At 41.7% G+C, this 136,432-nt stretch overlaps 2 protein-coding genes across 2 annotated transcripts; both read right to left on the bottom strand.

Annotated features, from left to right (window-relative positions):
• Positions 1-17,357: 17,357 nt before the first annotated feature.
• Positions 17,358-68,948, bottom strand: CMYA5 (cardiomyopathy associated 5). The gene is made up of 13 exons (XM_082497232.1): positions 68,703-68,948; positions 49,312-60,844; positions 46,562-46,657; positions 45,656-45,889; positions 43,898-43,920; positions 41,945-42,066; positions 37,299-37,448; positions 36,032-36,178; positions 32,344-32,488; positions 24,616-24,749; positions 23,763-23,862; positions 22,496-22,672; positions 17,358-21,552 (listed from the first exon to the last, which is right to left on the bottom strand). Exons 1-13 carry the CDS (start codon positions 68,867-68,869, stop codon positions 21,300-21,302), a joined length of 13,281 nt encoding a protein of 4,426 aa, XP_082353358.1. The 5' UTR covers positions 68,870-68,948; the 3' UTR covers positions 17,358-21,299.
• Positions 68,949-72,948: 4,000 nt separating this feature from the next.
• TENT2 (terminal nucleotidyltransferase 2) lies at positions 72,949-131,386 on the bottom strand. Its single transcript, XM_082497012.1, has 15 exons — positions 131,289-131,386; positions 129,188-129,379; positions 127,793-127,909; positions 125,457-125,706; positions 124,212-124,326; positions 124,000-124,091; positions 121,436-121,502; positions 107,970-108,039; positions 103,837-103,913; positions 100,433-100,561; positions 96,247-96,290; positions 88,499-88,635; positions 80,329-80,420; positions 75,968-76,047; positions 72,949-74,116 (listed from the first exon to the last, which is right to left on the bottom strand). The coding sequence occupies exons 2-15, from the start codon at positions 129,340-129,342 to the stop codon at positions 74,042-74,044; spliced, it is 1,500 nt and encodes a 499-aa protein (XP_082353138.1). The 5' UTR covers positions 129,343-129,379; positions 131,289-131,386; the 3' UTR covers positions 72,949-74,041.
• Positions 131,387-136,432: the final 5,046 nt, after the last annotated feature.

Raw genomic sequence — 136,432 nt, 5'->3', positions numbered from 1 at the left:
AAGGTTTTAGTTAACAACACCTGAGCTTTACAGAGCGATCTCTGGAGAAGAACAATTCAACTGTTTAGAAGTACACTGACCTGCTAAGCAAATGATTGGAGGCCTGGAAATAGAATATATTTTAGGGTCAAGAAAATAAGAGATTTTACTATTTGCCTTTTCTTCTTCACTACTTTACTCAAGGAAAAATCCTATTACAAACATCATTACAGAGAAATTGTCTAGCTCTTGCACAAATAGACTACTAATGAAAATGCGTCCTATGAAGGCCGGTTAAGGTTTCCAACTGACAGTGTGTTTCTGTGTCACATCATGTGATTTTGTTGAAGACTGGTTACTGAGAAAAAAGTGAAAAAAAGGAACTATGAATTAAAAAAAGAGAGCTGTTTTCTCTGCAGACAGGACCACTAAGGGACAGACATTTCCATTCAGCAGAATAATCAATTGCATTAGCCTTTCAGCTGCTCATGGTCCCAGTGCAGTGGGAGCAAGATACAGACTCATTCAAGGCTCCTTTCTTCTGCCTGAACTTCTTTCTTTTTTTTTTTTGAGGACCATCTGTTCTGCATATCAAATTCATAACAGAAAAATCTTTCGAGTCTTAGAATTTTAAATTGCTTTACCTCCCTCTTCTGTTTTCTTAGTCTTCTTGTTAGTTCTAATTTTAAAGATCTACTTGATATTAAAAGTCAGAGAGTGTGTTGAAGTGAGGAGTTGTGTGGCCAGTTAAGGAGACTCTATACACTTAGAGTTTAAGGATACACCTTCAGACTGGAGTCCTTTAGTGCTCATTCTGCTTTGGCTCACTGCAGCCACAGCAGAGGCAGTGTGACGGGAATGGTTCACAAAACCCCACACAGAGGTGTCCTGAGGCCCAACGTCTCAGATCCCGGTGGAAGGCAGGGACGTGTGGGTAGCCATATGTGAAGCCAACTACAAAGCAGCAACTACCTGCATAACTTTATACTGGGGCTAAAGGTCCAAGCTAGGCAGTACAAATACGAACCCACTATCTCTTCCCAAGGGCTCAATCTCTGTTGGCACAGAGCCTGGTCTGGATTTTCTGAGTTTTCTACTGACAAGTGGCATACAAGAAAAGTCAAATGGAGAAATAAATCACAGCTCCACTGGTGGGGGCTGCTGCTGCCTAGAAAGGAAGAGGTGCACAAAAGAAAACGAGGTTTTGGCTGTGCAGAGGGGAAAGGGCAGCATCATGGGGACTAAAATATCTTTTTATGCACCCTGCAGCACCAGGGCATAAAAGAGTTACCTGCCTGATGGCCCATCCCAAGCCTCGGGAAGATGTGCTATGCTCCACACCAAGATCCCCAGCCCCATGGCATGGCAGAGAAATTGCAAGGTCACTCGTCTCTCATGCTATTTTTCGGCAAAGGATTGAATTTTTTTCCCAAAGAAATCATCAGGACTGACTCAGACTGCCTGGTATTTGAATGATATCAGGAAGGCGGCCTCTGTAGAAACTAACGACTTTACTCATTAGCATAGTGAAGGTATTTTTTGCTACTGTTCCTGGCATGCATTCAGAAACATTACCATACCACCAAAATACTTGAATACTACAATTTTCTCAGGGTGGACTTTCAGATCACGGCAGCTGGAACCAACCAAAACCTATCAGAGACTCATCTAACAGGTACAATTCCTGATCTCTAATTCACAATCACTGTCCTCAGCTAAGCAGATTTGGATACTGACTTATTACTTAGATCTTCCAGTCTGTGTCTAAGAGAAAAGATGGTGAGACTGCCAGCGTCTCCTCTGCACGATATGCCTCTGGAACTATCACACAGTGTCTTTTCTTGCATATCACGTGCTACATGCTTTTCAGAACACTGATGTCATCTGACAGAGAACGATGTAAACTAACTGTGCAAGTGTGCATCACTATGACACACACAAGACCACACTGTTAATTTTGCACCACAGAAAAAAAAAAAAAAAAAGACAAGCCATGTCCAGCCCAGGCAGACACCCTGGGTGCCACATACAGAAGAGTGTTATTGTCAGTGCACTGCTGTGTCCCACTCCAAGACTGCAGCACAGGTAAAGGAAATCAGATATGATTGGAGCATCATCTTCTGGTTAGTCCCTGCTGTTGGGTATTAATGGAACCCGGCCACAAGGCTTCTTTATTTTATGTGAAGGATCAGGCTGCTCCAAGAATGGTCAAGTCACATGTGAGTGGGAAAATTATTCTTCCCTCTCCCAGTTCTATACAGAGCACTGTTGTGAGACCATAAAGGTGGATGAACTGTGAGCTGATCTAGATTTCACTTTCAATACCACTGAGAGGATATTCCTCCTGTAATCTTATTCATTTCTGGTAAACTTCTTTTTGTTGGAAGAGAGAAGCGGAGCCCAAAATGACCCTAAGAATAGGAAGAGGGTGAAAATCCTGAAGAACAAGAAGAATTCTGAATTTAGGTAAGAATATATGGTTATACATGCCTAGGGTGGGAACAATGTGTTTTCACAGAATCACAGAATCACAGAATCATCAGAGTTGGAAGGGACCTCTAGAGATCATCTAGTCCAACTCCCCTGCTAAAGCAGGATTGCCCAGAGCACATTACTCAGGACTGCATCCAGGCGGGTCTTGAAAATCTCCAGAGAAGGGGACTCCACAACCTCCCTGGGCAGCCTCTTCCAGTGCTCTGTCACCCTCACCGTAAAGAACTGTTTCCGTGTATTTGAACGGAACTTCCTGTGTTCTAACTTGTGCCCATTGCCCCTCGTCCTGTCACTTGGAACCATTGAAAAGAGCCTGGCTCCATCCTCCTTCAACCCACCCTTTAGATACTTGTATGCCATAATAAGGTCTCCCCTCAGCCTTCTCCAGGCTAAAGAGTCCCAGCTCTCTCAGCCTTTCCTCATAAGGCAGATGCTCCAAGCCCTTAATCATCTTAGTTGCTCTTCGCTGGACTCGCTCCAGCAGTTCCCTGTCCCTCTTGAACTGGGGAGCCCAAAACTGGACACAGTATTCCAGTTGTGGCCTCACCAGTGCAGAGTAGAGGGGGAGAATGACCTCCCTCGACCTACTGGCCACACTCTTCCCTATGCAGCCCAGGATTCCATTGGCCTTTTTGGCGACAAGGGCACATTGCTGGGCCATGGATAATTTACTGTCTACCACAACCCCCAGATCCTTCTCCTCCGAGCTGCTTCCCAGCAGGTCCGCCCCTAACCTGTACTGGTGCCTAGCATTCTTCCTCCCCAGGTGCAGGACCTTGCACTTGGTTTTGTTGAACCTCATTAGGTTCTTCTCTGCCCAGCTCTCCAGTCTGTCCAGGTCACACTGGATGGCAGCACGGCCCTCTGGGGTGTCAGCCACCCCACCCAGTTTGGTATCATCAGCAAACTTGTTGAGGATACACTCTGTCCCCTCATCCAGGTCATTAATGAATATATTGAACAAAATTGGACCAAGTATTGACCCCTGGGGGACACCACTGGTTACAGGCCTCCAACTAGACTCTGTGCCGCTGATCACAACCCTCTGAGTTCTGTCCCGCAGCCAACTCTCAATCCACCTCACTGTCACCTCATCTAGCCCATACTTCCTCAGCTTCCTAATGAGGATGTCATGGGAGACAGTGTCAAAAGCCTTGCTAAAGTCAAGGTAGATGACATTCACAACTTTCCCCTCATCCAGCCAACCAGTTATAACATCATAGAAAGCTATCAGATTGGTCAAGCATGATTTACCCTTGGTAAATCCATGTTGACCACTTCCAATAACTTCCTGTTCCTCGACGTGTTTGGAGATGACATCCAGAATGAGTCGCTCCAATACCTTCCCAGGGACAGAGGTTAGACTAACCGGTCTGTAGTTCCCTGGGTCCTCCTTCTTGCCTTTTTTTGAAGATTGGAGTGATGTCGGCCTTCCTCCAGTCCTCAGGCACCTCTCCTGTTCTCCATGACCGTTCAAAGACGATGGAGAGTGGTCTAGCAATAACATCCGCCAGCTCTCTCAGCACTCGCGGATGCATGCCATCAGGGCCCATGGACTTGTGAATGTCCAGCTTGGCCAAGTGGTCTCTGACACGGTCCTCCTCAACTGAGGGAAAATCTTCCTCTCTCCAGACCTTCCCCTTTGCCTTCAGAGTGTGGGATTCATGAGGGACAGCTTTAGCAGTGAAGACTGAAGAAAAGAAGGCATTCAGTAACTCTGCCTTCTCTGCGTCCTCCACCACTAGGGCACCCATCTCATTCACCAGTGGGCCTACATTTTCCCTAGTCTTCCTTTTTCTATTGATAAAAGAACCTTTTCTTATTGTCTTTAACTGCAGTGGCCAAGCTGAGTTCTGACTGAGCTTTTGCCCTTCTCATTTTCCCCCTACATAGCTTTGTTATGTCTTGATAATCCTCATAAGTTGCCAGCCCCCTTTTCCAGAGAATGTAAACTTTCCTTTTTTTTCTGAGGTCCAGCCAAAGTTCTCTATTTAGCCAGGCTGGTCGTCTTCCCCGTCTGCTCGTTTTTCGAGACAAGGGGATGGCCTTCTCCTGCGCCTTTAAGAGCACCTGCTTGAAGTATGCCCAGCCTTCCTGGGCACCTTTGCTCTTCAAAACTGCCTCCCAAGGGACACTCTCGACCATGCTCCTAAACAGGCTAAAGTCTGCCCTTCGGAAATCCAAGGTGGCAGTTCTGCTGGCAATAGTATTTCAGGAATGGCTCTGTAGCTTTCACTGAATCATAAGCTGAACAGCATTGTCCTATTGGACAAAAGGCAAACATTTTATGTGAGTACGTAAACATAAGTGAAACTTAAGGAAAAAAACTCTTCTTGACTCAATATTAGATGGCCCCATTTCTTGTATTAGGCAGTAGACGTCAGGAAAAAAAAACCCAAAACAAATGAACAAACAAAAAACCCACAAACAAACAAACAAACAAAGAAACAAAAACCCAAAAACCAAAACAAGAAAACCCACAAAAAGAGCAGATCAGTTGGAAAACATCCAAAGAAGGAAAAGTCACTATTCAGAGGTGTGGAAAATATAACTTCTGAGAAAATAGAATAAAAATTGGATTTAAGCAAAGAAAAAATTGAGCAGAAACACAATAATGTAAAAAAATACCTGCAAACTGGAAGGAAATAGACCTTTCTGCATGTCACTTGTAAGAAAGGTCACTGTTTATATCATAGCAAGGAACAATTACTTATGGCACAAGGAAAAAGTCTGGAGCCAAAAGGAACATCAAGTACCGGATTGCTTGTCAGAGAGGTTACAGAATTTAAAATTTTATTGGGCAAGAGAACCTCCCTGAGCAAAGTGATGATGAATTCTGCACAACAGCCTTCAAGACTGTGGGCCTAAAAATAGCTCCAAAATGTTGCCACAGAGACCATATAAGATCCTGGTTAAGCCTGCCTTAATATTTATAGAAAGAACTCCAAGGCAACTTCTTAATATTTACAGAAAGGACCCTAAGGAGTGGCAGAGCAATATAAATCACACATCAGAATGGACCTATTAAAGGATAATGAAAATAAGAGAAAAACTGAGGAGTGTGAGATAAGTTAGCTAGGATGCTATCAGAGATTTAGAGTCAGTTTTTAACATAGAGAACATTTGAAACACAGCTAAGAAACACATTTTTTCCTTTTGTCTCCTCTTTGTATACAGTGTCTTGTTTTCATGGCAGGGAGAGATGCAATAAGAGGGAAAGAGAAAGCGCACGTATTCTTTAGTCTCCAGAAGAGGTGCAAAGTATCAATGGGAGTACAGCTTCAGGCAGTACTGGTAACCCAGGGCAAGCACCTCTTTGCCAGTGATCTCGCAGCTGGAGCATACCCTGAGTGGACTGTGTCAGACATCTCTGGACATGTCCATTACTCCCTAGAAAATATCTGTTGCTTCCAGTTTGGCTCAGCAATTGTTCCTTTCCTTTATCTGTCTCTCTGCAAGACCAGTTCTAGAGCTCTGGAAGAAGATGAGTAGACACTGTGCCTTATGGAGCAGGTCTCCTGGGGCAATTTTACAGGTGAGGGGTCAGATCCCTGATACACCAAGCAAGTACTGAGCCTCAGCTTGGCCCCAGCTCCCTGCTAGGTGCATGGACAGTGTTTCTCAGGGCTGGGCTAATGCTACCTGGTCTGAGGAAATTAATAGACTTCACTGAATTGTATAAAAGAGGACAGACTTTCAGAACAGCTTGGGTTCTGACAGCAGGACTCCTGTTGCAGACCAGTAAGCAGTAATCTTATTGAGGAAAGACATGAGCCTTCCTCATGTCCTCAGAGCACCAGGGAAGTCCTCAAGGCAGTGTCTGGCTCTGAGCTGTGCTTGTTTCAGATAGCAATATAGATCATGGTGTGAGGAAAAAAGCCATTGGTATCTTCTTGGAGATGAATTTGCTGAGAGCCACTCACTTTACAGTTTCAGCTCTCCTCCTCCTTCCTGGATGGAAGTCACAGCAACCAACTCGCAGGCTGCAAAGGATTTGCTTTCTCCTGAAGAGGCTCTTGGTTGCTAAGCAGTAACTATGTGGGCATGAGACCTCCACAAAATCTTGGGGATCTGCCTCACCAGAATGTCATGGTGAAGCTCAAACATCCCACTGAGATGTGATTACATGCAAAGTTTCCATTGTGTAGTGCTAATTTTACTGCAGCAGCTTAAAATAATTTTTTTAAGGGGTTAGAGAAGACAGTTTTGTTGAGAGCTTGGGCAGGTGGATTCAGGTGATCAAAGGTATGAAGTTTAGTTGGAAGCCAGTAACTAGCAGTTAGGGCTCAATACTGGGTTCAATATTGTTCAACATCTTTATTAATGAATTGGATGATAAGGCTGTGAATGTACGCTCAGCAAGTTTGCTGATGACACAAAACTGGGAGGAGTGGTGTACTGATATGCTGGCGGTCAGGCTGCCATCCAGAGGGACCTTGATAGGCTGGAGAAATGGGGTGAAAGGAACATCATCAAGTTCAACAAGCAGAATTGTAAAGTCCTGCTCCTGGGGAGGAATAAGCACCAGTATATGCTGGGGACTGACTGGAAAGCAGCTATACAGAGAAGGACCTGGGGGTCCTGGTGGTCTGTCAGGACTGTGGACCTCCACCTGGAGTGCTGCCTTTGTGCAGAGCCTTGGCTAGGGGTGCTGCGGGTCCCGCACAGCGGCCGTCCCAGGGCTCTGGACACCACTGAGGGATCCCAGCCAGTTCATCCGCCTTCTCTGACCACCTCCTACAGGTACCCTGTGCAAGCTCGAGTGGTGCTGGTTGTCTGGGAGGAGAATGCAGGAGGTGGGGGTTCTTGGACTGTGGGCAGCACCCCTGCGGGGAGCCAAGGGGGACAAGCAGGTGCGGAGGGTGACCCTTGGGACTGGCTGTCCCACGGGGCTGCTTCTGCTGCCACTTTTCAGCCCACAAGGAGACCCTTTGGGAGGCCCTTACCTCCCCTCTCCCTCCGCTTCCTGGGGCTTTCTTTGCTTTTCTATTCCCAGCCCCAGGAATGCTCAGGCACTTTGTACATCTCTCTTGGCAGGACATGGCGTCGGGTGCTGAGGGGCCTCCAGTGCAGAGCAGCTCTGCTGAGACAGCAGCCACCAGCCAGCTGCAGCGGGCAGGGCGGTGGGAGGCAGCGGCAGACGACCTGTGCCCCATCTGCCTGGGCGAGATCAACAACGCAGCCTACATCAACATCTGCTTCCATGCCTTCTGCTTCAGCTGCATCCAGCAGTGGGCCACCATGAGAGCTGTGTGCCCACTCTGCAGGCGGCCCTTCGACCATGTCCTGAACATGGCAAGGGTGGATGACAACTTCCAGGAGTACGTGGTCAGCTCATCTGCCCATGGGCAGAGGACCATGGCCAGGGAGTGGGTGAGTAGCAGATCCCCACAGCGTCGCTACCACCTGCGCCCAAGGCCCACCATCAATGACCCTGCAGCAGGGAGAAGGGGACATGCAGGGAGGGACCGAGTGGCATGGAGGGGTGTAGCTCAAAGGACCTCCAACACCTCTGCTCAGCAGGCTGCAGAGGAGCACCTGGCCAGCCTGCTGGATGGACCCTCCCTTCGCTTTGACATGCTGGCACTGAGAGAGCGGCTGATGACCTTCATGGACATTGAATAAAGATCCAGAAGTTTTTGAGGCATGTTTCTTTCAAAAGCAAACCAGAAGACATTGCAGGTAATGCTTTCCAGCCTCCCCACCTCCCCCTTCCAACCACCGGGGCAGGGCTGTCCAAGCCCCTTGGCCACCAACCAGGCCACCTGTCCTGATGACCTGCGAAGTTGGGTGCCATGGACAGAGGCCATGCTGACAGCCCTGTCCATCCTGGGGCCTCCTGCCAGCGCCTCCACACCAAACGGCTCCTGTCATCCTCCAGTCTCAGCCCGTTCTCTTTCCCAGAGCCTTCCTCTGACACTTCTCCAAACAGCAGCCCAACTCCTCCAGCCCCAAGCCCTGTGGCTGTGGTTGGGAGGTGGGAAACATCATAGAATCATAGAATGGTTAGAGTTGGAAGGGACTTTAAAGATCATCTCGTTCCAAACTCCGTGCCCTCGGCATGGACAGCTTCCACAAGACCACGTTGCTCAAAGCCCTGTGCAGCCTGGCCTTGAACACTTTGAGGGATGGGGCATCCACAACTTCCCTGAGCAACCTGTTCCAGTGTCACCATCCTCAGAGTAAAGAATTTCTTCTTAATATCTGATCTAAATCTACCCACTTTCAGTTTAAAACTGTTATATTAGATCGATAAAAAGTAATAGTGATCTGAGCATGATGCAAATTATATGGAATAAGGGGTGGAATGTCCTGGTTTGAGGTAAAACAGGACCAATTTTCTGTTCAGTAGTTTTACTTTTTAGCTAGGCCTTTTCTAACTAACTGAACTCTGAAATTAACAACATATTGCCTAGACCCTGTTTGTTCCCGGAGAGATAAGACCTGATTGTTCCTATTTTACGCCAAGGTATGGTATTCAGAGACACTCCTGCTTATACTTATTGCTATCACACCCAAGGCCAGATAACTTTGTTATTTTCCCCATTGGAGGGTCGGAAGCAGAAAAGCGTAGAGGGTTCGCACCTGTGGGGAGGAGTGGACAGGACAGGTGACCCAAAACTGACCAACAGGGTACTCCATCGCATCTGCCTCATGCTCAGTATAAAAGCTGAGGGATCAAAGGGTCAGGGCTCTTCCTTCAGTGGCCGACGTCTGAGGAGGACTCTGTTCATCTGCCTTTGATCCTGATCTGTGCATTCCTGAATCCAGATCCAGAATCTAGCTCCCATCGATCGCTGAGTCCAGTCTGGGACTCTCTCAGTGCCTGCCAGTGATGCAATTGTCATCTTGGGAGCTTGATATGGTTTTATATATATTGCATATATTTCATTATTTTATTTTTATTTTATTATTAATATTTCATTAAAGTAGTTTAGGGTTTTTTTCCAAACTCATAAGTCTCTTTATTTCTTTCTCTCTTCTCCTTGGAGAGAGAGGTGAGGGAGAGCATCTGTCATTCTTTTCAGTGGCCAGTTTGGCCAAAACCACGACACCCTTGTCCAATCACTACACCCCCTGATAAAGAGTCCTTCCCCATGTTTCCCATAGGCCCCTTTAAGTAGTGGAAGGCTGCTGTAAGGTCTCCCTGGAGCTTCATTCTCTTCTCCAGGCTGAACCACCCCAACTCTCTCAGCCTGTCCTCACAGGAGAGGTGCTCCAGCCCTCTGATTATCTTCATGGCCCTCCTCTGGACTCTCTCCAACAGGTCCATGTCCTTCTCATGTTGGGGGCTCCAGAGCTGGACGCAGTATTCCAGCTGGGGTGTCACCAGAGGGAAGTAGAGGGGTAGAATCACCTCCCTTGACCTGCTGGCCATGCTTCTTTTGATACAACCCAGGGTGCTGTTGGCTTTTTGGGCTGCGAGTGCACCTTGCTGGCTCATGTTGAGCTTCTCATCCACCAAACCCCCCAAGTCCTTCTTGGCAGGGCTGCACTCAATCCATTCTCTGCTCAGACTGCATTTGTGCTTGGGGTTGCCCTGACCCATGTGCAGGACCTTGCACTTGGACTTGTTGAATTTCATGATGTTGGTACAGGCTTGTCTCTCAAGCCTGTCCAGGTCCCTCTGGATGGCATCCCTTCCCTCCAGCATGTCAACTGCACCACACAGCTTGGTGTCATCAACAAACTTGCTGAGGGTCCACTCAATCTCACTGTCCATGCTGCCAGCAAAGATGTGAAACAGCACCAGTCCCAGTACTGACCCCTAAGGAATGCCACTCACCACTGGTCTCCACTAGGACTTTGAACTGTTGAGTGTAACTCTTTGAGTGTGGCTATCCAGCCAATTCCTTATCCACTGAGTGGTCCGTCCATCCAATCTGCATCTCTCCAACTTAGAGAGAAAGATGTCATGTGGGACAGTGTCAAATGCTTTGCACAAGTCCAGGTGGTTGATGTCATTTACTCTTCCATTGGCTGGCAACACTGAACCCCATTGTAGAAGGCCACCAAAGTTGTCAGGCATGATTTGCCCTTGGTGAAGACATGTTGGCTGTCACCAATGACCTCCTTATTTTCCATGTGCCTTAGCAGAGTTTCCAGGAGGATCTGCTCCATGATCTTGCCAGGCACAGAGGTGAGACTGACCGGCCTGTAGTTCCCCAGGTCTCACTTTTTTCCTTTTTAAAAATGGGGGTTATGTTTCCCCTTTTCCAGACAGTGGGAACTTCACCAGACTGCCAAGAGTTCTCAAATATGATGGATAGTGGCTTGGCAACTTCATCCACCAATTCCCTCAGGACCCGTGGTTGTATCTCAGCAGGTCCCACGGACTTGTGCACCTTCAGGTTTTTTAGAGGTTCTCAAACCTGGTCTCCTTCTACAGTGGGCGGTTCCTCATTCTTCCAGTCCCTGACTTTGCCTTCTGTGACTTGAGTGGTGTGGCTAGAGCATTTACCTGTGAAGATCAAGGCAAAAAAGTCGTTGAGTACCTCAGCTGCCTTCATATCTCAGGTGACCAGGTCTTCTCTTCCCTTTCGGAGAGGGCCCACATTTTCTCTAGTCTTCCTTCTGTCACTGACCTACCTATGGAAGCCTCTCTTGTTGCCCTTGACGTCCCTGGACATATATAATTCCATCAGGGTTTTAGCTTGCATAACCTGATCCCTGGCTACTCGGACAATTTCTCTGTATTCCTCCCAGGCTACCTGTCTTTGCTTCCACCCTCTGTAGACTTCCTTTTTTTTTGTTTCAGATTGTCCAGGAGCTCCTTTTTCATCCACGCAGGCATCCGCATGTTTTTGCCCAACTTCCTCTTCCTTGGGATGCATGGCTCCTGAGCTTGCAGGAAGGGACCCTTGAATATTAACCAGCTTTCTTGGACACCTCTTCCTTCCAGGGCCTTATCCCATGGTACTCTACCAAGCAGTTCCCTCAAGAGGCCAAAGTCTGCTCCCTGAAGTCCAGGGTAGTCAGCTTACTGTGTGCCATCCTCGCTGCCCGAAGGACCTTGAACTTCACCATCTCATGGTCACTGCAGCCAAGGCAGCCCTTGAGTCTCACAATCACCACCAGCCCCCTTTTGTTGGTGAGAACAATGTCCAGCACGACACCTCTCCTTGTTGGCTCTTCCATCACTTGGAGAAGGAAGTTATCATTGACACATTCCAGGAGCCTCCTGGATTGCTTGTGCCCTGCTATGTTGTCCCTCCAATAGATATCGAGCTGGTTGAAGTCCCCCATGAAAGCCAGGGCTTATGAACATGAGGCTGCTCTTATCTGCCTCTAGAGGGACTTACCCACTCAGTCTTCCTGGTCAGGTGGCCTGTAGCAGACCCCCACTGTAACATCACCTGGCCCTGCCCTCCCTTTAATCCTGACCCATAGGCTCTCAGTCAGCTTCTCATCCATCCCCAGGCAGAGCTCCATGCACTCCAGCTGGTCCTTGACATTGAGGGTGACACCCCCTCCTCGTCTCCCGCCTGTCCTTCCTGAAGAGCCTGTATCCTTCCATTCCAACACTCCAGTCATAGGAGCCATCCCATCATGTGTCCATGATGCCAATAAGATCACAGCCCTGCAGGCATGCGCACGTCTCAACTCCTCTTGTTTATTGCCCATGCTACATGCGTTTGTATAGAGGCATTTAAGTTAGGCCCCCCATGAAGCTGACTTACTGGCTGGAGTGGCTGGTATTACTTTGTGCTGCACTCCAGGTTCTCTCCTGCTGATCTGTGACCCTTATCCAGGTTCTGGGCATCTATTACTGGTATTGGTATCATACTGGTAGGAGTGGGTTAGATTGCGGTTCCCCTCCCCTGGAAACTCTAGTTTAAAGCCCTCTTCATGAGCTTGGCAAGCCTCTGACCAAACATGTTCTTCCCCTTCTCTGACAAGCGGACCCCATCCAGCCCCAGTAGACCAGGTTTCTTTCCCAGTAGACAGGTTTCACAGAACCCCTGTCTGTGGCACCAATCCTGTAGCCAGTTTTTGATTTGCCAGATTCGACTAGCCCTATTAACACTCTTCTTTTTGACTGGGAGGATTGATGAAAAAACTACCTGTGCCCCAGAGTCCCTGAGTGCCACTCCCAGGGCTCTGTCATCTTTCTTGACAATCCTCAGTCAGGCTGCTCCTGGCTGTCTCACTGGTGCCCATGCAAAACAACAGCAGTGGATAATAGTCAGAGGACTGTACAAGGTTTGGTAGGCTCTCAGTGACATCCCTGATACGAGACTCTGGTAAGCAACACACCTCCCTGGAGAGTACATCAGGCTGTCAAATGGATGCTTCCGTACTTCTCACCTACTGCTATCGCCCGTTGCCTTTTCTTAGTTGGGCTGGTTGTTACACGGGTATCAGGAAATACTTTTTCACTTTGAGGGTGATGGAGCAGCAGTACAGGTTGCTTAGACAACTGGTGGAACCTCCATCCTTGGAGATCTGCAAAAGCCACCTGAACATTGCCCTGGGCAACTTGTTCTAGGTGGCCCTGCTTGAGCAGTGGGGTTTGACAAGATGACCACCAGAGGTCCCTTTCAACCTCAGACATTCTGTGGTTCTGTGATTCAGGTGATGGAGCTTTTAGATTGGTAGATCTTTGGGATTCATGAGGAAATGGCATTGTTTTCCAAAGCAGCATATATAATGAAAGATACAGACCCTTCTTGTTCGAGTTACAGAGTAACTCAGCATTATGTGGATCAGAAACATTACTCTGTCTTCTGTTATTCTCCCCGGAAGTTTCACACAGCCCATTTTTTCTGAAAATTAAATACTCTTCCTCTCCCCTCAGCCTCAGTTACAAGAACTGGTGTGCTAGCATGAAACTGCCCAAATAATCATGGGGGGCACTGCGGTCGTTCCAGGAGTGAGATCATAGAAAACAGTGTTTTAAAAATTTGTCAGTCTCTCTTGTGAAGCCATACTTGCACAGTGTACTCCCACATATGCATACTTTGACTCTGTAGACTGAAGTAGGAGAAAGTGAGAGCACTTCTCACACTACTGCAGTCACTGAATTAGACATTTGCAAAAACAGAAATCAGTGTTGTCACTCCAGGCTGCAGGAGAAACCAGAGAGAAAATGTGATATTTGCTATGGCTGCTAGTTTGCTTACTTGTAGATGTTACTGGTTATAGATGTTACTTTTGGTGGGTGCAAGGACACTACAAGCGGAGTGTAAACATTTTAAAAGTAAAAAGCAGTCAGGAACTGGCTAATCCATGAAAGGTAGGTAGGATTGAACAAGCTGTTGGGTGACTCTTAGTATGCTTACCACACTGATGAGCCAACCAGTCTTTGCTAGCCAAGCAGCTGTCATTCAGCAGGGATGATATACCAGAGCTGGCCTAGTACAGGCACCCTCCCTGCCTCGGAGAGAACACAGAAGCTCATAGAAGGTATTACAGAGTGCTAGTTGCACACAGCAAGTCAAGAATTTCCCTATGAAGCGTTTTTTCATTTAAAAAAATTGCCTGTTTGTCAAAGCTGGACTGTGTAAATTTGAGTGAGACTTGCAGAACAATAATTGCACTCTTCCAGAATTACAGCAAGAGAAAGGTATCAGTGAAATCACTGTAAGTCAAGTGCACGTCACACTTGGCTACCGTTTTCAGCTGCGGTTAGCAGTTGTTGCTTTGTGGAGACCAGCTGTTTCATGTGACAGCACGTTCTGTACTCTTTCTGCCACCTGATTTGAAACTTACCATTCTGTCATTCCTCTTTTTTGATTTCCCTAAGCCTAGAAGCCAGGGGCTGAGAGGGGCGATTCAACGGTTTTCGCTCCTGCACCTCTGCAGGGCTAAGAAAGTGCAACTGCACATGACGCGTCGTGGTCCTCTTCGGCAGCCCCCTTGGCGGCAGTCCTGAGGAAGCTGACCCTGATGGCAATGTCTGTCTTTCTTCTCACTGTTAGCCTCATTTCTGCAGGTTTATTCTCCTTTATCTACAAACTGGACTGGAAGCCTCAGCTGAAGCAGGCGGTGAATCGAGGACGACTGTTCCACAGCTCTCATCTGTGGTGGTTATCCAAGGAATCAGACTATGTGAAGCCATAGTGTGGGCACTGTTGCTCTGGATTCATTGCAGTGCGATGAGTCTGGCATAACATTTGCTTTTCCAACATGTACATATGTGATCCTTTGGGTTCATATGCAGTCTAATTAAATTAAAAAGAGGAGTTAGATGTGCTTTTACGTGGCTGTTACAGGTTGACAAAAACAAGCCCCTGGTCCTCACATCCAGCTTATCTCTCTTGCCTATTCGCTCTTTCCTTTGTGCAGTAATAGTCAGCATCTTCCTTGGATTACAACTCTACAACATTTCCAAGCTTTCGCTTCCCTGTGCTAACATCCTGCTGTCTGCACATGGGTGGTGCTGGTCATCGACTTGCTGTTTTGTTAGCATCCTCTTGAGGGTTACAGCCACAACGCCTTTTTCTTTAACCCATTACTTCATAATCTTTAATGTCTCCATAACCACTGCACTGCAGCTAACAGAGCTGCCTTGCAGTTTCAAGATGGTCTGTGAGCAGAGCATGTGTACCACCTTAAAACACAGATACTTTTTTATAAAAGACAGACAACTATTTTAAATTTGGAAAGTTAAAGCCAACCTGCTTAACTCAAGATCAAAAGTAACAAAGGAAAGAGTTTCACTAATGTGAAGATCTTAAATTATTTCTTGTCTTGTTTGAAAAAAAAACAGTGTAAAAGTGATGACAAAGACAGAACTCTGTATAACTGCCTGGGATTTCTTGTAACTCATTTTGCTGTTAGCAGAGATCCTGCATTTTTTAAAGGTAAGGAGTACACTACAAAGCAGTTGGAAAGCAAGTTTTCAGTAGCAGAACAACAAATGCTTCCTTACAGTGCACTGAGGAAGAGGATTTTTTTTTTTCCTGGCAAATTGAATGTGACCTACCTACATTTATGCTGTTAACTCAAGCAGAAGATGTACCTCAGGCACGATTAAGGCCCAAAATAAGCCCTTCTAGCATGATTGTTTCTTGCAGCAGAAGTACTGTTCAGATGCACTCCAACTGCTGTGCTCCTTCCTTGGGGATTTCGAGGGTCCAGCAGCCATGGAAGAATAATTGGAAGAGAAGCTGGTGGCATTTTTCCACCACGGATATGCAGGTTTCCCGGGAATCCCACACTTGAAGGAGTTGTCTGATTTATTGCTCTTTAATTGCCCAAATGAGTCACATATGATCAGCAAGTCCAGCCTACTCGGGCTCCACTGAACTTTCTGAACGTGTACAATAACTGCAGTGCCGTGCAGCAAAGCGGAGTCTCACTGCATTGCAACCACAGAACGTAGCACCAATTTCTGCTGGAGAAGCATATAATAGAAGTATATGGCCCTGAGCAAAAAGCAATTTTTAACTCAGGCTCAGTGACACAATGTTGTTGGGTTTTTTTGTTTTTGTTTTGTTTTGTTTTAACCACGAAGAAATGCCCAGGTTTGGCTTCCAAAATCTGCTTTTATACTCCAGAGAATAATGCCCTTTCTTTGCCCAGGCAGGCTATTAGTCTGTGTTCCCGTGTAGTTCTGCTGCGAATGAACCATAGAAAACTCTTTACCTATCTCAACACACATTCTTTGCTTTGAAAGGAAAGCCCTCACTTGGTGCATTAAATACGGATATGGATTCCTTCCTAAGCACTAGCAGTCATTTAATAGTTATTTACACTGCTAGCTGCACATCTTGCACATAATATTTTTATTAATACATGTTTCAGACAAAAAAAATAACTTCACTGATAAGCAGAGCAATACTGGCAGCCACCACGGGACACCAACAGCAGTGAGTGTGCTGGAGCAGGGTGTAAACCTCCTTCCCTTGTTGCAACATATTCAAGGATTATTTGTATCTTTTTCTGAAGGCTGTGCTTCATTCTACAAGGATCATTTTTCAATAATTATTTTTTTTTTTAAAGATAGCAGGGAGCAGACAGACACGTATCTAAAACACAATTACAGCATTAGGTAAAATAATCTCTGTTAATTTTACTTCAGAATGTAGTTTTCTTCGTGGAGAATATGAAAAGAAGAGTTGTGGGAATGCATATGCACTTTGCCTTCTGGTCCAGGCTCATGAAGTGGTGTGAGAGACTTCTACAACCTCAGAAGGCTGGCCTATATAAAGCAGTGCTCAGGTAAAGGTCTGCTTTTGCCAGCCCCAGCATTAAAAGCCACACTGACTTCTTGCTTGCTCAGCAGAAGCCAGTTCTCTCCTGTACTACCCACTGTGGTTGGCATTCAGCTCTCTGTTCCTCGCTCCTCAGTAGCATGGTAACAGTCTGGCAGGTTGAAATGCAGCTGACCACTGGGTCAATGGTGTAAGACAAGATATGGGTGTCTTCCATCTCTGCTCGCGGCACTATTTCTTCAGGGTTGAGAAGAATATGATTCAGAAACACAGTGCCTCTGCAGAGATATTGCGTTATGATGTGTCTGTGTTATAATGCATAACGCAAGTCCTGAAAAGGAAGGTGTCATTTCTGCACAGATATTTTCCAGAGTGAAAAAAAGGGCACTTGAGACGGTGCATTTTCTAACTGTTGACAAAATCACTGTGGGTCTGGGGTGGATATCTGCTCCATTTCCTTCCAGGTTGTGCTCCTGTAGGAACTGCATTGTGGAGTGGTCTCTGGTCAGCAAACGCTGCTTTCCCCTGTGGCAGAAAATTGGACAAACTCAACAGGAAAAATGAAGGCACTTTTCTAGTTCAATCTCCCTTCCACAGCATGTGGCTGGAAGTGGAAAGAGATGCTCTCACTTCCTTGCTGGTTGTGTGATTATCTGAGCATACTGAGCTTCTTGATAGAAACGCAAAACAATGGTAACGTAATCATGACTCCACCACAGAATGGGATTTTTCAAATCCAGTTTAAACCTCAACATGGCAGAGGTCCTATTTATTATCTTGAAATGAGGATGACTCAAAAAGATCAAAATTTCATGTTATTCTTAAATCCATCTTTACGTACACATTCAAAACCCTGCAGTGCTAATAGAAAACATATTTCACATGCATATCACAGACAACATCACAGTACTGTGGATTTAACAGCAGTTTACTGGTACTGTGCCATACTGGGTTTATGTCTTAAAACAGGCTTAGTGATAACACGTAATTAAGTTCCACAATCATAGTGGGGAGGGTGAGATTTTTAATGTTCCTGTTTCTCAAATAAGGTGTCACTAGACCATTTTCAGTACAAACAGCTACATTTCAGTGACATTTCCCTTTTTAAGAGCTAGGGCTAGCGCAAAGTTGTGCCTGCGTGCATGCACTGCAGTTTGAGATGCGTTGCCAAGTTACTCTGCGTGGAAGCAATTAAACTCTCTCTGGAGCAGAAAGACCTAAGCCAGGTTTGTGGATCAATACTACTGATACTAGCAATATTCCAGTTCAACACTATTTTGACAGTAAAAATTAATGTTTCTCTTCTTACAGTCAGGCCTATATTCTCATCTCAGTGCACAAGGGTTTACGAGCCTAGTCTAAAACCTGCTGAAGTGAAAAGAAATCGTTCCTTTTAATGCAATGTATTTCAGATCATTCCAAATATTTATTAACAATATTTACAATGTTAGGCATCCCCTTTTGTAATTTCAGGATGAAAATAAATCCCCAAATACTGGTGAACTCTTGCAGTTCTTTGTGTAACTCCTGAAATGCATTTCTGTGTAGTTCTAAGCATGGAATGATGATTAGACTGTGTACACATACCACACAACCCTGTCAGCACTTGCACAAAGTCTTAGTTACTATCAGCCAAACAAACTAACATCCTCTGCTGAAAAATAAGTCACGCTGTTTTTAAAGTGTTTTTAAACGCTAAACTCATCAAGCACAAGAAAAATAGACTGACTGGGAGTTTTTTATCTTTTTCTTCTCTAGCACATTGTTACAAACTATGATGGCCAGAAAAAAATGGATGCAACAAGCCTCAAAATCTCAATTCATCTAAATGTAACATCATATGGACTGCACTGCACATTCAGGCTTATATTGACAGTTAACTTATGGAAAGTGAATTCCTGAACTTGGTGCCACTTTGTGCCCATCAGGCAAGTAAAAGATCACAGCAGAAGTACCTCTAGGCTTTCCAAAGGCAGGAGAGTTTGCAGCATGTATTATAAGTCCTAGCAGCTTAATTGTGGCTTTCAGGATCTGCTTTCCTCACTAATATGAATTTTCTCCCTATGCTGAATCTTAACTCTTATATATTCTTTTTTGTTTAGTGTGCACTTTGTTCCATCTCTCCAAACGAGATATTCTCTCTCGGCATTCCTTCATCTGGCATAGCTTAATGCGGACCAGATTTAGACATTGAAATCAGTACTGTTTAGGCTATTTGAGTGACATTTTAAATTTCAAATAATTTATCCAGCTTTCACATAAACAGTAAATAGACTTTTTGATACTGCCCAGTCTAAAAGCTGAACCTTATACAAAAATTAGCAAGAAAGCAGAGTCAGGCAGTTTTTCAATTTGAACTGAGTATTTCTAAGAATGAGGTGCTCCAAGAGAAACATTTTGCCAAACTTAAATGTTGCAGTCATACCTGCGTAATAATGAGTGGCAATAGATGAGGCCTCTGCTTTTCATGTTGAAAACACTATTTACTAATATGCAGTTACCTTCAACAAGGCCATTGTGTCCTGCCTTTGTTGAAAAAGCCACCCAAATAATTTGATGTCATTTTGCTCTCCTTCTCACTGGCTGTCCCCTTATCAATACATCGCGTTGGTGTCCATGGAGTAATCCCACACTTGGGACAGCAGCGACCCGGGCGAGGAGAATGCGGGTAAAATTGCCCCAAAGCTGGCAGTTTTCAGGTTTAGTAGAAAGTGCCACACTAAGCTCTGGAGATAGCCAAACCTCTGGCAAGGTCACTGGCTGCGGGAGCCTGAGGAATGCACCCTGCCAACACCACTGACCTGCCTCTTAGGTGATGACCATCTGCCCTGTGAGAGTTTCCAGCCTGCCTTCTGCCTCCTTCTCCTCAGCCTTCATGATAACGCTACCCTCAATACCCTTTCTGCCTTTCCTTCCCAATTAATCCAGGACCTTTTCTCACCATCCTATACACCTCTACAAAACACTCGCTGGAGCCAACAGCACACTACCTTGCTTTTTCATTCCCTTCTCTCCCTGGCAGGGACTGGGAACGGGCACTTTTTAATTAAAATGCCAAAAAGAGCTCTGGCTTAAAATAAATGGTCACAGGATCTTGTTTGTCTTGCCTCAACCACCCTGTCTGAGCCTGCTGTGACAGTGTGGAGCGTGTCTCCTCTGGGACAGCAGGCTAAAGCAGCAAGCACATGCCTTGGTGGTGTTAAATCATAAATAAAACAGCAGCAGCAGGCACCTCCTCGGAGCATAAAAAGCAGAAGCTTCCCTGTAACTCATTTAAGCCCTCTCTTCAGAAGCAAACCCTCCCCGTTAGACTCCTGAAATCTGCTTTACTTCAGGGAGTACAGCTCTTCAGCTGAGCTCAGAAATGAGTCTGGCAGCATAGTCCCCTGCGGCAGAAATCTCCAGAGCCGGCACAGCATGAAAAGCATTGCCCGCCTGCCTTAAGATTGATTTCCCCCCAGCGTTCACTGGAACTCGGCAGCACTAACACTCGTGCGTTCGACCCTTGGGGCAGGCGAGAAGACAGCCGTACCACCGATGTGTGAAGGTCTTGGAAAAAACGTTTGAAAAAGCCAAGGGGGGAAATCAGCATCCTACTGCTCTGCTTGCACAAGCCATTTTTAGCCTGCCTGTGTTGGCGGCCCTGAAACACTGCGCCTTGCTGGTGCGATGCTGGTGCTAGTGTAGGTAACAGGAGGGAGCAGGGCAGATGCAGGAAAATGCCCACAAGCCTGAAATTGGGAGCATCAGATCTGTAAGTGCCAAGGCAAATAGCAGTGATGGAAAAGGGGGAGGTCCACAAGGAGGTCGCTGGCAACTGGACACTTCTCTAAGGTCCTGGGTGGCAACCTTCCCTTCACCATCGAAACCACCTAACCAACAAATTGAGAACAAAAAACACAGGGAAGACTTTTACCACTATTATCAAGTTTCCTCATACATGTGTTTCATGAGTAACTATTTACAGATACAGATATTTACTGACAGTCAGGTAGCTGTCTGCTAGTCTGCTGTGACCAGGGCAGGTAGGTGTTGCATACTCAAACTTTACATGACTGTTATGAAGATTAGTCTGGGACTCACTCATTTTGGAAACATGCAGATTTCTAAGCTTCCAAGTTTTCTTAATTTGTGCATTTAAAGAAAAGAGTTGGGAAAAAATAACACGAGATATATTAACCTGCAAAATGGTTCAGTTTTTGAAAATTCTCCCTATTTTTCAAACATGTCACCTTGGATTCAGGCTCCAACTGTCCTGGCAAATGATGAAATGATGGCTTTCACGTATTGCAGTGAGAGATGCATTTATTTTATACACAGGCTCATCATCAACTTTAAAAAGACAGCTACCAACTGTCCTTATTTTTACAGGGAAAGTACATTTCCCCCTCTCTTAATATTCATATCTAACAAAACGGTTTCTTCCCCTCAAAAGTACTGCTGTGTATATCACTAGGTGCACACTCTATCTGAAGGTGTCAATTTTCTCTCCAGGCTCAGGGTGATTATGTGGCTGAGCACTAACTACAGTTACTGATGATGTGGGGGAGAGCTGTGTGTGTGGCATTCATTGGTGAAGACTAGACATCCCTCCCTGACACCCCCCTTCCCCTCCCTGCCCCCTGACGCTGTAATTGTCAGTTTTCCCTGGGAGTGTGAAGCAGGGGATTAGCTGTGCTTCACAAACTCCGGCAGCTCCATGCCGGTGCGCAGAGTAAGCGCTCCAGCCTTCTCCAGGGCAAAGGCTGGGTAAGCAGCATCAGTGAATTTGTGCCTGATGGCGAACAGCACCAGTCCTCTCTCTGCATTGAAGAACAACAGTCTGCCACTGCTGTAATCCAACAGGATGCCAATCCTGGTCAGGTGTTCTGTCATACGGACATCGCTCATCACACCGGTGTGAAGAAATCTGTAAAGAAAGCTACAGGGAAATGGAAACCAAAATACAGTGAGCCTCCTCATGGCGTTTTACCAGAAATAACCTACTGCTTAATTCCCATCTATTAACAGGTAGCTGCATACAGCAGCGTATCACGTGGCAACAGCATTTTGCTCAGTACTCAAGCAGAGCAAATGTAGGACCGCTTCAAAGCCCCGCCAGGCGTGCTGATGAGCCCTTTCACTTGGTATCTTTGGACTCCCAGGATAAAAGCAGTCTTGCTGAAATCATGTTCCTCTATATCTTTCTTATTACATGTCTTTGTGGGGACCTCTGCTTTGGCAAAACCCTTTGCACCTCAGATGTTTCATTTAGGCAGCTATGTTCATGCATCTGTATGATTTCACACCAAAAAAGCATGCTTGTTTAGATCAAGCGCACCTTTACACCATTAACAGGGTGATGCCATACAAAACTCCAAGCAGCCTGGCACTGGCCCGCTGAAGGCTACACCAATGCCCAGCAGTCCTGCCACAGTGGCAGGTGGCTGCCTGTCACTGTGGAGGTCAAGGTAGGAAAAGTCGTTCCCTATGGAGCCCTGACATCTCCTGCAGATGGGTGTAGATGCTAAAAAGACTGCATTTATGGAAATAAATACACTTGCTGGGATTCTGTGAAGCAGTTCAGGATATGAGCCTGGAACAACAAAGCAGTGGCAAATGAGGTTTTGAAGTTTTATTCACTGGCTGGGTGAAGGGCCGTCGATTGGTCTGTTTGAGATTAATTTTATTTTTAAGGTACTTTATAAGATTTTTTAATTAAGAGGAAGTCTAAAGTTCCTTTGTAGTTGTCCTTTTCTTATTACTCAAATTTGCAGAAAGAAAGCAGACGGGTCCTTTCTGCTCTCGTGATTCTTGAAGCTGGCCAGCTTTATTTACATCAAGGACAAGTAATGTCCCAAGCAGCTAGACTGCCTCAGCTTTACCTGGTTTGTGTCGGACAGCACCGCATGCACCAGGAGGTATCACTCAGCCCCAGGATGCTGCTTCGTGATGTTGCCTCATAGCAAATCCCAATCCTGTAGCTTCTGCAGGCAGTGACAACAATTTCCCAGTAATGACATCCCTGAGCAGGCAGCAGTTCACCCAGGACTGAAGGAAACCTGTTTGTGTAAGAGGTGTACAGTAAAGTGAGTGTGGTGGCAGACCAAACATATTGTGATATTTCTTCTGGTCATGCAGCTGCATCTAAAATTACTAAAGGATTTCTTTCTGTTCTCCTAACTGCAGGGTTTTATCAAAGATTTGAATGTGATCACTGAGAGTCATTTCATCTTTGCACTGAGATGACTCATCTTGAGGACTGAAAACTGAGAGTCATTTCATCTTTGCACTGAGATGGACTCATCTTGAGGACTGAAAACTATGCAACTTTATGCAAAATTATATGAAGCTAACAAAAGGTGGAAAAGGTGACTTTGGAGGCAAAAAAGACCTCAAATTTAGTAATTTAGCAGGCTTTTTCAAACTAGAAAGCAGGCTTGTTTTCAGTAGAACCAGTGACAAACATCTTGTGTGCATTCAGCTGTAACAGTAAAAAAAAGTGCTTGAACCAGTAATACCTCACTATCTTTTGAGATGTCATATCAGTATGGCACAACTTATACAAGTGGACCTGTGCCTGTCATGGAACTGATAACAGTATGTCAAAAAATACCATGTTTGCAATGGATGGAGCTAGCCTGGTACAACTGTTCTAACATATCCCAGGAGCACTTCCTAGTTCTCCAAAGCCACAGACGCTTTGGAAAACTTACCAATAATGCCCCCAGTAGAGGAGCAAAGTAAAAGGATGGATTACTTCTCCCACAATATTTTCAGAAGTGAGCCCTCAAATCCGGCTTTCTCAGGGCAGCAACAAGTTACTTTGAGACTGAAGTGCTCTGAAGGGTTAAGCAGTGACCATGGACTGAGGCAAAGCCAGCAGTCCCAGTATGTACCACTGCCTTTGACTTTCTGGAGGTTCCTCAGTGCAACACTGAACTCTTCCCAGCACCCACATCAACGCTGCTACTGGCTTTATTGAGATATCACAGTGCTTGAAAGGGGGGTCCGGGGGCTACATGTATGAAATGATTCAGTCCTCCTACAAAATTGGCTAGTGCCGTGTGAAAGCTACCTATAGGCAAAAATAAGAGTGAGTGACCCATCCTGCACCCTGCGGGGTGGTCATGCTCACCATGCTGTACTCACCCAGCGAATTTGGCTTTCTCAGGAAGGCGGATCACCGTTGCATTGGAGGAGATTTGCAAAGCGGGATGGGCTGTGTCGCTCAGCAGGCGAAATCGAGTTCCTGGTACAATTCACGAAAGAGAAACATCGTTTCTGAGAGGCTGGCAATGTTAACATGAGGTGAATCATAAAACGTTAAGCAACTATTACTGCCATCTTAGCTGGACAGAGTTGTGTCTTCTGGCAGGTAAGAGCAGAAGAAAATTGGGTGAAAATGCAAGGACTCTCCCAAGCTGTGCCTGACCGAACAGGACATTCAGAAATGTAGCTAGGTGATAAAGAAGTTTTCAGTGGTCAAGAAGTTTGAATAACTTTCAAGCAATTGCTTTTTCAAAATAGCAAATTTGGGTTTTAAGGCTGATTTGGAAGAACTATATATGATTTAACACTATCTGGAAACCTTAAAGTTTATGCGCTGCTCTGCATGCTTCCTCAACCCTGAAACCCGAAGTCCGTAAGGTTTTAATTGTGGGAGTTTTTAAAGATCATGGTATCTTTTATCAGAACATGCTCTTCCAAACTCAAGCAAACTGAGGTTCCTGAAGAATACTTGATAATTTCATGTTTCTGACAGAATTAAATGTTTTTGCTTCTGAGGTCACAACAGTTTTACATTGACATAAATCAATCAACTTCAAGAGGAATAGTCCCGGATTGCGCTGATTTTAAGCAGATAAAATACAACCTCTTTCATCTCAATAACTTGCTTACTCCCATATTGGAAAGTTCAGTTACAATTTCTGGAGGAAAATGCCATCTTTGGCTGCTTTACCCCCCCATCCCATTGTTTTGACATTAGAAAATGGTGATCTACCTTTAGTTGAGATGAGAGCTGCTTCACTTTGTTCACTTGTCCCAAATGGGTTGACAGCTCTCAAGTAGAAGAAATAGTTCACATTGGGCTCCAGGGATACTTTCAGTTCAGGTTTCTTTATACCAGCAAAAGATCTGCAAATTTTGAAGATTTTCATACATGAAAATGTATGCAGATATCCAAACCAGGAAAGAATAATTTATGCAAAGAGCTAAGCCACCTAACCGTATTGTTAACTACTGAAACAACAGGCACCATACAGAATCTTGAAATCAGAAAGAAGAACACTGTTTTCACAAACAACTGGGTTATGTGGGAGCTCTGGCATTTTACTTGAGGGATCATCTTTACTTCTGACAAATTTTCAGGTGCTTTTTCCTGTACCACCTTCTCACGCAGTGCAGTCATTTGGGGTAATGCTCACTTCATGTTCATTTTGCAGCATAAGTCATCGCATAAAATGCAAGCAGCACAGAATCAAATTCTCATCTACCTCCTGTAAAAAGGCTGCATTACAAAATGAACAAGCTTCTGAAGAAAAAAAAAACAACTCCCTGTAATTAATTCAGCTGTATGACAGTGAAAGTACTTGTTGTGTTTCTACTGATCCGAAAGAATGGATTACCCTTATCTGAGACCGCACAGAAACCGTGCACTTCTTATTATGAACTCCTTGCTCATAAATTGTTCTTCAACAAAGTCTTGGCTTTGTCTCCCTCACGGTGCTGTGCACTCTAACAGGCTGGTTTTGCAAGAGGCAGCAGCAGGGGAACTGCCTTTGCACAGTGCCCTTAGTGCTTTGACTAAGTCTCCTCTTTGTGGTGCCTCAAAAGCTCCAGCCCTCACATCCTCCACTGCTGATGTCTTGACACGCTGCAGGAAAGCGAGAGTCAGCACCCACTCAATCTGCTTCACAGGCACTTTGAAGTGCCAGTGAAAGTACTTTGGATGGCAAGAAAGATGCCAGTTTTATTTTCTGTATTGTCAGGAGTATGAAAGATTGACTTAACAAATTCTCATACACTGAATCCTGATTTTCCTCATTTTTGCCTCGTATGATAACAGCAAAGCCAGACAGTATTTATCCACCGCACTGTATGTCTGCAGGTAAAGACTGTTTATCTGTATAAATTAGATCATTTCCTCCCAGAAATGCTTAAGGGAATCTTCAAGGTAAGCATTTAAATTTTCAAGTGTAATGCGGGTCTTTTGAGATAACCTCCCTGTTCTCCGCGCAGAAAGATGATAACCTCAGTAGTGTGAGAAAGGGTTGAACACAGGAGTCTTGCTCTGCTCTCCAGCAAATTCATGAGCAGGAGACGTGCCTTTGGAGAGCTTTTTCTTCCACCTCAGGTGTGAGAGTGGAGCCCAGGATGGTATCCCTCCTTCAGGTAATGCCTCTATGGGAAGCTAAATTAAACAAATTACCTTTCCCAGCACTAATTACTGTCACCCCAGAGGAGGTTAGGGTGGGAAAATCAGCAGTCAGATCAGATCATTGCTATTAATTTGTAGTGACTGTTTTTCCACATATGTCCCACCAGAGAGCAGTATAATCTGAGGAATAATCCGCGCTCATCCATCAGGATTTTTCACATGCCTGTCCCTGCTGCATTTATCAATCACATAAAGGTAAAATCCCACAGCCCAAATACACACACCAAATTCCTGCAAACACCACATAGAGCTCTGCATCTAGGAGAGTGGCATCCTGGGGAAAGACTGGTGCATGATCCTTACTAGTTTGTAAAAGATATTTTGTATTGACAGCTGTCATTAAAAGCAATTGAAAGCATTAAGAAAAAACACCGGTTGCTCCTGTGATTTTTTTTTTTTTCAATTTGAAAGGATTTCAGAGAGTTTGGAGCCATGCTGCCTTTAGAGAATGTGTTGCATTAATGTTGTGTCACATTAATACAGTAAACAGAAGTGGGTCGCCCAAACATGGTAGCAATTGTATGGTTTGCTTCACCCTCAAGACTAACCAAAGCCCCAACCACAAGAGCACTTCAGCAAGGCACTACAAGTTCAGCAGGCTGATTGGTTCTTACTGAAAAGTTCAGGGAAGAGGTGCAACTTGATGAGTTGCCTGATGAGAACCTGAGATCTTTAGACTTAAAACAGGAAGAAGGTTCATTTGAGCATAGGGGATGAGAGAAAAAAGAAAGACGAGTTGGAGAAAAAATACAGGGTGGGAACGGGGCGAGGAGGCAAATACAAAAGAAGTGAGAGAAAGGAAAACGAGGATGAAAACAGAGGCATGGGAAAAGAAGTGGGAACCTGAGATATGAAGAAATTTTTCCATGCTTCCTAGACAAGTCTCACCCAATCTGTTCCTTAAATGCACCATCCTGACATTTTTGGTGTGAATCTAAAGCACAGACCACTGGAAAGAAGTTTTGAGCCAACAGTTACAAGTGAGAGGAAGGGAGGACACACTAAACTTCATCAGAAGCTGTTTGTGGCAACAGGTAGATTAACGTGTCTTAAGCACAGTGATGCCCTCTACATGGCTCGCTCTTCTGTCTTCTGGAAAAAGCCATGTAAATCAGTGTCCTTCCAAAGAAATTAAGGGTTTTTTTCACTATGTGCTATTTAGATAATGGCTAGTTAATAAAACACGAAACTGTTTCTAAATCCAAGTAGACAGGTACATTCTGGTGTAGTGAGTAGACCTGGAGTCTGAATCCTAGAGCCTGTGTATTCCAGAAAGGGTTTGGGTCCAGCCAATTGCAGAATAGTGTCAGCCATCAAAGTTCAGACTTGGGCGTCTTTAAAATCTGAAGTTGTCCAAATCAGAATTTGATTGCATGTTTAAATCTGAGAGCAATAGCATGCCTCTTTTCAGTTGTAAAAGTGAGAAAGAAAAATCTGGATTTCAAGCAGATCTGGTCAGTAAAACAGTGATCAGACTTTCGAATGGCATTCTCTGCTTGATAATCTATTTTAGCCAGCTTTAAGCTGCCTAAGAGTAAGAACTCATCAATTTTATCTACGATTAAGGCTTAAAAAACAGTCCCCCTGCTGCCAACTAATAAAACAGAATATGCCAACAAGAAGGAATTTCATTTGCAACACTCTGAGCCAGCTCCAAGCTCACAAGAGGCTGCGTGCAAGGAAGAAATAGATCTTGCTATCGCCTCTCTTTCTGTTTAGAGGATACAGTGAAAGGGGAAAGTAAATACTGAGGGGTCCCCAGCAATCATTGTAGTTTGTCATGCTTCAAGCTGACCCTTGCAATCAGTGACGAAAAAAAAAGGATGAGGAGAAGGTACAATTACTGCTTAGCTTACAGCATACAGGTTATGCATAGGAGAAGGGAAGAGAAAATGCATCCTGACTGTGCTGGGGGAAAGCCGGTTTCATTTCCAAGTTCTTGTAAGCCCCATTGCAGCTAGACCTTCCTCAAGCTCACCTAAAACATTGAACCATGTAATTTTGATCCTGAAAGAAAGAGAAATCCACCTACAACATTTTTTATGTCAGCTATTTTCTCCTTTAAATACACCTGCCCATTTTATAGATGATTGGAAATGTAGTAATATTATTATCAAAGCATGAGGCATCATAGTCTTTAGCCTGAATGTTATCATATTTGCACTGTCCCCACAATGTCTTGGTATCATGATATAAAATTCAGTGCATAGAAGTTCAAGAAATATTTTAAAAGTTAAATATTTTACTTATCTTGTCTTAATGCCTCTCTTTATAAGAGGAATCTTTAAGTCTCAAAATCCAGTCTCCAAATTTCAGGTACAGAATATTCAAAGCAGAACAGAAAGAAGTTACAGGTTTCCTCGCCTTTAAATTGACAAGGGATATTACAGTAGCAGTTGTCTGTTAAAGTTGTGATTTTCCTGGGTTTAGGGAAATCTAATGCTGTGTTTTGATGCATGTTTCTCTCATCACCTTCCTCTTTTATTTCAAGGAAACGGCTACAGGATAATTTTTAATATGGCATGAACCCAGCAAATGATACACATCGCAGTGATTCAGAACGCCCTCTGTGCTGTAATTTTCATCTCCACCCCCAAATTCCCACCGAAACAGCACCTCCCGACCTGTGCTGCTACCATCGATGTGAAATGAGAGCTGAAAGCAGGCAAGTTTCTGAAGATATGTGTAGAAGCACACAGAAGGGTTGTACCATGGGTGTAAAAAAGCTCTTGAAGCTAAAAATAAAGAACAATAGCTCTGCGTTTGCTCCCAGCTGTGCCACATGCTTCCTTTCCTCTCCCCTGTCCCAGCTCTGGTTGTCTTGGGGTTAGATCATAGAAGCACCACTAGCAATGGTCCTCACTGCTATCTCAGATGGCAAGCCCAGCACGGCACAGGGGGATGAAGATTCCCTGTATTCCACACGTTATTTTCTGAGCTGGCAGGACAGTCATGAGGGCAACACAACAGGAGGGAGGCTTGCTCCCTCTTTTCCAGCATTAGACTTCCTCTATGGGTAGATAGAGAATTTCGGTTGCTATCAGTGCCCGTCTTGCATAGGCAGAAGGGATGACACTCAGCCACTTCCACTTTTATGAACTCACTGCATACTGTACTAATTTCTGCCTCCCTGAGTCTTACAGATTTCTCATGATGTGATACATGGTTTCCATAACAGCCCACACACCTAATCCCTGGACTACATTTCTCGCAGTTTTCCATCTTCCACCCACAGCTCCATTGACTTCTCAACACAAAGAAGCTGAACAGTAAGAAAATAGCAGAGCTCTGGAAACTGAAAGAAGCATTTCAAAGCCTCATAAAGATTCTGGAAACAGAATCGGCCCAGGAAGGAGCTTTAAAACCACAGCAGCAGGCCAGGGATTCATTGTTGCAGGAGATTTAAGATGGTTTTATATGAAACCATGTCCCTCAGGTGGCAAGCTGGCAAGGAGAGAGAACCCAAAGGGGAAAATATAGATTTCTTTTTTTTTTTTTTCTTATGGTATTCAGAAGGAAACTTTTAATGAGGATTTATTTCCAGACATTTTTCAAATTCTCTCCCTGGAGAGCTGGGACTGCTCCAGGACTGCTCCAAGGACTTCTTTGGAGATATTCAAAAGCCACCTGGGCATCTGGCTCTAGGTGGCCCTGCTTGAGCAGGGATTTGGACCAGATGACCTCCAGAGGACCCTGCCACCTCAACCAACCTGTGATTCTGTGACATGCCAAAGCTATGGAGGGGCAACCCAGACCAGAGGCTCCACACACATCTCTGGCTGTTCAATGGGGGCATTTGTCCCTGCCTGCTTCCTTGGTGGTGTCCCTTGCCTTGGATGAGCTCCCAGAATGACATGTGCAAAAGCATCCTTGTGGGATGGGACCATGCCTCTTTCTCCAGGACTTGCTTTGGATATCCTTCCCCCACCTTTGTTTTCCTGCTGTGCCCCCAGCAGCAGTTGTATGAACTTTGCAGGGTTGCTGAAAACTGTGTTTGAACTCCCACCCAGGGACTGGGAAATCACTCAACTATGGGGCCACTGTAAGCATGAGAGGCACAGGCTGTCTGTCAAAGGGCTCCACATTTGCATGGTTCCCAAGATGAGCGTTGCTCAGGAAACCTGTGAAGGACAAACTCAAGCTTTCAAGGAAAGCAACCAGAAGAAACTACGTTTCCAGGTCCAAATGCTCCAGACAAGTTTTATTCCACCTGATATATGTACCCAACATTTGAGCTCTAAGATCCCTAAGATACTTCCAGAAGGCAGCTTCTCACTGTATCAGCTACATAAGGAATTGATTTCTAGTCCTAACTAGCACTTTGGGGGCCTTGGATGGGATCAATACAGGCAGTATGCTCCATGTGCCAGGAGGCTCTTTTTTTCCTTGGCTTTATGCAAAAAGTTGAATAGAAATCTTAAAAATATATATTTCTCCATCACTGAAACATCATGTCCCATTATAGAAGCTTTCAAGGTTAATCTCAAGGGACTGCTTTTGGAAAAGGAAAGGGGGGCATTGCTTTGAGGGAAAATAAGTGGTAAAGGATAGTCTTTGACACTGTAAAAAGAGGTCAGAGCCCTTCTACAGACACAGAAGTTTAAACTACAGCAATTCTGAGAAAATTCATTATTTTGTCCTGTGGGAATTTTTCACACTTGTCACAGTAAAAGGCCAGCTTCTTCCCACAGGGAGGTCAAAAAGTCAAATGGGAGAGTATAATTATAAATATGTTAGATTTTCCACAAGCTAAGTTGAGAAAGGGAATAGGTCACTTCTGGCAGCTTTTTGCCACAGTTACCACCACACAAGCAAACTGCTTAGTGTTATCGACACCTCACTTACAGATTACAGAAACCAGCACAGTTTCTGGTTCAGTTTTGAGAAAAAGAGGCAATGCCAGTTAACAGCAAAGAAACTCAAGAGTAAACACACAGCACAGGTTTTGGCAGCAACTACGTTATCACTGACCAACAGTGACTTTGGCAGGTTGACAGGGACCTGATGGCCTCATGAAATATGTATGAAACAGAACAGGTCATGGCTGCCCTCTGAGATGCAGGAGAGCTGGGCAAGACCTCTCCTTGATTGCATTAACATAGCATACTGGTACTGAATGGAAAAAAAGGTCTTTCAACCGTGCAGAATGTTTTTATTTCGAATTTTAGCCTACTTTTTTGAAGAGCAAGGCACGCACAATTTCGCTGTTGTACTTGTCTACTAGAAACCTGTGAACCCATTACTCAACTAATTTTGACTGCACGTAGCGGAGTTCTTCCCTCTCTGCCACATCTCCATGAAGTCCATGTGAACCACCCCCCTGGTGAAGACCCTAACCAGGCTGCCCAGGAGGTGAAGACAGACAAACTCAGCTGGGCTGAGGCTCTTCCACAGGGTTCCGTACGGCAAGTCACCTACCACCTCCCAAAGCTTCTCAGACCTCTGCAACTGTATTTCGCTGGAACATTGTTGTCATTGTTTTTAAAAAAACAACAAACAAACAAAAAAAAACCCAGGCCCAAAGGACATAGAGAGCACCTCATAATTTTCTCTGCACTTCAACAGAGTGCCTGGTTTCATGGCTCAAGTGGTGCCTACGTGTGTGTGTGTCCCCTTCCCCCCCGCTCTCTCCTCTATGCAGCACAGACTTAGTGTAGAGGAAAGCAGAGAGGGTCTGGCATAAGCAGACAGCATCCCCAGTGTCAAAGCCGCTCTTTCAGCTGCTCCTTGACCCCTGTGGTGTGCCTGCAGAGCTGGGCAGTGCTGGGCTCAGATGTGCTTTGCCCACACATCCAGACAGTGCAGATGCGTCACCAACATTACCAGGACACCCCTATCACCCTCGCTATGCCCCATGCTGGCTCCTATCTTGTTCACCACAAAGCAGAGGGCAATCTGGGCTGGGCTTCTCCATCCTGCTCCTTCCCACGGAGCTCAGCTGCCCTCCACTGCCCTGCCTGGGGCCACAAAGCCATGGGGCAGTGATTGCTTCCCTAGCCAGCACAGCCCTGCAACCTCTGTTTGATTGCAGACAGCACAACACCTCAAGGGTTTTGACCCGAAATGAAAGGGATTGCCCAGTTAAGCAGAATAAAAAGGAAGCATTTTCATGTCTCAGCCTAATCTCATAGATTAGTGTCCGTCCTGTAAGTTCCTCAGCATGCAGAAGCAGATTTCTTCCTTGCGCGGCTGAAGGCAGAATAATCTCTTGCATAACAACACACAGTCTGGGGGACACTCATTAGCGGCTGCCTAATCTGACCAAGTGGCACTTGTGACCACAGCACTGACCTGAGACCCTCTCCTTCTGGCGAGTGCTGTCGGCAGTACTCCAGGGTGAAGGACTCCACCAATGACGAGCCAGTGCACCAGCGGATGGTGGCCGTGTCCCAACACACCATGCAGTCCTCGGCCTTGATGGTGGGGACAGCGGGCGCTGGGAACACAGGGACATGTTAGCTGTACTGCAAGGAGGCCGTCAGCAGCTGGTGGGGGATGCTCATGAGGGAACGGAACAGTCACCTCCCCAAAACCCCACAGGACAGTTAGTTTTGCCCATCCAGCAATGATCTTTTGCTTGTTTTATGTTTCAGAGGCAGAGGGCTACTTTATGGGGAAAAAAAAAAAAACACTGGGAAAGTCACTGTGAATATTTGTGCATTTCTGCACATTCTTAGAATGCCCATGTAGATTTTTATGCCTTTCCTCATTTCTGCCAGTCTTCAAGGAGGTGCACACCAGGGCAGTACTGCCTACAGCTCTGCCCGCATCACCTCAATCCTGTCCTCAGCAGTCCTTGCATGAACTGCACCAGAAACAAATGTGCTGCTGCAGAATTGATGGGAAGATGCTGACTTTCTGCTTAATTGTGCCCTGTTTATTTTTGTAATGCTAAAATTTGGCCCTGTAATTTCTCTTTTTTAGAGCTTCAGTTTAAGAACTATGGGCCCAACTGCAAGACAGAAAACTGAATGTAATATAGTGCACTGAATGCAAGCAATCAAAAGCTATTGTGTGAAATTGCACATCCAACATCATAGGCTGAAAATGGATTAGTAGTATTAACTTGCTCTTTCCCTTTCCAGGGAATAGTAACATAAACAAACCTCACAACCTGTTGTTGAAACTTACAGGCAGTCTTAATACCAACCCTTAAATGAAAGGTTAGTAATTAAAAAAATACAGAAATAATATAATATTACATATTATATATATTATATGTATATTTTGTATAATATATGTAATATATATATGTGTTATATACGTGTAATATATATTATATTATAATATACAATAATAGAAAAATAATAGAAAATTATTTTGCTTTTAAAGACATCGGGTTCCAAATAGGAGGCCTAAGACAAAAGTGGAAATTGGACAATTTTAGGACAAGATAATCTTACAGAACTGCAACTGGCATTCCAGAGGCACTCAGTTTTGTAAGAAAAATAATTTTTTATTAGTAGAAAAGGAAAGAAAAACACCCACAAGTACATATTGATTTCCTGGTTTAGTGAAAATCAGGAGGTCAGCAGTTCAGGTTAAGAGGTACTTCATGTTTTACTGCAGGAACAGCTAATCTAGGTATTCAGCAGAAGAAGTATCTGTGGGATAGATTGTCATCTGGTAATACATCTGTGTAGCTCCCTTAGCAATAATTCCTTAATTTTCTTCTGACTTATTTGATTATTTTCTGTTTTTAAATGCATCTCTTTCTAAAGAATGAAAAATTAATAGCTTAATTCCCTAATACCTGCATTCAGCAACTGACACACATACCCACATTTATGTATGTGAAATAGTATGTCATAAGACATCAAGAATTTTTTCCTTTATTTAAAATTATCTCTCTAAAGAGTAGATGGAGTCAGCATAGCAGAAAAAGTTGTTACTGTGTTTCTGAGATTTTTTTAACAAATTAACTGTTAGAATATATATCTGATTTCTGGCTAATATTCCAGACCTCATATAAGTGATATTATAAGACCCAAAAAGGGTACGTTCTTACTCTCTCCCTCAGATAGAGGGTGAAAATCACACAGCTTTTGAACAACAGAAGAAGTTGCATTCACTCCTATGTCTTTAGGATTGCAAAGAGCCTTCATCTGGAGATCAGTTTAAGACAGACAGAGAGGGAGAGGGGTAGAGGGATACTTGCTGCCTTCAGCATCATTCCCTCACAGAAAATACTGCTTGGAAACAGCATGTTCCCCCGGGGAGGGGAGGACAGGCTGTGAGTTTGGGAGGTGGAGGAACAGGAGATGGAAGGTGCTGGGGGGATGCTGCAGCAGCAGCAGCACACACAGCTCCCCAGGCCCATTGCCACCTCCATGGCTGCACTCCCAACAAGGAAACCTTGTGGGGGTTCCCAGCACCTGGAGAAGCACAGCTTTGATCCACTATTAATGTGTATGTTCCCATAACTGCATATGCTACCAAATTATTTTCTTGTATGTGCCAACTTTTAATCTGAATGACTAAAGATAAACTCTCTAAATTCTTGCTTCTGAGTTCATTCGGCTGCTTGAAGAATCAAATTATTCTAGCTTTATGTCAAAGTAGGTGGGCTTTCACTGAAGAACTGGTTTCCATTACTGATGTTCCTTTTTCCACCTCTGATGATAAGAGGATGCAGCAGTTTTGCATCAGTCAGTGCTCAGCAGTGTCCCCAGAAGTTCATCTGGGGCTCAGTGCACTCCAGTGGGAGTTCGCCTCAGCTTGAGTGAAGGTGTTTAATGAACCCTTATTTGATCTGTTTATTTGTTTACCTAAAGAAACAGGCCAAAGGAAGGCATCAAAGACTCGATGAAATTAAATTCTTCAGAAGGCTTCAGTTTTGGAAAAAAGAATGGTGAGCCTGATGTCAAAAGGTAAAGACAGTTCTTAAAAGCAACAGCTTCAGAGAGGTGAGAACACCTTTTAAAATTACGATTTATTAGCTAACATTAATTCATTACTATTTTGTAGGACTTCCGCACCATGCTCACAAATCGTTGAGGGCATAAAATTTGAATTTCTACTTTGAATTCTCTGGAAAATCATCTTTGCTAAAATTATGAATAGCAAATCGAATATCAAGGAAAATTATCAACAAATTTGAAGTCTAGTGGATTAAGAAAAAGGCTTGAAGCCATGGTTGCTGCCAAGTGATTTCAAAAGTACACTTAGTGTTGTACAGAGTTATTTCTTTATGAAATTGTTAACTACCCTTGTCTGTATTTTGTGACTACAAGAACGGAATGATTGTTTTTACACTGTAGCACTAAAAAAATTGTCTGGCAAGAGAGCCTCAAACACAAGATGCTTCACCTTGCTTATAATTCAAGAAGCATTAGTTTTGTCAATACAAATTACTAAAGAAATTAAAGCTCAGAAAAATTAAGCAGTCAAATGAAGCTCATAAACAATACTCATCTAACTACTCATCTTAATTTATAGCACTTAAACAGCAGCAGAGCCTCTCAGCCACACCTGAGAATTGTGTCCCACTGAGCTAGACACAGTGTGTAACTTCAGTAAAGCAGGCCTTCTCCTGAAAAGTTAATTATTTAAATCAATGCAATGTAGATGTATTTGGGAGGATGGCAGAGAGGCAAAAAATGCCGCCATCGCCTCGTTTTCCAAAGGAGAAGAGCCCCAGGAGCAGCAGGGAGCAGCTGTGTGGCTTTCCCAGAGCTGCCCCAGAGCATTGCAGTGCACACAGAAGAGAAATTTGTCACGTGATGTCCCAATGGCCCAGTCACGAGGCCTGGAAACATCTTCGAATCTGAATGCCTTCAAGTTTCCTCCCAGGAGCAATTATGTAGCTATCTCTCTGCTAAAGGGAAACGACCGTGAGTTGCCTGCTATCTGCCAGATGGGCTAAATGAAGTAGTTTCTTCTGTTTCAGTAGTACCATAGACTAGAATTGGTCCAAGGACCTGAAGCTTATAGTAATCAAATGACAAACTAATACTATAATATCAAAATATGTACATACCTGTTTTAAAAATGGCTTTTTCACTGGGTAAGCTACAGCCTGTGCCATTCACAGCCATGACCCACACACTGTAGCAGTGATCTGGCTCCAGGTCCTCCAAGATGCAGTGGCTCTCCTTCACCGTCACTCTGTACTCTTCCACCAAAGCTAGGAGGAACACACACGTGCACAGGACATCACACTCGTGTTGCACTGGTAGGGCCTACTATTGCACCCCACAACTAACATGTAAAAACCAGTCAATTAAAAAAATCCAGAAAGGGTTACTAGCCAAGATCTCCATATTTTACCCTGACTCAGTTTTGATACGAAGTTTCTGACGTGCCCTTGAGTTGAATGCACTCAAGCCCCATTGATGGCAACAAGAGATTATGGCCCTCAGTCCTACTGAGGACCGGGCTGCAAGTTTGCGACATACAATCAGCAGCTGTCAACCCTGGTTTCACCGCTCTGTAACGTAAAAATTTCTCATAGTGCACTTTATAGCCCTGAGCTGTTATAAATAATATTATTATATTATTAATAAATATCTAATATATAAAATTATATATTATTATACAATGTTATATAATAATTATATATAATAATATAATAATATTAATAAATATAATTAGCTGTTATAAAAAGCTCTTAGTATCCTTTAGCATACACACACACACACACAGATGTACCCACATACAAACACGCACACATACAGAGACCAGTTGCTTAAATGACTTTATGATCAGTCTGAGTGTCTTAATGTACGAGCATTTCAATCCCTTTTCTCAACTTCATATTTAACATTTAAAATCTTTTAATGTAATTTTGAAAAAAAATCTTTGTCTACATGTGGAAATACTCATTATCTTTTCCTGTTATTTTTTTTTTGTCAGGACACATTTCCAAAGTACATGCAGGGCCCTAAAAAACCTAATGAAACCCATCTCTTTGGAAGCTCTGTTTGCAGTCCCCATGAGTATTCATGGGGCAGCATGGACACATCCTCTCTGAAGGTCAACCTACTTCATGAAAGGGCACCTCAACAGGGATGTTGCTGCTGCTCTGCAAACATCTTGCATTTAGGGGGACAAAGGGGAGAAGAATAAACAGCGTATACCTCACACTCTCCTCCACTCTTACCCATCCTTAGTCCTATGCAAGATGTCTTCACAGCCCCTCTTCTTTCTGCATCCTGGGCCCTCCCCTGCAGTTTGGCCTCCCCTGTGCTGACCCCAGACCAGAGCCGAAAGGAGTCCTCCGCTCAGGAAGGAAAGATCTTACGCACCCACAGCATCTTTGCTGGCTTGCAGCTCCTCCATACAGTAGACCTGGAAGCAGTCAATGGCATCCCCATCATTTACAGCCCAGTAAACAGCAATGGAGGTGCTGGTGGCAGAATTTGGTTCCTGAGGTATGACAGTCGGTGTCTGCGGGACTGAGAGGAAAGTCTCCTGTCATTACTCACACTCCTGTATATCCAGCCAAATTACCTACAGGTTTGTGAAGCAACCTGGTTGCTTATTTTCACTCACATTGCTTATTTCCATGAACAAGTAGAGCAAGTACATGAAATATGGATAATACTGGTGCAGTTTTAGAGCAATAGGTCCTCCTAAACTAGGAACAGGCAAGTTAATTGCTCAACATTGTAACCAGTCCATTTCCCTCACAGTCTGGACAAAATAAGATCCAGTCCTAGTACTGGGACCACCTGAACCCAGTGCAAATTGTGTGCACACACCCTGCCCAGCTCTTGAGTTCCTTTTCTATGGTGCAGGACCATCAGATGAGTCATGGTATGGCTGCTTTTTTCAGCAGGGAGGCTCCCAGAACTGAGACAATCCTGGACAAACTCAACTCCAGCCAATCTCTCCTTTCCCCAGGAGACCTGCTCCCTTTAGTCACAAGGAGAGCTCTCCAGCTTTCTGTTCCACTTTGATGCATGTGTGCTGATGAAACGCTAAGACATTCCTCATAACTTCACACCGTCTCCTCAGAAAGGCCAAAGACCCTGGAGCCTAACACAGGCTCCTTTGGGTGATCACCTTCTCCATTACCTGACCTTGCCTTGCAGCACAGTCACCAAAGGAGAGGACACCCTATGAAGAGCATGCTCATGAAAGCAAAGACTGAAAACACTTCTTTGTAGCAAACAGCATGGGACAGCTCACTGATGGGGAGATGGAGTTTGCAGAAGAAGAAACATATGTCCTCCTCCAGAGACAGACATATGTAGCTGATCCCAGAAAGGTGGGCAGGGGAAAGGACCTTCTACACCAGAAAGGGATTCATGCACTGTGTCAAATCCACTGAGACTGACAGCAGCAAGGATGTGCTTTAGGTAAAGGAAGGCTCAGAGCTCACGCACTAATGGCCTGGGGAGCAGGAGGCTCCCTGCAGCTCTGCCCAGAGTGGACTCCTACTGCAGGTGCACTACCACGTGCTCCTGCCTGGCATTGTCATTTTCCCCACAGACCCAGTGAACAGAGGATACTTAGTGTGCAGGTGAACCCAAGTTCTGCCAAAGCACCTGAACCTCATGGGACAACCAGGAGCATCTTTCACAAACAGTGCTTTCAAAGACCTCCAAGGTTCCTCAAATTTCATATAAACTTCGTCCCCTGATCGACACAGATCCATCCCTGATGAGATATTGTTCCCCTCTATGATTATGGATTAAAAGAGAGGGAGGGAAAAGAAAGAAGCAAAAAGCCCCCAAAGATGTTCATTGTTAAAGTGATTGCAGGGAATGAAAATACATGGTTCTATTTCTTCACCCAGTAAATTTCCATATTGCGTGAATTCTCTTAGAATCTCAGCAGAAAGCTTTTGCTTTTTTTCAGTTATCTTCACAGAAATTATGATCCCCAGTGGCATGAACAAGGCAAATGCAGATGCTGGCTGTTTCCTTATGATTTATACAGAGAGCTACCAGTACAGTAGGATTCCATCTGCTTCCCATTGAAAAAAAAATTATCCTTCTCATTGCTAAAAACAATCTGCATTTTGTCTTTTGACTGCATCTAGAGTTGGTCAATTTAAAAACTGATCATCTTTAGGAAAAGACTTCCTTTCAGTGGACCCAGTAGGAAAAAGGGTGTTTTTTTTCCTGTGAAGTTGCCTAGAAACTGCTATTTATGATCACAGAAACCCCACAACTGCAAGATTTATTATTAAGCCAAAACTGAACAGAAGCTAACTTAATGAATGAAACTTAGGGGAAAAAAAAAAGTTGTAGATCAGAATTTAGTTTGTTAACATTGAGAAACATCTGATTTCTAATTTCCCGTTGCATAATATGAAACTAACTTTTTAAAGGAAGCAATTTCAAAGCAAGAAGTTGAACACTTCAGAAACAGAACATTTATGTGTTATCAAAGTGCTGGTCCCTTTTAAAAAGGAATTTTAGTCAAGTAAATGAGATATGTGTACCACAAGTTTGACTAAATCATATTTTTCAACAGAAAAGCGTGACATTGTCTCATCATTCAGTTTTCATTGAAGTGTTGTGGCGTAAGAAAGCTGCTTCTTCATCCTACCTAATCTCCACAGCCCCCAGGAAAAAAAAATAATAATCCCAAATATTTTATGGATACTTACCCCTTCCCAATGTAATGAGGAATAACATTTCCTTGGCTTTGTGGACTTGAAGAAGGAGAGCAGCTACATTGCTCTGTGACTTTAATGGACTTTTTGTTACGATCAGCAAAAGTCCTTGCCTTCTGTTATAAAAGAGCAGGACTCATGGCAGGCTTTGGAAATAACAGTTTTTAAGTTTTTAAATTTTACCCACTCTTCTTGTGGCACAGCCTGAGTTCCTGTATGCTCAATGGCATGCTGCAAGTGGTTTTTATGCTTACGCACTTGTTAATGGGCTGACTTACATGAAAGAAGGGGAAATTTGATGGAAAAAGGCTTTTGATTAGTGGATATGGAAAATTTGGAAAGGGAAAGTATTTTGAAGGAAAGATTTATCTGAGGTAGTGAAAATAAAGTTCTATGATATTGTTCAGTAAAAGACTATATTTTCTGAAGGAAAAATATGAGGATTGGAGAAACATGGCAAATTCACATTTATTTCATCAAATGGCTTCAGTCAAAAAAATTTCTGAGACTGTTTGACATTTGCCTCCAGTGTGTGACAAATGATGTATTCAAGGTGTTCAAATCCATATAAAGTTTCGTGAGGCACTTACCTCATTTTCCTTCAGGAAGGGTGTAATCTTGAAAAAAAAAAAAAATGTTTTGTCTACTGTTCACCAAAGTAAAAATCACAATAGCAACTGAAATACTTGGTAATGGAAGTGAAGATTGAAAACCGGGTATTTTAGAAAGGGAAAAAGAAGAAAGTATAAAGGATAAGGAGCTTTGAAAGTTGCTTTCTAGTGGATAGTCATTCATTTCCAGTTTGTCAAAGCATACTGATCTGGAGCCATTTGGTGTCCAGCAAAAGCAGTAGCTAATGCAATCCAAACTGAAAAGTGGATCTCAGCAGTTTGGGAAAAAAAAACATGTTGCAGTGACTTGTGGGAAAGGCAAATACAGCATGGCAAAATGGGTCTGTCCTCCTGGATGACCTTGCCGGTAGGTAGCAGCCCAGAAGGAAAGAATGGTTGCATCCATGGGACTGCAAGAGGGAGTTTAGGAACTAAACCAAGTCACATAGCACATTTACCCCACTAAGTTAAGTCTGGCTGAGAGTGGGTTACAAAAAAGATCTTTTTATCTGACTTCCTAAAGAAGTGAGGCTAAGATAAAATGCTGCCTGCACAAGTACCTGTCCAATCTCACCTGAGCTTTGAATGCCACAGGCAAATTCATACAAATCTGACAAGGAAGTTAAGGTCTCAGAGATAATCAGTTCCTCTAGGTCTAGTAAAAGTAGTGGTGTGGAGGAGAGAGACAATCTCCCCACAGTGACACTGCTGAGTGTACTCAGATATTAACAGACACTGGACTATATACACTAGCACGCCACTTCTCCAATGTCTCATTAGGCATCTGAAAATCCAGCCAGGAGACAAAGCACCTTAGGGAAATCGTTGCTCTCCTTCCAGTGCTCAGGGACCAAACACGCAAGAAAGAGGCATTGCTTGAAAAGCCAGAGAGTGGCTACAATGGTGGTGGTGCATGTATGGTGAACAGGAGGTCACAAAGCATGACAGTAAAATGCAAGTTCCCAGAACAAACCTTCTGTTGAGAAAGAAGCACTGGAGTGAGACCCCATTATGATGAAAACGAATCCCCAAATTGATGCTGACAAACTCTTTGCTGACAGCGGTGCAGACCCAAGTAATTTCTATAGGTGTAAGTACAGGCAGAGCAGAAAGCCCACACAGGCAGGCTACTTACAGAATGTGAAATATCAGATAGAGATGAATAAGCCCTTTTATCATGTGCAATTTTCACCATTGCCCTCTGAAGCAGAGGCTGTCTCCAGCTACAGTTAACCACTTTCCTTTCATTACCCATGAGGGTTTCAGGTACCTCCATTCACTTGGCACAAGCCCAGGGACTTCAGGTGTCTGCCAGCCCCCTGGTCTCTTCCCCCCGCCAGCCATAGTGGGGCTGCCCCTCTTGGATGCAGAGCTCAGGAGACCCTTTGCCTCTTCTGTCCCTGCCTGCAAGGGATCAGCAATTTCTTTAGCCCTGGGAGATTTACAGATAGAGAACTTCTGCTAGTCTGAGGTACAGATATCTTAAATGGTGCAAGAATTCCCCACTTTAGCATTTTCCTCGGTTGCTCATCTTCATGTCCTACTATAAGCCAAACACTTGTGCACAATTAGACTTCATTTAAAATTCAACTCTGCTAATTACATGGTTTGCAAATTTATACTTCTCAAATAGATTCTGTTTTTAGCATCACAAAATTTCTAAAGCACTGCCAAAGTGTTAGCTTTTTTAAAGATGATATTCGGAGATGCTTACCAGCCACATGTTTTAAAGAGTGCTGGTTGCTTTGTCCTGGGCTGTCCACATAGTGCTCAAACAGTGAAAAAGCACTGGGCACCTTTTCTAAAGAGAGAGTAGTATCCATTGCAGAAAGTAACCTATTTGGAAGAAAACACATAGCTGTAAAGATCCCTTGTGGCATCACATAGTTTCCAAAGGCCAGAAGAAAAGACCATGCAATGTACACTTCTCCAAATATTTCCCATGAACTTGAGGACAACATGCAAGGAGAAGCTGTTTTACTGGTTTTGAACATTTAGAGCATACTGTGATTTCAGACCAGGAGTGCAGAGAGGGTGCACATTGTATGTATACACTTGACCTGTGAGAACGTGAGGATTTGAAGTTCACAGCTAGACTCCCAAGAGCACAGGGGTTTGGACTTACTAAGGCAGTGCCTTTAAAGGTTACAAACCTTACAGCTAAACCACAGCAGCTGACTCCAGAGACGTAATGTAAAGCAGCTGCTTGTGGCAAGTGAAAAGAAAAATAAAAAGAAAAAGAGAAGGAAGATGGATTCCACTTAATTAGCCCATGTTTGCTGAGTTCATTATAGGAAAAAAACCCAACATATTTTTAACTCTGAGGCAGAAGCAGCTTCAAGGAAATGAAAGATTTTTTTTTTCAAGGCAACTGAAATTTACGTTTCTCCTCTTCTTTTTTTAAGGGACCAGAGTAGTTAATTATGCATAATCTTAGCAAAGCACAACAAATATAAAATATACATTCTTTAAAAAAAACATGCATTGTTATATAGACTTGTTCTTAACTTTTTTAGCAAGTCCAGTATTCCCAAAGTAATAAGCAAACCCATGCACAAAACAGAATAAACTTTAAAATTAGTGTGTAAGTTAACAAATACAGACCAAGTATACAGAAAACCTTGGAAAATTGTTTTGTCACATTATACCTGCTCTATTTTTATGCAATAAACTACACGTGGATATGCGGCCAGACTCTCACATTTTGACTTAGAATGAGGAAGTCCAAATGGATAGTCCTAATTCTGCAGGTTAACGGGAACCATGAAGGGGTGTTGGGCACATTCTCTTCAGACGATTCTCCTGAGGTTGTAGTTTGACTGCAAACTGGAACCCTCATGTCATTGTTTTAGCCCAGTCCACGTCAGCACATGCATCGCTGTGACGGCTGTGGCAGCACTGACAAGGCCACGTCTGATACGCACCACGCAATGCCCAGGCCCTTTGGGCAAAGTCAGTGGTGGTGGGGCGGGCAGAACAGGTTTGGGGGCTTGTGTAGGAGCAGCCAGAACCCAGCCTGTCTGAATATTTGTAGTTCACATTGGAAAATTTATTGGGGGAATACGGGCTTATAATTGAACACATCCCTCTGACACATCCTGAACCAGAGGGTGCTGATGAAGAGGCATGGGAAAACATCAGCCCATAGTCTCCTGGTAAGCTGTTGAAAACTACTTAAGCTCATCTTTTTTTCAGGAATTGTGTTTAGAAATATAGCCCAACAACCCCAGCCATGTGAGCGACACTTTGCATTATAACCTTTCAGACACCAGGTAATACAGAACAAGAGTAGTGAAAAAAGAACGTACCAGTGATGTCTAAGAGATGGAAGCATGGTCAAAATGTTTTTTTAATATATGTGTGTATAATGATAACTACAAGGAACATTTGTTTAAAAATGTCTGTGTAGAGATTTAAAATCTAGCTGACATTTTAAAATGCTACTTGTTTAACTGATGTGCTACAGAACACACACAAAACACTTCAAAACCAGTCAGTTACAGCAACCAGTATAAAACTTCTTCTCTTAATTTCATTATTTGCGTGGTTTATGAAGGTAGCTATGAATATTAGCAGTGTGTTTGCAAAGCTTGCAAATACTAAACAAAGCATTCAGCATGCTAGGCCTAGTACTCACTACAGTGCACTTAACCCCCACTTCATATACCTTTTATTCAGTTCTTTAGATGACTAAAGGAAGAAAAAGAAGAAATGTATTAACAGTTTTCAAAACCCTTAAAATGCTGAAGAGCCACTCATATGACAGCCTTGCTACTCTCCACAGACATAAGATACACACAGCGTGACTTGACGTTGTCTGGGATGCTGCTCATTCACACCAGCAGAGAATTTGGTTCCTTAGGAATATTCCAGTTCAGAGCTCTGGCTCAGCAGGCTATCAGAGAACAAATCTGGTTTTAAACTCCTGAGGGGTCAGTATTCAATATCCAGGTTTAAAGACCAGAGCACAGTGAAATATTTTCGTAAACCAAGGCTTTTACAGAAAGAAATCACTTGCACAACAAGAACACTTAAATCCAAATCCTGGCTGAAATCTCCTTTATAACTTCTAGTTACTAGAACTTGTGTGAGATTTGTACTCACGGAGTAAGAATTTCTCCCATGGTCCCTGAATATTCAGTTAACATTTCCTGACTCATGGACAGAAAAGTTCCTGTCCTTTGTCGTGAACAGAAAGGGACAGGGAATATAATAATTTTCCCACTCCACAAAAGAATTTCAGATTACAAATTTATCTTTCTGACAGCACCTCACAAAGTTCAGAAAAATATGATATATTTCTCATCCATCCCAAAATAGCCAATCTCCCATGGCATTCACTTTGTTACAGGATACTAAGACATTGCACAGCTTGGAGCGGGGGAGAAAGCCAAATACTGCTCCACCATTTCCATAACTGCTGGCATACAGGCTGGAAGCTTGTATTTGGAAGGCTGTTTTATTTTGCATGAATGATCAGTCTTTAGACAGTAATTTTAACTTTTTGTTTCTTGCAGCCCGGGATAGTTTCTTTGCAATGTCCAAACTACATGTTAATTTCGTAATGGTACAAGGTTATTGTCCCAGAAATCCCATCCCCTTCAAGACTGCTGATACACTTCTATAAAGGAGGAAGTGCTACAGCTCACTTACGGACAAGTCTTGCAGCACAAGAGCAATCTTGGAGGACCCAGGCTGTTAATGATTATCTGGCAAGACCCTCTGACACCAGCTTACAACCGCCGACTGTATGAGCTAGGTAACCCACGTCACGCAGATTTGCAAGTGTTTTTTACATCCAGAAAAGACCATTACAGACACGGACCTCATGCACATTCCTAAATCTAGACCATTGCCGTGGTTTAATCCCAGCCAGCAACTGAGCATCACACAGCCACTCCCTGTTTTTCAGCAGTAAACTTTTATCACAGGCTCAGTAATTTGAGTGCATAACTACTGTCTGTGTCTGCTCATTTGAAGAAAAAAAAAACAACCACCAACAAAAAACCCACAACTCAACAACTCTGCTTCCAGTTTACGTAATTTTCAATTACACTTTCTTGTTTCACCTTTATTTTTCATACAGTGAAGTACCTTTTATGGTAACATTTCTTCCTTCTCAATGGACAGTTAATTCTAGATAAATTATCGAAGTGCCGCTTAGCATTCTCTTCACAAAACAAAACCACTGCAATGGCATAAGGCATGTTTTCATCCTATGAATCATCTTTGCAATTCTCTCTGAGCATTCACATGACAAAAGCAAATGATCTAGCAGCTTCAGAGTGGAATAGCCAAGCTTGCATGATTTAGCTATCTTAAAAAAAATATGAAGGTCAATAACTCATTCTCAGCCTAGGTACTGTCTAAGTGCTTTCCTAACTAGCATCATAAAAGCTACAGTATTAAAACCATTTTTACTTACATTTAGGAAAACAAATCCATCAACCTCTTCCATTTCTTTTACTGTTGTCTCCAAAGTTTCCTTTGCTGAATCAACAGTTTGCTGGAAGTTAACCATCTGCTCATACAGGTACTCCATTTTCATCTTCTTCACTTCCTCAAAGTTCTCTGATTTCTCATCATATTGTGCTACCATTTTCTTAAGCATCTCTTCATTCTGCTTTTCCAATAAATCTGCATTTTTCTTACAGTTTTCCTGCAATGTAAAAACAGATGTAAATTGATTTGCAGAATAAAATTACAACATTTAATGAATACACAGAAACTCTCAATTACCCATACATGAGCAATCCACCAGACTCCTTCTGGCATCCTGAGAATAAGAGAACTTTATTTCTGTAAGCAAGCTCATCTGGGAGAAATAATGCTAGAGAAATACTGTAAAAACAATGGCAGATTTTTTTTTTTTTACTGTTAGTGTTTAAAATTAAACTTCTATAGTTAAGCATTGAGAAAGGAAGTCTGACTACAAATCAGATAAAAATTGATACTTTCAACTGAAATTGACACAGTCCTCAAGGCTTAAGGACTTGGGCATTAAGAAGTTAAGACATTGGGCAACTTATTTAGATGCTTCACACAGGAGTCTAAATAAAGACACAAACAGTGTGATATTTTTAAAAGTATAAACAAAGTTGAAGGAACTTTTTCCTCCAGTGCTTGACAGTCGCATATTCCACTTTGCAATAATGTGCAAGAAAAGCAATCTTTTTCTTCCCCTGAAGTTGATACCTTCCAGTAGGAGAGGTCAGTTTGAGGACTAGAGAAACAGCCTGGTTTAGTGGAAGCAATGATGCTACAAAACAAGGCAACCAGAAATACATTTGTACAGTGAAAGAAAACTAGTGCGATAAAGCACTGGACTTACCTCAACAGAGTTAAATAGTGATTCAATATCACTCACAAACTCTTCAATCTTCATTGACTTCTCTTCCAGTGCTATTAGCAATTCACCTAACTGATCCTGAAATGTAAAATGTTTCAGTAACATAAGCACATTATTTTATAAAGTTTTTATACACAGCTTATTTTAGGTGAATATTTTTGTTTTGCCATGAGCCACCATTGGAACAATTGCTAAATTAGGTTCAAGTATCTCGCTGGCTACAAAGACAAGCACAGAAATAGCAACTGGAACAGCCACAAAACTGTTTCCAAACCAAAAAAAGTGAGCTCAGTTCAACAGGGTGCTGAGTGTCTATACATGTTGTTGGAACGCTACAAATTCCAGTGCAGTTTTGCTGGAGACTGAGTGTACTCAGAACCACAGGAAGGTCCTCAAGAGATTGCAGGAACAAGCCCATAAAAAGGAAGATAATGAAGGTAATTATGAGGCTAATAGATTACGCAGTGTTGTGATTTTTTTATTAGAATTTTAAAGATATTTCCTATAAACTAGAATTCATCAAAATCACTGGTTGAATTAGATGTGGAAACAAAAGTAGACCAAGGAACAACAGCCATCAGAGACGACTCAGAACTCTTCCTTAGTCCTTCTTGACCTTTTGTGAAAGCAAGCTGGCCGTCTGCTAAGGTGCAATTTATAATTTATAAAAATACTTTTAATTAGCTGGCATAAATCTAAAAGGAAGGTTAACTTCCATTGGTAACAGCTTCCTATTATGACAAACTTCTACAGTTAGATCTGTTGAGAACTAGAATATGACTTTCCATTAATTATAAATGTCATACAATTGCAGACTCACTTTATAAATATTTAGGGCCAATCACCAAGATTCAGAGGCAAACTTCTGTTTGTCAAGATAACCTATAAAATCTGACAGATGCCATCCATTGCTCATTTCATTTACTGTGAAGCTGTGTTCCTACAGTTAAAACTCAGGTGACAAGCATTTTGCAATCCTGATGTTTTCTCAGTAATTTTACAGAAGTAACAAGAAACATACAAATGCCATCTCAGAGTAATCTGAGCCCTGAGTGCTAGAAATCATGTGAAGCCAAGTCTGAGTTGTGGCCAGGTTTAATATTGGCTTCATGTCCACGCTCCACAGCCAGGGAGTGATATCATGGGACGTTTATTTGTGGCTTAACTTGACTTGCTGCAATGCAGGTACATTCGAGGGATGGTTGGGGTCTGTGACTTATTACTTACTTACTGATGGCTAATTATCACTTCTCAGTCAAGCATGAATGGCCATATATAAAAAGCAACCCTGCTGTCATACATCTGCACACCATGGAGATAGTTTGTAAATACTGATATTTGAAACTGCCACACTGACTCCTACTGTGGGATGGGGCCTGAGGAGCAGAGCCCCGAGTACTGCTCAATTAACAAGCGGGGATGTGGTGGAACTTGTAGGCCATAAACCTTGGGAAACTTGACAAATGTTACAACACTGAGATAAGCAAGTTCCAGGCGCCCTGCCAAAAGAAGCCTTAAGAACTGTGTCCTTCAAGATAAGATATGTTTGCTAGCGTGAATCGCTACCGGTTAGATACAGCCGTGTGAACAGTGTGTGAACAAAAGAACCATTCTGCTTAAAAACATGTAGCTAATGTAAGCATATATTAACGAATGATTGCGCACAATAAATCGACTTTCTGCTTGCATCAAGCTGTGTCCCGTCTCTCAATCGCGGCATCCTACCACTTTTAATTTCTCTTTCTTGCATATGAGTTAACATAAGGATAACATAAATACCACAGATACAGGCCTTCTGGAATTTTAATGAAATTACACAAAATCTGCATTACCGTCAACCGAGCATGTGCCAGGAAGGAGACCTCACCTTTCAGATACTGGGGTGAGAGTAAATAATAACGAATAAAGGAATATCTGTACGCTTCTGCATGAAAAAACCCGATATGGGAAAAGTGAGACATCACATGCATGCTGGTTTCATAAGCAGAATTGCAATTTAATGAAGAACATCTTCCACAGAAACAAAAGCGCTTTCACTAGTATTGATAGTGAAGGACCAGGCTACTGAAATGGAGGACATTTTTATCTGTCTTTTAGAGTGGTACAGCTTTGAGATAGTGGGAAGAAGTAGGACTTGCTAAACTCCTACCTGCGCTACAGCTAAAACACTATCAGCACAGATGAACAAGAACGGAACAGAAAACGAGGATGAAGTTTCAACAAAACTGTGTAGTGTAAACTATCTAACTCGTCTAACGTGTCTGAGCAACCAACACGTGTAACTAGGTCAGGGAACACTTTATGGTGATACTGGTCCCCACATATGAAGGTTTCTGTACCTTGTCAAGTGAAATGAGCTGCTGTTACTAAATTTTTTTTTTTCCTAGAAACAACACTCTTCCCATTTCTCCCCCTACACATACAAACCAGAACAAATTTACACAGGTGAGAAGGCTAAAAATGGAAAGTCTGGTAAGAGCTACATATAAACAAGGTCATTCAAAGTTCTGAACAAATAAAAATATCAGCTTAGCAACCCTAGGACTCTAGAGAATACCTTAATAAGATAGTCTCCCTTCAAGATCTCTAACAGGTGTTTAGGAACAGTTTTTGTTTTATAGATACTGTGACTTAGCCTCTGGACTGCACTCTGAAGCCTATCCTCTGACAACACACCAGGTCTGGAGAAATTAGTCACAGTATCTCCTTCCATCACCCAAATTAATTCTTACCTTCATCTTGGCTGCAGCATCATCTAGTGTTGTGACTTCATGGTCTTTATGTTCTCCAAAAAGCTTGTCAATAGCAGATATTGGGCATTTGCAATGGTAACAGTAAGTGTCTGTTTGTGCTTTCTTCAATTCTCTTTGTGGGCTCTCAATTTGAGGAATGTTTGTTGCTGATTTTTCAGGATACATCACCACAAATCCTGAATCTTCAAGCTCAACAGGTGTTCTTCGCTCTGGCTCATTAACAAATTCATAACTATCACCAGCATGCTCGAAAGAGTCTCTGTCTTCAAATAATAGCTCCTCATGTGTTAATTGAGATGATATTTCATCTTGCAAAAGTTCTTCTTGTGTAATCACATCATAGTCCATTGACTCAGCAAGATCTTCATAAACACCAGGGTGCTGCTCTTCTCTTTGCAAATGTGGTTTCTCTGTTTGCTGAATGGTAGGGACAGAGGAAAGATTTTCCTGAGTATACTGATCATCTTCACTGTCTTCAACAGGAGTCCTGACATATGGGACATATTTTTGCATTTGAGGAACTGCTGCTATGTCTTGCTGTTCTTCCTGCTTATTACCAGCTTCTTGATATGCAGCTCCCTGATAATCCACTAGCTGACTATACGCTTGATGACTCGATTGCTCTGGCAACTCCTCAGTTGTTTCTACAGGTACATTTTCTTCTTCCTGTTGTTCAGTGGTATCAGCTCTTGCACCTGAAAGAATTGCTTTGCTTCCAAAAGGAATGGCATGCATTGGTTTACAAATTGTTGCTTGAATGTCACTGTGAACCTGGACTTTCTCCTCAACACCCCTTTCTAGCAGAACCTCAGTTGTGACACGTTGAACATCACCAGACCCTTGCTTGTGCTTGTCCTCTGAACTCTGAACTGAAATTCCTCCACTAAAGGACTCATCCTCTGGTATCTGATCCTTTTGAGGCCCTGTGGCCTTACTTGGAATTTCGTCTTTAAGAATGTATTTTTCAAAATATATTCCCGTTCCGTCATCTGTGTCTGAATTTCTACTAGGGAAAGATGCATTAGAATTACCACTTTCCTCATCAGAGGGAGTCTCATCCTTTGTTTTTTCTCCTACTGCTTCTGCATAGAGGTCCTTGTATAAAAATGACAGAGCAGGTGGCTCCTCTAGAAGCTCTGGATTAACTGCAGCAACAGTGGTAGGGAACAACAGAGATCGTTCTAGCACTCCTTCTTCTGAATCAAAGAGTGGTGTCCCTGGAGACTTCCGTTCATCTTCTACATTTGCAACCTTTTTACTGCTGATATCAATTGATTTCTGCAGAGGTAAAGGTTTTGGAGCATCTGCATAGGTCTGCATTTTGCTTTCTCCTTTCACAGTACCATAAAAGACTTCATCCAGATTCTCAAGTAAGGAAAACTCCTCTTCCAAAGTATCTGCCTCAGTGCTTTCTTTAAAAGACATGGCTTCTTCCACAGGTTCATTGGGATCTTCTGTCACAGGAAACAATGAACTTGTTTTTTCAAAATGTGGCTTAATTGGGGATTTGTCATCAATCAAAGTATATTTTTCAAAATAATCCATATCAGTCATCCCATTATTAGGATCTCCATTATTATCGTTTTCTGTCAACATGGGATTCTCTTGTTGTGTTTCTCCAGTTTCCTCAACATCATAATTTTTGACCGGTTCTTCTAGTTTATGGCTTGCAGGCTTTCCCAACATTGAGCTTTCTGAAATGTCTGTGCTTGTTCCAGAAGCTAGGGCTCTATGGCCATCATCAGCTAATGTTCTTTTAAATGAGGGATTTGTTTCCAAGTATTCTAGTTTATCTGGCATGTGTTCACTTTCTTCTTGATCAACAGAAGAAAGATGTGTAGGAGCATGAATATTGAGTATTTCATAACCTTCTGAAATTATATTAAATAGATCTTTTTGTTCAGCAGTCTCTGGAGCATTCTGATTGTCTCCTGCAGCGCTCACACATTCCATTTCTTCCTCTTCTCTTCTCAGGTAATGTTCAGACACTTTGTCTACCTCCAGATGTTGCATTGCTTCCATTTTTGTAGGGTTTCCAATGGTAGTTTCATGCTCTGGAACTTTTTCTAGACCTGGATTATCTCCTACCAGAGACGGTGAATCATACCTTTGCATTCTGTGACTAGTGTCTGAGGACATTCTGAGGGAAATTTCACTTGACACTGAATCAGAAACTCTAAACATATGTCCTTTATTCTTTGTACCACCATGAACTGTAAGTTCTGTGCAACTTCCAGCTGGGGATTGTTTTGATCCAAAATCAGAAGCTTCATTTGGAGAAAGATGAATTCCTTGGCTATCTACTTCTTCAGCTCTTATTGGACTAATTGAGCGAGCTTTCACCTCTTCAGCCAGCCAGGTAGCTAGCCCAAAAGATGTAATATCTGGATTCTGCTTTTCATCAGAACTAGAGCTAACAGTCTTCATCTCTGCTGAAGAAAGACTGCTCTGTTCACCAGAATAATGCTGAGTTTTCTGTGTCACAGTTTCATAAACAGGATCTGATGAAACAGCTCCCAGATGCTCTAATGATGTATGCCTTTGGTCTGCAAAATATTGTTGCATTTCATGTCTATCCTCTCCTTCAGCATAAATGCCTGAAACTACATTAGATTGCTTTCCAAGCAGGCTTACTACATCAGATAAAGCTGATGGAATATTTTGTTTCTCTTCATCATCAGTGAAAGCCACTGATATTGATTTTTCAGGTAACGTATGAAAAGGTACAAATGAATCTGATGACACTCCTTGTCGGTCTGCTACAGCAGTCACCTTTGACTCTGTGGTTACCAACCTTGGCACTATCTGCACATCAGGTTGCATTTCTTGCTTATCCTGCTCAGCAGTGAATTTGGGGGGAGTTCTTAGCTGCTCTGATGACAAATATTTTGTGTCCAACAAACGATCTTGAGTTTCATGCTCATCTTGGTCTTGTATGTGCTTCAGAGACATACTCTCCAATTGTTCTGTCTTCAAGCTTGCTGTTTTAGGTGAACAGAGCTCAACTTTTTGCAGTTCTTTTCCATCATTTGGTGGAATTACATGTTTACGCTCTGATTGTGCAGACTGGGGAATAAGTGGCTGCATGCTTTGCTTTTCTTGTTCAGCAATGGGCTGTGTGGGAAACAAATACTCAGAGTCTGGTTTTGAATAAGGTGGAATTTCTTGCTGACATGTTTCATCAACTGAATAAAATGGAAGTGAAGGTGCAGACTCCAGTTTTGACGGTACGGTTAAATAACCTTGACTCTCTTTATCTGTAGAATATGACAAATTTAGTTGTTCAGATTCTAATTGAGTAGCTGTGTGGAAGTAACGTGGAGTCAGCTCTCTCTCTGGTTCAGGTAAAATTAGATATTCAGCCTCTGACTGGGCAGCCACCGGCAAATGTAGATTACTTCCTGCATTCTCTGCTTCGTGTCTTGCAAAGAAGAAACCTGACTCAGGCCGGGCAGTTTCTGACTGCTCTGTTTGACAGTGGGTGTAAGATAAATCTAAGTGCTTGGGGGACAAATGCCTGGTTACGGGTGAAGACTTAGGTCCTCCTTCTGGTTTTGTTTCAGAGACAGAATGTGAAACATCCAAAGGTACAGACATTGTTTGTTCAGTAAGAGATGAATACAGTTGAATTTTCTGGCTCTCTGCTTCCTCAGTGGAAAAGGATAAATCTTGTTGTTCAGTTTCCAGCTGAGCAGTTAGAGATGAAGTAGCCCCAGGGTCTCGTTTCTTTGAATGTCCTGCTCTCAGTGGAGCCATTTCATGCTTTTCTGCTTTGTCAGTAGGACTTAATAAATCTGATAGTTCAAAGTCTGGTTGTGCTGTTTCCTGCTCCTCAGTCCTACCAGAGGTATATGATAGAGAAAGTGTTTCTGGTTGCTTGGTTTCCACAACAGAGTACTGCAAATTAACGCACTGCAGTTCAGGTTGGGCCCCATCCCTCTGCTCCCTTTCACCAATGAAATATGATGTCTCTGGATGCTCCAGCTGGGCAGTCTGTGGTTGCTCTGCTTTGTCATAGGAGTACAATAAATCTGGTGGTTTCATTTCATGAGTCTCTGCTTTGCCAAGAGAATATGACAAATCTGGGCATTTTGATTTTCGTCGTTCAGGTTGCAACTGCTCTGCTTTTCCTGTGGAATATGAAAAGTCAGAAGGCATGAACACTGCTTGTGCAGTTTCCTGTTTTTCTGTTTTGCCAAGCAAATGTGATAAACCTGGTTGCACTAAATCTAACTGTGAAGCTGGTTTCTGCTTTTCTTCACCAAGGGAGTGCAAAAAGCCATGCTGGGCCATTTGCTTTTCTTCTAGTTTGCCAAAGGACTCCAAAAGCTCTGGCTGTTGCAGCATTTTTGGGGCAGGTTGTGAGTGCTCTGATTTGCCAGATGGATAGGATAAATCCATTCCTGCCACCTCTGGTTGTTCAATTTCATGGTGCTCTGGTTGACCAATAGAATATGATAAATCTGGATAGTTTGATTTCTGATGCGTAGCTTCCTCTTCTATTTCTCTAACAGGATAAGATAGCTGCGGATGTTGCAACTCTGGCAATACCATTTCTTGTTCTCTTTTGCCAGAAGAATACAACAAACCTGTATGTTCCAGTTCACCTTGTGCGGTTTGCATTTCATCTGCTTTACCCAGGGCATGTGTTAAATCTTGTTGCCCTAAGTCCATTTGTGTTGCTTCTTCTGACAGTGTTTTGCAAATGGAATATGATAAACCGGGAAGTTCCTGCTCTGGATGTGCCATTCCTTGTTGCTCCATTTTTCCAATGGGATGGGGTGTTACAGGCTGCTCTGATTTCCATTGTGTAGCTGGTGGCTGCTCTACTTTGTTACTGGAATACGACAAATCTGGATGCTCAGACTCTGCTTCTGCTGTTCCTCGTTGTTCTGTTTTGCCAGTGAAATGCAGCACATCCTGATGCTCTGCTTCTACTTGAACAGTTTGTGGTTGCTCTGTCTTCTCAGGGCAAGATGATAAAGCTGGTTGCCCTAACCCAAGTTGTGTGGTTTCTTGTCGCTGTGTTTTATCAGTGGAATATGATAAATCTGAATATTCCAACTCTTGCTTTGCCATTTCTTGTTGCTCTTTTTTGCCAGAGGAATACAAGAAGTCAGGGAATTCCCCTTCCAATGAGGCCCTATTTGATTGCTCTACTGTGCCACAAGAAATCGACAATATTGGCTGTTCCAGTTTAATTCGTACTGTTTCCTCTGGATGTGATGTATAGCCTCCCCTCTCCTGTATGACCTCCTGTTGTGCACTTTGTTCTTCTTCACTAACAGAAGAGGACAACTCAGGGTGCGGTATTTTGCCCATGGCATCTGAGATGTCTGGATGTTCAGACTCCAGAGGGGCAGCCCATGATGGCTTTGTTTTGACAAAAGACTGCAACAAATCATGTTCTTTCAACTCTGACGGTGTTGTTTTATGAGGTTCTGCTGTGCCAACAGAGAACGACAAATCTGCATATTCTGATTTTGCTTGGGAATTTTGCAGTCCTTCTGTTTTCCCCATAGAGCACTGCAGCTCAGGGTGTTCTGCCTGCATTCCTGCACCTTCCCATTGCTCTTCTTTGCTGAGAGATGATGAAAAATCACCTGGCTGTTCCTGCTCTCGTTGAATCTTTTCTCGTTGCTGTACCGTGCCAGTGGAAGGCAGTAAATCCGGATACTCCAAGTCCACTTCAGCCATTTGAGGTTGCTGTGTTTCACTGACTGAACATGATAAATCCATTAGTTCTGCCTCTGGTTGTATGATTTCATGGTGTTCTGATCTGCCAGCAGATAAATCTGAACGGTTTGATTTCGTATGCGCAGTTTCTTGTTCTGCCTCACTAACAGAGTAAGATAACCGTGAATGTCCCAATTCTGGCTTTGCTTTCTCTCCTTGTGCAGCTTTTTTGAAGGAATACAGGAAGCCTGGCTGCTCCTCTTGAGCAGTTTTTGCTCTCTTTTCTTTGCCAGGCCAAGATGATAGATCTTGTTTTCCTAACCCCAGTGGTGTAGTTTCTTGTGTCTGCATTTTATCAATGGAATATGATAAATCAGGATGCTCTGGCTCTGATTTTGCCATTTCTCTTTGCTCTGCTTCTCCGCTATGAGAAGATGCATCTGGAGCTCCTAGTTTCTCTTTTGCAGCTTGTGGATGCTCCACTGTGCTCACAGACTGTCCCTCATCAGGAGGTCCCAAGGCTGTGTGCTCCATCCCTTTGTCAGCAGGGGATGCCAAGTTTGCATGGCCCAGCTCCAGCTGGGCAGGTGGGAGTTGCTCTGTTTTGTCACAAACATACAACGCATCTGGCTGTTCCAACCCCAGCTGGGTCATTTCTTGCCCTTTGTCAAGGGAAAATGCTAGACCAGGGTGTTCGGATTTCAGCTGTGCAGGCTGCAGTCCTCCTGCTTTGAAAGTGGAATAAGTCAAGGCAGGATGTCCGTGCCCTGGTTCTGCCATTTCTCCTTCTGCCACACCCACAGAATGGGCCAAATGGGGAATTTCCACTTCTGGCTGAACCGTTTTATGTTCTGCTTTTCCAAACTCTTCTGTTTGCTCCGACTCTTGTTGTCCTTGTTGCGCCTCCATGCTGTCCAGAGGATATATCACATCTGTGTGTCCTGCATCTGGTGAGGCCATTTCATCACCCGGCCTGTCAATGGAAAATGATAAATCTGGTTGTTCAAAGTCCTCCCAGGCATGTTTTAATTGCTCTGTTTTACCAGGAGAATGTGATAACTTTTCTTGCTCTAATTGCTGTTTTGTGGTTTGCTGCTGCTTCTCACTGCCAACAGAAAATTTTCTGTGTTTTTTATCCAAAACTACTACTTCTTTTTGGTTTGTCTCATCAGTGCAATGTGACAAATCAGGATGCTTCATTTCCCATGGTGCAGTTTCTGGCTCATTTGCTTTGCCAAGGGAATGTGTCAAATTTGGATGTTTTGACTCTATTTGTGCAGTTCCTGGAGGAGCTCTTTTTCTGGACATTTTAGGCAATTTTTGATATTTAGATTCAAACTCTTGAGCTGCTTGTTCTTGGGCTCTACCAAAGGAAAATGATAAATCTGGATATTTTGAATCCAATTGTGAAGTTTCTCCCTGATTTTTTTGGCCATCAGAACATGTCAAATTTGAGTATTTAGATTCCACTTCCATACTTTCATCTTCTGCTGCTTCACCCAGGGTTTCTGGTGAATCCAAATGTTCTGATTTTCCTGGTGTTTCTCCCATGGAGTATGAGAGCTCTGGATGTCCTGACTCCTGGTCTACAGTGCTGCCTGGTTTTGCTTCACTGTCGCATGAAAAATCTGGACGTTCCATTACCAGTGGTGTCATTTCTTGTTGCTTCAAACCAAACGGTAAGGTTGGATGTTTCAACATTTTTGGTTGTTCAGCTTCATGAAAGGAGTATGACAAATCTGGATATTCTGAACTCGTTTCCATTTCCAGTGGAGCTTCTTTTCCACTGGAAGATGGCAAAAATGTTTGCTCCAGCTCTGGATGTACTATTTCTTCTTGCTCTGATTTGTGTTGTGCCGTTTCCTCCTGCATTTCTGTACTTACATAGAATGTCTGTTCTGGATATGCTGGCTCTGTTTGCATTTCTTCTTGCTTTTGTTCACTGAGGCAAAATGACAAAGATGGGTGTGCTAACTCTGGTTGAGCTGTTCTTTGCTTTGTCAAATTAATTTGGTCTCTGACCTGTGGTTCTTCTTTCCCCAAGGTTTCTGACAAATCTGAACACTCAATTTCTATTTGCATTGCTTTTTGTTGGGCTGCTTCCTGATATTCCAGCTCCCTTTGTACTATATCTTGTTCCATTCTGCCAAAGGAATATGATATATCTGGCTGGGCCACACTGATCGGTGGTGTTTCCTGTTGCTGACTACCAGCAGTGGAACACAATGGAAGTGACTGTTCCTGCTCCATTTGTGCCATTTCCCAGGGCTTTGCTCTGTCAATCGAATGTGAGGACCCCAAAGATCCTGATTCCACTCCTTCCAGCATTACTTCTCCAGTGGTAAATGAGAAATCCCTATTTTCTGAAGCTAGCTGTACGTTTTCTTGTTGCTCTACTTCGCTAATGACCCATGATGGCTCTGGACCTGCTAAATCTCTTTGTACAGCTTGTTGTCCCGGTTCTCCCTGGGAATATGATGAATCTGCTTGTTCCAACTTTGGTTGCAATATTCCCTGTTGTTCTGCTTCACCACTGGAATATGTCGTCCCTGGCTGTTCTGCCCTCAGGTGTGAAGTTTTGTGTTGCTGTTCTTTTCCAGTAGAATATGACAAAACTGGATGCTCTGACTGCAGTTGAGTAGTTTCTCCTTGCATTCCCTTGGCACGAGAATACAGCTTACCTCCAGGTTGTGAAACCTGCTGTATAGGCTGCAACTGTTCTCCTTTGTTACCAAAATATGACATAAGAGAATTGTCCAAATCTGCTTGTGCCAATTCTTGCTGTTTTGTTTTATTTGTGGGATATGGTAAATCTGAACATGGTGTTTCTCGATACCTCGTTTGCTGTGTCTCAGCTCTTTTGGTGGAATCAGATGTGCCTGAATGTACCAACTGGAGTTCTGTAGTGTTTTCTTTCTCTGCTTCTTCCATCAAACATGATAAATCTGGAGGTACCAGCGCAAGCTGTGCTGTTTCTTCTTGCTCTGCTTCTTCAAGGGAGTAAGACTCTGGCTGTTCCAGTTCAAAAGGAACAGATTTTTGTTTTTCTGTTTCTTCCCTGGAAAATAAAAACTCCTGATGTTCCAGCTGTCCACTCTCTGATTCCACCATTTCTTCTCCGGAATATGAGAAATCTGGGTGCTCTATCTTCAATTGTACACTTTCTGATTCTCCAATTTCTTTGCTGAAATATGAGAAATCTGGATGTTCTGTCTCCAGCTGTGCACTTTCTGATTCTTCCATTTCTTCCCTGGAAAAAGAAAAGTCTGGATGCTCTGTCTCCAGTTGAGCGGACTCTAATTCCTCCATTTCTTTCTTGGAATATGAGAAATCTGGATGTTCTGTCTCCAGCTGTGCACTTTCTGATTCCTCCATTTCTTCCCTGGAAAAAGAAAAGTCTGGATGCTCCAACTCCAGCTGTGCACTCTCTGATTCTTCTGTTTCTTCCTTGGAAAAAAATTCTGGATGTTCTGTCTCCAGTTGTGAACTCTCTGATTGCTCTGTTTCTTCCATGGAATATGAGAAATCTGACTGCCGTGTCTCCAGTAGAGCAGTCTCTGATTCCTCTGTTTCTTCTGTGGAAAAAAGCAATTCTGGATATTCTGGCTCCAGTTTTTCACTCTCCGATTCCTCTGTTTCTTCCCTGGCATATGAGAAATCTGGCTGCTCTGTCTCCTGTTGTGCACCCTCCAATTCCTCCATTTCTTCCCTGGCATATGAGAAATCTGGAAATTCTGTCTCCAGTTGTGCACTTTCCGATTCCTCCATTTCTTCCCTGGAAAAAGAAAAGTCTGGATGCTCCAACTCCACCTGTGCTCCCTCCAATTCCTCTGTTTCTTCCTTGGAAAATGAGAAGTCCGGATGCTCTGTCTCCATCTGTGTTCTTTTTGATTCCCCAATTTCTTTACTGGGATATGAGAAATCTGGATACTCCATCTCCATTTGCGCACTCTCTGCTTGTTTGGTCTTTTCAATAGAAAAGTCAAGGTGACCCAAACCTACTGATTTATTTATAGCTGAAGCTTTCTGAGTTTCTTCTCTTTCTGTGTGAACAGGATACGAAATGCCAAAATATTTAGAATCTATCTTTTCAGGAATAGGTAAATTTAATTGAATTCTTTGCTCCTCTGTTTCCTGAAGGGAGGAGGGAAAGTCTTGTTTGGACTTTGTTTGCTTTTCTAAGTGAACATTTTGAGTTTCCGGTGGTGGGGTCTTTTGACCCTCTTTTTTTTTAGAAGAATACAATAGACCTGAAGGCTCAGGTTCTGTCAGTGCACTTGTTGGTGAGTGACACTCAGTTTCTTGCTTCTCTGTTTCATCTACAGAATGTGGTAGAAGCACGTGTACTGATTCAGGTTGTGCAATTTCTGGTGACTGAGGAATAATATCCTCCTGTCTTGTTTCAGGTAGAGTGGAATATTTGGATTTAGCTGATGGAGCACTAGGTAAGTAAGACTGAACTGCTGATTTCTGTGCTTCCCTCTCAGGATGTTCTGACGTGGATGCTGTAGGCAAAACAGGTTGGGAACTTTGTCTATCTAATTCAATAACAAAATCTGCTGAAACAGACTGTGATGCAGAATCGGGCTGAATTTCCTGCTCCTTCAGTTCGTCCAGATGATCTGATGCTGTCAGCAGGGATTGGTCTGGCTTCTTGTTTGTAATTTCAGCTGAGGGAAGCAACACTTGTTTCTTTGATCTATCATCAGAGTCTGATGAAACGGAGATTGTTTGCTCTGTTACTGACGTTTTGGCTGCAGGTGAATAACCTTGCTGCTTCCTGGCTTCTTCAGGAGGGCAGGACTTCAGTGAATGTCCCAATACCTGATGTGGGGTCTCTGAAAGAGATTGTCTCTCTTTTCTTTCCTTATGTGGAAGAGCTGTTTCTGCACCAAAACTTGAAAATCTGCTTGGTTTATCTTTCATTTTGATTGGTTTAATATATTCAGATGAAACGCCACCTTTATTAGTAAGCCGTTTTTCAAGAGGCGTTGTTGGTGAAGAATAGCTTTGATTTGCATGTGCTGTGGATTGTTGTCTTTGCTCCCTTCTTCTCTCCGATGGTGTTTCAAGATTTCTACTTGCTCTCTGGAAAGTTCTTCGACGTGCTGCTTCTGAAAGTGACTTGAACTTCTGCAATCTTTCCTTTACTGATGTTTCAAGGCACTGTTCAGAATCTCCTGAAATTGAGCTGCTTCTCTGGATTCTGGTTTTCTCCAACGTTTCAGGGGCTGGCTCAGTCCCTCCAAAAATTGAGTTGAACAGCTGGATTCTAGCTTGTACTGGTCCTCCAAGGATCGGCCCTACTTTTCTCAGTCTGCTCTCTCTAAATATTGATGGTATTGGAGCACGTTTTACTGGTTCTTCTGCGATGTTCTCTAGATCTTCTTTGTCGTCCAGCATTTCCTCATCTGTGTCTTGTGCTTCCACCTGTTCAACATTCAACATGGAGGCCTGCACATCTCCTAGAACAGTTCTTTGTTCTTGCCTCTGCATTCCAGAAGAGTCACGTTTTTTATTGCCCTGGCCTCCCTTCAGACTTGTAGCCATTGGCACCCTATTTGAAGCTTTGCGCTTCCTTTTCCGAATAATCTTACCTTCATCCATAATAAAGATAACTTTTCCTGGAGGAGAACCTACCGGTGAACTTTCCATACTGTAAAGATCAGAAGTTGTACTAGTTTCTGAGGCCCAAGGAGTAGAACATCTGCTCGAGCTGGTTTCCCAGGTTATCCCACTGTCTTCACTTTGAACTGTTACCATAGAAAAGGAAGGGTTAGTCATGATGTACTGCAGCTTGGGCTTCACATCTTCACTTTGGATAAGATCTTTTAAACTAAAAACAAAAAGAACAAAGGGGAAAAAAAAGCTGTAAAACCACACAAATTAAATTATTCCAGTAAAGTCTAAATTTTTGCATTAAAGCAAAAATACTTTTCAAAGTCGTAACAATACTGCATGTGCATACATTTTGAAATACAAGCATAAGCAAAGTCATATTTCATCTGACAAATTTTTTTTTTGGATAAATTTTTGTAAAGCTGCATGTTGCAAAGTTAGTTCAATGAATGGAAGGTGCTTAAATGCTCTTGGCAATGCCAGAAAAACAGTCTTTGATCTGACCTTGTTTTGCCAGTGTGAGACAGAGCTGATTCTGGGGCTATTCTCCAGTGCATGGTTATCTCACAGTATAATTTAAACCTTGCATTAAACACTTATAAGATACTGTCAGTGTTTTAATAGCACCCACACTTGCTTTGCCCAAGTGTAAATGATTATACAATGCTCAAAGGAGTAGAGAAACTATCCACTAATTTGTCACTGTCTTCTCATATGTTTCATCCTCTAAGCACTCTACATATTTAGCAAAGTAATTTAGGATACCTTCAACAATAAAAATATACTGAGCCCTCCCCAAATGAAATAACAATGTTTTATAAAGCTAATTTTAAACCTTATGATACATAACCAGTACACTATCATATACTGCAGTCAAATCTCTCTCAGTTAAAAAAAAAGGCTGGAGAAATGTTTTTTAGGGAGATTTAGAAAAAAAACAGTCTTGGAAAGAAGACTCTAAAGAACAGCAAAAGCAATTAAAAGACATAACATTGTTAAACAAACAAAAAAAAAAGAAGTATTTTCAGGGTTGCATTAGTTATTCCAAAAAAAGCATAGAAGAGGTAATCAAAACACTCAACCCCAATATTTCTTCTGTAGACAGTTCATTTAAGAAAATCATGTTAGTAGCTGATGGAAAGAAAGGCAGAGTATCTGCTGGCAAAGGCAGAGGCCTTACTAGAGCAGAAGAAGTGGTGCAGTCTCTATAACTCCCATGGAAGGATGCAAACCTATAGCCACCCAAGGTCCTGCTTCCACTGAAAAGAGGGAAGGGTTGCTTCCAGCTAACTAAGATAAAGCACTTGAGCAAGAGTGAAAAAATCTGGCTCCTGACTATGGTATCAGAGAAGCAGAACGCATCTGACCAACGGCCACAGACTGTGACCTGGCACCATGCAGGTGCCAGAGATGCCTGCAGGCTGCAGAGGTGGGGGGACACTCCTGAGGAGCAGTCATCATCGCTCCGGAGGGTGCCAAGTGCCTGGTGAAATGCTGAGGTCTTTGCAAGAGGAGAAAAGGAAATGCTGAGGACAACCATAACCACTCCATCAAGCAAACTCTCTGAACCGTAAAGTTTTTGTAAACGGCACTCAGCAAAACTGCTCAGTACCTATAGGAAACAAAAAGATAATCCTGAAACTAGCAGCGCTGGCCTTACTTTTCCATGAATTTGCTGTCCAGAGCACAGAACAAGAAGGCCTGCCCTGGGTTGCCCCATGCTGAGGTCTATGCAGACTGATGCACAGACCAACTCATCTTTGACATCCTTGGTGCTAACTGAAAACTGAAGTCACCCTGTGGGACAACAGCCTGACCAGGCAGTAGTGGGGCAACACTATCAAAGACCAGTGATAGGGCTTAAAGCCAGTTGTGGTGACTGGGCTGGCCTGGAAACCATGACTAGCAGGACAGCTTGGACTAAAGCCCATAATTCAAAGTGAGTCTGACAATGCAATACTAAATAATCACATCTTAATTAAAAAAAACCCAACCCAAACCAGCCTTCAAACAGATACAAACCCCAGGATGTACAGCTGATTATCTGCCTTGGTGTAGTACGCTCTAGCAAGGCTAGCTCCATGACGTAATATTTACAGGTTGGAGGAAGAGGCAAAGCAAACAAACATATACCAACTTTGCTGCTAGCTTTTCTTTTGCCAGTTTCATGGCTTGGCATTAGGTGAACTTGAGCATAATAAAATAAAATAAAATAAAATAAATCAAATGAATAGCAATACTACTAAGGAAACTTTCAGATCTTATTTCAGTCCACGATAACAATGAGTAATCTTTTTTTAGATTTTTCAACTTCTAAATCACCTTCCTATATTTTTAAACCTATTTTTCTGCACTACCTGGTGTTATTAAATAAAACCCCATGCAAAAGAGAGCAGCACTCCCACTCCAGTGGATATTAGTGAATAAGAATGGGCTGCTCTGGCCCTACCTATACAAAAAGCTTGAATTATTCACATCATTGTCCCATTTCCAAGGTTGCAGTCACAGTCCATATTCCTCTAGAGTGCAATGAAATGGTACTTTATATTTTCAATACCAGAATGAAAGACACATAAGTCAAGCATTTCCTTCCACTATACTTCCGAATGCTGCCATAATTTCGTGTACAATTTGCATGCTGCACACTAGTAGCTAAAAGACCCCTCTTTAGTCAGAGAAAGTGTCTGCCATTGCAAAAAGACATTTGCAATGTTTCCACTCCATAAATGCAGATATGAGGCCATTGACATCCGGGGACAAAAGCCAGGGCTGCCTTATTTCCACGTAGACATTTCACATCCAATCCTGTTGGCACATGGGCTCTCAGTTTGTTATTTCCCTGCTAGGACATTGACTCTAACCTTTCATCATCCTTGAAGACACTAGCAACTGGTTTTGTGCTTCCTGTCATAATAGCTCAAAACCAGATTTTTCTTATCATCTCTCCCTGCTTCTCACATTCCTTTGCTTCTGACTACTACTTCCATGCTGTGTCCACTGGGATTTCAGGTTTCTAGTCCCACCCGGCAAGCTGGGCACGTGTTCCCTTATGTATCATGCCAGGGAAGAGTTTTCACCTCCCCAGCTGCCAGAGTAGTCTTGTTCGGACACGCTGAGTGAGGTCTTTCCATCTGTGCTACACCACCACCTTCACGGAGAAGTATAGCCAGCCCAGCAGCCTTCTCAAATCCTTCACAGCCTCCCTTCATCCCCCTCACATCATACCTTGTCGCTCCTGCTATCAAAAATTTGTTGCTGTTTGCTGCATAACCCCTTGCAAGCTGAAAACAACCCAGATAAAATGACCGAGATGTCAAGCCATGGCGCTGGCTGGCACTGGCAAGACCTCTCATCCCCTGAAGGCTCCTACTTGAACCCTGTGGGCACAGCACAGGGGAGGTGGAAATTGGTGCTGGCCAGATTTGCTTCCCAGTCAAAGGAAATATTTTATTTTTCTGTGTTTGTGGTTTTGTTCAGTACATCCCTGTAGTTTCTGCCTTTACCATGCTGCCCCTTTCCCCTGCAGCAATCAGTATGCTCAGTGAGGTCTCTCCCTGTCGCTCTGCAATTCCTAGGGCTATAAATCATCCATCTCCTTCTTTAGGGTAAAAGAAGTAGAAGCTACAAAAAGTCACTATTTTAAACCCAGCCTTTCGCTTGTCAGCCTACTGCTAACTTCCTTCAGTGTTAATGATGCCCCTTCCGGCAGCACGGTGGCTCATGCGTCTGTCCAAATTCAAACGAATACTTAGATAAAAGCAGTAAGACTGCTGCTTGCACTGCTACAATGCTCATTTTTATTAAAAGTAGCTGGGAGCCAGGAGATGGGCTGGTGTCAGACGTCTTGTTCCATCCTTGACGCTTGCAAATGCCTGGGAAGTGACACAACCTGCTGCGGGGCTGCTGGTCTCTTTTCCAGATGTCAGGTCACAGCATGGCCCAGTGGCGTTGCCGGTCGCAGCTTCACGCGCTGCTTGAGAAACCACAGCACCTCTGTGCCCCAGAGGTCTGCCTTGCTCCCGCATTCTGGATTCTGTACTGAACAGGTCATGGAGAGAGCACAGGTATCGAACAACCCCTTCGGTCTGGGTGGGACACTTCCTTTACACAGTGACTTAATCCTTTTGTTGAGACCTCATGGGGAACTTCTCAAAGTCTGTGTGTTATTTTAGATCCAAACTGCAATCTAGACTTTTATCAAGGAGTCAGTTAATATTATCGAAAAGGCTGAAGAGAAACCAAACATGGAGCGAGGTGTATTTTCCAGCTGTAGCTGCCAGCTGGGACCGGGACGCGGGGTGGGTTCGCCAACTGCACCAACAGTCCCGCCGCAACACTTTGTCCCGTTCAGCTGCTCCCAGTGCCGTGTAGCCCAAGCCCTTGCTCTGCTGTGTGGGATGCTGAAAAACCCCCATTTCCCACCGCTCTCTCCTTCCCCACGGCTGGTGGCGGATAAACAGCCCTGCCAGCCCCTTCCACCCCAGCCCCAGGCAGGCTCTGCCTCATTTGGAAACTAAAATCATGCATCCTTTCTCCCTGTCTTACTTTCTTAGCTTTGGACAGAGCACGGCAATCTTTTCCTTGGGAAGACAAATCCCCAGGGCTCCCCTTCCCACCCTCCCATTCCTCATCATTCCACTCCTCTCTCCTGGATGCTGCAGCATCCCCCACGTGGCGGGCAGCCTCCTGCTCTGCTTTGCTTCCCCTTTCATCCTTTTCACCGCTCATCCTAAGCTAGCCTCGGTTCTGAAGCTTCCACACCTCTGACCTTGTAGACGGACTGCGTCATTAAAAAGATATGAATAAATAAATAAATAAAATTTCAAAACATTTCCAGAACTCTAGGACTTTCTCCCTGTTTACTGGTCTTAGGTTATCACTAAACGAATAGGTAACAGCAGCCCCATGCCCATTCCAGGCAAACCAGCCACCTCGAAACACATGTAAATTGGCTGCAGAGCCATTTTTATGAAGGTTCTGTGCACAGACACATCTAGACACCTTTCCACTGCAAAGGAAGCCAGCTGGGAACGGTCTGAGAAACAGAACCGTGTCAGAGCTGCTCACTCATCGTGTAGTTGTTAGAGACTCAGATATTCCAGTGGGTACGTAAACCAGTAAACTATCTTCCTGTAGCTAGGCTTTAATCTCACCGTTATCAATGCAAAAATTAAAGCCTATTAACTTCATACTCATGTCTGCCTTAAAACACACAATACAAGCTTTCAAAATATTTTCCCTGTTTAGATGATTAATTCTACATGGAGTTAGAAACAAAAGACATCTGCCACGATCTGTATATCTCAGATAGTAAAATGCCCAAAGGCAAGAAAATAGTGCGTGAACCCTCTGGAGATTGGTGGGTTATTTAAGCTGATGAGGACATGATGCCTTATCCCATCTTTATAATACGTGCTGATGCCATATGTTAGTCTCATTACTGGCACAAAAACCTGCATTAGGAACCCATATTATTTAAAGATTACATTGAAAAGGGTAATAAAGATGTGAAACCCAAACTTTTCTGCTTTTTATGTGCATCTATCATACTTTTGGGGCAAGTCACAAGCTCTGCTGCAGCTTTTGGGATTTTATTCCCCGCAGCTGCCGCAGAAAGACTGGTGCGGGAGCACAGTGTGTCTGTCAGGGCTCAGGGGTTAGTGTCCTGGGGAAAAAACGAGGCTCTTCTGCTTCTGTCACACGGGCACTTGCTGACCTTGGGCCAGACTGTCTGTGTAACTCTCTTACAAAACAGGAATGAGGATATTTAGCACGCTTGAAAGGTGGAAATAGGAGCCAATGGCGAATTTCCTGCTGACTGCAACATTGCACAACCAGGTGCTGTTCAGCAGAGGAAGACAACAGCAGCAGAGAGATTGGGGCTGTTAAAAATAAATCAATGACGGCAGGGTCCAGGACAGGCTGTCTTCAGCCAAGTTTATATATTGGTTACATCTTCTCTAAGCTACATTTTCAAAGCACAAAAAAAAATATAAAAATATCTGTTCAGCAACAAGGGCTTGAAAACCTGTTTGTCAACAAATAATTAGCTTACAGTCTGAGTAAGTTTGTCTCAGGGGCTCAGCCCAGCTGTTCTTGCTTAGCCAGCACCTCCCTGTAGCTCTGTCCAGGCACTCAGCACAGGAGACGGCCGTAAGCTCAACAACCACGCTGACATTAGCAACCACAAAATTTAAGCAGTTGAAGAACCAGTTTTATTTAACTTTACTAAGCTATTGCTGAGCACTTGGTGCAGTTACCATATCTGTGCCAAAACCCAAATTTAACTCCTCCTTTAGCCTAATTAAACTAATCAAATGGATTTAAATATACTCATTTACCACTGAGCACTGCTGTTAAAAACCTCTCTGTTAGACTCTGACCCCTCTTATTAGTAAGACGGTTAAGGATAGAGATGAACTTTTCAATTCTTAATACACTGGAGAGCTAAAGGGGATGACTGCTGTGATTTAATTAAGCCGTGAGACGCACCACCTGAGTCTGCGTGGCGCAGGCGGACAGCTGCGGGGAGCTGCTAACTGGCACCCGTGGAGCAGCCGTCCTCGCAGCACGAGCAGTAAATTACTGCAAGGCTACATAGATTTCCCCCCCTTTAAGGGAAAAGTTAGCCATTCCCACTTACGTTTTACAATTTGAGTTTTATTATTAGCTGTTTAATTGCAGATCGCATTAAATAATATTCAGTGTCCGCAGTGTGTAGCTCCACTCCACTGACTTCAGCTGTTTTTCACATAGGGTTTGCACCCATGTGCAAGCTGTTTGTACCAGCACGTAACCCCTCTCTCTGCCTGTACAGGGCTGAAGAGTCAACATCTCCCTCTGGAGAAAAGCAGAGTTGCACACCGGGGGTTGTCCCCCCACGTCTTTGGAACACCAGCTCTCTGTTCCCTATGCAAGGAGTTTTTCCGACAGTCCTGGGCTACATTTCCCTGTTTGACTTTCATTCCTGCAGTGCTTGGGGTGGATGAGGCTGCACAGGGCCTTCCCGTGTTTCTTCTGCCATCTTTTTCCCACCAGTGACCATCAGCCATATCAGAAAGCGCTTTGAACCGCGATACACCCAACGTGGTTTGTACATGCAGGACCGCTCTGCAGCACTGAGGTTTTAGGAACTGTATCACCCAAATTTCTTAAGAAACTGGTTTCTGGAAATACCTTAAACTTCTTCCCACACCACAACTGATAGGCTTTACTCAAGACAAGACAAAAAATCTCGCCACCCGATATGCGCCAGGGGACTTTAGGGCCTCTTGGTCTCTTTTGGACACCAGCAGGTCTGGCGCGGCCGGAGGGGTCCGTCTGCGTGGATCGGGTTGCAGACACTGCCGCATCCTGCGCAGGAGCGGGGCCCGGCGCTGGGCACCCGGCCACTGCCTCCCTCACTATTTTCCAGACGGTCGGAGCACAGCGTTAGGACAACAAACTGTTTCTGTGCAAGGGTTATTAAGACAAGAAAAAAAAATAATCAAAGTGATAAAACTTTCCTCATTGCACCCCAAAAATCAGCCACACAAATCATGGCGGGCAGTGGTGAGCACGTACAACAGGTTTTTCCATTTTTGGGGGGAAGAAGAGACTGAATAGGGAAGGACAAGTGGGAAGGGAGAAAGAGCCACAAAACAGAACAAACTTCAATGTGCTGTTATAATCTTTGACCATTCCCCCTCCTCCCCCCCCCCCCCCGACAAGCGGATCTGCAGAGCATTTCAGATGGATGTGTGACAAGGAGTCAGACGGAGAGGGAGGAGTGGCAGGAGATGCCACTTGAGCTGGCACGCCAGAGGAGCTTTAAATAGAAAAGCTTTCAGGGAACTCGGGGCAGGCGCCTACTGCACAAAACTTAATCACAGCCATACCCATCCGAAACTCCCCCCCGCTGACAGTCCACCCCCTCTCCCCCTTTTTGATCTGCGGCATTTCAGGAATGGAAGGGGGAAAGGCACGAAAACCAGCACGGGGTCCCAATCATGGCACCCCCCACCTGCCTCAGGCTTGTGCTTTGGGATGAAGCTGCCAGCTGCCCCTGAGGCCGCGAGCCCCTGGGGAGGCAGTACCTGTTAGTCAGCTCTTCTGCTTCCCCGGGGTCCACAGCCTCCTCCTCCTCCTCTTCCTCCTCTTCCTCCCCTTCCTCCTCCTCCTCTTCTTCCTCTTCTTCTTCATCCTCTACGAAGGAGGAGGTCTCAGACGCCCTGTCGCACTGGGCGCCGCGGTACCCCTCCATGCCCTCCCCAGCTCAGGCCCTCGCCGGTGATTTTTACCCCCGACCCTGTCCTCCCCAGGGTTGCCTGAAGCAACTGTCATCCCCAGCAGCTCTCACTTCTCCTGACTCAGGGCAGGCTTTAAATAGCAGGCAGCGAAGTCACAGTGCCGAGTGGCTGCTGGTCCCACCCCGGGTCCGAGCACCAACCGGGTGCCAGGACACGTGGCGAAAGCCGGCGGCCATCTCTCCCTCAGCTCATCCCCTCAGCGTGTCCGCGCAGCAGGGACAGGGCAGCCCGGCGTCGGCAGGGGGAACGGGCTGTGGCCCCAGCAGGCCGGATCAAGCCACCTCTTGAGAATTTGGGGTGGATGGCACAGGGGAAGCAGAAGGAGTGCTTTCTGGTGCCCCCCCACCCCCAAGAAAGGTGCATTGAGCACGTTCAAAAGCAAGTCCCGACCCGGAGCACACTCAGAGCGCCTCGAATTTGAGCGAGAGGTGTCACATGCAGCTGCGAGTGGATGAGCCTTGGACACACACCTTCGATAATCAATACCGTACCGTGAGAGGTATCAGATGCACGGTGGTTTTTAACAACACACAGGAAACATATGTGAAACCCCAAATTTGTCAACATGTTAAATCACTGGACATTTCAAATTTCCTCTTTGAGTGGACTTGAGCCAATCTGTATTTAAAGTAAAGACAAACTACATTACCGTGTAGGGTTTAGGTTAATCTACGTTTACCCTTTATTATTCTGCATTTTTCACAAAATGCGGTGCTTTTCACAGACTAAATGGACAGATTTCCAAGCTGTACTAGCCAAAGTAATGGCTGTATTTAAAATTACTTTTTAGAAGAGGGGGAGAAGCACCGATCTGATTCTAAATAAAGAACTTGCAAGTTACTTCAGGTATAAAATACTGTATGCACAGTATAAATCTAATCCCCTTTGCCTTTTCTTTTTTTTTTATTTTTCTTCAAATATATAACTAGTTATAAATCAGTCAGAAAACTCTTCCTTGTGTTTTAAGTACAGAAACACCAAGCAGGCGTTTCTGAGTACGAGCTTTCGCTGCAATGCTCAGTAAAAATTCTACTGACAGATTCACTTGAAGTAATTAATTTCCTAAACAGTACATACAGATAAAACCTGTTGGCTCTCTTGACTTACCCACTGAGATACACAATTTACAAGATCAGGACGTAATTTCTCGAAGAAGTGTACCTGAAACAGATATTAACTTAAACTCCAGATTTTATCATGAGCACAGAGACAATGTACACAGCACAATGAAATTTAAGGTAGAGTACTTCACATTCTTTACACTTGGAAGACAAGAGCATTACAATCTTCTAGAAATGATTATATATGAAGCATACATACATTGCACAAGTTTTGATTCAGTCTTCAGCACAGCAAGACGGTGAGTACCCTTTTGCCAAAATGCCTTCAAATTATTTCCAGACCTACCGCTCTTCCGTCTGTACTTCTCACAACTTAATTTGACCTGTAAGTTGACCAAAACAGCATATTCTTTCATGCTCTTGCTACAAGCATCATATGCTGTAAAACCAATGAGGGAAAGATTTATATCAAACACACAAGGATTAGAGAAAACAAGACAAACCTATAGAAAACAAACACTACAAAAGACACGTGAGATAACCTAGAGCAAGTAGAGTCCATTAAATCAAGAGTGACATTCTCTGATGGACTTAAATTTAACACCCAATATAATGTGAATTGACTCCAGAGACCCAAGTTCAAGGAAAGCATTGGTTCCAAATAAGCACTTGGGACAGTATTCACAAGCGCTGACTTCAGGTTATCTACAAATCTTCTTACATCCTTTTATCATGGCTGCCCATTTCTCCCAAATAACCATGTCACCCTTCAATTTGAGCCTTAAAATTGGTTTATATTGAATTCTTTGTACGGGATTTCTTACAAATAACCTCTTATACTGTCAGAACACCTTAAGGCACAGAGAGTACACTTACACAATCACATTTTAGGAGAAGTGAGAGCAAGAGAACTAGAAAAGAAACTTCAAGTTTCACAGTGTACAGCCTATGCCAGTTCTGGCACTACTGTTGCCAAATGGGAAGCTCTTGCTAACGTTTGGTCCTCCTGTACACCTCTGAGCCTGTTAATTAAACACATTGCTAGAAGACTAAAGAGAGTTCCTAAAATCCTAGACAAGATACTAGCAATTTCTGACATTATATAAGGTGAGAAACGACAGGCAAGCCCAATGCCAAAATGAGTAGTCAAAACTAGACCTAAACAGAGCTGAACTAAAGCATTTTTATTTCAAGGCAGTAAGAAGCCTCACAGAAGTTAGTATCTTGCACACACGCTGAAACCTTGGTCAGCCATGAAAAACACCTTTTATCAAAGGTCTCCCAGAAAAACTATTCCTACTAGGGCATACGCCAAGGGATAGGGGTGTGAAGGTTTTCATTGCGAAGTCGAGAAGGGAAAACTTCACACTAAGATTTATGATAGCCATTAGTGGATTTCTCACTCTGGATACCTGTCCGGAGTAGATGAAAATCCGGGTCATTAAACCTCTGAACAACTTCAGACTACACAGAACTGAATCAAAAGCTAGTTAAAGTTCAGCTCCTACTCACTCTCCCCAAACCACTTATTTTGTGGTATTTTATCTGAAGCTTTCCAATCAGAGTTGCAGCCCACCATTTAACAAATACCACTGTTTGTTCAGCGTTGTTCCAGTTGTCTGGCACTTCCATGGAAAACAGTGCTGCTTGTTTGCCTCGACAGGAGAATAATATAATATGGCATCTGGTGAAATTTGTTTTCAAGACCTCTCAGATTATTTTTGAGTGTGTGAGAGCATGGCCACTTTCCGTGCTCTTGCCATATTACTCACTAGCTTCTTTCCCTATGAGCTAAACCAAGTTAGGCCTCCTTGCACCTCACTTAGCCAACACAGTGAATTACTGGGGAGTTCTCCATTGTTAGAGACAATATGTGACAAACAGGCTTGTCCCTAAGCAGTTGGGGAAAACTACCGTCTAGACTTTACATTTCTGATGATAAATGTGGCTTATCAGAAGTCCATAAACTTGAGAGAAAAAAAATGCGAAAAGATTCTTTTGAAAGACACAAGCCATTGTGGCTACAGACCTTGGCTTGTATTAAAAAGGTCGGTGAGTTGGTGGGTCAACATTTACGGAGTTGCGTGGAGGTACCACAATTCTTTTAACTGAAGCGGTTTCAAACATAGAGCAGCAATTTAAGCTGTGAGATATGTTGACACCTTCAGTGATGCAACATGAACTCGTAAGAGATAGACATGGATAAAGTTTTGTGCCTCACATCCAGCTCACTTGAAATATACTCTTGCCAAGTTTGAACACATACATCCCTTTTTAGTTATCCTATGTTGGGAAAGTTTCACGTATTCCAGACAGGTAGCCAGCACCTTTTTAGGAAAAGAGAAGCCTTTCTCTCTCCCCAGAATCCATCCAGGGCTTGTAAGGCATCTTTGAATACAGACATCATCCTGTATTAAAAACTTGTGCTTGCATTTTACAAAAAGCAGGTCAAAGTGAATGTTTCACTGAGACCAACTCTACCATCTTATAAAGAGGAAGGGCAGTGAGGGGGAACATACGCATGGAGGGAGAACATGTTAGTGGATTTCTGGAGTCAGATCAAAACTGCAAGGCTGTTTAAATTGCAGAAGGAAGCTGTTTTAAGAAGCAAGCCAAAATCTTACATAGACTAGATCATGATGAAGTGTGTAGTAAGTAAACTCTAAGCAGACAAATAGTTTACGGTTTCTAGAACTTCTAAATTGTAAAACTTGAAATAAATTAGACCTTAGAATTTTGCCCAAGAAGAGATAATAATTGTTATTTTACACAGTTGTAAGGATTTTCACAATCTTGTTAGAAATGGCAATAGTCGAAACTTTTACCTGTACACAGACGCAGTGCAGAACAGCCATACGGAAGTTTATTATTTGCAACAGGGCCCTTATCTTTACAACGTATTTCCTTTTCTACTTGACTATAGGAAATATTTTAAATATGCAGTACAAAATAACATAAGCTGGAAAAATAAGCTATATCTTCCGTATAGAAACTTTATTCCACTGGACACCATACAAAATATTAAACTTAAAAAAATGAGAATATGAATTTGACATTAATGGTAAGTACAGTTTCAACAATGAATTGGTCTTCAATAACAAGTATAGGAGAGGCACAAATTGTGCTACAGCAGGTCTAGAAGAGTGTTCACAACTTTGTTTTGGGAAAGCTAAAATTTTCAGGATTACTAATTTAAATTCAATTTACAATAACTGACCAATTTACAAATATTTACACAAAATTAAAACAGAAGTCTAGCTCATTGTAGCAGTGGTAGGGTTGTGGGGTGTTTTGTTTTGTTTTTCTTTTCTCCCCCTCCCCTCCCTTTTTTTTCCCCCAAAGCACGCATCACTACTTCTTCAAATATGTAAAAGGAAAAATGAAAAAGTAACTTGCCTACTCTGTGTGAATATGAAGTATTTATGTATATTGATTTGTCCGGTTTTATTTCATCTTCTTTGTAGCAGAACCGCTGCTTGAAAATTCCAGTTTAGATTACAGTTCTTGATATCTAGAACACTGCCAACCATAATCTAGCTTAATTTTCAAAAAATGTTGTTTGTTGTTCCATGTAAAAGGGAAATAAAACTAGAAAGTGCCAAGTTGAGCAAAAGTGCTTACTGCAATTAAACAGATGTAAAACATGAACTGTCTGTTGATCAAGTGGGTACTGCGAGCAACGCCTCAAGCACACAGTCAGACTAGCATATTGTTCAGCTCTGAATGTGTTTATTTCATGGTTAAATGCATCTAAATTAATGATTATGGAAACAACAAGTCAGTATATCCCCATACTTTCCATAGAATGGATTTATTCTTGTGGTTTCCTGTTTGAGTTTCTTCTAGAAGTCAACCACGCAAGCTTTTCAGGAAACTTATCTTTGAATGAACAGCTGTACTAACAAATTTCAATAATAAAATATGCAATCTTTCTTATAAACATTTCCTTAACAAAAGTTTGCAGAGAAAAACATGTCATAAAAAAACATGGTGTAACTGCCTCTTTATTTTGATACTGTTCTCTCTTTCAGCAGGATCCAATAAGAAGAAAGTGAAAGAAGTTGGTTATCTTTTCTGCATGGTTGTTCTTAGAGGTAATATACAGTTCAGGTCTTTCTTGTCCCGTAATACCTGCCAAGACTGGGGAAAAGAGTACAAAGTTTTAAAAGGCTAAATATTTATGTTATTAATACTTAAATACCATTGTCAGCAGTAAGCTTCACAGACCCACAAAAATAAGGTTGATATTTTCCCCCTTCCTGAAAAGACAGGGGGGTTGGTTTTGTTTGTTTGTTGTTTTTTTTTTTTTTTTAAGGGAGGAAAAAATCCAAAAGGTACACAAAATGCCATGAAATATTGAGGAAGATACAGCCATTTAAGAAGACAGTGGATTTGTGGAGACTGAGAAGTTAACATTACATTGATATTCTGACTGCAAAATAATTGTCTCAAATTCACACATGTCAAAGTTCCTGATACAAGACGTTATACTCTGACATTTCCAGAATTTGTGTCTTTAAAATAGGCTATTTCAATTTTCTTATGTATTCTAGTGTGAATTCCAGGACACATCTGTTAGGCCATGAACCTGCAAATAATTGCAGTGACCCTCCTGTCTTTACATGGAATTCATTTAAACCACAATGTGTAATGAAAACCACAGGAAGAATAATCTCTCAAGGGCGGTGAGACAAAGAGATTCCTTAGGGCTCTTAAAAAAAAGTGCAAGATATTAATAAATACTTGCCGTTTTAAGCAACTGTCATTCCTTATGGTTCCTAGTAAAAAGTAAATTTTTGGGGGGCCGTAACACTCTAGTATATAGGCTTCCAGACAGCTAGGATCAAAAAACTGCTTCTACATTTTTCAGAAAACCACTCGGATTTGAAACGAATTTTTTAACTGAAAACTCTGAAAAGAGAATTTCACTCTGATTTCACAGAACAGTGACAGAGCCCAAAATACTTCATAAACTACTGCTTTAGCAGATTCACAAAATGAAGTATTTTATGTAAAGGTATGTGAACAGTTCAAGATTTTGTATGCTAACATGGTTAAATGGAAACTGACATTTCTGAACAGAACTACAAAGCAAAAAAGTTATCCTTTTCTGACAAAGGCAGCACCTTATAGCATTTGTTTTATTACAAGTATCTGGCATTGATTTCCTTTTTGACGGAGAAGCCGTCAAGATATTTAGGTACTTGACTAACTGCAGTGAACAGGAGCCTCCAACGACAGCATAACAGGGGAGCCTAACTGGTTAAAGCTGGAAACCAGTTCTGCGCACCAATCCCTAGTGATAACTACATTATGAATAGTCAGAGATCTCAGAAAACTAGAATTTGAGCTGCAGTTCCAAATGCCATGCCTATGATAGGAGGCAAACATAGAAGAGAGTTAGTACCAAGGCCTAAATCTTTGTTTGCTTCAAAGTGCTCTTGCCTCCTCCACTGACTGGAACAGTGAAAGCTCCAGTTTGAACTCCTCACGTTCTAAAATTATGAGTGCTGCCTCCCTAATGAAAAGCACCAATTTAATTCAGTAGTCAAAAACCAGGAGAAAACCATTGGTGGTGATATTTATAAAATAGGGACAGGAAGCATAAAACATTGTTTATTACTAGTCAAATTCATGTAAGAAGAAATAATGAATGAAGATAAAGTTGTAATTCTAAAGCTATTAACTATCATTAGAATTTTACACGTACATGAAAATCTAAGACAAAAGGTTTACTATTTCAAGAATCCATTTCAACTTAAGCTTGATGCTTATTGGCAGACATTAATTACTAATACTAAATAATTAGACTTAATTACTCTTAGTAAATAATTTTCCGCATTTTTTTAAAATACATTTCTATTATTTATCTAGTACAAAATGTAAAGATATTCATAACGCAAACATCAGAAATAGGCAGGTGCAATGACTAGCATTTATATAACTATCTTGAAAACAAAGGAGACTGGAAAAATTAAATGTACTTTTTACCTTCAGAAATTCACCTTTGATAATATCAAACTTCTGTTTTTCATGTACAGCTCTAGCAGTGTTTGTCCCATCAAAGGGCTCTGCAAGATCAAACACAAACATTAGAAATGTTAAAAAAAACCCTAGAGCTAGGCTGTCTTCATTGAGCAAGTCATCAGACAGAACCCAGAAGAGTCAACATATTGCTTCCCAAGTGTGCGTTGAATGGCTGATTCTACTTTGCTTCTCAATCTTTATTTCTACATAATATTTATCCAAAAAAAAAGCGCCCCAAACCCTGAATGGTCTGATGGCATGTAATCCATAAAAAAGTCAGGTTATTGTATCTATTGAAGCACACTATGATTGTGCTGAATTTATGCATCAGTAATTATTTGTTACTGCTTAATAGTCTGTGATGACATATCAGAATATGATTTTGCATATTAAAATGTTTTGAAACTTCCTACACATGTGCCTCTTGGAACTGTTCACTTTAGATTCATCTCACTCAACAGATTCTCAGTGAAATACAAGGAGTAGAGTAAAATATTTATTATAACTTTTTCTATAAGCTGTATCCACTGCCAAAAAATGTATTTTATCAGTTCATACCTATTCTACAATATCTATTCATAAGTTAACAATCTGGGGCTTCCACCTTCTATCAGACTCTAAGTTTTTGTGATGTTTTCCCTTTGTTTTTGCTAACATAATTAATACTTTGGAACTTTTTGGTTTTTAATTGAAGGATTAAAAATGTACTCCTTGCTGTTGATAGGGTTGCCAACATTAAAGCAATAGATACTAAAAAATTATGATGCAGAGACTATGCATTACAATGTGCTACAAAACAGATTTTATAGTCTTTTTTGCCTTACTAGAGAACTGCTTAAGTAACATGGTATATTTCACACTGGCAGACTGTATGAACATCACTAAGGGCCACAGAACCACAGAAGTATTTGCTACATCAGGCAGCTTTTTTGTTTGTTGCTTATGAATTGCTTTTATACAAATAAGGACAAATAGTAAAATAAAGCATTAAACAGACATCAGAAGGGATTATGCCATTATGGAGACTGGGACTTCAAATTTGGAACATGCTCCATGGCACTGGGGTTTTATTTCTGTAAGCTATTTAAATTCACAAAGAAATTGTTTCATGGAATAAATGTTGTATTTGGCCCGTTTCTAAAAGATTTCTCTTCAAACTACTTATCGAGTTTTCAGTGGATGTTTATGGGCAGATTTCTTTTACTTTAGAATGCATCATGCATTTAGATTGGAACAAAAACCTGCCAATCAAATAAAAAAGGTACATAGTCCTCTAAAGTCAGTCCCACAATTTGACACAGCGACCTACTGCCACAAAGAATTCCATGTCCCTTACCATGTGAAGCAGTACCGCATTACTTTTGTGTGTCTTAAACATGATGTTAACTGTTCCTTTAATGCTTGAACCTTTATGTACTTTATGTTGAATCAGGAGATATATATTTTTTTAAACCAACCAGAGCAAAGCTGTACGACCTTCTGAAACCATCAGTGGGAAAAAAGGTACTCTAGTCACAAAAGCTGACTCATATCTTCCCTTTATTCTTCCTGCATTTTTACTGACTGTCAAAAGACAAACTCATTCCCTGGAGTGCAGCAAGAATAATTTTGCAATCAGCTACTATTTACACCACTACATCTAACCATTAAGACAGTAAGAGTCCATCATATGTTATTTTCTTCACACAAAGAGATAAAAATATTAAAAGAAAAAAAGTAATACAACTTCAACACCGACGCTTGAGGGAAAGGCTAAAGGGGATCATCCTTCCAAATGAAAATACAAGAAATCATAAAACTTCAGAACTGCTGCAAACCAAGCCCTGAGAAATTATTTTTAGAATTATTTTTAACAAGTGGATCTGAAAAATTTGAAAGTACAAGCGTGAATCAGGTGCAGCTTAGACTGCTTCTGATCCAGTTTCCCTAAATGACTATCAATTTAATTGTCTCACAAAATCACCATGTTTCTAGCTTTTCCAATTTAGAATTTCTGACAAGGCATGTTCACAAACATTAGCTAACAGCAGTGTTCTCTGTATCCCCATAATGGTAATAGTCTGCCAGATTTTAAACTGTCTGAAAAGACCATCTCTACTATATTTGTTTCTTTAACAGCAGAACTACAAGTGAGAATCAGTCTTAGGGTCAATAAAAATTGAAACGGAACACAATTTTTTCTTTGAGCAAGCCTAAATACAGCGCTACATAGAATTATGGCAACTGGCAGGCATAGACTTCTGTAATCTATCAACAAATATATTTAAAATATTAAAAAATAGATGCAGTAACCAATTACTGAAATTTTAGTCCACTAAGTCGAAAATTTGACAAAGGCTTGAAAACCAGAATACGTTGACATGTTTAGCTAGCTTTTAAAAGCTTCTTCTCAAAGTACACAGAAGTTTATCTACGTACTTTGTGAAACTAGTTCAGCTTAGCAGTTGTTACAAACATGAAGCCTACTTTGAGTTGAAGTAGGAAATTTAATTCTTCCCTTCCAATTCAGAAGCAAAAACTTGGTATGTGAGGCTCTTAATAAATCTTGAAGCACAGGAAGGAATCTTGTAACAGGAAGGAATCAGATGTGCTACCGTAGATAATTTTGCTTTTTTAACAGTGCAAATGCAAGATGCACTCTTAAGGAAAAGTTGTGTGTAATCAAGCCCATTTAATACAAATTCTAAAATGCCTATTTTGTATCCTGATATTCTATTTTCCAACTTGACAGAAAAAAAATCTAATTATTCAACCATTTTGTAACGTCATAAAAAAATTGAGAGCTTGAAACACACAGCCCCCCTGCAACACAGCAGGTCGGTATCATGTGACAGCAGCAGACACAGCTGCCCAGCATTCCCACCTCCCACATTCAGACCAGAGCCCTGGCAGTGCCTACACTGTGCTATCGCAAATCATTTCAGCTGTACAGATACTCTGATTCTCACATTTCTCAACTCTGAGACTGCAGAGTCAAGCATACAGTCGTCTTTCAGTGTATTATTTTCCCTACGACTGCTGGTTGATTTTTACCCCCAAAAGTCAAATAAAGAACAGGAATCCCATCACGTGGCTTCACACTGCCGTCCATATGATTATGGCCAGGTTGGTGAGCTCTAGGCCACAGAATAACTAATTTCACCAGTAGGTAATTACTCTCTGCACAGAGCAGCACAAATGCAGGAAATTACATGCACGCACACGTGGGTGCACTCCCACTCCCAGGAATCTTAAGGAATGTCTGTTCCAGCCAGGACTTCTGCCTGATTCCCCTCCTCCTCTGGCAAATTTTTCCCAGTCTCTACTAACTCTTTCCATACCATTTGGCTCCTGTCCAAGTTCCATTCCTCTTTTATCCTAAAACTTCAGCCCTTGATATCCCAATCCTAATGGTCCTAGACCACCTACTTTCTAACTCTGTTCCCATTCCACCCTTGTCCAATCAATTCCCATTCACCCGCTGCATTCTGATTCTCGTTTCCCTTTCTTATCTCTTTGTGTTAACTGTTCCCAGTTACACACCACCTCTCAGTCCCTTCCCTGCTCCTCTTTACATTCTCCTGACATCTCAATCCTTCTCTTGGTCTATTATCTTCTCTTTCCCTGGTCGAAGCTTCATCTCCTATGCATACTAACTATTCATTTTCTCCATGTATATTCCCCATGGCAGCAGAAAAGTATCAAAACCACATGAAACAGATTCCCTGTATAGTGCTATTGCCCAGTACAGTCTGCACTAAGAAGGCTGAAACCTGTAACTCCAAAGGGGTTTACCCTCCAATTCTGAAAAGCATCATACAGTCTCTGCAAAAACTGTATACACAAGTGAGGCAAAAATAGTAGCCACAAGGGGATCAACATATGCATAATCTATTCACTGCTAGAACTTGCGATGCCAGAACATTTCTAGAACAAAGAATATTCTTAGAGAGGAATCAGAATACGTGCCCACTGTGTTTTTTCAGAAGCTCAGTCTTGGCAAAATGGACAACTGTTTTTGCAGAGCAGGAAAATGCACACTACTGTCATAAAGGCCATTCCTTGTCAAAGTTCTAATCCCTGTTCCAAAAGTAACAGGGCAATGAGCGCTCTTGAAGAAAAGGTCAGGAGAACTATTTTTAAACACTATAGAACTTAAAGCTTCCTTCTCAAATGTTTTTGGCAGGACTATTGCCAAAACTATTTACACTGGTTAAACTTCATTTTCTACACAAATATATTACATGTCTGCATTATTAAAACACAACCTAGGTAACGTCTACTTGACAGTTTTATGTATTTGGTGTCTTAACAGCTTAAAATGATAATGCAGCTTTACAGTTTACCTTCTACACAAATAAATTTGTTTCTCCATTCAGTACCATCAGGTCTTGGAATAGCTTTGGCCTCACGAACTGAAATCATTTGATGGCTCCAACTAGGGAAAAGAAAAACAATTTGCAGGTATTTTAACTTCAATTCTAGATTAATAGTATCAGTTTACACTAAAAAAAAAAAAGTCAAATTGCTATGTTGTAAGCCTGGATAACACAGTACTTTATAACAATGCATAATTTAGTGTAGCAGTCTCATCTTCATAATTCACTATATGAGTAAGGAATGATGTGTAGAAAACCAGAAAAATTTTGCACAAACAGAAGTTTATTTACCAAAACGTCTGCAAAACAGAGCATTACAGGTATGTATGAGTAATGTATATTCATGACAGAGTAACTTTTTCAAAAAACAATTTCAACTTGAATATGGACACCTACATTTATTTCTAAGCTCAAAAGAAATCATAGCCTCAAATCTATCTTTCAGAATTTTCTGTGGAGAGAAAAGGATCATAAGGACTTTAAGTACAGATGAAGTCACATACTGCATTCCATTTAAAAAAAATATTCAACAGTATAAAGAGATATAAAGATAGCTTGCTTACAAGCCAGCATTCCTGGTGTAAGGAACCTATTATTAGAAAGCACTAACGCTTTGTATATGCTAAATTTCAGATCTCCTACAAGTGTAACAACAGAACAACTCAAACGTGCATTTGAAGATATTCTACTGCTTTCTGCACACAATTTTACAACAACAAAACTGCAGGAAATGACCACATTGAAACAGGAACAGCAGGCAGTTTATAGGGCAATCTTTACAATGTGCCAAGCATCTTTACAATATTTATTATGCCTGGCACAACAATATGCCAAACATAACGGAAGCCAAAGCAACCACTTACAGTTTTATGTTCTTATCTACCCAGCCAGTTTTCAGCTGCTCTTAACTAAACCAAGGAACTACCATTTCAGCGAAATGCCTGGATCACCAACAATGCGTCACCATACGCCATGACTAAATGTAGCTTAGAAACAGCTGGGTAGCGTGCTGCTAGCTCTACCGGTGTTATGTACACCTGATGTGATCTCCTGACTGAATCAACCTTTTGACATAATGCAAAGAGAGAGGAGCTTGGCTGGGTGCATCAACCACCTGCAGTAAATCTGTAAGTATCAACTGTAAATCAAAATACAGTCTATAATTCATCAGTTAAATTTGGAAGAACTCTGTGCTCCCTAGGCCACAGATCAGCTGTCATAACTCCATTAAGTCAGTGGTGATAAGACAGTTTACACCGGCTAAAAATCCGTGCCTGGAATTCTACAAATTATCTTGGATACAACTCATGATTAAAACCACTTTTGAAAGTAAGCTGTTTGAATAATTATATTTCCATAGAACACATACATTATTCTTCTATTTAAGAATATGAATAGGGCCTATTTCAAAAAGATGCAGGACACAGCATATGAAGCATCATTTAGGATACCTCAGATTACTTGTTCACCCACTGCTATGTCTATTTAGATTTCTCTTGATATATTCTTTAGAAAATTAGTACAGGTGATGATAATTTCTAGCATTCAATGCAAACTAAAGCTTTCATTCTATCCCATCACTCTCCCTCTCCCTAATTGCCATAGCAGACTACTTTTGCAAGAATTAGAGATATTGTGAAGCACCAAATACTTTCCTATCACGTCTTTTTAGTAAACTACCATCAACACAAGCTTAACAAGAAATTCAGATGAATCGGTCAAAAAAAAACCAAACACAAAAAGACAACAGAGAAAAAGTATGTGACTCAAGCACCCAAGTAGCTTAAACTGCAGCTCCAGAACATTGGTCATGAGCAGAAGCAGCTGACTGTTAAACTCATCTGCTTTTTCTAAAAGCTTATAACAGAATCACGAAATGGTCAGGGTTGGAAGGGACCTCTGGAGATCATCTAGTCCAACCCCCCTGCCAGAGCAGGATCACCTACAGCAGGTAGCACAGGATGGCGTCCAGATGGGTTTTGAATGTCTCCAGAGTTGGAGACTCCACCACCTCTCTGGGCAGCCTGTGCCAGTGCTCTGCCACCCTCAAAGTAAAGAACTTTTTCCTCACGTTCAGTTGGTATCTTCTGGTTCCAGTTTGTGCCTATTGTCTCTTGTCCTGTCACCGGGCACCACTGAAAAGAGTCTGGCCCCATCCTCTTAACAACGGCCCTTTAGATATTTATAAGCATTGATGAGATCCGCCCTCAGTCTTCTCTTCTCCAGACTAAAAAGACCCAAGTCCCTCAGCCTTTCCTCATAAGAAAGATGCTCCAGTCCCCTAATCATCTTTGTAGCCCTTTGCTGTACCCTCTCCAGCAGTTCCCTCTCCTTCTTGAACCAGGGATCCCAGAACTGGACACAGTACTCCAGATGCGGCTTCACCAGGGCAGAGTAGAGCAGGAGGATAACCTTCCTTGACTTGCTGGCCACACTCTTCTTGATGCATACCAGGATGCCATTGGCTTTCTTGGCCACAAGGGCACATTGCTGCCTAATAGTCATCCATTTGTGCATCAGGACTCCCAGGTCCCTTTCTGCAGAGCTGCTTTCCAGCAGGTCAACCCCTAACCTGTACCGGTGCATGGGATTATTCCTCCCCAGATGCCATACCCTACACTTGCCCTTGTTGAATTCTGGAAAGTTTCTCTCTGCCTCCGTCCAGGTCATGCTGAATGGCAGCACAGCCTTCTGGCGTGTCAGCCACTCCTCCCAGTTTTGTGTCGCCAGCAAACTTGCTGATGGTACACTCTATCCCTTCACCCAGGTCATTGATGAATATGACTGGACATGGTGAACAGGACTGGACCCAGTACTGACCCCTGGGGAACACCACTTGTTCCTGACCTCCAACTAGACTCTGCACCGCAGATCACAACCCTCTGAGTTCTGCCATTCATCCAGTTCTCAATCCATCCCACTGTCCATTCATCTAACCCATTTCCTATTTAGAAATTAGAGAGAACTCGGCCAGCAGGGTAAAAAAAAAAAGCATGCAACAAAGTATTCGATCTGTGTTTGGTCAAACCAGGCACTATTGTTTCACTTCGAACAATGTAATTCTTCTCTTCTTTTTTTTTTTTCCTAGGTTATACTTGGCTTGATTCCTCAGCAAAAAACTAAACGTGTTTATAATTCACTGGTTTAGCAAAAAGAAACAAAAAAGGCGACATTTCTAACTATTTAAACAACTTTTTATTTACATTTGAAAACCACTACTTTATCTAATAGTCTTATTAAACCTTCACTAACCCTGCCTTGGTACCAAAACCAGCCTGAATTAGAAATTAAATACCAATAGCAAATCATTTGTTTATCAATTTTAACCATTTTAGCTTGCACACAGAAACTTCATTATTGCCAACACTAAGCAAGTACACACTGTCAATCCATAAGTTAACAATAACCATTTAAATAGCTATTTCAATTATCAGTTATTTCTGGTGTCACTGCCCACATTAGACACGTGCTGCTCATGGAGAAGGCAAGAATTTGACCAGTCATTTCCAGCTGTAAGTGTGAATACCCTACAAATAGATTAAAAAGCTTATCTTTTTCAGAGCGTTCTTATAAGCCAAATCCACTTGCATAAACACACTAAGATGGGCACAAACTGCCAGCATGTTAAATTCAATATACTATTAAAAAATTATCCCTTTGTTACCTGACCAGTTCTACCCTGAAGAGAGCCATGAGCAATTCTATTTTATATTTTGCTATGATAATGTAGCCGATATTTTATCATGTCCGCCAAATTCAACTTAATCAGTGAATGATCTTATAACTTGAAACAATTTAAGAGAAGTACCGTCCCAAAAGACAATCTCTAGGTTCCCTAGCAGTAGTTTCAGGGGAGCAAGGCCTCGCTTCAAGGTCTCATTTTCTAAAGAGACAGCCAAGTGAAAACCTGCTGCCTTCACTCACAGCTGCATAAATGAAACCAGACACTCTCTGCGGAGGGCCTGGTAAACATGGACCAGCTTCCAAATGCTTTCTTTTGAGAGCACCTCCATACATTTTGCACTTGGTCACATTTCACTGTGCGATCAGCAGACCTTTGATAGTTTGAAATACTTAAAGTTAAAATGGAGTTACAAGCATACTTTTACCAGCTGTATAAGGCAAAACATTATGCAGACTTGAACGCTTATGGCAAGGTAATTATATAACCATGTCAGCAAATCAAGCTTTGCCATACGTAGTCTGTAAGTCCAATATAAGCAGCAATTTCCAAATCACATTTCCAGTAACTTAGGAAGGGGGATAAAATTTACGTCTTATGGATACACCAATAATCCCAGAGTAGGACTGTGGAACGTGCACTGTATAAACACATGGTAATCAGCAATTTTCTGCAAGATCTTATAGTCTAAATAAACAAAGCAGATTAAAAGCATAAGGGAAGAGAACACAGCACAAGGAGATAAACTTACTCATGGCTGCACAGCATGCAAGATTCCTCTTTCTTCCTTTGTGCCCTACTTTTCGGGCCCATCCTGCCTTTAAATATTATTCAGTGCATCAAGTAAAATAAAACATAGACTTTAACTGAAATATGTACTGGCCTTTGCTAGACTGAGGGGGAAGTTTAAAATAACGTATCTCCATCTTCCCTTCATCTTCCTGACCAATATGTGTAATGTAGTTGATCAGTTCAGCATTCCAGGCAGGTGGTGTCAATGACTCATTCTGTCCAAACCAGTGATCTTCACATATGATCTGGTCGTTCTTAACTGCATGCTGCTCTTTCAGCAAAACAGATCCTGTGTATCAAACCTGGCAGTGTTGTGTCCTAATGCATCAATAGGAATCTACAAAAGTCACTTTTATAAAAATTGAAGTAGTATTCTCTTTAGTAATCTTTTAATCAAACACATTGCAGTTCAATAGTGAAAGTTCACTAGCACGGTACAGGTCATTTAAATGTGACCTAACTTAATAGTCACAGTATTTGAAATATAACCTCAAAATTGCTGTGCATAAAAACACTAGTAAATGTTTTTGAGGGAAAGCAAACATGGAAAAAAATACCGATTACAGCAATGAAAATATTCAACACATTCAGGAGTAAAATACTAGTTCTTCCATAAAAGGCAGAACTTAGAGAGCTCTGTTTTGAGTGCATTAACTCTTACCCTCATTCCCACCTATAACGTTGTTTCCATCAGCAACCTCAAAGCAAAGTAACAGATACTGTGGATAGCATGACACTGTACTTGTTTTCATCAGCTGGCTATCACACACACAAATGTTTAAACACCATGTTCTGCCTGCCTTTTCCCCAGCATGGGCATTAATTTGGGTTTCTCTTCTACAGTCAATTACCAGGTTTTATGAAACTACACGGAACTGTGTATGTTCAAGACACACACCCTGCTCCTTTCAAACAGGATTTACAGTTGTCAGGGATACACAGAGAGAGTCATATAAATGGTACACCTGACTAAGCTTTATTTCTGTAGCAGAGAGAGTTAAAAATAATATAGGTTGCTGCACTAGGTGCGTCATTTCCTGATATGACTTCTCAGCTATGTAACATTTTCAACACAGGAATACTAATGGCTATTTTTACAGGGTTTTGGGTGTGGTTTTTTTGTAGTTGCTGTTGTTGTTTTTTTTTTCATGTGTGTGCGTATTGCCAGTCAATTGTTTAAATACTTAATACTGGAAAAACAAACCAGATTTTTTTTTTCTTGGCTGGTTTGTTTTTTAAAAATCTTTTCTTGCCTTGATGTCAGCAACTATCCTATCTTCATTGTCCACTTTTTCAAGCTTTGTTTTAATCAAAAGCTCCCCTGTGCCTCTGTGATAAAATTTAGATAATTTTTTTCTCATTTATGATTGTCACAAAAAATAACATTCAGGGATTACCATCAGTTTGAGTACTGATATTGCAGCATTGTTAGTCTTCATACTCTTAGTATATCCTGCATGTCTAACAGCAGGAAAAAAAGGTGTTCCTGTACCAGCTACTGACTTGTGCAGAAATTTGCTTGACAGTGTTCACAAGCATCCAAACCAGAAAAGTCACAGTAGGTATTTTTCCTGCATTTGGACAAGAGCTTCTCTGTTAGTTTACATAGGCAAAACAGAAACTTCTTCCTTAGTGGAAAAGATATTTACTTTCATTTATGAGAAGATTAACAACTCATTATACAGACAAGTAGTAGAGGATATATCTAGTGTCCCACATAATTAGGAACTTGAGGATATCTCCCAGCAATGTCTTCTAATTTACCTGTTAAGCAAACAGCACCTTGCAAGTTGAAAGGACAGGTGCTCAGGAGAGACTTTTAGGACAAAAGACCATTCCCTTATCTGCAGAGATCATCTACGGAAAATCCTTTATGTGAAAATGTCTCCAAATCAGGCTTAAGCATGCACAAAATGCAGTTAGTTCATGAATTACTAGAGGGTATATGGATTTAGCTTACATATTCCACATGTGGTGCACACCCCAGCAATGTTTTCTTACAAGCATTTCATGATTGTTCACTTTCTACATTGAAGTAAAAGATGAATGCTTCAAAAATTACAATGATTAGACAGCAGTTATACACATTGTTCTCCTTCATGGAAATGGATAGGATGTACAGACACAGGACAGCAACACGTATAAACCAACTGCCTCAGAAACAAGTTCTTTAGAAGATCCTTAAGCTTATTGAAATATAACCTGTCCTGGTTTGAGGTAAAACAGGACTGATTTTGTTCAGTAACGTTGCTTCTCAGCTGGGCCTCTTCTAACTACTGAAATTAACAGCATATTGTGCAGACACTGTTTGCTCTCAGAGTGATAAGACCTATGTTTGTACTTGATGCCAAGGCGTGGTACGCAGAGAGGCTCTTGCTTATACTTACTGCTATAACAACCAAGGCCAGCTAACTTGGTTACTTGCCCTGTTGGAGGGTTGGAAGCAGAAAAGTGTAATTCAATATTTTATATGGACAAGCAATTTTTATAAGAAAATCTCAAATGACAGTTTGGCAAATAATCTGCAGCTTTCTCAGATGCCCTCACAACTTTAGCTTCTCCTCTTTTACAAAAAAGTCCAGAAGTGCCAAAATTAAACTCAGATTCTAGCAAACCAACAAGGTTAGTGAACCAGATATATAGAATGGTTTAGGTTGGAAGGGAGCTTGAAGATCATCGAGTTCCAACCCCCCTGCCATAGGCAGGGACACCTCCCACTAGACCAGGTTGCCCAAGGCCATGTCCAGCCTGGCCTTAAACACCTTCAGGGATGGGGCCTCAAAAACTTCTCTGGGCAAGCTGCTCCAGTGCCTCACCACCCTCAAAGTGAAAAATTTCTTCCTAATGTTTAATCTGAACCTGCCCTCTTCCAGTTTAAAGCCATTCCCCCTCGTCCTATTGCTACATGCCCCAGTAAAAAGTCCTTCCCCAGCTCTCCTGTAGGCCCCCTTTAGGTACTGGAAGGCCGCAATAAAGATCTCCCCAGAGCCTTCTCTTCTCCAGGCTGAACAGCCCCAACTCTTTCAGCCTTTCCTCACCGGAGAGGTGCTCCAACCCTCGGATCATCCTCATGGCCCTCCTCTGGACATGCTCCAATAGGTCCATGTCCTTCTTATGTTGGGGACTCCAGAGCTGGATGCAGTACTCTGGGTGGGATCTCCCGAGAGTGGAGAGAGAATGAGAGAATTCTTCACTAGGTGTGGCCTATATTGATACATATCATAATCAAAGTAAGGAACCACCTGGTCAGTTACCTCCATTGACTTGGGGTGACAGAAGACAAGCACAGCTATTACGGTTCAAATAATTCATGTCACAATCAATAACTTAAACTACAACTAAGAATAGATTTTTCTCGCACATGGATATACAGTTTTAGAATAGTGTAATAAAACAAAATCCAGCTATTTTTAAAGGACACAGATCTCTAACTTCTGGCAGCTATTTTACAGGATGGGATGCTTGGCTAAGAAAAAGATGTCAGATACTCTTTACCACCATTCCTGTTTTCCTTTATTCTTTTTACCCATTTCCTCTCTGTCAGCTACCACTCCTGCATTACTACTATTCTTTCTCTTCAAGGGTTATTAAGTGTTGATACACTGAATAGATGGAATCAAAATTTTGCGTATTCTAAAACACTAAGATGAGCTTATTACTTACTCAAATTCTGTGGCATAATATTTGAAGAAGCCTATTAGCAAATCTCCAAGGCTTGATCCATTTTTTGAGGAGTAAGGAGGAATGGTACATGGAGCTTGATGAACAAGATGCAACTGCATAGTAGGATCAAAAGATTCCTGTCAAAAGAAAATCAGAGACCATGTATATACACACACACACAGCCTTAATCCAGGTGCATATATTTTTCACAATAAAAAAAGCTGTCTATCGTTTGATTATTAGAACTTCAAGGACAACTTAAAAGCAAAGGACTCTGTTTGTCTTGCTCCTCTGTTTGTTACTAGTTACTCCCCCTGAACTAGAATCATCTTGCACAGGAGCGTCCGAGACTATCCCTTGCCTTCTGTTTGCTAGAGAATTTTAACATGGGAGAATCTCTGAACTGGACTTGCGTTTACATACTAGTAAAACCATATGAGCAGAAGCTGAGTGAGGTACCCTGCACTGAGCTGGCTGCAGTTGAACTGAGATAGGGTAGGTGAAGCAAATGCACTTATCACCAAATTTCCATAACTGTGGCATAGAAACAATCCAAAAGGAAGGCCTGACTTATTTTTCCCACAGCATGGAGTTAAAGTTGCATATGAAACCCACTGGCTCTAATAGGAACCTGCACCCTCCCACATAATGAGTTCAATGACCGCAGCAGCACCTCCTCTAGCCAACCTACTGAAAGGGTAATAAAAAAAAAGAAGTTAAAGAAAAAGCCTGAATACACAGAATGCAGCATTTAAGCTGAAGTATGCTATTCTTTGGGGGGCAGGGTGTGTGTGAAGAAAAAGTCAGGTTTATAGTAAACAGAAGTCACTATTGCCAGCTTCAAAAGGAATGTACACAAGACTAAATTAACATGGGTTTAGATCTGCTATACTGTTTGGGTGTCCACTGCATCCTTTAGGTTCCTCTGAAAGACTGGGGTATATGGAGAAGAATGTGTCTTCTCTTGCCAGAGAAACAATTTTTAAAACCTGGTAACACCCGGATACTACATTTTACAGCAGTGTTGTGTATTTTAAGTAAGATGAACCCAAAATACACAAGACCAAGCTTTACGTTCACAGAAAGAAATACATCTATGTAAATTTAGGAACTTATTCAGTCATTACTGTATCTCCCCTCCCACTCCTTTGTTATTTTAAAGAGTAGTATCAGGCATGACTCAAACTATATAGTACTAGAATCTCAATGGAAGCACTATACACTGTAATACTATTTCCATGTTCACAGCTGGCATTGCTTCCTCTGAGAAAAGTATGGTTAGCAATCAAACTGGTAAGACTGGAAAGTTTGGGACTCCCATCCTCTTTTGCCAATTCTAGCAAAACTTCCTGGAACCTTGTGCAACGCCTTCTGGGAAAAAAGGCCATTCTTCCAGCAATGAAAAATTTCAAGTCTTATTCCCACATGATGTAACTTTGCATATAAAATATTATTATAGTTAGCAGAGCTCAGAATTTAACAGCTTACAATCCACCAGAACACACTAAAAACATGGAGACAAACAGACATAAAAAGGAGATGCGCAGCATATAAAGATCTAAAAGGAGAATAGCTGTTCTTATGTTATACAGTATATACAGTTTTAACCCCAAAGGTAATCAGACAGGTACTATAGTGAAAGTCACTCCTTGCTCATTCCCACAGAAAACTGTAGAAGAGTTACAACAAATGAATTTAGTATTAGCATATAACAGCTTATAAGGAAATGGACACCAAGGGGGTGGAGGGAATGAGAATAAGGGCTGCTGACCTCTGAATAATACAAAACAGAAATGCAATGCAATTACAACAACAGATGTCTACTAAGACTAATAAGTAAATGTTTGGAGGCAGCAAACATTTTTGAAAAGGAGAACATGAGATTTTTTTTATGCTGTGAATGTTCAAATGCCTGACAACTTCTCAACTGCAAGAAAAATCTGCTACCACACTGAGGTTGGCATACTGAGCAGCTAAAACATTAGACTTTGGGATATTATTTTTGGGGATTATAAACAAGCTATTTTCTTTATTACTGTTACAAGCTTAGAGACAATGTTGCTTTTTCTTATCAATCTTGACCTTAAGTACATTTTATTTACATTTTATATATTGATCACAATTAATTTTGATTAGCATTTGTACATCATTTGAATAAGAAAAAAATAAATCAACAATTATACTAACAGCAAAAGACAATATATCAAATATAGTTGTAATAAAACTTTTGGCAAGAAAAGGAGAATACATGTGTACCTGTATGTGTATGCCTACATCCAGAAAAAATTGCAGAGCAAAAGCATATAAAATACAACTTTATCCAAAAATATTTTTTCAATAAGGTTTGTTGGCAGTTAATGAAATAGCAAGTTCCAAAACCTCGCAGAGTTTTAAAATCACAAATCTGTATTTTAAAAAGGGTGATTATGATAGAAGCACAGTCCAGATGAAGGTATTTTCAGGATATTTAGTTTGCCTTTTTCTTCCCTGAGTTTGCAACTGATCAAAAGTCACGTAAGCAGCAGTGATAAAACTAAAAGCCTCCGAATTTGAGGAGCAGGAAATGTACCACATTCCAAAGATTCCTACCCATGGCAGAAGAGGTAAAATTCCTAACTTGCTGTCCTGGTTTGAGGTAAAACAGGACCGATTTTGTTCAGTAACTTCACTTATTAGCTGGGCCTCTTCTAACTACTGAAATCAACAGCATATTGTGCAGAAACTGTTTGCTCTCAGAGTGATAAGACCTATGTTTATAGTTGATGCCAAGGAACAGTATGCAGAGAGGCTCTTGCTTATACTTATTGCTGTAACAACCAAGGCCAGCTCAAATTGTTATTTGCCCCATTGGAAGGTCGGAGTAGAGGGGTCGCACCTGCAAGGAGGAGCGGACAGGACAGGTGACCCAAAACTGACCAACGGGGTATTCCATCCCATCTGCCTCATGCTCAGTATAAAAGCTGAAGGATAAAAGGTTCAGCTCTCTTTCTTCAATGGCTGGCATCTGAGGAGGACTCTGGCTGTTCCTCTTCCTGTGATCCCGATCCTGAATCCAGATCCGGAATCCAGTTCCCATCCATCACCTGAGTCCAGTCTGGGACTCTCCCAGTGCCAGCCGGTGACGTGATCATCATCCTGGGAGCTTGATATGGTTTTGTATCTATTTCATTATTTTCTTTTTTATTTTATTATTAATATTTCAATATTTATTCATTAAAGTAATTTAGTTCCTTCTAAACTCGTAAGTCCCTTTTCCCTCTTCTGCCTCTCTCTTTGAAGAGGGGGGGGAGCGCATCTGTCGGTCCCATCTGGGGTCCACCACGTCCCCAGTGGCCGGTTCAGCCTAAACCACGACACCTGCATTGGAAGGCAATTTTCTAAATCTTCATTTAGTAACTAGGATTAAAACTCTTCAATTTTGCTATCTAAAATTATGATGTTTAATTTTTTTTTTCAAAAGCACGTTCAATTTAATGAAACTTGCAGCTCCAATTTTTACCATGTATATTAAATACACTTGCCTCACAAAGGTCAGGCAAATCGAAGTTTTCCTTACTTAGAAAGGTATTTGCCTTCAAAAAATAAACACATATTATTCTATACAAGTGCTCTAGTAAAAATGCAAGTTACAGTCTATAGCAGCTAATCATTTAAACTCCCAATCACCTAGTTTAAGAGACACATACAAATAATTCCCATCTCCACTTGTTTTAGTGGTTATACCACTATGAAAATGACTCTTAAAAAGACAACTAAGTATCACAAAGTGGAAAGCATGACTGAAACTACTTTTCCGGAAGAAAAGATTTTTATTTTACATTAACTAAAGAAAACTGTTAATCATAATGTTTCTGATATTGTTAGTCAACTTATTTTTTTAAACACTGTGAGTTGCTGATCATCACATGTAGAATAAAAGAAAAGAAAAAGTGTTTAATCTTTCTGAAATACAGGAAAATTGTTATGGAAGAAATTGCTATTACCAGATTTGAAAGTTTTACATGTAAAACCAAATTAATTATTGCTTAAAATTGAGTATGGGGAAGATTTAATGAAAACTTCTGTCAAGATATACCAATATTCAATATAGCAATAACCAACAATGTAGTTTGTTTAAGGTAATTTCTTAACAAAGCAACAACTCAGTGTCCAGTGAACAAGTGGTCAGGCCAGCCACAGGATACCTAGGCTCACTTTTCTGCTTTTCCACAGATAACCCATGAAAATCCATTAGCCTCAACCCGCCTCCATTCACCTATCATAAAACAGTGATAACAGTACTCTCCTTCCTGCCAGAGGGACTTGGGGAACAACTAGATAAACAGAACAAGGTACAGCTTATAGACTCCGCACATAAGGGAGGTTGGTAATAAAACAGAATTACAAAGCAACCTTCAAACCAGCTTAGTTTCAAGTAGGCCTTCCCTATAAGCTTTCCCTTCTTCACTTGCTCTAAAGGCCAAAAAATTCAGCTTCTTTTAAAACTAGTCCCTAATTTGCTTGCTGTTTCTTTGCCTCATGCTGTCTTAAGAAATGGCAAATAAATTCAGGATGAAGGATCATTGAGCAACAAATATAAATGAGCTATCCATTATTTCAAAATACCCCAAAGCCTTTTTTCTTTTTTTTTTGCCAGATCTCTAATCGTGGCCTTGGTTGGCTGATTTCTCAAGGAAACACTAGCATTCAGTAACATGCTTCATGTTCAAGCTACATAATGCTTACACATATTCTCATTCCACCTTACACACTGGAAAGGAACACATGTACATCAAAAAAATCTTTACATTTTAATATCTTGATGAATAATGCGTTTAACTCTGAATGTACAAGATTATTCCTTCAAAAAAGGTTACAGTGGCAACATCAGCATAGTATCTTGCCATTTTTTGATAGGTGTCTATATTTGCACACATAAAATAGCCTTCCCCAGTCTTACAAATGAACATTTAACTCATGTTTATACTTTTAAAAAGTGCAACTTGAAGAGTGAAGCAAATCACGTCCAAGGACTGACTCCTATGCATGAAGGAGCTACAGTAAACACCATCCCATCTTCTGCCCCACCCTTTGAAAGATATGACTGCTTGTGAAGCTGAGGCAGCAGAAACAAAAATGTGCTCATGCTAGAGTCCACAAAGTTCACAATCCAGAGCACTAGCGGAGACCCATCTCCATCTGGATTTAAGCTAATATGCCAGGCTGCTCTGGAACATTAGAGACTCAGGCACGCGTTCCCTTCTGACTCCCAGTTGCAGCAATGGTCACCTCTGGCAAACACACAGGCAAAACAACCAGAAGCCATAATGACCTAAGCCACCACAGGTTCTCCAGAGCTCATCTGTAAAAGTCCTGACTTGAAGGCAAGTTCTATATAGACTTCAGAACAGATCAACCCATTTTCTGGGCCGCTCTCGGCTACCCCATCTGGCTGGGGGGGCAGGAAGCCCCAAAATCCAACCCCACATCTGATACAGTCCAATAGTCCCTCTGAACTAGTGGTTGCAAAACACAGCAGCTGGGTTGCAGCTGGAGACTCCCCCACGGCAACAGAATGCACAGGTGGGCAGATTTGGTGGCTCTCCAGGACTTCTCACCCTTCACACCTGCAGTAGGGATATACTGAGTCACAGAATCTGCCTTTTGTTTCTCACTCAAGGTAAGCACGTCTCCTTTACATGGCACCTACAATTTAAAACAAGCTGTTTCTTTCGAAGTGTAGAAGTATTTTCAGGCTGTAGAAAGAGCTGCAGGTCTGATTTTGTAAAAAACAAACTGTAGAAAGGGTGGTTTGCTTCAGAAGAGGAAAAACAGTATTTATGTCTAGTATTAGGATGGAGACACAGCTTTCATCAGCTACAATCAAAAGAAAAACATATGGTTTCTTTGGATACTGACATTTGCTCATGCTTTGTAATTATTACTGCAAGCTAAAAGACCAGAATTGTTTTGGTGTATTTCTTATTTTATTTTTAAATTTCTTTGCAGTATCACTACTCAGAAATTGTAACTTTCACAATTTTTAAACACTTAACTATATTCCCAATGGAGACAGTGGAGAAAAACTGTATTTGCAAATTTCTAGCTTTTTTTTTTTTAATCTTAATCCATAGTTTTGATTTGGTTTTATAGTAAGCATGTACAAAATATTCTTTTTATTTTATTAGAAATCGTAGAATATTTAGTCCATCCTCCAAAGGCAAGATAAACAACAACAACAAATCTACAACGAAACGGTAAAAAAATGTTATTCTTACAGCAGTGTTCTAGAAACACAGGAACCTGCAAGTGATTTACCACTTTCACAAGACACAAGATAAAACCTTGCATTTAGCACAAATTCATTAGATGTTTCAGCTTATGGTATTGTATGCTTTTGCTTTAATCATTTAAGCCATTAATCTTTGTATAGTGCTCTGAAGGCCTTTATACAGTTCAAACACTACAAATATAAAAGTTTGCATTATTATTACAAAGGAGTCAAAAGTTACCAATTCTTCCAGTTGTTTTCTTTAAATTACATGCTACACAAAACTTAAAATGCTACAGCATGTTGAGCTTTAAGCAAACACAATTAGCAAATTTAGCAAAAACCCATCAGGAAGTGAAAAACAGCTTCAAATGCTTTTGAGCACTAACAATGAAGAAATTAGAAGGTATATAGTACAGTAAAAAAATCAGAGGAAAAAATAAAGACCATAAAAATTTAGCACAGGTATGCCTAAGCAGGTCTACAAAATAGAAATAAAACTGCAGTGTACTACAGCTCAAAGCTTTCTGCTGCATCTCAATGATCCTAATTACCCAAAATGGCTGACACCACAGTATTTTCTCCCTGATGTACAGTGCCATCAAATATTCCCTTTTCAGCATTATAGAAATATATGCAAAAGAAAGAATGGCTTTTTGATACCAACTCAGCACATTTATCAGCAACAGTAAAAAACCATACATAGACAGGGACACCAAAATATGGCAACTATGAATAAATAAAAATTTAAAAATTGACATGTGAGAGGAAAGGTAAGGAGGAAGGAATTGAGGAGTTTCTGTGAATAAGTTATAGGATAGAACTATTCAGCAATACCTCTTTTGTCCCCAGACAAATATTTAGGAGGGTAGCTCTTATTTCTAGGTAATTTTCCTTAGACTAACTCTCACTAATTACAGTCCTAATTCTGCAGAGGATCAAAGCATACCAAATTACAGAGTTCTCTGAAAATCAACAGTATGATCTGGACATAACAGCAAAGCCCCTAAAAGCAATTTTCTTGACGGACTGAAGCCCAATTTTGTGAGGTCTCAAAAGTCTCCGTAGTAAACATATATAATTCACTCTCTGCACCTAGAAATATCAGGCAACTCAACAGCTGTGGGAAGGTATGGAATTCTGAAACACCAGAGTTGAATGGAAAAAACACTACTTATGTATTAAGAAATAAGAACCAGAAAATTTACAGATGAGACAGGGATATTTTCAGGCCAGCATAAAGAGAAGTAGGTCAGCAGCTCTCATTAGCAGTCGTTTCCAACTGTGTGTGAAATCCTCTCATATATAACGGACTGTTTTCACTAAAGAAATTATAAAAAGCAGCAAATAAACTTTTTCATGCTTATGTTTAGTGTATCAATGACCAGGCTTACAGACTGTTTAACTTAATTCATTAGAGATATTTAAGAACTCATGTATTTTAGATAAGCAGCTTCATACACATATATGATGTAGTAAATTCATAAGAAACACTTACTGGGTAATTTTTTTGGAGGGATGGAAGGATGGGTTCAGGTAGGGCTATAAAACAAAAGTTTAAAGTTGCTGTGATTCATGTAATTCACAGGAAACAATATCATATCAACTACACCAAAGGGTTGGACTGAAATTCTGTCTTAAAAACATCTACCAAGAACTTCACTTTCATGCATTTTGTAAAATAAAAGTTATTCAGCAAATATTTCTATTACTATATTTTGTATATAGTAGTATAAGGAGTAAATTCAGCTATGGGAAGCTCTTACTAAGACACTACTATTTGTAGAAGACATGAAAAATTCTACAGCAGCTGGGTACGACTTTAATTTTAAAATTCATGTTAATTCATGACTATAAGAAACTCATCTAGATTCCCTAAAGGAAAAAAATCACTCTCTTTTTTTTTTCCTACATCTAATACAACACGATTCTATCACAGTATAGGAAGTCTCCAGTTACTACAATAGTACACATTCGTCAACTGCAAAGGATTACATACTGAATCTCCAAAAGTAATCTAAAGATAAAACGCAAAATCTTCATAAAACACATAAATACAATCTAATGCTGTTAGCTGATCTCCTAAATAGCAAACAGGTTATAAAGATTATGCAGACATTAACAATATTAACAAACACAACATGAACTAAACAATTGTAACTTCTATGAAAGTCATGGACGGTAGAGCATCTATTGCACCAGGGAAAAGACTTATCTCCCAGGTTAGGTGGTCCTCAGATAGACAGAAAAAAACATCCCAAAGTATTCAAAGCCCACATAAGTCTTATAGCAGCTACAGAACTGTTGGAGCACTCCTCGATACTAAAGTTTTAACATTTCAGCATTTCTTCAGCATTTTCTTTTAAATAGTTGGTCTACATCATTCATTAGGGAGAATGATAATAAAGTTCAGCACACAGGACTTTGACTTGGGTGGGACTTGATTCACCCTTCAGACAAGGTCTCACAGGGGGTGAGATGTTACAGAATTGTTTTCCATAGGGACTAAGAATCAGAACAGCAGAACTCTCAGAACATGCTTGGGATGTCTTCAAAGAGTGTACTAAATTAACTAGCAGGGCTGCTAAGAATATGATCCCTGCTTTAATAATATTTTTATTTTGTTTGTAGGTGTTTACAAATACGCAAGAGCATCTTATTTCTGCAATATCTTGGATAATTTCCAGTTCTCTGCCACACTGAGATAAAAGGCAACAAAATCTGAGCAATACAAGCCACCAAGATACTTTATCTGGGTCTGTTTGCTATATGAAGAGGATGAAGTTAAGGGGAAAGTTACTACTTACCAGTGGCATTCGCCACATGAGTTTTCCGTTACTTACTGTACAAGATAGTTGGACCTATTACCTGGAGGAAAGTTCACATACAAGACACGGATGTAACTACAAAATAAACTCAAGCCACACTAACCTCAGATCCAAAGACATCCACACGAGTATAAGAATATGGAAATGGATCAAGTAGTAAACAAAATAAATTTGCCTAATGAAAACAGGGACACTATTTACTGCAAAAGAAAGCTTTTATTTTTATTTTTTTTCCTCCCAGGAACATCAACAAAGCTCTATTAGAAATTCTATGACCAGGACACAAGCTACTTTCAGTAGCATCACCTGCATGTAGCAGAAATGAAAAAAAAAAAAAAAAAAAGAAAAGAAAAGGTTAGAATCTGCATGAGTAAAATGTCAGACTCTTATGCTGTCAACAGGTCATGCTAGATACATGTCACGTCCAGAGCCACACATCAGCCTTTTTAGCAGAAAAGGCTGATGAAGCACAGGTAAAAGGCTTCTCTTTCGTCTGTGGACTGCTGGTCCTTCCCAGGCAGCTGACTGATCATAGTTGTGCATGGAAAGGATTATTTGAACTTTTTTTCCCCTTTCCCTAGACAGCTGTGGCAGCTGCCACAGATGACTACAGCAAATGCCCTCATGCTTTCAGGGCTGTTAACATTCTGGCAAGTCTACACATTTATACTTCCTTGTAACTCCTACTCTCTTCCCTTTTGAGCATTAGTTTTATGCACAGCTCAGTAATTGGCTATCCATGACTGCACACAGCACCCAATACAAGTCTCTAGAGTAACTGCAATACAATGAAAACAGATTTGGAGAATAAATTTCCAGGTGAAAAGGCCTGTTTCCATTAGAAGTGTAAAACTAACTATCAAATGCTTATCAAGTCACTGTTAAGACGGTCACTAATTGCTAGACCATGTAAACATACATTTTATCCTCTCCTATTTGTGCTTCAGCTTTGCATAGCAGTCTTCACATCCAGTAGTTCCCAACATTTTCAATCTTGTATGTAATAATCACTTTGGCATTTTTAAGTTAATTGTCATTTAATCTCCTCTGAGTCAATATTTTTTGTTTGATTGCTTTTTTTTTTTTCCTTTTGTGTATTAAGGCTCTATATTGAAGTACTCAGTCACCTACAGCATGGTTTCAGAGCTGTGACGATAGACTTGGTCACATTTTCTTTTCTTTCCACAGAAACAAAGAAATCTATGGAATTCCACCATAGTAGACGCAGAGGAAAAAACACCCACATTCACTGGATAGACTAGCTTATGTCCTACTGTCCTCATGACTGGTACATTAACAATAAGCACACAGTACGGACATCAAAGAATTCTGAAGTAATCCAGCCAGCTGGATCCCAAACACACTCTCCTAGGTCCCCTACTTACAGATACTGTTCAGCTGAAAGAAAGCCACCAGCTTGAGTCAACTATCATAAAAAAGTTTCCACTCTAGTACAGAGTGGGTGTAGCATGATCTTGAAACTAATAAATAGTTGGTTACCCACTCTACAGCAAGTACATTCCAGATCAAACAAGCTGTCAGAAGAGCTAAACATTGTTTCTACCTGATTAAAAAAAAAAAAAAAAAGATTAAAACCTAAACAAACTGGCAAAGGGGGAAAGTCTAAAATGAGAGTCTATGCTATTTGTCCACAGATAGGATCATAAAATGTTAAGAACCACTTGTCATTAAAATAACATTAACAAGAATAATCAGCACATTACAGGAAAAATAAAACAATGGTGTAGAATAAACACAAGCAGCAAAATACACAGCCTATACATGAACTGACAGGAATTAAGAAAATACTTCTACAGGCATGTTACTCCACAAAATGTATAATTCAGGGGTTCATTGCCTTCCTTTCTGAAGCCACTTATCTCTCAATAAAGAACCAAGAAACTCATACCGAGCTCAATGATTTCTTAAATTATAATACTTATGTCTTAAGCAAGAATTCCAAACTACAAAAATCACCCACGTGGTCTTCCTCTAATGAAAGAAAGAAATAGGGGGACGATATGCTCATCACAATCTATTCCTCGATAGCATTTTTGGACTGCATGGAATTCTTGAATTCTCAACAGGGATACTTAGTTTCTGAGGTAAAGCTTTCCAGCTCCCTACAGATGTTCAATATTTCAATATACTGAAGTCGCAAGAAAAGATACTGCCACTGGCAGTCAAATATCCCAACTTCTAATGGTCTTTGACATCTGTCACCTTACAGAAGACAGTAATCAGTGGAAAAATCTAACCACGTGGTAGCGCATTCTTGCATATATGTGTCCCCCATGTCCAGTCCTTTGCTCACCAGAAGACAGCAAGAAGATCACACAGCATGTGCTGTCCCTTTGAATTCTCTTGGAAGTTCCCAAATTAAAAAAACAAACAAACAAACAAACAAACAAAAAAAAAACCAAAACAAACAGAACACACAACAAAAAAAAACCACCGAACACACTGAAATTGTTATGTTTAGGCTTTTACCTTTGTTGAAGGCAGATTTCTGTTAACTAGAGCTTGAGTTTATTTTCCCTTTGTTAAAAGGCAGACTTTTATTAACTAGTGCTTGAGTTTATTTTATAGTTACACAGTGTCCTACAGGTACATTGATTTTTATTTTTTTTAATTTTTACCTTTCTAAAGATGGTAATTTTTATGTTTTAAAGCGTCCAGAGACGAGGTCCACTTCTTAAAGATAAATGCAGCACTAAGGAAATGGAGTAAACCCACTTTATTTTCAGATTTTTCTGTGTGGAAGATGACCCCCGCTGGTGTTTCATTTTATTAAAGATGAAAACTACACAAATATGAACTTAAAAGGGAAAGTTTCAACACATTAAAAATACTTACTCTGTAAATAGTGCAAAACCATCAATACAAGACTATAGCTGCTTAAAGTACCGCGACTGGCATCATTTATGTCATGAAAACTCGCCCACTTCTTAACAACAAGTACTAATGGACGAACTCGATTCTCAACTGTAAGTAAAATAAATACATCTCAAAAAAAGCACATTTAACTAGACAGCAATCAATCAACATTTGTTCATACTTGATCAACATGATACTCTTGCATTCTAAGGTTACCTTTTGCAAGCATTTTATAGAAATTACTTAGTTACTCTACAATCAATCTTATAAAAATCAGAAAAAAATATTTGCATTTGAAAACAGTCTTTTGAGTAGTAAGATCCACAGATGCATTACAAGGAGTATGCCAGCTAACTTGCAGATAAGAAAAACTGGATGCATCTGTCCATGTAGCAGTGTCACATTCCAATTCAAGTTCTCTCCAGTTCATTGTACTAATTTTCCCTGAATTAACTTGCTGCCAGGACAGAGCATGTCTAATTTTTTTTATTATTATTTATTTAAGTTTTATAAACTTTGAGGGCAGGGAAAAGGACACCGAGCTCATTCTTAAGTTTTCATCAGGATCGGTGAAAGCAGTAACATACTGCTTTCAAACATTAATTTAATTACTGCATACAAACATTAATTTTAAATTTGCCTTGTACTCCATAGCGTTTTATGTAGATGAGATGTTAGACACAGTAACCCATTAAATCAAGATGCGTGCTTTTCATGAGGAAAGGCATAAATACAGTCATATGCCAGGTATGATATTCTGAATTTCTGGGGAATACGGATAGCCTTCTAATTGAGGTAGTAATGTGTTGTAGGGAGATGTCACTCACCACCACTTCCTAGGGACCTTGCAGATTACTATTATTTGCAGATATGTGGAAGCATATCAATCAGCTCAGTCAAGTTCCTTATGATGGCCTTACAATGCCGAATATGTTCTGGATCATCTTTTCTAACCAGATAACATTGTGCAAAGTTTTATATTCTGCACATCAGGACAGGAATATAACAATAGGTAATCACTTCATCCGGGACAACAGATATCCTACAAAAGCACCAGTTGGGGTGCTCTCTGTTATTCTAAAAATGCTATCAAGCATGTGATTTTCTCGCAACCTGTTCACAGTGGTTCACCACACATGCCCCTGCAAGTGGCACTTTTTTTCTCAGCAGGAATGACCTAGATCTCAAATACCTCTTAGAAACAACAAAACTCCTTACCACCAGTCACCTCATTCCCAACATTATTCACCAGTGGTTGAACTAAAAAAAATAAGACTATTAGTACACTAACTGTGAGATGCAGAAGAACTACTTTACAGACATCATATGAACACGCATTAACTGAAATAGGATTTTTGCATGAGAGAATTCCAAATTCCAAACAGGACTCTCGTGTGTGTGTGTCACAGTAGAAAAGACCTCTTTTTAGTTGACATTCTGAGATAAGGTTTTTTGTCTGCTAGTGCCTGTGATTACTATATAACAAAGTTACTGTGCAATATGGCCAATAAACTTTTCCTGATACTCTTTCATCAGTCAGCAAGCTACCCACTCAAGAAAATGCACAGTGATGTTATTTGCTGAAAGGTTCAGCTTCCACTAATTGAAAAATACCTACCATCAATTGCTGGTTTAATTGCAGACATGCCTCAAACAACTGATAACACAACAGCATAGACTTCAGTTTCTAGCTCTGCTTAATCTACCCACGTTTTCTGTGGACATTCTGCTTCACTTTGCCATATCATCTTTGATGTTTTCTACAGCACCTATGCACCAACATAGAAGGGCTGATTTCAAAAAAGACATAAGAGCATCCACAGAAATATTTATGATTTTTTTTTTTTATCATGCTCACAAAAATAACGAGTCCCTTGTTTGCCCGAGCATCTAATTTGTTCTAATGGAACAAGGAGACCCATACATCTTCTACATAAGAGGTAATTGGATCTTTTTTTCTCGCATGCAGGGTGAAACCCTTCAGCCACTAATTTAAAGAGCAGGCTAATACTTTTAATGTCATCCACCCTGGTTGATATGACTTCTAAAAGTATGTAAAGAGACTGTCTGATAAAAGTGTCTATTTACTTTTGTTTGCCTTATGTCACCTGAGAGTCTTCTGGTCCAAAGAAGACAAGACTATGCTTGATATAGTTCGCCTATTTAAGACAATCCTTTCAACCACAAGTCTCCCTTAGCTACTAACTCACTCCTTAACCTCAAGAAAATAACAATATTTATCTTTCATCAGGAAACATAACGTTAATTTCACTGGCCTTATAAAAGTGGGCACCCAGGCAGAACAGAAGAAAAGGTGGGACATTAGGACCCCTTGCATAGCTCTGTTCACATCTGGACACTTGTCTGCCCTACAGTGATTTGCTGAGAGGAATAAGGAAAATCTGTGGCAGAAGTTAGATTTGGTGAAGTGACCCCTCACCTGTAGCTGTGAAAGACAAAGATTATTTCCCTAACCTTTTTAAGCTTGGAAGGAAATCCTTTTCCAGGCTTATGTTTTCATGGATGTATGAAGAAATTACAGTTGACCAATTGGCCCTGGACAAGTTGTAGACTCTCCTAGTAACGTGAATATGGAACGCTGAAACTACTTTGACCAAAATATTAGTAAAAATTAACTAGTAAAGGTACCTTCTGATAACTTCCTACCCTAAATAGAAAGGAATTCCTGTATGTAAGAACTGAAGAAGATGGTAAAGGAAGAACCACAAATGGCCTAGAATTAGTCTAAGGTCCATTCCTTATGTATTTATCTGCCAAATGACATTGTGATGCTAAGTAAGAAAACCTTAGTTTAGCACTAAGAGCACTGTTCTTATTACTTCCCCTTCAGAAGTCTGCTTCACAGTCTCTCCCTAAAATGCAAAGTCCTGAGGAGACACAAACCAGTGTATTGGGGGGGTTAGTATAAGAACCGAAGCAGTATTTTGGATCTTCCAAAGAAAGACTCCGTAACAGCATACAGACACAGCCAGCTATCAGAGACACATACCTATCAGTGGCTGTAATGAAATAAAAGAAACTGGAGATTATACCACTAGATAATCATCAGTATAATGATCTCATTATCTGCAGAGTACTGAAGCAGCCCTTGTAGCAGATATGTGGACCTTAATATGAGGAAACTTTGTTATCTTCTGAATAGAATAATATTCAATTAAAAACATACCCAGCCGATACATCAGTTTTCTCCATGTATTTAGAGTGAGGTACAAGAAGTTATCTTAAAGGCATCTAATGCAGCTCGTTAGGTAATTAGATATATAGTAACCTAATATATTGAACTGAATTTCAATAGTCTATCAATACCAAAATACAGTAAAACCCAAAGTTAATAGAAATAAGAAAATACATTAAAAACTTACTGTATGCATAGGTTCTCAGAAGGAATGTATTTCTTATTCCTACAACATTGTTTACATTCAAGTCAAACTCCACACAGCTATCGGGGAGAAGAAAAGAAAAAGAATCAAGCATCACAGTATTCAATTTCAGAATATTTATTACTTGCTTAGTGACAGAGGTGGAGAAATGTAACTTTAAGATAATACTCTAGAAACTTTCTTCAAACAGAGTCTTGATGCTGTGATTTCTACTTTGGTTTTGTTTATAGTACTTGAATTGCTTATAGAATTGAATTCCATTGTTATAAAAATGTAACTGTTGTTTTACATAGACAATACATGTAGATCCAAATATAGTAAGTTGTCCCAAGGTCTAAATCAAACATGTTTCGGATTTTTAATGAATCTTTCTCCCAACTAGACTTGCACTACATGATTTACCATGGACAATTTTTGATGTCAGGAAAGATTCTCTGGAGTATCAGTTTAGGAAATCATGCCAATGAACGGAGAAGGAGAATTGGAAGAGGTCAAAAGGTGAGAATCTCTTTTCTGCAATGATGGTCAGAGATAACCAGCAAACACTTTCAAATGAAACCTGTTTATTAGTAAATGTGGCATGTTTTGTGATAACAGTTTTTAACTGTTTCATGCTGTTAACAGCAAATACGAACAAGGCAAACAAGCACCACCTGCCTTATTATCACACCCTGCCCCAAAGTTTGAATTTCATACTGTATATACAGCTTAACTACTCATGGTACTCAAGAAACAATATTAAATTAATAATTAATAAGCTATAGCAACACTGTAACTCGCAACAAGAATATCCTATTATTGACAAAGAAGTAGCTATCTGCAATGTCCAGCTATTTCAATTTTATATATCTAAGCTTCATTCACATAGCATTTGTTTGCCTGAATATTCCTTCGGATTTTCTTGAATTATTGTAAGGGGAACATGGACCTGGAATTCATTAAACTGGATAAAACATATCAATTTGGTGCCTACAAAAGGTTTCTGACATCATTAACATTATTCGCATAAAAAAATTTACAGAATTTTAAAATTAATATCAAGCATGACTTGTTAGATGTTTTAGAAGCATAGTACATAATACTACAGGAAATAACCTTGAAATACTGCTTGACAGTTGTAAAACTAAGCATAAGAATATTAGTTGTATGTGCAAATGTAATAAAGAAATATGTCAGGGTGCACGTGTAATTCCAATTAACCCCAATTGACAAGATTATTATTTACAAAATGCTGATTAAGCAAGTTCTATTGAAGTTATTTTGTATTTTATTATGCACATTTCATAGATGTTGCAGTTATGGCAAGTGAAAAAGTTGTACCAAAAGCACTGAAGGAGAGGAAAAGTGTCAACTGCACATCAAATGTAGCATAACAGGAAGCTTTTGCATCCTCTGTCGTACAGAAATCTTGCTAATTAATCAAAGGCTTGTCTGACAGCGCACTGCTGGCTCAAGGCTGGCTCTCAGCATTGGAATTACTTCCTGGGAAAAACTACCAAAAAAAAATTCTTTAAGTGCAATGGATCTTCCCTTACTGTTGCAGCACTATAAACCCCTCTAAGATGAAAAAGGAGAACAAACACAAACTGAATACTTTCTTGATCACCAAATTACATAAGTGGGAAATGGCAGTTTTCAGGTATATACGGACCATTGGCAACACGTTAGAATTCAGATGCACAGATACATTACTGCAGCCTTTCAGTACTGAAAGGGGGCCTACAGGAAAGATGAGGACAAATTTTGTTGCAGGGTCTGTTGCAACAGGACAAGGAGTAATCACTTTAAACTGAAAGACGGAAGATTCGGACTACATAAAACAAAGAAATATTTTGTGATGAGAGTGGTGAAACATTGGAACAGGTTGCCTGTAGATGCCCCATCCCTGGAAACATTCAATGTCAGGTTGGAGAGAGCTCTGAGAAACCTGATCTAGTTGAAGATGTCTCTGCGCATTGCGGGGTGGGGGTGGACTAGATGACATTTAAAGGTCCTTTCCAACCCAAACTATTCTATAATTCTGTTCTATACCATCCATTGAATTCTACCATCTTCCACAGTGGCTGGGCATCAAGAAAACTGGCTTTTACTGGAAGCTTGTCATGTTTAGTTTCTAGTTTTGATAAAACAAGCTTACTGCCTTGTGTGCAGAATATCCAATTCATTTTTCAAGACCTCTGTGCAAAAATGAATAAGTGTGCATATATGTATATGTATGAGACCACAAAAGACAGAAGCCAGTAAGAGACTGGAAAGAGACAGACACTTAAAGAAAAAGATAAAACATTGGTGGAGGTGACAGGTTACATAAGAGAAAAATAACTGGAGAGAAAAAAAAACCCACACAAACAAAACCCCAACCGAAATTCATGTCATTCTCCCCCTTTCCCCTCTTCCAAAAAATCAGAATAGGAAACCAGATGGTGAACAGTACTGTTTTTTTTTTGTCTGAAAAATGTAATGGGCAGCTTCTAGTCTAAGAAGATTATACTTTGATTTAGTAGGAAATAAAGAATTCTTTAAATCCTGTCTTTAAGGTATATGAATATCATGAGTGCTTTTTTTTTTTTTTTGCAAGTGACTGTAGTATGGACTATAAATGCCTACAAAAAGACTTCAGTCTTCTGACATAATCACTTCCAAATTTAAGGTTTCTTTTTAAAGTTTATTTTCTGATTTTAAATTGGAAAAACATATTCTTGCTATATCTCCATGATTTATTCAAGACTTGTTCCAGGAATTTACCATTTAGTGTATCTAGGAAAAGACTAACACTGTTACATGTAGCTAAGCCATTTAACCCAAATTTTAGCTTGACAACTTTAATACTTTCAGAAAGCATGGGAGAAACAACCTTTTGTACTGTCAGAGGAGAAAGTTAATAGATAAAAATTATTCCAATTTTTAAAAGGTAGGCAAGTATACAGAAGTAAATATGGGATTAGGTGTAAATGAAAAAAAAAGCATAAAGCAAAAGCCCTAACAAGTGTTACATACTCTCAGATGCAATAAAAGCTTAAATAGATTATATTTGTTAGTTCAAATGGAAAACATGACAGATTCAGTTTTATCACAGTAGGGATGAAGTTATATTGTAACAAAAGCACATTGTGATATGCTTTTATAAAGAGAGGCCAGAGAAGCAGGCTTGTTTGGTTTTAAAAGACAGAGACAGGGTTGCAAAATTCTAGAAGTGTATGGGCAGGATAAGATAGTTAGATACAAGACAGTTGTTCAAAGTACTATTTACAAGGAACAGTCAAGCTGTGTTATTACACGAAGGTGATACACAGAAGTCTTACAAAATCTGAGGCCATAAATATAGGAAGAGTTGAACATTACTCAGACTCCCAACCAATTTGAGTGCTTTGCACAGTTTTTTCCTCTATCAGATACTTTTATCACCCACAAAAAGAAATACATTGTTCTCTGTCCTAGTACATGCCTCTTGGTTATTCATTTTCATGTCTTCATAACGAAGATACAATGAATATAACAACATACAACACATCCACTTCTTTCCAATTACTTCCCCCTTCTAAAAAAGTTGTAAGATTAGTACCTAACACTGAATAGAACATGTAATATTACTTTGTTAAACAAAGAATACCTCCCTAGAAGACAGCAGAATGTACTCTTCTAAAATGAACAAGAATTTTGGAATCAAGAAAATATCATCACAAGAAACTAAAGTTTGCTTTAGTGTTGTTTCTATAGCATTAACACTGTGGATTAGTCCTTAAGTAGCTCAATAGTTAAGTTTGCACATCAAGCAAAATTATCTTTCACAATAGTTTTCTTCCCACTGTTGCTTTTCTGTCATGAACCATTTGTCAACTGGAGTCCACTATGTACAAATAACTTATAGAAATACATGATGTACTGCTACTAATTCACATCACAGAAACTAAATAGTATCACAAGAGGTGTTTCAGGCCATCAAGGAAGTTAGCTGACTGCCACTGCAGGCTAGCTGTACAAATCTGCAATACAACTATAGAACAACACAAATAAACAAAAGTGTGACTTCACAGGTACTACTCGTATGGACAGTACATACATAGAGTGCTTTCCTGTGTCAGCGTCTAAAAAATGGTGTTGAACAGAATACTTGCCTGACTTTATCCCTGAACTTCACTATTGGCACTTTTGCTCGAATCAGCTGAGGTCGCTCAATGTAGCTTGCTGAAAGGGAGAAAAATATGCAATTAAGTTTCATGTAAGATGCTGGTCTTAAAATAAGATCCTAAAGTGGAGGCATATTGACTGATTTATAGCAAATAGTAGCTTATTAAATTTAGCAAAAATATTCTCAGAAGGGTTGTGCTGAACTAAGTAACCTTTAGCAATTGCAGCAAAAATACGATCTAGGAAAGCATGTGGAATAAAATGCACTAAATATTAGGGAAAAACATTAGTGAAAGATTTTTCTGTGGGAAGTATATTCGAGAAATTTGAACATAAGGAAAGCAGTTCTACAATGCTTTCACTGACTAGTACTTGTAATAGAAATCCTGAATAGTTATAATTAAGGTTCATAAAGAAGGGAGCAGGAATATATCCATCCAGGATGGCCAGACACTTCAGCCCAGCACTATATTGTAGCAACAGGCATATAATCAGCTGTGTACTTTTTAATCACGTTCAGTTTGCTTAGAGTTGAAGCCATGCATTGTATTTTACCGATCAAAAAATATTAACATAACTGTATCTTCATTATGCACTGATTAGGCTTAAAACTTCCTTTAAAAACTGTTTATTTGACTGATAAAGTACATACCAAGAAATACATTTCCTATAGAATTGTTACTGAAAACAGGACAACACTTTCCATCAAAGATGGGATAAGCTTTATTTGCTTTTGCTTCCATGGTAATAGGACATGCAATAAATATACAATCACACCTCAGATGATGATCCACACAGTATTGACACACAGGCTCAATGGCAGACCATCCAAACCCAAATATACTAAGCTCTGCCAGACTCATTCAGTCCCACCAAATGCACCTTTGCACTCAGCTCCCCCAAACTTGTGTCAGTCACATTATCTGCAATTTCCCTATTCTTGACGATATCTCAGACTATATTTTGTAGTTGTCCACAATCCTGAATGAGAAATGTACCCAAGAAAGTAATGGAAAAGACAAAGAAAAGCAGAGCCTGTAAGTGACATGATATGAATTTGGGCAAAAAGCGCACTTTTAGTAACTTTCTTCTGTTTCAAAATATAGGACCATTTTAATTTTCCATTATACTATATCACACATTTTCCCCTTGCTTCTATAAATTAACCTCAAATTAGCAAAAATATGTATGACAAAGCTAGAAGTAATACAGACTAAACCCAACCTTAAATAAAAGCTGATCTTCACTTTGGGGGGGGGGGGGGGAAGGGGGCAAAAGAAAAGGTTATTTCTATCAGTTTGGATAGCAACCTTGATTAAAGAATGTCATCTCCATTGCATTTGGATGCCAACTTCAGGTTTGGTAAAACCCTACTGTGTAATATCCAATTAAAACCAATTTTACTTTTTTTTTTGAGACTTTTTTAAAGTGTTTTATGGATATGTACATTTGGACAGATTTAATGTGAGGTAATCCTTTATCTGGATTTGAATGCATTGTATGATCCTAAGCAACACACAGACCGGCACTCAAAAAGAGAGATAATCTTATTAAGTAACTAATTTTAAAGGAAAAAATCTTACAGAACTCCAATCCGTGTTAACTGAACATATGATCTAGTATAATTTACGCAAGCATCCCCTCTTTCTAGTTGCACCTGCAAATACATGCAAGCATCCCTCCTCCAACATCCCAGAACATTCTTAAAGCGAAGCTATAAAGTGTTTAAGAGCTGTCTGCCTCCTTTCCTTTCACTACCAAATTTAAGACCAACATGCCCAATGCATTAGCACATGGTAGATAACGGTGGGTATCTATCTGCATACCATAGACATTCAACTTTCCTCACTATGACCTTTCTCAAGTGGCCTTTAGAAGTTAAATGAACTCATTCTTGTGGCAATTCACTTCCAAACACATCCTTGTCTGAAAATGCTTCCCAATACTTGATGGATGCTTGTGCCAAATTCGTTGGCTAAGAAAAAAGAATAAATCTCAAAACATAATCCCAATCCGTTTCCCAGGGTGAAACAAAGCAAAGAGGATGTTGGAAGGCAGTAACTTGCTGCTGCTACCCTCTTTCTTGGCTGACGCCCCTGACACTGTTAGCAGAATCTCTACTGTACATTAGATTGTCATACTTACAAGGGAACAGTCACAAACACGGGATGTGGAATTCTGAAATACATACAGGTTGAGTAAGCACCTTAGTAAACTGACTATCTGACCTTGAAGCTATGACCAGAGGGGCCACACCAAAATACATAAAGAATTCCACATAGCTGCTTCACAGTTTCAGCCATGTCTATGAAAAAGTCACAAGTGCCACTTCAGCTGTAGTGAAAAAGAATATAACTGCTTCAAAGAAGACTAAGCACTGATTTGTAAATAATTTATTCATGCAGAATTTCAGATTAAACATCTTAAGTCTCTCTTTTCTTTTACAGAATAACAGATTGTACAAAATATAAATCCCAAACATGGCATATGCCAAAAAGATCTTTGGCATCTTGCACATATAGCCTGCTCTCATTGATAGGCTTATACTATAGAAAGAGAAACTGGGCGACACAGAAGTCTGAATCCAGAATCATGAAGAATCTAGGAGGGTACAACCCAGCACAGGATGAATTAATTGTTGATGTCTGGAATTCACTCACCAACCTGCATAGTCCTTCAGGGTCATTCATTTGAGCTCCCTTGCTTGTCCTAGCTGTTGCACACTCCCTACTAGACAACCATTAGGCAGATTCCACTCTGATATCCTAGTATCAACACTACTGCATCTCTGTGTGTAACTAAGAGAAAAACAAGCTCTTTGTCATTTATTCAGACAGTAAACACCAGTCAAACCTGTATTGCTAAGTTGTTTTTCAAATGAATCCCGCCAAGATGAATCTGAAGAGAGTAATCAGTTTGATGTTTACTCTCAGTGCTTTACATTACACTCTCCTCCATATGCTGTAACAGTGACCACCCAAAATTCATGTTTCACATTTCTAAAAGACACTGGCTTGAGCATACAGTTCTGGGAATGTCAGCCAGTACTGTAAAAAATAGATATGTGCAGGTATCTGAACAAATAAGTCAAAAAGTTACACATACTCTGCTAGTCTTTGAAACAGAAGCTACATTACTGCTATCCTTACATTTCTCTGCTCAAGGAGAAACAAAATGCATACCTCTAAGACTAACACATCCTACAAAAACAGTGAATATATATCAGAAGCTTTTTCCTACTTTACTTTGCCAGTAGACTATTCAAAAAAAGAACACAGCTTCATTTCAGTCAGTATACTAGATGCAGAATGACAACACAGAAGAGCCTCTGCTCTAAGACTTTAAATCTGATGGGCTCAAATTCCTTGCTCACACTTGTTACCTTCTGCAAGCCTGAAACTGAAATAAGCTGGAGCTTAGGTAAAATTTGAATCCACTTCCCAAATGTCCTAGAATGAAACACCAACCTAACAATCACATTTAACTGTATATAAAGCATAAAAGAGATGACACTTAAAGTTCTGAAGATGATGTACCTAAAAGAAAGACAAATTGTGAAAGAGACTGATCTGATCTGCACTAGGAATGCTTTCTAATTTATCAATCAATCATGGAATTAAGACGAAATAAGTAGAGAATCACATTCTTCTTACAGCCCTTATTTTGCAATGTACAGAAACACCACAGAGTGCAAGAAGAAAGAGGAAGATGTTCGGAGAGGCACAGCTAGAGAAAACTTCTCCCAAGTTTCTGAATTGAAATGATCTACAAAAAGGTTAAAAAAACACTGGCACACTACCTACACCACAAATCTCCTCCTTATTTCTTTTAGTCCTTTAACTTTTTCACAAAACCAGCCCAAGAACTTTCTTTTAAGTAACATCTTCTCTTTCCTCCCCCTTCTTGTTTCTCTTACATCTTGGCTTACATCGTTAGCTTTCACTATGCTTTTTTCCATTCTCCTGTGTGAAGCAAGGAATAAGTTTAATGACACCTCACACACTTATTGAGAACATGCTGCAGTCTTTCTTCTACAGCAGAAAAACCAGAAGGAAATACTTAATTAGTATTGTCAAAGAGGGATTACCTTAAGATTACAAGATAGCATCATACGTGTTAACTGGACAGCACAAAACTTAAAAATAATGATCAGAAGGTTTGCACCTTTTAGGCTGTTAAAAAGTACATGCAATAAAATACAGAATACTGCTAGAATGAAATTGCAATTCTTAAAGAACCTTCATACAGACAAATCTTACACTTGCTTGAACACAGTGGCAGCATATGTGCACTGCTAACCCTTTAAAAGTTGCAAATCTAGAATTCTGGTCCAAGTTGAAGTAATGTCTCAAATTACAATTTCTGTAGGCTTTTTCTTTAAATGTATGTACCTGTAGTGTCTAAACAACTTACATGATCTGTGAATTGACCTGTTTCTCCTATATGTGCTGGTACTGTCGACATTAAATATTTTCTTCACTAGGCACCTAAGTTAAATATTTCAGTGGTATCAAGGCTCCCCCAAAAAACAAATTCTACACAGTCTACTGCGAGTGACATCATCTCCTACAACATTCTGATGGAGAAACTGGCTACTCATGGCTTGGATGGGCGTACGCTTTGCTGGGTAAAAAACTGGCTGGATGGCTGGGCCCAGAGAGTGGTGGTGAATGGAGTTAAATGCAGCTGGTGGCCAGTCACAAGTGGTGTTCCCCAGAGCTCAGTATTGGGGCTGGTTCTGTTTAATATCTTTATCAGTGACCTGGACAAGGGGATCAAGTGCACCCTCAGTAAGTTTGCAGATGACACTAAGTTGGGCAGGAGTGTGGATCTGCTTGAGGGTAGGAAGGCTCGACAGGGGGTCCTGGACAGGCTAGATTGATGAGCCAAGGCCAATGGTATGAGGTTCAACAAGGCCAAGTGCTGAGTCCTGCACTTGGGTCACAACAACCCCATGCAGTGCCACAGGCTTAGGGAAAAGTGGCTCAACAGCTGCCCGGTAGAAAAGGACCTGGGGGTGTTGGTTGACAGCCGGCTGAACATGAGCCAGCAGTGTGCCCAGGTGGCCCAGAAGGCCAACAGCATCCTGGCCTGCATCAGAAATAGTGTGGCCAGCAGGACTAGGAAAATGATCATCTCCCTATAATTGGCACTGGTGTCCTGGTTCCAGCATGGCTCCTCAGGTGCCTCTGTACAACAGGGATGAGGCCCTGGGCATGGCAGACCAGGGAAAGGACAATGAGGCTGATGGTCCAAATAGACCAGAGGAGTTGCCGGGACCAGAAAGACCTATTCCCCGTATTATGGCCACCTCTACAAGGAAGAAAAGGAGGGTTATAATCGTGGGTGACTCAGCTCTGAGGGGGACAGAGGGTCCGATATGTAGGGCAGACCCCACTCTCAGGGAAGTCTGCAGCCTCCCTGGGGCACGGGTCAGGGACATCACAAAGAGACTCCCTAGCCTGGTTCAGCCCTCAGACTACTACCCACTGCTCCTGTTCCACGTGGGGGGCGATGGAAGTGCAAATCAGAGTGCGAGGATGATTAAAAGAGGTATCAGGCCTCAGGACAGCTAGTAAGGGAATCCAGAGCACAGGTTGTTTTTTCTTCCCTATCTCTGGTTGGGGGCAATGACATCAAAAGAAACAGAAGAGCTCAGTCTGTTAATACGTGGCTACGTGGCTGGTGTCACCACCACAATTTGGGGTCTTTTAATAATGAAATGGCCTATATGGCACCAGGCCTGCTGGCCGCAGATGGGGTTTGTCTCACTCCAAGGGGGAGAACAGTCTTTGCCCAAGAGTTAGCAGGGCTCATTGACAGAGCTTTAGACTAGACTCGACAGGGAAAGGGGGTGTTATCAGGCTTGCCTGTGACAAGCCACGGGATGATCAACCAAGGAAAGAGGAACGGGGTGCTAGTGAGGGCCTGCAGCCATTTGCTCCGAGATGTGCTGGCTACACTGCAGCACACTGCAAGTCTTCTGCAGATGAGCCAGGAGCTCCTGAGGTAACAGAGGCCAATGGGGGGGGCACCATTAACACACGGCAAAGGAATTGCAACCGCTCCAGCCAAGTCAGCTTCAATGAGGACACGGCTGAAATGCCTCTATGCAAATGCATGCAGCATGGGGAACAAACAGGAGGAGCTAGAGACCTGTGTGTGCCTCCAAGGCTACAATATCATCGGCATCACAGAAACGTGGTGGGATGGCTCCTATGACTAGAGTGTTGGCATGGAAGGTTACAGGCTCTTCAGAAAGGACAGGCAGGGGAGACGAAGAGGCAGTGTTGCCCTATATGTCAACGACCAGCTGGAGCGCACGCAGCTTGGCCTGGGGATGGATGAAGAGCTGACTGAGAGCCTGTGGGTCAGGATTAAAGGGCAATCAGGAGCAGGGGATGTTACAGTGGGGGTCTGCTACAGGCGACCTGACCAGGAAGACCAAGCGGATGAAGCCCTCTATAGACAGATAGGGGTGGCATCATATTCACAGGCCCTGGTCCTCATGGGCGACTTCAACAACCCCACCATCTGTTGGAAGGATAACACAGCAGGGCATAGGCAATCCAGGAGGTTCTTGGATTATATTGACAACAAATTCCTTCTCCAAGTGGCAGAGGAGCCAATGAGGAGAGGAGCTATGCTGGACCTTGCCCTAACCAACAAGGAGGGGCTGGTACGCAGTGTTAAGCTCAAGGGTAGCCTGGGCTGCAACGACCATGAAATGGTGGAGTTAAAGATCCTTGAGGCAGCGAGGAAGGTGCGCAGCAAGCTGACCACCTTGGACCTTAGGGGAGCTGACTTTGGCCTCTTGAAGAATCTGCTTGGTATGATGCCATGGGATGAAGCACTGGAGGGAAGAAGGGCCCAAGAAAGCTGGTTAATATTCAAGGATCACCTCCTCCAAGCTCAGGAGCGATTCATCTCAACAAAGAAGGCAAGCAGAAAAGACAGGAGGCCTGCATGGATGAAGAAGGAGCTCCTGGACATGCTCAAAAGTAAAAAGGAGGCCTGTAGAGGGTGGAAACAGGGTGGGGAGCCTGGGAGGAATACAGAAAAATTGTTCAAGCAGCCAGGGATCAAGCTAGGCAAGCTAAAGCCCAGATTGAATTAAATCTGGCCAGGGACATTGAGACAAACCAAAAATCCTTCTATAAGTATGTCAGCAAGAAAAGAAAGACTAGGGAAGATGTGGGCCCTCTCCAGAAGCAAACGGAAGACCTGGTCACCCAGGACAGAGATAAAGCTGAGGTACTCAACGACTTTTCTGACTCAGTCTTCACTGGCAAAGACTGCAGCCACACTACCCATGATGCAGAATGCAAAAGCGAGGACTGGGAAAATAAAGAACCACCCACTGTAGGTGAAGATCAAGTATGAGACCACCTGAGTAACCTGAAGGTGCATAAGTCCATGGGACCTGATGAGATACATCTGCGGGTCCTGAGGGAACTGGCAGATGAAGTTGCCAAGCCACTATCCATCATATTTGAAAAGTCGTGGCAGTACAGTGAGGATCCTTCTGACTGGGAAAGGGGAAACATAACCCTTATTTTCAGAAAGGGAAAAAAGGAAGACCCAGGGAACTACAGGCCAGTCAGTCTCACCTCTGTGCTTGGCAAGGTCACGGAGCAGATCCTCCTGGAAACACTGCTATGGAAAATAAGGAGGTGATTAGTGACAGCTAATCACTTGACCAAGGGCAAGTCATGCCTGACAAATTTGGTGGCCTTCTACAAGGGGGTTACAGCGGTAGCAGACAAGGGAAGAGCAACTGATGTCATCTACCTGGACTGGTGCAAAGCATTTTACACTACTCTACATGATATCCTGGTGTCTAAATTGGAGATACATGGATTTGACAGACTGACCACTCAGTGAATAAGGAACTGGCTGGACAGTCGCACTTAAAGAGTTGTGGTCAACGGCTTGACATCCAAGTGGCGAGCAGTGACAAGTGGTGTTCTTCAGGGGCCGGTTCTGGGACCGGTGCTGTTCAACAGCTTTGTTGGTGACATGGACAGTGGGATTGAGCACACCCTCAGGAATTTTGCTGTTGATACCAAGATGTGTGGCAAGGTAGACACGCTGGAGGGGAGGGATGCCATCCAGAGGGACCTGGACAGGCTGGAGAGATGCGCCCGTCTGAACCTCATGAAGTTCAACAAGGCCAAGTGCAAGGTCCTACATCTGGGTTGGGGCAATCCCAAGCACAAACACAGGCTGGGTGGAGAATGGATTGAGAGGAGCCCTGAGGAGAAGGACCTGGGGATGCTGATTGACAAGAAGCTCAACATGAGCCGTCAATGCGCAATCGCAGCCCAGAAAGCCAACCGTATCCTGAGCTGCATCAGAAGCAGCGTGGCCAACAGGTCAAGGGAGGTGATTTTGCCCCTCTACTCTGCTCTGGTGAGATCCCACCTGGAGTACTGCGTCCAGCTCTGGAGCCCATAACATAGGAAAGACATGGACCTGTTAGAGCGGGTCCAGAGGAGGTAAACAAAGATGATAAGAGGGCTGGAGTATCTCTCCCATGAAGACAGGCTGTGAAAGTTGGTGTTATTCAGCCTGGAGATGAGAAGGCTCCAGGGAGACCTTATAGCAGCCTTCTAGGGGCCAACAGGAGAGCTGGGAAGGACTTTTTACTAGGGCATGTAGTGATAGGACAAGGGGCAATAGCTTTAAACTGGAAGAGGGTAGATTTAGATTAGATATTACGAAGAAAGTTTTCATTCTTGATGGTGGTAAGGCACTGGAACAGGGTGCCCAGAGAAGCTGTGGAAGCACCATCCCTGGAGGCCAGGCTGGATGAGGCTTTGAGCAACCTGGTCTAGTGGGAGGGGTCCCTGCCTATGGCAGGGAGGTTGGAATTAGATGATCTTTAAGGTCCATTCCAACCTTAACCAGTCTATCATTCTGTGATAACATCACTGTTCAGGTGGTTATGTTGGGGTGTTTATGCAGTATTGCTGTCCCACCCACGCCTTGGGCACCATCTCTCGGAATTTATTAATAATCACACCTCCAGGAGGAGGGGAAAATGAGACCGGCAGGCACTGTGGCTACTCCAATCCTGGTGACAGGCAATGCAGCTACTCCAACCCCTGTGGCAGGCACTGCAGCTGAACCAGAGAACTAACCTGTGACAGTATCAGTTGCTCCTATACAGAAGAAGAAATACACCAAGAAATCATTTCGCTTAGTAAGGGGTGACGATGAACCAGGGCCATCACAAGAACAGAAGAAAGAGAAAGAACCAGAAATAATCACCCAAACCCTATCCCTGAGTGAGCTGCAAGATATGCAAAAAGATTTCAGCTGACTTCTGGGTGAGCACATTGTCACCTGGATGCTCTGATGCTGGGATAACAGAGCTAGTAGTTTGGAATTAGAGGGCAGGGAAGCTAAGCAGCTGGGATCCCTGTCTAGAGAAGGGGGCATTGACAAGGTGATTGGGAAAAAGACACAAGCCCTCAACCTCTGGAGGCGATTTCTATCAGGCATGATGGAAGGGTACCCCTTCAGTGAAGATGCTGTATGTCGTCCAAGCAAGTGGGCCACCATGGAGAAAGGTATCCAGAACCTGAAGGAATTAGCCGTACGAGAGATGATTTACTATGACCCAGATAACACACAGTTACCCACAGATCCTGATGAAGTCCAATGCACAAGGCTGATATGGCAGAAGTTTGTATGGAGTGAACCATTGTCATATGCCAACTCCTTGGCGGTGATGGAATGGAAAGGCGAAGAGGGACCAAGGGTGGATGAGGTGGCTGGCCGACTCCAGCAATACGAAGAAAGTCTCTCTTCGCCCCTCATCTCAGCTGTGGAGAGACTGTCACAGAATGTCCAGCAACTTGAAAAGAATATGTCCTACCCCCCACCTGTACAGGCCAGTATCTCAGCTATTAGGACCAGGCGTTTCTCTACTCAAGAGAGAGTATAGAGGGTACACACCACGCGGCACCCTGTGGTTTTACCTGTGTGACCATGGAGGTGACATGAGGAAGTGGGATGGACAACCTACCTTGACCCTATGGACACGGGTACATGAGTTGCAAGGAAGAACAATCACAAAAGGGGATCCCTCCAGGAAAAGTGCCACTCCCGTTTCCAGCAGACAGCTCCTCAGACATAGTAGAAGGCCTGATCTTACCTGTTGAAGGGACTTCCAAGACATTTCTGCAACAAGTGAGTAACAGATACTATGACCAGGATTAGAGCAGCCCTGCCTCCAGCCAGGTGGGGGAAAGGGACAACTGGTTTTATTGGACTGTGTGGATTTGATGGCTTGGCACATCAGACCCACAGGAGTATAAGGCTCTAGTGGACACTGGTGCACAGTGTACCTTAATATCATCAAGTTACAGAAGGGCAGAACCCATTTGTATTTATGGAGAGACAGGGGGAAATGAGTGGCTCAGAGGCTCCATGCACCTGGAATCGACTGCCCCAGGGGTGGCAACACAGCCCTACCATTTGCTATGGACTGATTCAGACCACACTGGAACGGGGTGAAGCTCCGGAACATTTGCAGTACATTGACAACATCATTGTATGGGGCGACACAGCAGAATAAGTTTTTGAGAAAGGGAATAAAATAGTTTAAATCCTTCTGAAAGCTGGCTTTGCCATAAAATGAAGAAAGGCCAAGGGACCCGCACAGGCAATCCAAGTTGTTAGGATTAAAATGGCGAGATGGATGCCGTCAGATCCCAGGCTCAGGTGGATCTGGACTGGCAGCATAAAGGGGAATTATTTATAGCTCAATGGGCCCATGATGCCTCGGGCCATCAAGAAAGAGATGCAACGTATAGATGGGCTTGTGACCGAGGGGTGGACTTGACCATGGACGCTATTGCACAGGTTATCCACAAATGTGAAACGTACGCTGCACTTAAGCAAGCCAAGCAGTTGAAGCCTCTTTGGTATGGAGGACGATGGCTAAAATGAAAATATGGAGAGGCCTGGCAGATTGATTATATCATACTCCCACACACCCATCAAGGCAAGCGCCATGTGCTCACAATGGTGGAAGCAACCACTGGATGGCTGGAAGCATACCCTGTGCCCCATGCCACTGCCTGGAATACTATCCTGGGCCTTGAAAAGCAAGTCTTATGGCGACATGGCACCCCAGAGAGAACTGAGTCAGACAACAGGACTCATTTCTGAAACAGCCTCATAAAGGGCCAAAGAACATGGCATTGAGTGGGTATATCACATCCCCTATCACACACCAGCCTCGGGGAAGATAGAACAATACAATGGACTGTTAAAAACTACACTGAGAGTCACAGGTGGTGGCCTTAAAACACTGGGATACATATTTAGCAAAAGCTACTTGGTTAGTCAACACCAGGGGATCTGCCAATCGAGCTGGCCCTGACCAATCAAAACTTCCACATACAATAGAAGGGAATAAAGTCCCTGTAGTGCACATGAAGAACATGTTAGGGAAGACAGTCTGGGTTAGCCCTGCCTCAGGCAAAGGCAAACCCATCCATGGGAATGCTTTTGCACAAGGACCTGAGATGCGGAAGGATGGGGAGGTCCAATGTGTACCTCTGGGGGATCTCATTTTTGGTGAGAATAGCCAAAGAATCAAATTGTAGGATGTTAAGTGCTAAATAAGCCTGCTACCATATGTCATCATTACTGTAATTGCTATCAATGGTACTACAGTAAGAATCACCCAAACCAATGACAGATGGACTTTGATGAAACTGAGTAAAGTGCAGCTGTGATGGGATCAGAACTGACCTCAGCAGCTGGCGCCCAGTAACTTCCTCGAGATCCACATCTTCAACCTGCAGACCATGGGCATGAGCCACACTGGGTACACCAGCCACGAGCTCTGAATACAGCATGCAACAGTCCAGCACCACACACCTTCGCACCTGCCCTGAGAGACTGTTCTAACAGGTGGAGTCCAAAGTCATGGGCTAAATGAACTCAATGGACATTTTAGAGGGATGGTCATAGACTATGACAATTGAATCTGTATGTGTATATATGCACACACACACACACACATATATATATGAGACAGGGAAAAGTGGTGGCAATTAATTGGGAACTGTAAGATCTGGGCATGACGTAGACAGTGTAGCATAAGTGGTGGATAATCCCTGGTTCCAGCAGGGATAGGGTTAATGTCCCCAAGGATCTGGCAGGGGACACAGGTATTCCATACCATGTGAGCCATACCCAGGCTACAGGGGGGAGCTGGCCGGGGGAGGGGGTAGGAAGTACCCCCTAGGAGCAAGCTGGGGCTGCCTGGTCTGTTATGCAAGCAGCGGTACCTTAATCGCATTTGTACATTCCTCTATTGTTGTTAATTGTTGTTGTTTTTCTCTTTCCTTTGCTGTTCTATTAAACTACTTTTATCTCAACCCATGAGTTTTACCTTTTTCTTCCAATTCTTCCCCATGGCTGTGGGGGTCGAGTGAGTGGTTGTGTGGTTCTTTGTTGACAGCTGAGGCCAAAACCACGACAACTGGTGAGGCCACACCTTGAGTAGTGTGTTCAGTTTTGGGCCCCTCACTACAAGAAAGACATTGAGGTGCTGGAGCATGTCCAAAGAAGAGCAATGAAACTGGTGAAGGATCTAAAGCACAAGTCTTATGAGGAGCGGCTAAGTGAACTGGGGTAGTTCAGCTTAGAGAAAAGGAAGCTGAGGGGAGACCTTATCACTCTCTACAACTACCTGAACGGAGGTTGTAGCAAGGGGGGGGGGGGGGGGGGGGGGGGGGGGGTTCGTCTCTCTTCCCAACTAACAAGTGATAGGACAAGAGAAAACAACCTCAAGTTGTGCCAGATGTGCCAGAGGAAGTTTAGATTGGGTATTAGGAAAAATTTCTTCACTGAAAGGGTTGTCAAGCAGTGAAACAGGCTGCACAGGGAAGTGGTGCAGTCACCATCCCTGCAGGTGAGACATGTAGATGTACTGCTGAGGTACATGGTTTAGTGGTGGACTTGGCAGTGCTAGGTTAAAGCTTGACTTGATAATCTTAAAGGTCTCTTCCAACCAAAATGATTCTATGATTCTATGATCTTATTTTACAAATTCTTAAGAGTATTTTCTGCGGGAAGCCGCAATCTAAAAGAGTAGTAAGAGTTCACTAACAGAGGTTTTCCAAACAGAAATCTACTTTCCATACCCTCCCGCCGCCCCCCACAATTGTGGCCCACAATTCAAAAGTCCTTTTAGATGCTACACTCTCTTGAAGTCCACTAGTTTGTAAGGCAACCATTATGTTTTTCTAATTACTATCCATGACCACAAAGATAAGTAACATTACTAAATATCTGTAGCTTTTCTCCAAACAATACAGTGATTAGAAGCTAGAAAAGATGCAATTACATAGATTAGTTACAACTGTGTGTCAATACTTCTTCCAGAATTGCCAATAATCTTACCACCTCACTGTAGCCAGGAACTTACAAAGTTTAGTACTGAAGAGTTTTTGGACTAAGCTGAGTATATGCCTTGCTTCAGTCTTCTGATTTACCTGAAATACGACAGTAAAATTAAAGAAAAATGTTGGCATCTCTCATTTAGATGTCCCAAGTAAGCATGCGTTACGTTTCAAACAGAATTAACTCTCAGGATAAGACATGAACATGTATACCAACACATTCCAGAGCCTATATATACATTTAGTGCGTCAAAAGACAGACAGAACAATCCACATTCAATATGCAAAGTAGCAATCAGACATTCATAAATCATAGAATTTGACAAAAACCTAGCCCCACTTGTACAGAAATGTCCTTTCCTTCCTCTTCAATGATGCTTCAACTCTTTCAAAATTATGCTCTTATTCAGATTTCTTTTTCGTTACATCTTTCCTCCTAACCTAAATTCTACTCATAAACATTTACTATCACCAAAAATACTTAAGATATTTTGCATATCAAATTCTTTCTTATGCCTGCTCACCAAGATTAGTGGCTATGAACCTAAATAATGAAATAAAAAACTGTACTTAGTAAAAGTTGTTCTGGCATCTAAAATGAGTTCTCTAAACAATTTTCATCATAGAATGGTTTAGGTTGGAAGGGACCTTAAAGATCATCTAATTACAATCTCCCTGCCATGGCAGGGACACCTCCCACTAGACCAGGTTGCTTAAAGCTCCATCCAGCCTGGCCTTACGCACCTCCAGGGATGGGGCATCCACACCTCTGGGCAACCTGTTCCTGTGTGTCACCACCCTCATGATTCTAGGCAATTTACTTCTCTTTTTTGCTGTGTTATTTTTCAGTTACGGAGTGAAGGTAATGCTTATCTTTTGAATGTTTTGTTGGGTTAAAGGTTTTATAGGGTTACATTCATGTTTGCAACATTATTGGGCCCACAGTTCATAGCTACTATAAGTGCAAAAATATGTTAATATACCAAAAGGATTTGACTATTTGTTTCTCATTCTGGAATTCACAGAATCACAGAATGGAAGGGGTTGGAAAGGACCTTCGGACATAATCTAGTCCAACCCCCATGCCAAAGCAGGTTCACCTAGAGCAGGTTGGACATGATTGCGTCCAGGTGGGTTTTGAATATCTCCCCAGGAGAATCCACAACCTCTGTGGGCTGCCTGTTCCAGTGCTCTGTCACCCTCCAGGTAAAGAAGTTTCTCCTCATGTTGAGACAGAATTTCCTGCATTCCAGTTTGTGCCCATTGCCTTGTCCTGTCACTGGGCACCACTGAAAAGAGTCTGGTCCCATCCTCTTGAAACCCGCCCCTTTGATATTTATAAGCGTAAGATACTCTCTCAGTCTTCCCATCTCCAGGCTAAACAGACCCAGGTCTCTCAGCCTTGCCTCTTAAGAAAGGTGCTCTAGTTCCTTATCATCTTCGTAGCCCTCTTCTGGATTCTTTCCAGTAGTTCCTTGTCCTTCTTGAACAGGGGAGCCCAGAACTGGACACAGTACTCCAGACATGGCCTCGTCAAGGCAGAGTAGAGGGGAAGAATAACATACCTCGACCCGCTGGCCACGCTCTTTTAATGCGCCCCAGGATACCATTGGCCCTCTTGGTCGCAAGGGCACACTGCTGGCTCATGGTCACCTTGTCCAACAGGATTCCCACGTCCCTCTCTGCACAGCTGAGGTCAACCCCTAGCAGGTCAACCCCTAACTTGTACTGGTGCATGGGGTTATTCGTTCCTATGTGCAGGACCCTACACTTGCCCTTGCTGAACTTCATTGCAACTCTCTAGCCTGTCCAAGTTGCACTGATGGCAGCACAGCCTTCCGGTGTGTCAGCCACTCCTCCCATTTTTGTGTCATAGGCAAACTTGCTGAGGGTACACTCTGTCCCCTCATCCAGGTTATTGATGAATATGTTGAACAAGACTGGACCCAGTACTGACACCTAGGGAACACCGCTAGTTACAGGTCTCCAACTAGACTCTGCACTGCTGACCACAGCCCTCTGAGCTCTGCGATTCAGCCAGTTCTCAATCCACCTCACTGTCCACTCATCTAACCCACACTTCCTAAGCTTACCTATGAGGATGTTATCAAAGTGTCAAAAGCCTTGCTGAAGTCAAGGTTGACAACTTCTACTGCTCTCCCCTCATCTACACAGTCAGTCATGACATCATAGAAGGCTATCAGATTGGTCAAGTATGCTTTTCCCTTGATGAATCCATGTTAACCACTCCTGATAACCTTTTCCTCTACGTGTTTAGAGAGGACATCCAGAATGTGTTATTCCATCACCTTTCCAGGGATGCAGGTGAGGCTGACTGGCCTGTAGTTTCCTGGGTTCTCCTTCTTGCTCTTTTTGAAGACTGGTGTAACATTAGCTTTCCTCCAGTCCTCAGGCACCTCTCCTGTTCTCCAGGGCCTTTCAAAGGTGATGGAGATTGGCTTCGCAATAACATCTGCCAGCTCCCTCAGCACTCAAGGGTGCATCCCATCAGGGCCCATCCAGCCTTACAAAAGCACACATATTTTAAAAACAGACTTTGTTTTAACCATATGTTTTTTAAATTACTTACTGGTTCTTCTTTAACCACCAGGCACAAGTCACCATCGCTGCTACGAGTGCCAAACCCATTCAGTGAGGACCCAACCAAATAGAGGCGGCTCTCTGTAATAGAAGAATCACAGAATAAAAACTGATGTAACATATCGTAGTTTAAGAGAAAGAAAGAACCACGAACCTGAAGTACATTCAAACTGATATTAAGTAACCAAATTCAAAACATACGTGGAAATATACGCTGAATCTCTCTCTGGAGTTCGGTTCTGCAGAGCTCTTTTCTGTTCAAATCACAGGTCTGTTGCTGGCATGCTTGAAACAAATCCAAAACCTGCTGACTTAACTTGACACACACATGCAAAAAGTAAAGATACAGTGAAGTGACCATTCTTTCCTGCCAGCCATGCAATTACACGAAACACAGAAGATTGCATTAAAACAAACAAACAAAAAATCAAAATCCAGCATCATTTCACACGACCTATTCCACTGTCTAGAATTTACCACACTTGAATTCCTGGAAGAAATTTCTGCAAAGTTTTTAAATTTAAATTTGTTCAATCTGTTATAAAATGTCTATCCACAGGAAATATTTTTTGCCTTATCAGTATCTGCAGCCTTTCAGGGAACATGCAGTGAAAGATCAGACATATCTTCTGCTGACTTTAGTGTCAACAGTTTGCCTGCCAGTAATAGGGAGAAAAATAAATACTAAAACTGATTTAAGTTAGCTTCCTTTTTTATCCCACATAAATTATTAAAGAAGTAGTCATACCTTTGGTGGAAGAATGTATTAACTGTTTCTCTTTCACAATACTGTTACATGCTATAATCAACAGTCATATTTATACTAAAAAAAAAATCTTCTGTCATGTTGGTGCAGATAAAATATGAAGACTGATTAGCCATGTTGGGTTTTTTTAATTAAACATGAAAAAAACCCCCACAGTTCCAACTCCACTGTCTGCCTAAAGAAGACATCCTCTTCTACATTCTAAAACACGTAGAAGAGTAAATATTATCCCTTCTGAAAAGAGGCAGAGGACACCTTTACAGGCACAATACTGTATTTATTCAGCATGGGCTTCTCTCACATTACTAGGGTGGTTTTTTTTTTTCCCCCATCAGGATTCACCCTGCCTCCCAATCATGTGACAAATGGACCATCCCTCCAATTTCTACTTCCTGGAGCAGACATGTAGGTTTCCTGACATTAGTATGAAAACCAAACAAGACAAGTAAACACCATTCCTACCCCCGAAAAATGCTCCAAACCTGAACACACACAAGGAGGCTATATAGGACCATGCTGGCAGCTACACTTACTGATATTCCTCCTAACGACAGCTCAGCAATAGAGACCCCATGACACTCTTGAAGAACCTTGCAGAAGTTTTTGTGGTCTCCCACAGCACCATTGGACCCTGCCTACTCAGAAGGCAGATGTAAACCACAGGCATAGAAAGATGTTACCTTATCTTTGGCCACAGGGAGTGTAGTTTCTATAGGGTCTGGAAACAAAGTATCTCGAAGTGGAGGGACGCATGCAGTTAAATCTGGTATGTAATGTGTATGGAGCAGCGGAGATTGAACTGATCCTGGGAAGGAGTATCTACGTTCTTCTGGTAAAGGCACTGCTTGGTTAACTACAGTTGTTTCAGGACAATGTGAATGAAACCGTTGCCGTTTGACATCATGTGGAACACTTTGTTCACGTAGTCTCCTATAAATAAATAAATAAATAAATAAATAAGGAAAAAAAGAGAGACAGTAATTCCTCTAGTTTGCAAGCTCCAACCTATGATTAAAAGACAGCTGCTACAAAGTACAAATATCAATGCTTAATTATGTGACTATTTCACTAAAAGCAAGTATTCTACAGAACAAAAGGCTTGCCTACCCTAGATAGTAAGTGAAATAAACCTGAAATGGGAAAAGCAGACATACATACAACTGCAAAAGTGCAGCTACCCTTGAAGTAAATTGATGCAACTGCTTTACAAGAGTGTCTGTATTAATCAGTTGAAATCTAAATGGCAAGTTCAGTGAAGCAGGACAGCTCAGAAAGCTGGTCATACTATTTTGGTGACAACATACTTTTTAAAAAACAAAAACATACAGCCATTCAAAATGTAGCGTTTCTCTGTGTCTTAGATTGTACAAGATAGTAAACTCTAATCTGGGCAAAAGAGAAACACTATTCATTTGGCAAATCAAACTAATGATTGTATCAAGCTACACAGGTAATAAACCTAATATCTCATATTCAAACCCTAGTCTATATCTCCTCATTAAGTCATTTGTCACAGGAATTCAAACATATTTGAAGAGATATAGTGCTTACAGACAGCCCCTTGGCATCTGAACTCTTCACTAAGAAAAAGTTGTACTGAAAGCTGATCAGTAGTTGAACACTGTGGTCCATCCACAGTAAAGAATAAGAGAGGATATTCATGGTTTTTTTATACATCAAGTATTGCATAAAGTCAACCATCACGGGGGTACTCACACATTTTTTTAATTAAACAGCATGAAATCAAATGTTCATATGTATCAATGAATTAACTATTAATAGAACTATAGTAATTTCCTGTAGTTATAAAAGCTAGTGTCAAAGTAGTTTGGGGACCTAGACAGATAGTATTATTAATAATAAAAATTTACTGAAGAGATGTCAAATCATATTTCCAGTTTTCAAGTCTGAGAGAAGTTCTGGTAACAACACCTACCCGCGATCTTAAAGGAACACATAATGTAACATTAAATCAAAACACAATGCTGTTTCAGCCTATTTGCACTGAGAAGAACTTGCATGAATTCATGTTCAGCAAAAATACCTTAAGAAGAGTTGACTCAAGATCTAAGGATTAACTAGTTGACTGCAAATCTACTAACATAGCATAGCTTTCCATAAACCAGACTGGTCAAGAGGAAAACATATATGCAGGATGAAACTAGGAACTTCTTTAATTCATGTGATAGTTATATACTCAACTATAACTTAATACCATATATTTAATTGTACTTATTTTCTGATCTATTAAATCTGGAAGAGAAATAGCATACCAGAAATAGTTTTGAAGACAGATTACATAAAGCTTCCTCCATATCAGCTGATTCACAGAATTATTACAAACACATTATCAACTACTATTTCTGAACTGATAAGGAGAAGTGTTTTTTTTTCTAGAATATGATAAGAAAATAAAACCATACATTCATCTGAAATGCCTTTCTGTTGCAACTAAAGTAACAAAGGAAGTTATGTATGTTCAAGTAAGTTTAGTTTTTTGAAAAGTAGAAAAACTATGCTTCCATAAAATTCCTCTTAAAAAAAGAACTTACGTATTCTTGAAATTAGCACTTTGTATTCGAAAAATAAAGCATCGGATAATTAAGAAAAATCAGGAGAAACATCTAGTGTGTCATGAGAAAAACATCACAATTCCCATAAAACATCAAGGGTGCAGTTTTACTCTTAACTTGGCAAATTAACAGGAAGAGAACACTCAATTTATTAATGCAAATCCTCTTATAGTTAAGCACACACAAACTACAATCTATTATAGTATTTAAATAACACACGTAAATCACAGTTCTGTAAGGCTACAGCTGCTGGAAGAACTACACATACTATATCACTTACGAGCACTAAAATTCTCAAAAGGAGGTATATGAATGCTTTAAAAAGACATGACGTGGCCTGTTTCAATTTCTAACAAAAAAGGTGCACAAGAAATTGATATTAGACAAGCTTCACCATGGGTACATTACAACCATAATTAATCAAACACACACAAAGAACTTACTTTCTTCCTCGGAATGATGTGGGGGCATCAGACACATGTACTGTACTGCCATTTCCATAAGTCATTGGCTGCAGTGTAACAGCTGGGATAGTTGCAAGGTTCCCACTCAAAAGAGCCCTGGAAAGATTACAGTCCTTAACTGTTATTCATATGATAACTAAGATGCTTTTTATGCGTTGGTAGTTTTTCTCAAGTGAATATGAAACTCAGCAAGTCCTGTCATTTTTTTTTCTTAGAAGCAATACATCTGTCTTTTCTATCCAAAACAAAGAGATACTTCAGTATATATTTTTCTTTTAAAAAAAGAGAAGATGGTCATTCTTCACAGCACATGTATAAGAAAAGGTGTCGTGGTTTAATCCCAGTTGGCAATTGGAACCACACAGCCACTAGCTTACCCCCTCCTTCCCCCCCTCCCCCCTCCAAGAAGGGTGGGGAGAAAGAGCAAAAAAAAAAAAAAAGGAGGGAAAGGGCAGAGAAAAAACAACCTGTTGGGTTGAGATAAAGATAGTTTAATAGGTAGAGCAAAGACATGCATGCAGGCAAAGCAAAACAAGGAATTCATTCACTGCCTCCCACCAGCAGGCAGGTGTCCAGCCATCTCCAGGAAAGCAGGGCTCCATCACACATAACAGTTACTTGGGAAGACAAACACCATCACTCTGAATGTCCACACCGCTTCCTTCTTCCCCCAGCTTTATACACTGATAATGATGTCACATGGTATGGAACATCCCTTTGGTCAGTTGGGATCAGCTGTGCCAGCTGTGTCCCCTCCCAACTGCTTCTGCACCCCAGCCCTCGCTGTTGGAGCGGTGTGAGGAGCAGAAAAGGCCTTGACTGCCTAGCAACAACTAAAACCACCAGTGCACTATCAAAAGTATTTCTCATCCCAAATCCAAAACATAGCACTATTGCAGCTGCTAATAAAAAAGTTAACTCTGTCCCAACTGAAATCACGACAAGAGGTTAGCAAACAAATTAACTTAAGGTACTGTTAAATTTAAGAGCCTAAAGAACACTATGGTGTCTTCAAATCTAGCCCCAAGAATAAATGTTTCTTCCCCTTCTCATCTCCCCCATTTTCCCCAGTAAACAAATGCAATTGAAGATCTTTAGAACTGAACTGTGGATTATTAACTCTAACCGGTGCTACGGCATCTCATGCAATATGCACAATGAAGGAGAGCATTGAAACTTGCAGGTCACCAACAGAAATGATACAGCTCTGTTTTACACATGATCCCTTCCTGTTTTTTTTTTTTTTTTTATTTTAATGCAGTTTAATGCTAAAAACAGTGGAAGACATCCTCCATAAACAGAAATACTTATTTCAAAAGACCGTCAATTCTGTTTTTCAAGCTAATCCCCACTATCAAATCTTATTGTACTTACGCAGCATTCTGAAGGTTAAACTGAGCATCAACAATTTGTTGCTGAGAAAGAAGAGTAGGTGGTATATTTAGAGGATGCTTATTGATGAAATTACTCTGTTGTTGATGTTTTGGAGGGAAGGGTGGATGACCCAAGTTGGAGGGATTTGGGAACATGCTCCTTTCTACTTGAAGTTAACATGTATCCTTTTACCTACATTAAAAAAAAAAAACAAAAACAAAAACAAAACAACAACAAAAAAAGAAATTAGGCAACAAGAAATACTAGTTACCTTTTAAAGTACTGTTTTATAATTCAAACAACCTAGAATGTATTTCCAGAAATTGCTTTAAAGAATTGTGATTGTGGGCTAGTTTTATCTCCTTTCAGGACAAGACACTAAATAAAAATACCATATTCTCTTACGTTTCACAATTACCACTTACTTTATTTATGTTTGTTAAGTGAATTTTTATTTGCTCCCCTACATTTTAAGTTTAATTTTAGAAAAAGTACAAGATGCAAGACATAAGGAAAAGTAACATATTACAGTGGAATACGTTTCTTATTTCAAACATTCCACAAGGAGATTCACAATATATGGAAAGAAACACTTGACTACATCCTAAGAATGTGAAGATGCAGCTGATCATGAACTATAAGTAGAATTAATTTTTTTTGAGACATGATATGCAAAGAAGCAGCCAAATGATGATAGCAAATGGAAAGTAATCTATTTATTCTTTAACAATATCATATATATAGTGTTATCTAATGTTTGTGCTTACTGAATGGATTCTGTGATAGAAAAATGTAGGTTTACTATCTTTTAAATTTAAAACTTATTCTGGCACAACTGACTGCTGTTTGATCTTGTATCATTATATGCATTACACATTACCAGAAAGGTTGGATGAAAAAGAAAATCTTTGCCTCTACGATAGGTTAAACTGTGTATTGCATCCATTTTGCAAATCATCAGTATTCTACCTCAAGCTCAACTTACATGTTGGAAACAATAAAAGCTCAGACTTTACACTGGAAAAACTGTCTCAGATTTTTACAGCCAGTTATCAGTACTGTATATATCTCTTAGCTGCAGTGAAAACCTGACATTATTTTCAAGCTTCTTCATTTGTTTTTTACTTCAGTCTTAAATAAGAACCCTGCAAACAAAGATGTGTCACTGACACACAGAGTTGCACAATTGATCTCAATACTCTGTATAGAAATGTTTATTCAATTAGTGCAATACAGCAGTTCAATTACAAGGGCAAGAAGTTTTTTCAAACAACTTTTAACTCCTCAGACAGCTCCGACTGTCACTGCAGGCAGCATTAACATAGAACATGGGCAAATAAATACAAAGGAGTTTATTTGCTCAGGTTTGAGTTCATTCTTTACTTCCCATGATGGTAACAACCCACACTAGTGAAAACCCGGTACTACCTACATGGACACTGCTGTGTTAGCCCCAAGAAAAAGCTGTCAAGATTAATGCTCTCACAGCTTTTTCTCTTCCCCCCCCAGAGGGTGGGAGAGATGAAATACTATGTATTAATGAAAGTTATTTTGGGGATGTTTACTTTCAATTCTGCTGAAGAAACAAAACCGAATCGCACGACAAGAAAAGTAATCTAACATTTACATTTAATCTGAATGATAGTCAGCTGTAAATACCGAAGCAATGAAGGAGTTACCTTCCCAAACCCAAAACAAAAGAGCGTAGTAGCACTGCCATCTCACAAGAGCTGTAAGAGCATTTACCGTGGCTTTCAGCAGAGATCACCTTGGCGGAAATCGCCAGGTTCTCCAAAAAGTTTCATAATCGTTACAATTCAGCTACAGGTGTACTAGTGAGCACTTTTTCCAAACCAGCGTATGCTTTTGGGGAAGCACACAAGGAACTGCCGGTACACTGCCCCTGCAGGCAAGCCCAAGCGCAAACGCCGCTCCCGCGGCGACCGGAGCCCCGCCAGCCCCTCACCTCGGCGCCTGCGGCCCAGCGGGAGGCGGCCGCGGACACCCTCCGCCTCTCGGGCCCCGATCCGCTCCTCCCCCATCCCCTGCCGCCTCTCCCCACAGCCAGAGGGGGACCCCCGCACCCCGTCGGGATACTCACGCCGGGCCTGGTGGAGGCAGCGGAACGGCCCCACAGGCGGCACCGAGCAGCCCTCCGGGCCTGAAGCGGATAGGAGATCCTCCAGCTGAGCGCTGCCCTCTCACCCGGATGCGCAGACGCCGACAGGAAGTGACGCCACAGCCCACTTCCTGTGCCGCCTTTCCCTCCCCCTAGTGGCACGGCTATGGAGATCGTGCCCCTTACCGGCGGCCGCCTCACCGGCAGGCTGGCGGCGGGGAGGCCTGGGGCCGGGGCAGGTGCCCGCCGAGGTGTTTGGGGGTGCGGAGAGGGACGGGCGGCGCTGTGCGCTGGGGGGCCGGGACCGGGGCGAGGGTGGGGGGGGGTCGGGCGGTGTAGCATGCCTCCCCGTTGCTGCGCAGCTGTGTCAGGCTGAGAAGGTACCGGCTCGGCCCTCACGCGGCGGCTGCGGCGGCACCACGGGAACCTAAAACCCGGCCTGTCTTTTCCCTGTCCTCAGCTGTCATGATTCATAGGTGGCTTGTCTGACAAAGACCTGACGGCCTTTCTGTGCTCATGAAGGAATAAAAGGCTCACAGTGCTTACAGCTCACAGTGCTCTATCGACAAGCAGGCCTGGCTAAGGCCAAAAGATAGAAACGACAGTGAAGGTATTTCACTTTCTAAAGTTATTGACCAATTGTAATTGAACTACTTTTCAGAAGTGTGTCAAAAAGATAATGTTTGAATAAATAAGTTAGGATTTGGCCACCAGAGTTTGTTGGTGTACTAGGATAAATCTGAAGTCAAGAATAGGCTAAAATGCTCACACCCTGAAGAATCAAGAGCTCAGAAGATGTGCGCCAAGTCAAGATTTTATTTCTTCCTGAGGACAAGGACAGTTACCATAAGTGAACTCTTGGCATTGAGTAGGTACCGAAACAATGAGTTTGTGCACACACAGATGCTGTTGAAGCTTTCATCTTTGAGAGGGAAGGGGTAAGTTGGGGGCTTGCTCAATGGAGAGCTGCTTGTTTGAGGGCTCACTTAGCTGAGAGCAAGCCACAGCTGGAGTTGTCATGGCTTCAGGGTCCGGCTACTCATGGACCGACTTAATGGATAAGGACACAAAGCACAGGGGGCCAAGTGAAGTGGGGCTGGAAATGGACTGGCAAGTTTGGAAAGTTTGGGCTGGAAAAAGAATCCTTCCCTCAAACGTTTTTGTTTTGGCAATGGCTTGGGAACCTTGTATAAAGGTCAGCCCATGGCTATGGTTAGCCATTTATGAAAGACAAACCCTAGTGGCATATATGGAGTGAAGCTGCACAGGTGGTGCCAAAGGAAAGTTTAGCCACGTGTTCCCTGTAACAACTTTTTATTTTGTCTGGTTTTATTATTTTTTAATTATGATTTATTTATTTGAAATCTTCGGGTAAGGCTCAACACATGGCTTGGGTTAAGGTTGGGGGCTGATTTCAGAGAGGGACAAAGCCTAAGGGTCTAGATAGATTGGGACTGCAGAGAAGCTGCCAAGGGAAGGTTTGCACTGCAGAAGGTGGGTTCTGGGCAATTTTAGGGTTAGAAGAGAGACAGTTCCTAGGCGTCTAGTTGTGGGTTTGCAGAGGGGCTGCCTAGGGACGGTTTGGTCTGCAGAAGAATTACCCTCGAAGATTTCAATCAGGGCCATGTTTGGGTTTACCTGGGGTTAAGGCCCTGGCCATATTTAGGGTGAGGAGAGACAGTTCCTAGGGGTCTAGCTGGAGTGGGACTGCTGAGGGAAGGTCTGGGTTGCAGAAGGAATTCTCAGGGGACTTTTTTATCTGGGCAACGTTTGGGGCTGTCTGGTGTTAAAGCTGTATGCACTTCTAGCATTAAGGTTTGAAGAGATGTAAAGTCTAGGGATCTAGACAAAGCAGGGCTGCAGACAGGCTGCCAAGGGAAGGTGTGGGCTAAGGGAAGGTTCTCCCCTAAGAACTTTTTCATCTGTGCTGTGGTTTGGGTTTTCTGGGTTTAAGGGCTACCTAGCCACGCTAAGGATTAGGATTAGAAGAGAGGCAAAGCTGAAGAGTCCTGTTGTGGGGCTGCAAAAGGGCTACTAAGGGCAGGTTTATGCATTACAGAGAATTGTCCCCTGAGAGCTTTTCCATCTTGGCTGTGGTTTGGGATCTTTGGCTAAGGTCAGCCCACCATTAAGTAAGATTAGGGCTGGGGTAAGGGTTATGATTTATATACGTTACAAAGTCCTGGTGTGAGTTGTTTCAGGGAGGGTGTTGATAAGGATTTGAAATGGGAAGTATTGGGATGAAGGAAGAGTTCTCCCCTGTGAAGGAATTCAGTCCCAAGAGCTTAAACAGAGGATGAGTACATAATAGATCTTTAGTTTCATGAGAATCCTACCAGTGCCTAGTTATGCAGGACTTTGATTTTCATCTGGAGCTCAGCCTTCTTTATATGCTATTTGTTTGGAATTGAAACTTAACTTTCCAGTTTCTGCTCAAGGCAGAAACTCTGTGTCTTAGCTCTTAAAGTCAGTGATACAACTCCAGATAGCTGGAGTTCGCTCCCCACTTGGCCCATTCAAGTGGTGTTCTCCAGACCATTTGATCACTCTTCTCACCATAATCAATCCATTAACCAATAACATGTCATTCTTTGAGGTTTCTCACATTTGCCATAGGGCCTGCAATAAATACAACCTAATACAATCAACATACCTGGTAGCAGGCAGTGTTTATAGCAGTGTATTAAGCATCAACATTTTCTGTACAGAGAAAAGGAAACAAAAAAATATTTAGGAATGCATTTACCCAGTTAAAGTAACTTGTGTTGCTTTGGTTTTCCTTTTCTTTTTCTCTGCTCCTTGGCACAAGGCACCTTGATACTTTGCATTTGCCTTAATCTACATACTAAATTTAACCTTTTTTTTGTGGCACAGACTGTTCACTCTGAACGATTTTTCCCCATGTCTTACTTGCATCCACTTGTCAAAATAGCTACACATTTCAGTGAGGCACCTGAAATAACCTGACATTTTACAAATCACCAACAGCTTTCTGAGACAAATCTCAGTGCTTTGACATGCTGAGCGCTGTTCTATATTTTTTTTCAACGTGTGCCTTCTTGCTTCCTGACCCCAACTGTGATCTTGGAAATTTAACGGGTTAGATCCTCTTCTGTCAGGAAAGACCTACAAAGCCTTACTTCTGGTTTTAGTCATTCAAGCAAAGAATCAGAATGCTGGTTAAGAGTTACTCAACTGAAAAACTGCAATAAGGAATTTGAGAACTAACACTAGAGATTCCACCAGATCCCCCAAAATAGAATAGGATTAGAACTGGTCCTCTGTTACTGCCTCCAAAGAGAAATACTGCTTTAGAATAAAAATGGTATATTTATTGTAACAGAACAGCTTGTAAAACTAATTTATTGGAATAACAACAAAGAAACTGTGACCAAAGAAAGAAATTTATGATCTATAATAGAAGGAGAGGCTGAATTTTATTTCTGATAGATAGAAAAGAGAGTGGTTTCCAGAAGTCATTAGCAAAGAGGTCTCTGATAAACCAGCTGCAATCTCTCTCATAGCATGGAAACAAATTTGCAACATTGAAGTTCCTGTTTGCTGCCATTTCAAATTTTCTGAAACTTTTAGAGCTGAAGTGCTCCAGGTATAGTTGCTGTCTGAAGGTAAATAGCACTGGAAAGTTTGGTCAAAGCAGCTCAACGTTCAATAGTTGAAGGAGAAAAAAATGAAGGAAAAAGCGCTTTTTCTCTACAGAAACCTTTGTCTAATCTTAAAAAGTCTATAGGGCCTTTGTTCTATCTCTTGGCACCAGAGAAGGCCTATGGGAACTAAGACAGGTGTATGTTCAGAATGTGCTTTACCACAGCAAACAGCCTCATGAAAGAGCACTCGATACTACTGCTTTTAAAAGTGTTACCTGATTAAGAGTGATTAAAAACATGTACTCATGCTTTCCCTACTGGGAAATTACTTAACTTACTTGGAACATGTTTCAGTTTCAAAACCAGCTGTAATGTATGATCATTTATGATGTTATTAGTCTCCAGGACCATGTCTGAAATAATGAAACTTGTATCACTACAGTGCTTCATTTTAAGTATTATGTACTGAGCCCAAGCATGGCAAGTATATTAAAGTAAGAAATGTAACTCCAATGAAATAAATGGAGCTATAAAAAGGATTAATATGGTGCAGGATCCACAGTTAAGACTGCAGCTTTTTAATCATGATACTCATATGATATGCTTTGCAGTTTGTTTAGAAATCAGGATATTCTGGGACTGAAGCCAAACCAGAGATTTAGGTCTAAAATAAATTTTACGTACCAGGCAAAAAGCATCTTTCCTCAGGAAAACAATAGAATGTTTTAATAATAATAATAATACAAAGAACTTAAATTAGGTGTACATTAAGAAACAATATTTAAAAGGCACAAATCAATTGCTGAAGCCTGGCAGGTGTCTATGTAAATATCCACCATATTAAAAGCAAAATTTTACCACATAAATACTGAAAGGAAAATTAATTGTGTTCTTAATTAAACAAATGCAGTATTTTTTTCCCACTGTGCCGCATCCTAGTTCTGATGTTCATAGTATCATAGAATCATAGAATTGTCTAGGTTGGAAGAGACCATCAAGTCCAACCATCTACCCTACTCTACAAAGTTTTCCCCTACACCATATCCCCCAACACCACATCTAAACGTCTCTTAAACACATCCAGGGATGGTGACTCAACGACCTTCCTGGGCAGCCTATTCCAATGCCCGACCACCCTTTCTGTGAAAAATTCTTTCCTAATGTTCAGTCTAAATCTACCCTGTTGGAGCTTGAAGCTATTCCTTCTTGTTCTGTCATTAATTACCTGTGAGAAGAGACCAGCACCAACCTCTCTACAGTGTCCTTTCAAATAGTTGTAGAGAGTGATGAGGTCTCCTCAGTCTCCTCCTCCTCAAACTAAACAGTCCCAGCTCCTTCAACTGCTCTTCATATGATTTGTTTGCTAGGCCCTTCACCAGCTTCATTGCCCTCCTCTGCACTCACTCCAGCACCTCGATATCTCTCTTGTATTGAGGTGCCCAAAACTGGACACAATACTCGAGGTGTGGCCTCACCAGTGCTGAGTACAGGGGCACAATGACCTCCCTGCTTCTGCTGGCC

Source organism: Vanellus vanellus (genome assembly GCF_965231255.1).
Source record: "Vanellus vanellus genome assembly, chromosome: Z".
In the NCBI taxonomy this organism is placed as follows: domain Eukaryota; kingdom Metazoa; phylum Chordata; class Aves; order Charadriiformes; family Charadriidae; genus Vanellus; species Vanellus vanellus.
Note: the sequence above shows the minus strand (reverse complement) of the source record. Positions and strands in the feature narration are given on the sequence as shown.

What these genes read in the sequence shown, in the direction of transcription:
- CMYA5 (XM_082497232.1), bottom strand. Translation starts at nt 68,869, where the DNA reads ATGGAGGGGTACCGCGGCGCCCAGTGCGACAGGGCGTCTGAGACCTCC. An exon ending in CACTATTTAACTCTGTTGAG is followed by an intron (nt 45,890 to 46,561) that starts GTAAGTCCAGTG and finishes TTTACATTGCAG; the next exon opens with GAAAACTGTAAGAAAAATGC. An exon ending in AGCCAGCAAAGATGCTGTGG is followed by an intron (nt 36,179 to 37,298) that starts GTGCGTAAGATC and finishes TGTTCCTCCTAG; the next exon opens with CTTTGGTGGAAGAGTACAGA.
- TENT2 (XM_082497012.1), bottom strand. Translation starts at nt 129,342, where the DNA reads ATGTTCCCAAATCCCTCCAACTTGGGTCATCCACCCTTCCCTCCAAAA. An exon ending in TGGTGGTTAAAGAAGAACCA is followed by an intron (nt 121,503 to 123,999) that starts GTAAGTAATTTA and finishes GTCGTATTTCAG; the next exon opens with GTAAATCAGAAGACTGAAGC. An exon ending in TCTGAGAACCTATGCATACA is followed by an intron (nt 100,562 to 103,836) that starts GTAAGTTTTTAA and finishes TTTTACTTACAG; the next exon opens with TTGAGAATCGAGTTCGTCCA.